Source organism: Bos javanicus, chromosome 22 (genome assembly GCF_032452875.1).
Source record: "Bos javanicus breed banteng chromosome 22, ARS-OSU_banteng_1.0, whole genome shotgun sequence".
Lineage (NCBI taxonomy): Eukaryota > Metazoa > Chordata > Mammalia > Artiodactyla > Bovidae > Bos > Bos javanicus.
Window position 1 is genome coordinate 32,501,830 of NC_083889.1, and position 142,651 is coordinate 32,644,480.

At 38.8% G+C, this 142,651-nt stretch overlaps 3 protein-coding genes across 9 annotated transcripts; all 3 read left to right on the plus strand.

The window, feature by feature from the left end:
• The first annotated feature begins 5,614 nt into the window (after positions 1-5,614).
• UBA3 (ubiquitin like modifier activating enzyme 3) lies at positions 5,615-30,784 on the plus strand. 4 transcript variants are annotated; one of them, XM_061396433.1, is made up of 18 exons: positions 5,634-5,721; positions 5,907-5,948; positions 7,773-7,893; positions 9,300-9,380; positions 13,932-14,014; positions 17,207-17,287; positions 21,217-21,260; positions 21,600-21,664; positions 21,970-22,125; positions 23,153-23,255; positions 23,399-23,509; positions 28,128-28,181; positions 28,700-28,736; positions 28,823-28,904; positions 29,250-29,350; positions 29,467-29,530; positions 29,615-29,669; positions 30,003-30,784. In XM_061396433.1, the coding sequence occupies exons 1-18, from the start codon at positions 5,702-5,704 to the stop codon at positions 30,089-30,091; spliced, it is 1,389 nt and encodes a 462-aa protein (XP_061252417.1). In that variant the 5' UTR covers positions 5,634-5,701; the 3' UTR covers positions 30,092-30,784. The 4 variants fall into 4 exon arrangements, with proteins under 4 accessions (XP_061252418.1, XP_061252419.1, XP_061252417.1 ...); XM_061396432.1 differs by having other exon boundaries at positions 5,635-5,721; positions 23,396-23,509; XM_061396434.1 differs by lacking the exon at positions 5,907-5,948 and having other exon boundaries at positions 5,615-5,721; positions 23,396-23,509.
• A 92-nt stretch (positions 30,785-30,876) lies between these two features.
• TMF1 (TATA element modulatory factor 1) lies at positions 30,877-65,236 on the plus strand. The gene is made up of 17 exons (XM_061396427.1): positions 30,877-32,937; positions 35,843-37,044; positions 39,250-39,353; positions 39,989-40,115; positions 42,398-42,503; positions 48,873-49,015; positions 49,259-49,425; positions 49,710-49,866; positions 53,577-53,669; positions 54,364-54,520; positions 57,937-58,129; positions 58,965-59,034; positions 59,262-59,354; positions 60,211-60,312; positions 60,588-60,740; positions 62,085-62,210; positions 62,755-65,236. Exons 1-17 carry the CDS (start codon positions 32,796-32,798, stop codon positions 62,896-62,898), a joined length of 3,279 nt encoding a protein of 1,092 aa, XP_061252411.1. The 5' UTR covers positions 30,877-32,795; the 3' UTR covers positions 62,899-65,236.
• Positions 65,237-72,050: 6,814 nt separating this feature from the next.
• Positions 72,051-113,709, plus strand: EOGT (EGF domain specific O-linked N-acetylglucosamine transferase). 4 transcript variants are annotated; one of them, XM_061396428.1, is made up of 17 exons: positions 72,051-72,147; positions 73,726-73,781; positions 75,641-75,864; positions 77,273-77,373; positions 77,978-78,086; positions 82,180-82,274; positions 82,619-82,723; positions 87,588-87,694; positions 91,531-91,634; positions 97,430-97,522; positions 97,869-97,940; positions 99,351-99,437; positions 99,944-100,012; positions 103,232-103,293; positions 108,495-108,614; positions 110,788-110,890; positions 111,472-113,709. In XM_061396428.1, exons 3-17 carry the CDS (start codon positions 75,655-75,657, stop codon positions 111,616-111,618), a joined length of 1,584 nt encoding a protein of 527 aa, XP_061252412.1. In that variant the 5' UTR covers positions 72,051-72,147; positions 73,726-73,781; positions 75,641-75,654; the 3' UTR covers positions 111,619-113,709. The 4 variants fall into 4 exon arrangements, with proteins under 4 accessions (XP_061252412.1, XP_061252415.1, XP_061252414.1 ...); XM_061396431.1 differs by lacking the exon at positions 73,726-73,781 and adding an exon at positions 73,660-73,702 and having other exon boundaries at positions 72,052-72,147; XM_061396430.1 differs by lacking the exon at positions 72,051-72,147 and adding an exon at positions 72,278-72,368.
• The last annotated feature ends 28,942 nt before the right edge of the window (positions 113,710-142,651 follow it).

The following is a 142,651-nucleotide window of genomic DNA, read 5'->3' on the forward strand; positions in this document are numbered from 1 at the left end:
GATATAACATTCAGTTTAGTTCAGTTCAGTCACTCAGTCATCTCCAAGTCTTTGTGACCCTGACCCCATGGACTGCAGCACGCCAGGCCTCCCTGTCCATCACCAACTCCCAGAGTTTACCCAAACTCATGTCCATGTAGTCGGTGATGCCATCCAACCATCTCATCCTCTGTCATCCCCTTCTCCTCCCACCTTCGATCTTTCCCAGCATCAGGGTCTTTTCAAATGAGTCAGCTCTTCATATCAGATGGCCAAAGTACTGGAGTTTCAGTTTCAGCATCAGTCCTTCCAATGAATATTCAGGACTAATTTCCTTTAGGATGGACTGGTTTGATCTCCTTGCAGTACAAGAGACTCTCAAGAATCTTCTCCAACACCATAGTTCAAAAGCATCAAATCTTCTGCACTCAGCTTTCTTTATAGTCCAACTCTCACATCCATACATGACTAGTGGAAAAACCATAGCCTTGATGCTTTCTGAATAGTGTTTACAATGTGAACGTGTTCCTGAGCTTTCACATTTTATTGGCTCTGGAAAAATGGGAAGGTTTAAAGTTGGAGCAAAATTAGAGTCCTAGCTCCTTTGTTGCTGGTGGGTGATTTTGGAGAAATTACTTAATTTCCTCCAACCTCAGTTTCTTCATGTGTAAAGTGGGTGCAATAGGAACATCTGCCATGTAGGTGAAGATAAATAAAATAGTGGATGGGAAGTGTTTGAAGTATAGTGCTTGCTCACAGTTAGATGTTACTGTTTACTTTTTTTATTTTAAGATGCCTGATATTTTGGCAATTTAAAACATATGTTTTATTTGGCTGGGTCAGGTGTTGGTTTTGGCAGGTAGTATCTTCGATCTTCATTGCAGCACGAGTTTATGGCATGTGGAGTCGGTAGTTATGCCATATGAAAGCTCTTTGGTTGTGGCATGTGAACTCTTTGGTTGCAGCATGTGGGATATAGTTCCCCGATCAGGATTGGAACCCAGGTCCCCTCCATTGGGAGTGTGGAGTCTTAGTCACTGGACCACCAAGGAGGTCCCTACTGTTACTGATATTAATCATAATATAGGACATGATTCATTTGTACGGTATTGACAGGGCTTTAATCTGAGTTGTTTTGTATGCTGCAATAGTGAATGTTCACTGACCCTTCTCTATCTTGTTGAAGTTTTATTTCTATGATTGTATTCCAGTAGCCTGGAGAATCCCAGGGATGGTGGGATTCCCAGAGCCTGGTGGGCTGCCGTCTATGGGGTCACACAGAGTCGGACACGACTGAAGTGACTTAGCAGCAGCAGCAGCAGACTTGATGGCAAAAAAAAGAAAAGGTTGAAAATTTCACTGTGACGCCAACAGGTAAAATTTGAGTCTTTTCCAAGTGAAACAGGTGAAAAGAATGCAGTCTTGCTATGCCTTCAAGGATCTTGCTATGCAGTAGAGACTTAAATACTGGACTGTGAGTATTAGATAGAGGTGTGCCAGTGCTTGGTGCTCAGTTACAGGAAGTCAGAGGGTGTGGAAGAATTCCTTGGGGCTCGAGAATTTCAAGAAGCAGCGCTGTGGCCAAGCTGAGTAAATGATCTCCGTTAAGACCAATGTAGGAGCCCCAGTAGGACCCCATTAGGAGCTGTGACCAAGAACTTTTACCGTCCAGTTGCTTAGGACTGCATGACCATAAGCTGTCAAGTGTGTTAATAATATCATTACTCTTTGGTCATAGGCAATTGACATCCAGTAAATATTTGTTCAGCGTTTTTTAATTTATTTGTTTAAACTTTCAAAGAAGTTTAAAAATAAAGAAATGAAAAAAGTTGGATAGAGCTCTGTATATAGCATGATCCTTTTCTTTGTCTCTCCTAAAATAGTAACCATGCTTCTCTCTCTGGTTCAACTGTGAGAGACTTTTTTCCCCACTACACATTTCTACCTTTATCATAAAATCATTTAAAATAAAAATGAACACATATGGAATCCTTACTTTATTTCTGGCTGTTTGAAATGCTCTACTTTAGTAACAGCTCTTTGTCACTATATATTTAGGGGGATGGGATTCAACATAGAGGCCTTTCTGGGGCTTTTATGTCCAAATCTTTGCTTCTAGATAGGGCCACCCAGAGTATTGTCTGTATATAAATCATAGTGGATAATCTAAATGTTTGTTATATATCCCATTTGAAATAAGGTAAATCTGATGTAGGTTTTTCTTGCATGTCTCTGTTACTTTCATAATTGGCAAGGACAAGTGGCTATTTCTTATCAGTCACGCTGAGCCAGTGGGAGTGCCTGGTGTCATCTATCAGAATACCACCACAGTGAGTCAGGGTGTGAGTCCCAAGGCAGGAGCAGGGCCAGATGACCTCTTCCTGGGCCAACTGGCTCAGATGGTGAAGAATCTGCCTGCAATGCAGGAGACCTGGGTTTGATGCCTTGGTTGGGAAAATCCCCGGGAGAAGAGAAAGGCAACCCACTCCAGTATTCTTGCCTGGAGAATCCCATGGGTAGAAGAACCTGGCGGGCTACAGTCCATGGGGTCACAGAGAGTTGGACTCGACAGAGCAACTAACACTTTTTTCATTTTCCTGTGCCAGCAGCTTCCTATTCCTGGGCCTCAGCTTTGTCCTCATGAAATGGTAGGTTTGAACTATGTGGTCTCCAAGGTGCCCCTTGGTTTTTATCATTTGAGAGGGTTGTGATGCTCACTGCCATTAATGGAAAGGTCTCCTAAAAGCATTGCTGGAGACCCAGCACACATGAGCCTGTTTTGAAAAAGGGGTTTAACCTTAGTAGTTTCCGTCTGTAAAGGAGTTTGGGAAAAAAAAAAAAAGTTTTCGGTTGATGTTGAGACATGTGACATGGAGAGATGCTGCGGGACTGCGGGCTGTGAACTCTGTCCCTCCATTGACTGTCTGGCACTGACTTTCAGCTCAATGAATGTTATTGAATTAAACTCGATTGGGGGATAATAAAGAACAAAGAGGAAATTAAATATTATTTATTAGCAGCTACATTAACTGAGTGCTAACCAGGCTTTATGCTTTCCATTTCAGCGATTCTCAAGCTTTATTTTGCACAGAATCATCCTAGGTTTAGTGAAGGTTGCAGGTAGGGCCTCAAAATTTGCATTTGTAGCAAGTTCCCTAATGATGCTGATGTGGCTGATCAGGGACTATATTTTGAAAACATGATAGATTTCATTTAATTTCAGTCTTACAAGGTGAACATTATCATCCTCAGTTTACAAATGAAGACACAGTAGTGCCCAAAGTCTAACAGTTAATAGGTGGAGAGTTAAGGATTTAAATAAACTGTCCTTTCTGACTCAAAATCTCATTCGTGTCCTGCCCCAAGAAAGGATATATGCATGATGTATGTATGTATGTGTGTGTGTGTGTGTGTGTGTATATATATATATATATGTTTTGCTTGTCTGTTTTGAACATGGTTGTTTCTCTCTATCCAGCCATTCAGACACATAGGAACTCAGGTGCGTGTGTGTGCAGACACACACAGACACACACACACCCCTATGTATCTACCTATATGTCTGCAGATCTATCTCTGACTCTGGAAAATAGTGCAAAATTCTGTCACTGTTTATCTTTAGGTGATGAGATGCTTTGCATAGCTGTGAAAAGAAGAGAGGCGAAAAGCAAAGAAGAAAAGGAAAGATATAAACATCTGAATGCAGAGTTCCAACGCATAGCAAGAAGAGATAAGAAAGCCTTCTTCAGCGATCAGTGCAAAGAAATAGAGGAAAACAACAGAATAGGAAAGACTAGAGATCTCTTCAAGAAAATCAGAGATACCAAAGGAACATTTCATGCAAAGATGGGCTCGATAAAGTACAGAAATGGTATGGACCTAACAGAAGCAGAAGATATTAAGAAGAGATGGCAAGAATACACAGAAGAACTGTACAAAAAAGATCTTCATGACCCAGATAATCACAATGGTGTGATCACTCACCTAGAGCCAGACATCCTGGAATGTGAAGTCAAGTGGGCCTTAGAAAGCATCACTATGAACAAAGCTAGTGGAGGTGATGGAATTCCAGTTGAGCTATTTCAAATCCTGAAAGATGATACTGTGAAAGTGCTGCACTCAATATGCCAGCAAATTTGGAAAACTCAGCAGTGGCCACAGGACTGGAAAAGGTTGGTTTTCATTCCAATCCCAAAGAAAGGCAATGCCAAAGAATGCTCAAACTACCTCACAATTGCACTCATCTCACACGCTAGTAAAGTAATGCTCAAAATTCTCCAAGCCAGGCTTCAGCAATATGTGAACCGTGAACTTCCTGATGTTCAAGCTGGTTTTAGAAAAGGCAGAGGAACCAGAGATCAAATTGCCAACATCCCGCTGGATCATGGAAAAAGCAAGAGAGTTCCAGAAAAACATCTATTTCTGCTTTATTGACTATGCCAAAGCCTTTGACTGTGTGGATCACAATAAACTGTGGAAAATTCTGAAAGGGATGGGAATACCAGACCACCTGATCTGCCTCTTGAGAAATTTGTATGCAGCTCAGGAAGTAACAGTTAGAACTGGACATGGAACAACAGACTGGTTCCAGATAGGAAGAGGAGTACGTCAAGGCTGTATATTGTCACCCTGTTTATTTAACTTATATGCAGAGTACATCATGAGAAACGCTGGACTGGAAGAAACACAAGCTGGAATCAAGATTGCTGGGAGAAATATCAATAATCTCAGATATGCAGATGACACCACCCTTATGGCAGAAAGTGAAGAGGAACTAAAAAGCCTGTTGATGAAAGTGAAAGTGGAGAGTGAAAAAGTTGGCTTAAAGCTCAACATTCAGAAAACGAAGATCATGGCATCCGGTCCCATCACGTCATGGGAAATAGATGGAGAAACAGTGGAAACAGTGTTAGACTTTATTTTTTGGGGCTCCAAAATCACTGCAGATGGTGACTGCTGCCATGAAATTAAAAGACGCTTACTCCTTGGAAGGAAAGTTATGACCAACCTAGATAGCATATTCAAAAGCAGAGACATTACTTTGCCAACAAAGGTCCGTCTAGTCAAGGCTATGGTTTTTCATGTGGTCATGTATGGATGTGATAGTTGGACTGTGAAGAAGGCTGAGCGCCGAAGAATTGATGCTTTTGAACTGTGGTGTTGGAGAAGACTCTTGAGAGTCCCTTGGACTGCAAGGAGATCCAACCAGTCCATTCTGAAGGAGATCAGCCCTGGGGTTTCTTTGGAAGGAATGATGCTAAAGCTGAGACTCCAGTACTTTGGCCACCTCATTGGAAGAGTTGACTCATTGGAAAAGACTCTGATGCTGGGAGGGATTGGGGGCAAGAGGAGAAGGGGACGACAGAGGACGAGATGGCTGGATGGCATCACTGACTCGATGGACGTGAGTCTGAGTGAACTCCGGGAGTTGGTGATGGACAGGGAGGCCTGGCGTGCTGCGATTCATGGGGTCGCAAAGAGTCGGACACGGTTGAGCGACTGAACGGAACTGAACTGAAGACTTCTCTAAGTGTATTTAATCATGATTTTAATTACAAAGAAGCCTTTAAACCCACGGGAGCCTCGCACAGCCAGCCCCAGCAGCCCCGCTTCCTCCCGCAGTCCCCGCCCCTCTTCACCGGCCCCTCTTGGCCGGTCCCGCCCCGCCCCGCCCCCTCGCTCCTCCCACCGTGGGGGTGCCTGGGAAGAGGCGGAGAACAATATGGCGGATGGCGAGGAGCCGTAAGTACCCGGGCTCTGCAGGCGCCCCGGGCCGGGCTGGGTTGTGGGAGAGCGCGGCGGTGGGCGGTCGCCGCCTCCACCCGGGGTCCTCCCACCCTCCGCCCCGTCCCCTCGCCCCCCATCCCCTCGCGGCGCCCAATGTGTAGCGTGATGCTGACCCTTCTTTTATTCTCTCTTTCTTTTAGGGAGAAGAAAAGAAGGAGAATAGAGGAGCTGCTGGCTGAGAAGTTAGTGCTGCCGGGAGGCCGGGGCCCTCTCCGGGGGCCCCCGCCTCCCTTCACCCCAGGCCTAGGGGACCAGCCGCAGCGGGCCCGGGGGGCTGGGAGGGGGGGCACCCGGAGCGCAGGCCGCGCGGCCTCATCCCCCGACCCCCGCCCGCAGCCCCAGGGGCCCGGCGGGCCCTCCCGGTCTCTGTCTCGGGCGGGCGCTGGGCCCGGGTACCGCGCTCAGGGTCCGCGCCGGCCCGCCGGGGTGCCTGACCGAAAGGTCTTGCGGAAGGACCCTTGCGCCCCTCTCTTCCTCCATCCCAGATTGTCAGAGCCGAGACTTTGTGAGAAGGGAGTCTTATCAAAACAGATGAAACGGACGATGGGCCGTTTTTTGGCCTTTCGAAAACACTGAGACAATAGTATTTTTGCAAACTTTCGATGAGAACTTAAAGTCTGGTATCGTACTAAGCACTTCAGTCATTTTTGCAAAATCATTGGTTCTGAAAGGAGAGTGTTGCCTCCGGAGAGCTTATATTGTCCATGTATTACACACCTTATTTCATATCAGATGCCTAGTTTTGTGGTAGTGAGACAGGTTTAAACGAAGTGTGTTACACCCCGGGCAGCATCACCTATTTTTTCTTCCTCCTTACTTGGGACAGGAAGAAAGTGCTCTAACAGTGGGCGTGGTGAGTTAGTCATTTCTGTGGCAGTCCCCAGTAGCAGGGCCTTAGGTATCTCAGAAAGTTGAATTTCAATCGCAAGAGGACTTGGAACAAGTTTAGTTTCACATTTCTTCCCACCTTTCATTTCATTCCACTTTTGCTTAAAATGACAGCTACAATTTGAATGTTTACTATATACCACGTATTGTACTAAGGCCTCTATGTGGATTATCTCTATCATTTTGACGTTAAGAAGTAGCTACAGACAAGCTATAGATGAGGTTTATGGCTGTCCAGTAATCTGCTGAAGGTCACAATACTATTAATTGTGGAACCAAATCCAGCTGTGACGTCAAACCCTGTGGTCTTTATTGCTAGGCAATACTTGGTCCGTTTTGTAAAAATTGGATATTACTAAATATGTTTGAAGGTAGAAATTGTGGGGTTGTAGGAAATTTGAAAATTAAAAATAGTTATAAGGAAACCTGAGTCTTGCAATGAATAGAAAACATATTTTGTTAGAAGAGTCCCTCCTTAATAGATTGTATGTTCTAAAAGGTTTATAGATGGTATTGCCTACCTGTGACATAATTATAATCTGAAACATTGCCTGTGTTTAGTGGCAATAGAAGCCACCTTATAGTCCTAAGAGATTCTTTTTTGAAAATTAGGACCTCAGAGAAAAATGTGATGTTTCTCTCATCAGAAATAAGTTATACCTTTCAAACTTGGAAAGGACACATGAGTTATGTTAGATGTCAAGCATTAGGATTCTGGAAGTGGAGGGATTTTTTTGGTTTTTGTATTTTCTTGTAGCTTGTATTTTCTGTTCCAAGGCTCTTTATAGAATAGTTTGGGCAGTTTGCAGTGTTTAGTAAGTTCCAAATGTTTAGAAAGCCCATTTCTCGCTGATAGATCAGTATCCCAAGTTTGATTTTAGGTTATTGTAGGAACCCAGAAACATATTGATTATTTCCTCAATCTGTTCTTACCTTTACATAAACTATATAATAGCAAGAAAACACAATAAAAGCATAAGCGTAACTACATTGAATATTACCCTTTGTATTTGAGAAGGTCTGGTGTGGTTACCTTTTCATTTGGGGAAACCATATTAGTTGTAGGTGTGGCTTTTTCATACTGATCTTTGCAGCTCAATTTACTGTGTTCTGTGCAGAATGGCTGTTGATGGTGGGTGTGGGGACACTGGAGACTGGGAAGGTCGCTGGAACCATGTAAAGAAGTTCCTCGAGCGATCTGGACCCTTCACACACCCTGATTTCGAACCGAGCACTGAAGTGAGAAATGTTTATTTTTAAATAACTCCTCTAATAGTTTTATGTTGCAAATATAATAAGATGCTTCCTTTTTAATTTACTCTTATAATAAAAATACTAATAGAATTGTGTAAGTTATCTTGAAATAGTAAATAGAATATTTGCAACTGATTTTATCTGAATAATATTTGAGTTATTTTCACATTTTTCAAATGTAATATGTTAATTTTTAAGAGTAAAATAACTTCATAACCTCACTTAAAATTATACTTCATTTAAAATTCCAGTTTAAAATTACTTTTGAGACACACCTTTTTAATCCCTGCTATGAAAAATTTAACTTTCATAGAGATACAGATGTGCTTGCTTAAATTTTGAAGTTTATTTGAAATGAGTATCTTTACTTAGAATTGAATATAATTAGTTTTGGAATTGAATATAATTAATTTATATATAATTACTTAGAATTCAATATAATTAATTGCCTATTAAAAAGTATAAAAAATACGTGACTGCTGTATCATAGAGGAGTAGAATTTGGAACTGGTAGTTTTTGACTTAAAGCAAATGTTCAATTAGAGACAACTTGTTTTTTTTATTATGGGATGGGAAATATTCCTTTGCAGTACATTTTTTATCTCCTTTTATGTTGATGAAGAGATACTGTTTTGAAATAGAAGTATTGTGCTGCTCCTGAAGATAAGGTGCAGACTCTTAGGTTTGACTCGTCTTATCTGAATAACCTGAGTAATCTTGGACAAAATTGACAGTCTTCTGTATTTCTTTGGATAATCCAGCATATTTTCTCATGCTTCTGATTTTCTTTTTTTGCGGGGTTGAGGCAGGGAGCTAATAATTTAAGATTCTTGTGTTAAGTGGTTGTTTCAAATCATATTTCTGCTGATAGGCAAAAAATAAGAGTTTTATCTGTTTTTTCTTCCTGCCATCTCCTGTTTTGTAAGTGTAACGAACTGTATGGAAAAGCAGCTGTTATTGTTCTTACCCCTTTTTTTTAAAGACCTCTAGACAGCTTGTGCAGTGCTTGATCTTCAGTTCTTACAATTTTTACACTTTTCTGTTTTTAAGAAGTCAATTAAATAATTGAGTATGATGCTCTCCTTTCAAAGTTAAAAAAAGAGACAACTCTAGGCATGTTTTTTCTTGTTAGAAATAGTAGCTTTTTAAATTTCAACCAATAAAACTCAATTTAGCAACATTAAAGTTGGAACTCTCAGAAATCATTAGGGTTATACAATTTCTGGTTCTACCTTGTTCATAAATTTAAATAATTTACTAATTTCAAAGGCTGCTCTTTATCTTCAGTTGCATTTTTCATGGAAACAGAAACTTTTATAGTTTGTTGCTTTATTGATGGTACTTATGGTTTTTATGAACTAGATTTTAATATGCCTTTTCGTTCTTTACAGTCTCTCCAGTTTTTGTTAGATACATGTAAAGTTCTAGTCATTGGAGCTGGCGGCTTAGGATGTGAGCTCCTGAAAAACCTGGTAATATACATATAAAATATGTACTTTCCTTCTCTATGATAATTAAACCTTTTTCCTTTTCTGTCATTTCTTTATTATGATTGTTAACTGTTTCTCCTGAGCCTTTGTCGGATAAGTTTAGCAGGTCAAATTCCAGATAGTAATTAAAATGATGATGTAACTTAACTTTTTAAACCCTAAAGTCCTTGGCTATAAAGTAATGATTGATAGACATTTTTATTTCTCCTTTCTTCTCTTCTTTTTATCCAGCAAATTTTTGTGTTTCCTCTTGCAAAGTGCTCATTAATTCAGAGAAGTAAATAGCAAAACTGTTAATTCATATTTCACATGTGATTTCAAAGTATTTATTATTTTGTATGTCCCTTGGAATAATCCACTTAGGTGAATAGGACTCATTTTATAGAGAGTAAGACACAGGTTCAGGGATGTTAAATGACAGGTTTTTTCTGGATTATGGTGTTGTGCCTGGAATCTAATCCAGGCCATCAATTTTCAGTCAAGTATTTCACTGAACCATTGTGTCATTACATGATCTAATCATACAGTAATTTTTTTAATAACCATATGGTAGTAGACCCATAAAATATGGGAGAGCTAAACCTTTTTTTTCTAGTTTTGGTCAGTCTGTTTTAAAAGAACATCATTTCAAGAGAGGGTACTATTTAGTGAAGCTATTCCTAGGTATTGGATGGAATCCATAATCTGTGACTTAATTAGTTTCCTTGACTTCTGATAACTACAAAGTAGATCTTTATAAGATTTTATCAGTTTATTTAACAAAAATGGATAGGGGAAGATTGATTTGGAGCTGTTGTATGCTTGCCTTCTGATTAGTATGTGGAAAAGTGGAAATGGTAGAGCATACTCCTTAGAAAATGAAGCAGGTAACAGCCAGATGAAGGATCTAAATAGTCAGCCTTGGGACCTAAATTTAAATATAAATAAGCACATTACTTTTGCTAGGAAACACTAATGTCACTCCTAGTGAGACTGCAAAAACTTAATACACTTCCTGGTACTTAGTGCTATGCTTGGTTCTGTGGGCATTGCAGATCATCATGATGTATGTCCTTAGTGAATTTGAAGTATTCACACAAAATAAATAGCCGTATGTATCATATAGGGCTTACCAGATGGTACAGTGGTAAAGACTCTGCTGGTCAATGTAGGAAATGCAGGAGATGCAGGTTTGATCCCTGGGTTGGGAAGATCCCCTGGAGAAGGAAATGGCAACCCACTCCAGTATTTTGCCTGGAAAATTCCATGGACAGAGGAATCTGGTGGGCTACACTACATTCCATGGGATCACACAGAGTTGGACACGACTGAGTGCACGTGGACACACACACACACACACACACACACACACACACAATGTGCCCTGTGAGAGAGAGAGACACATACACACATGATGTGCCCTATGAGAGAGAGAGAGACACACACACACACACATGATGTGCCCTGTGAGAGAGCGAGACATACACACACACACACACCATGTGCCCTGTAAGAGAGAGAGACACACACACACACAGTGTGCCCTGTGAGAGAGAGACACACACACACACACATGATGTGCCCTGTGAGAGAGAGAGACACACACACACACACACACATGATGTGCCCTGTGAGAGATACACACACACACACACGATGTGCCCTGTGAGAGAGAAAGCAAGACATACACACACACACACACACCTATCATGTGCCCTGTGAGAAAGAGACACACACACACACACACACACGATGTGCCCTGTGAGAGAGAGAGACACACACACACACACACACACACACACACACACACACACAAGATGTGCCCTGTGAGAGAGAGAGAGACACACACACACACACACACACACACACACACACACACGATGTGCCCTGTGAGAGAGACACACACACACACACATGATGTGCCCTGTGAGAGAGAGAGCGAGACATACACACACACACACACACACACCATGTGCCCTGTGAGAAAGAGACACACACACACACATGATGTGCCCTGTGAGTGAGACACACACACACACCATGTGCCCTGTGAGAGAGAGAGAGAGACACACACACACACACACACACACACACGATGTGCCCTGTGATAGGATGCCCAAACAGTACTTTATTAGATACAAATACCCTTGCAGCATAAGAACCAAAGGATTTAGGAAAGATACTGTGGTTTTCATAGGTATTGTATACACAAATCTCCTAAATAGTTAGCTTTTTCCATTTCAGAGCTGTTACTTGGAAATGTGATAGATACCAGTTTAAAATGTAAAGTAATTAGAAGTTAGATCTGAGGAGTAGTCATCAAGCAACTTCAGAAGTGGCTTGTTATTCAATGCATTGTAATAATCTCTTACATAGAAGAAAACTGGGTTTTCAATTTTACCACTTGTTACTTTGCTTGTTTCACACATAGATAACAAGAGATATGCATGCATATTTTTTGAATTAATCGTAAGCCACCAAAGGCTCATTCTAAAATAAAGGACATGACATTAGTATTATTGATAGAGCAAATATTTATTGAACCTCTTTCTCTATATACCAGGTACAGTTTTATATGCTAAAGATATAGCCTTGAACAAAACAGGCGTTTGTATGCTGAGGGCTTTTGTTTTAGTGGAAGGAACAGACAAGTGAACTATGTTGTATGTCAGATGGTAATAAATGCTTAAATGCTATGGAGAAAGGAAGGATGTAATATAGCCTGGCGGGAGGGGAAAGGGTTCACAAAAAAGTGCTATTTGGGCAAAAAGGTCAGCAAGAACATTCTAAGCAGAGGAAGTATCAGGTGCAAAAGCTGTGAAGTGGGAACATAACTGTTATGTTCCAGGAGGACACAGAGGTCATTGTAGCTAAAGCAGAAGTGAGGAAAAGGGGAATTTTCTAGGAGGATGAGATAACAAAATGAGCTTGGAGTGAGTCATGAAAGGCTTGACGTGCTGCTGTAAGAACTTTGCCTTTTACTCCCAGTCAGAAAGTCATTGGAGGAGGTTTAAGTCTGTGAGTTGACTCCATACAACTTTAACGTGGGTCGCTGTGGCTGATGTATTAAGAAAAGTCAAGAGGAAGAACAGAGCAGAAAGCTGAGAGGCTGGTTTGAACGTTGTTGAAGTCGCCTAGGTGAGAGGTGATAGGTAGTCCCTTAGAAGAGGGCAGTCTTACTGGAGGTGGTGAGAGGAGGTTGGATTATGGATGTTTTGAAGATTAAATCAATAGGATTTGCTGGTGGATTGGTGTGGGACATAAGAGGAGTCAAGGCTGACATGATAAGGTTTTTGCTGTGAGCAGCTGGAAAGATGGAGTTGGCTTTCACTGAAGTGAGGGGGGCTGGGTAAAGAACTGATTTGCTGGTTTGGGTCAGCAAGGGTGATTGGCTTTGGTTTTGGAAGCTGTTAAATTTCAGATATTAATATCTGTTAGACGATGGTTTACCTTACAAGATGGTCTGAAATCGCCATAAGTAACCAGAAGTAGTAAGTGCAAGGACGCCCCAAATTCTGGCCAGTAAATGAGGAGGGAAACTCTTGAGTGAGTAGTGAATGGGAAACCATTTTTTAAAAAGTGTTCAAATTCTTGTGAGTGAGGTGACCAGGTGAAAAAAGTGTTTCAAGGAGGTGAAAGGATCCATATACCCTGCCAAATACTTGAGATGGGTCATGTCAGAGAGTAAGAGTTGGTGATGGGAGGTCACTGGTGACTGACAAGTGTGGTTTTCAGTGCAGTGAGAGCTTGTTGACAGCAAGTGCAAGAGAGGAATTTGAGAATGAAAGTATGGACAGCTCTTACTATAAAGAGGGCAGAAAAATGGTGAAATTATTACCAGGTGATTCAATTTGATTACGTAAGTAAACTGACCATGACCAGAGACGCATAATTGAGTCTTGAGACCTGTTTTTTTTTTTTTTTAATCTGCTAGTAAGTTTGAACACCTTGTACTGTTAAACTATGTGGCATTATCATTGAAACACAAGAGTTTTGCTGCTTTTCTCTAGCTCTTTGATTGCTTGCTCTTGATTCTCCTTTTAAGGTATTTCTTCTACATGTCCAGGGTGTATATATATATGTGTGTGTGTGTGTGTGTGTGTGTGTGTGTGTATGTTTATAATCTTACAGTTATTTCTGATTGGCAGCATGCTTACAGTAATATAAATCTTGTAGGAATTACTTTCAACAGTATTCTAGAAAAGAATAGCAACTATAGTTAAGTAGTAAGAATAGTAAAATTAAAATATCTAGCAGCAGCAGCAGCAAAACAAACTTTAACAGATGTGTTTATGGGATTATGAAACAACCATAGAAATTTTGAGTTATTCTCTTTGGGTTATGGATTATTTAAAACTGAGTTCCTACACTTTTTTGACCTTTATAAGAACTCTGAGTTTTATATACCTTGTATGACTCTAACCATTGAATACAATTGTGCAGAACTTATTACTGAGAACTTGTAGATTTAAGACCATTGAAAAGAAATTTAAAAATTACAAATGTGATGAACCTTTTGCTTAATTAGATTTTTTTTTTCTTTTATTTTCACAGGCCTTGTCTGGTTTTAGACAGATTCACGTTATAGACATGGACACTATAGATGTTTCCAATCTGAATAGACAATTTTTATTTAGGTGAGTTTTAATATCCTATTTTAAAATTGTGGTAATCATTCAAATTTGAGTACATTTTCAGTTTAATAAAAAACTGCTGAGAGGATAATGCTAATTTTGTTAAGAACTGTCACTCCTGTCTTAGGTAAATTTTGTAGGAAAATTTTGGGCATTATGGCAAAAATAGTTCTGTAAACAAATATATGTTTTTGTTGATTTTAAAGAAATGTCCAAAAGGTGAATGTGATCTTTGGGATGATTGTGCCTTGAAGACACCGAGTTCCACTCTTTGCCTCCTATTGATTTCATAAAAGAACAGTAAATATATATTAGGCCCTAGTGAGATATATTGGTAGAGACTTACGAGCCAAGACTTGAGGGGTGACTCTGGGGCAGTGAAGTTATGACACAGTTTGAACTTTTTATAGAAGGTGAAATAAGATGGTGAGTTAAGGAGAAAAAACCCAGGAGCAAGTGAAATGGAACAGAGAGGGATAATTACCTTAGGTATAAGTGAAACGCAGTAAACATCTAAGAGCAACTTATGTGGAGTGACTTTAAATTCTAGAAGTAGTCCTTACATGCAGATCTGAGGAAAAGTTCGTTAATGAATAATACTATGTAGTGTTTAGGGACTTGAATGGCTTAGATAAAAGTGTGTATTTGTTACTCAAAGAATTATACGGATGGGCTTCTCTGGTGGCTCAGATGGTAAAGAATCTGCCTGCAATGTGGGAGACCTGGGTTCGATCTCTGGGTTGGAAAGATCCCCTGGAGGAAAGCGTGGCAACCCACTCCAGTATTCTTGCCGGGAGAATCTCCATGGATTGAGAAGCCTGGTGGGCTACAGTCCATGGAATCACAAAGAGTCAGACACGACTGAGGGACTAAGAATGGCACAGAGATAAGGACTTTTTTCTCTCTCTGTAGTGATCATAGAGTACTGACAAAAGGTGCTCAAGTAGTCTGAGCAGGATGCAGGATGAGGTTAGGTAGCAGAAAAGATAAAATTAACTTTGGGAAAGATCTTAAACAGGTTGAAGGGTGGGTTAAACTAAGTCAAGTTAATGAAGTTATTGTAATTGTAGGGTGAACCCTACATTTAACTTTTAAGGTTTTCTTTGTATATTTTTTAAGCCCTTGATATTTCTCTTCTCTTGATAGAAAAAGTATGTGGGCCCTTTCCAGTCGGACAAATATTTAGTGTAGGACTGCTCTTGAAATGACACCACCAAATTGATTGGTTATTGATAATAAGCTATGCCCTTTAATATAGGGCTGAAATAATGATTACAGATCATAGTGACAATGAAGATTTGTGAAGTGCTTAGGATATATTAAGTACTTTCTGAGCTCTTTATCTATACTACTTAATTTAATTTCAGAGCAAACCCCACAATAGGTTCTTGTTTTCCAGGTTAGGCCAAGATACCTTGCAAGGATGATGTGTTGTTGTTGTATAACAGTGCCATTCTTGCAAGGATGATGTGTATGAAAGGCCATTTTACTCAAAATACAGTTTTTTGGAGGAGCAATTGAATCCCCTAATTCTGGGATGGTAAAGTAGCAGTTCCCACAGAAACCATCTTAGAGTTCTTTTTTGGGGATCAATTATGAAAGCACATATAATACACAGTCTGAAAGATTCTTGGAACTATTTTATCTACTCCGTATACCTAAAGAGCTCTGTCTAGGGTAGTTGGATGTAATACTGAAATCAAGTTGCTTGACTTGTGCTAGAGTTTCTTGTAATAACAAGTTTGCACAAAGAATAAAACTCTTACAAGAAGTTTTGAGTCAAAAAAGCATTCTGCCTTATTGGAGAGAAGAAATTTGACCTGTTAAAGCATTTTTTAAAATTCCTATTTTGTTTATTTTTAGCATTTTATTTAGCACCAAAAACATTTTGTGTTGGGATATAGCTGATTAACAGCGTTGTCGTAGTTTCAGGTGAATAGCCAAGGGACTCAGCCATATATAGACATGCTGCTGCTGCTGCTGCTGCTAGGGCGCTTCAGTCATGTCTGACTCTGTGCGACCCCATAGACGGCAGCCCACCAGGCTCCCCCATCCCTGGGATTCTCCAGGCAAGAACACTGGAGTGGGTTGCCATTTCCTTCTCCAATGCATGAAAGTGGAAAGTGAAAGTGAAGTTGCTCAGTCGTGTCCGACTCTTAGCGACCCCATGGACTGCAGCCTTCCAGGCTCCTCCATCCATGAGATTTTCTAGGCAAGAGTACTGGAGTGGGGTGCCATTGCCTTCTCCGATACATGTTAAAAATTCCAATTTTAAATAAAAAACGATTTCTAATGTGCACAGTGACTGTTTAATTTTCATTTATTTTTCAAGTGTTTACTCTGTGCTTAGCTAGGAAGGAGTACAAAGAGATAAGAGTATGGTAACTTTCTTCGTTGTTCATAGTCTGGTAGTTATGATGGACCTATGTATATAACCAAAAATCATGTTGTGAAAAAGTAGTAATGAAGTGCTTATTATGTATACCTGAGGGAGTGATTTATTCCCATGGAAGAATGAGAAAATATTAGGAAAGAAAAATATCATTCATACTGAGATTAGAAGAGAAAACTCATGTCCTGTCTTGTCTGTAACTGTGGTTATTATCTAGGAGTAACCTTTTGAGGTCTTTTATTTTTACCTTCTTGAAGATAGTGGTAACATTTGTAGTTCTAGATACTGCCTTTGGAATTATTCCTTCAAAAAACATAGTTATGGCTGCTTATGGGATTCAGCATTTACTAGTTAATTAGCATACATGGGAAGAAGGGGAAGAATGTATATGAACATTCTTGCATCTTTAGGATCCCTTGATTATTTTTCTGCCAAGACCTGCATAGTAACACCTTGAAGTTCTGGGATTCAGGGCAAAGACATGGAAATCTATGGATCTGGGATACTTTTTTCCGTCTGGGAAACATGCTGTTGTTACACTTTAACTTAAAAAAATTCATGTTTTCACTGAAATACTTAATTAGACTTGTTAGTACTTAAAAATACTTAATTTGGAATATCAACAAGGGTTTACATTTAGTGTTGAATGACTCATTATTCACCAGAAATACTTAGGTAAAAATATTCCTTCTAAATAGCCTCTAGATAAATTCACTGTGGATATTTTTATGTGTGAAAGTAGATTATGTAGATAACCTAGATTTATATCATGAATAATAATTTAAATATAATTTTTTCTGTAGGCCTAAAGATGTTGGAAGACCTAAGGCTGAAGTTGCTGCAGAATTTCTAAATGACAGAATTCCTAATTGCAATGTAGTTCCGTATCCTTTTGACAAATAAGTTACTCAATACTTAACTATTTGAAGCTTATTATTTTTATTATTATACAAGAGATGTTTAACACAGAGAATACAGATAGGCAGAAAAAAGCAGCAGCAGCAGTAAGCTTATTACTGACATATCTTTTGGTAACACTTTGTTTTAATGTCCTTTCAATCTTTTCTTTTCAGGTTATATAAAATGTTTTTTGCCCTAAATTAAACTTAGGTAGCAAGTACCTTCATTTATTTGCCTATTGTCTTTAATTTAAATTTCAATTGCATATGTCCTCGACTAGACTCTTAAGTTTGTAGGCTGGATACTGGTAATCTTTGTATCGCCTTACCATAGCAGGCAAAGTAAAGAGTCAGTATATTATTAATCAAATGGAAAGTGTGTCAGAATAAATATATTTTTATAAGAAACATGTTTTAAAAAAGGATTATTCACACTTTGTTGATTCCCATACCTTTAGATCCAGGGAACTTTTAGTATTTTATAGAAACTTAGGAAATGGGATTTGTTATGTTGGAAATACCACAAGATACAAAAGTTGACATACACAAATACTAGCAGTGAACACATGGAAACTGAAATTTAAACTACAGTGCCATTTATAACCACTCAAAGGAGAAATCTAACAAAATAAGTACGGGTCTTGTATGCTGAATATTGCAAAATGCAAATGAAAGAAATCAAAAGTGATCTAAATAATGGAATGATAGTGTTCAAGAACTGGATGATTCAACATAGTAAAGTTGTCACTTAGCCCCAGATTTGTGTACAATTTGTATACAAGTTTCTATCAAAATTCCTGCAAACTTTTCTGTTGCTCCAAACAGGATTATTCTAAAATGGATAGAGCTAAGGATTATCTAAGACAATACTGTGAAAGAATAAAGTTGGAGGAATCACTGGCCAATTTCAAGAGTTGTTATCCAAGTACAATAATCAAGACTGTGGTGTTGCCAAGGAGAGAGTATAGACACAGATCAGCAGGACAGAATAGAGAAACCAGAAATAGCCACATGCAAGTATGCCCAATTTATACTTGACAGAGGTGTAAAAACAATTCTCTCTGGGAAGGACCATCTCTTCAGTAAATTGTGGTAGCAAAAAAAAAAAAAAAGCATCTCAAAACTCAAATTACAAAAATAAACTCAAGATAGATCATAGGTTAAGTATAAAATGTAAACCTGTAAACTTTGGAAGATAAGAAATAGCTTTGGGATGTAGGGTTTGATAAAAATCCATAGACCACATCAAAAGAATAATCCATAAAAGGAAAAAAAATGGTAAATTGAGTGTCATCAAAATTAAAAACTTGTGCTCTCTGAAGGATCCTGTTAGGATGACAAGATAAGCTACACACTAGGAGATACTTATGAAGTAGGTATCTGACAAAGGATTCATCAAGAATATATAAGGAACTCTCATAACAGTAAAAAGCAGTTAGAAAATGGACCAAAAATATGAAGGGATATTTCACTAAAGAAAATAGTAAAAAGCTCATGATAAGATATTCAGTATCACTAGCTTTAAGGGAGATCCAGCTTATGATCACAGTGAGATTACTACACACCTTTTAGGATAGCTGACATAAAAATAGTAGTGAATGTTTGCAAAGATACAGGAAAACTGGAAGTGTAAAATGATAGTCATCTGGAAAATAGTTTGGCTATTTTTAAAAAATTTGAATATATACTTTCCATACAACTCAGCAGTTTCATTCCTGGGCATTTACCTACCACCTGTATAAAAACTTATTCTCCAATGTTCGTAGCTTTATTTGCAAGTAGCCAAAAACTGGCAACAACTCAAACATCCATCAGTAGCTGAATTGTTAACCTGTATTACAGTTATACTGTGTATACAATATACAATTATTGTACTCAGTACAATAATACTGAGCAATAAAAAACTAACTAATGAGGTGCAGCTTGGATGGATATCAAGAGTATTATGCTAAATGAAAAGTGCTGGTCTCAAAAGATCATATACTGTATGATTGCATATAACTTTCAGATACCAAAATTACAGAGATGGAGAGCACATTAGTGATTGCCAGGGATTTGGCATGTTGGAGGGGACAGATGTGACTGTAAAGGGGCAGCTGCTGCTGCTGAGTCACTTCAGTCGTGTCCGACTCTGTGTGACCCCATAGACGGCAGCCCACCAGGCTCCCCCGTCCCTGGGATTCTCTAGGCAAGAACACTGGAGTGGGTTGCCATTTCCTTCTCCAATGCATGAAAGTGAAAAGTGAAAGGGAAGTCGCTCAGTCGTGTCTGACTCTTCGAGACCCCATGGACTGCAGCCCACCAGGCTCGTCCGTCCATGGGATTTTCCAGGCATGAGTACTGGAGTGGGGTGCCATCGCCTTCTCCGAAAGGGGCAGCAGGAGGGAGATATTTGTGGTGCTGTAAGAGTTGCGCATCTTAATTGTAGTTACACAGATCTACATGTATTTAAATGACAGAACTTAACACACACATTGTACCAGTGTCACATTTGTAATTTTGCTGTGGTACTGGAGTTTATATGATGTAACCCCTAGGGGAAACGGCATGAAAGAAATACGGGACACTGTGTACTGTCTTTGCAAAAATAAAAAGTTTAAACATGCAAATGCATGTCCTTATAGGGAGAAAGAGAAAAAAAGAGTGTGTACACTCTTTTGTCTGTCTCCCTTGTTTAGATCTGGGGAACTTTGGGTATTTTGTAGAAATCCAGGAGATGGCATTTCTTGGTCTGGCTCCTGGGTCTCCTATTTTTGTTCCGCTAATGTTTGCTCAGGTTCTCTTTTGACTTCGTTTTCTAGCATACCTCTCGTTTGCCTGGTATTCAAAAGGAATAAGGGTGTTGGTGGGTGAGGGCTAGAATTGAACATATTTCTTTATTTGTAGGCCAGAATAATAATAATAAAAAAATCTAGAGCACACATACTATGTATTGTCCCTCTTTTCCATTTTGGTTTTAAAGCCTGCAATGGATGATTTGTTTTAGGGGAGTGTAATTTATGTGTTACTAAATGAAATTGCTCCATTAGAAACAATTAAAAAAAATGTTTTTTTGCATACTGTTTTTTTTGTGTACTGTTCAGATGTTAAGTACTATGATTCACACTCCTAGCTGGTTTTGAGTGGTGTTCTCTTGGCACCCTCCAGGCTGGGGAAAGCCTGCTTATATGGTCAGGTTGGGTAGAAAGAGAGAGACTTGAAGAACTGAGTTTAGTGAGAAAGGAAGAAAATTCACCCTTCCCCCCAACAAGGGGGAAAAATCAATAACAAATCATTAGCACCTGAAAAAGCTATTGGAAACATCTGTGTTTTCTAAAAATTAGTTTTGCAGTAACTTTTTTTTAAATTGCCTATGTCTGACATATAAAACTAAAAATTTAAGGTGTACAGTGTATTAATCTGTGCAGTAGGTTAACTCCTAGAATTCGAATCCCCTTTGTAAGTGGGAACTATAGCATACCCGTTCCCTTCACTAAACAAATTTTTATTGCCTCTGCTTGATGCTGATGGGTGAAGACACACATTCTATTTTCCCAGAGTTTATGGTTTTACATAAGAATTGCAGCAGAGTAGAAAGTATATGGGGGGTCGCACAGAGTCAGATACGACTGAAGCGACTTAGCAGTAGCAGTACCAGCAGAAAGTATAACAGAGATACAGTTATACTGATATGGAAGCTTGGGGATGAGAGAAACTATTCTATGTCATTAGGGGAGAGGAGTGTTTAGAAAACAGTTTTTTTAGGAGGTAGGATTGTTTTCATTTTATCGGATTCCTTGAATTCCATTGCTTTGAACACTAATGACTTATGTCTTGTTTTAAATATACATTTATAATTTGATCCTGTGGCATTGTTGAATTCATCTTACAAATTAAAAATTTTTAGCAGCTTAAGTTCCTTTACTTATACTCAGACATTTCAACAAGATTCAGGATTTTAACGACACTTTCTATCGACGTAAGTTTTCCACTCGAAATTCAATTCTCACTAAATTTTTGTATTTTTTAGTTGCTCTTTACAGATGGCTAGCTATTTGATTGCTATTTCTTTATTTGCTTTCATTTCTTGGTGTTGGCTTTTCAGGAATATTGTTGACTGAAAGGATGGCAAACTTTTAAAATTCTTAGTTGGCACCATTAGCTGCGTTTTTATATGCTGTTCTGAGTAAGGAATACTCAAGGATTGGAAGCTGTATGTTTATTTTATAATGAAAAATGTTTTTTGTTTCTTAGAAATTGTGAATCATTTTGTGTGGCTGCATTTTTAAAAACTCAACTTGCATTTTTTTTCTTGTAGAATTTCATATAATTGTATGTGGACTGGACTCCATCATAGCCAGAAGATGGATAAATGGCATGCTGGTAAAAACTTAGTGTTTTTACAGTTCTCTGAAGTTCTTCCTGCTGCTCTTAACATACTAAAAATGAGACTTTGTGTCATATTTTTGAAAAATCAGGGTTTATTCAATTTTCAGTAATAGATGTAGTTCATTGTTTATTGCCAGTCATTAATTTGCAGGTTTGGATGTAAACTGCTACTAATGTAATCCCTTGTTTGGTGTATTAGTATTTAGTAATGTGATTGACTTTTAGAATTGTTGAAAGCATTCTCCCTTTTTGAATTCTTATCCCCCTCTCCTTTTAAACCCTTGAAACAATTTTCCTAGATATCTCTTCTAAATTATGAAGATGGTGTATTAGATCCAAGCTCCATTGTCCCTTTGATAGATGGGGGGACAGAAGGTTTTAAAGGAAATGCCCGGGTGATTCTGCCTGGAATGACTGCTTGTATTGAATGCACGCTGGAACTATATCCACCACAGGTAATCACAAAAGCACCCCGCATCTGTTTGATAGTATCTTGGGGTGAAATAAGGGTTGCATTATTAAGATTAGTCAATATTGAGGATTTTTACTTAGGAATAACCATATTTTAAAAGGCATGCTAAGAAGAATGGTGATGAAATACGAAATTTTGCTCTATTTAAGGAAAGATACAGACATAATGTATCTTCCCTGATGGCTCAGTGGTAAAGAATCTGCATGCAGTGCAGGAGACTTGGGTTTCATCCCTTGGTCCGGGAAGATCCGCTGGAGAAAGAAATGGCAACCTACTCCAGTATTGCCAGAAAAACTCCATGGACAGAGGAACCTGGTGGGCTCTAGTCCATGGGGTTGCAAGAATTGAAAACGGTTGAGTGACTGAGCACACATATACATAGACTCAATATCATCATTTTGATACTGTTCTGTTCTCATAATTCATTTCTATTAGTTTTTTATTTAGAGAGTAAGGATCAAGGGATCAGTTAGAAAGTTATATGTTGGGATAGAGCTGTAATTTGTTTTGTTTAGTTTTTGCCTGTGTTTCAGGTATATAAAGACACCAGAGATGAGAATGATATTTCCAAAGATGAAGCTCTTTAATCTGCATTTCCACTTGAAAGGGCATTTAGAAGTCTGATTTATGAATAATTTTATTAGTTTTTATTTGAAATTTATTTGTTTTGGTTAATTTTATATCTTCAAGTTTAAATCTTAAACATAATAGGGTACTCATATTTGAGAATTTATTCACTCCTATTCTTCCCATGTTCTAACAAAGCTTAACTTTATATGTTTTTTTAAGTGTAGGGCAAACCTATTTTTTTAGGGAGATCAACCTAAGTGAAGTGACTTAGATCAGCTGTGTTAATTTCAGAAGCATTCTTAATAGTATTAAATATTTTGTTTCTGTAAATGGAAGGCTAATATGAATTATAAGAAACTTTACAAACTAGATCATAACTAGAAGTTACATTTTAAAATATTTATTTAAAATCCACTAAAAAAGGCAAACTGTGTTTTTAGGTTAATTTTCCCATGTGCACCATTGCGTCTATGCCCAGGCTACCAGAACACTGTATTGAGTATGTCAGGATATTGCAGTGGCCTAAGGAGCAGCCTTTTGGAGGTAATAAACCTAATTTCCTAATTCAGAATTACATAAGGTACTTGTCTATATTATTTATTTGGACATTTACCTTAAAAATAAGTTGATTTATGTGTACATGTTTCTGTCTTCCATTCCTTTTTTCCCCTCTTTCCTGACAGAAGGGGTTCCATTAGATGGTGATGACCCTGATCATATTCAGTGGATTTTCCAAAAAGCCCTGGAAAGAGCATCACAATATAATATTAGAGGTGTTACATATAGACTCACTCAAGGTAAGTTAGTGAATTTTCATTAATAACGATCTTAAGATGGTCCCTTTTTCAGAGGATGTGATGCTTTGGGCGAAATAATTGATAAGTGATTTCAGATAATACTATCCCTTTGTGATTCAGTAAAGGTGCTCTGGAAATAACCATTTCCAGCTGCCCCAAATTTGTTAGAAGGAAACTGAGTTTACTAGAATTATAGCACTTTTTAACTTGGAGAAATTTAATCATTGAATCTTACTTACTTAGGCTTGGAGGAGTCCCTGAGTCATCCAGGGCAAGCCATTCTTTCACTTTATATCTTTTGCTGAAAGAGCAGCTTATCCATTTCTGGGGCAGTCATTTCACATTTGGACAGTATTGTGAAGACAGTTCTTCTATGTATTGAAGAAAAATCTCCATCTTTTTCGTGTGGGCTGGATATTGTCCCAGTATGCCATATGCTTATGCCATATGTAAATTTAATTCTCTTTGAAGTAATAGACCTTAACATATTGAACCCTCCAAATTGTTATCACTCCCATCAACCTTGCTAGTTCCTTTAACCCATCAACATGTTTCCATGACTCAAATTCCCATCATGCTATTTTCTTCTAACCATATTTCAGTTATCCATACTTTTCTGAACTATCCAGGTGAGAATGCAATGCTCTAGGATGAGTCTTAGGATACACTTCTGAGCATTGATGCAGTTTTAGAGGAGGCCAGGGTTTTGTATTGTTTGTTTGTGGTTTACATTGATGCTATACTTTTGATTCCTTCAGGTTACTGTCTGCTAAAATCTGGAAGTTTTTTTCACATATGCAATTGCTAAGCCATATCCCACTGCTACAGATTTGGCAGTTTTGGGGGATGGCATTTTTTTTTTCCTTTATATTCAAGTATAGGTCCTTTTAAGTTTATTCTTAAACTCATCCTGCTGTTTGTATATATATGTATTAGGTTGGTGCAAATGTAATTACAGTTTTGAACTGTGAATTTTAAATCATTATAACTAGGCTCGAACACATCTTTATTAATCAAAATAGGAACCATTATTAATCAACACATTTTTGCCAATGAAAAATAAGTTTGTTTATTCCTATAGTATAAAAATCCATGCTTGGGGATTTGACGAACTCTTGGAAAGTGTTTTCTGCTGCCTGCTGGTTGTGGAAGCATTTTCCCTGCAGAAAGTTGTCAAGATGCTTGAAGAAGTGGTAGTCAGTTGGCGAGAGATCAGGTGAATATGGCAGATGTGGTGAAACTTCGTACCCCAGTTCGTTCAACTTTTGAAGTGTTGGTTGTGTGATATGTAGTCGAATGTCATGGAGAAAAATTGGGCCCTTTCTGTTGACCAATGCTGGCTATAGACGCAGTTTTCAGTGCATCTCATTGATTTGCTGAGTATATGTCTCAGTAATGGTTTCACTGGGATTCTGTAGTGGATCAGATGGGCAGCAGACCCCCAATAGTGACCATGACCTTTTTTTTGGTGTGAGTTTGGCTTTGGAAAGTGCTTTGGAGCTTCGTCTCAGGGCAGCCACTGAGTTGGTTGTCACTGGTTGTTGTATAAAATCCACTTTTTGTTGTACATCACAATCCCATTGAGAAATGGTTCATTGTTGTGTAGAATAAGAGAAGATAATGCTTCAAAATGATGGTATTTTTGATTTCCAGTTAGTTCTTGAGGCACCCACTTATTGAGCCTTTTTACCTTTCCAGTTTGCTTCAAATGCCAAATGACCATAGAATGGTTGACATTGAGTTCTTTGGCAGTTTCTCATGTGGTTGTAAGAGGCTTAGCTTCGTTGATGGCTCTCAATTGTCATTGTCAACTTCCAATGGTTGGCAATGATGCGCCTCATCTTCAAGGCTCTTGTCGCCTTTGCAGAACTTCTTGAACCACCACTGCGCTGTATCTTCGTTAGCAGTTCCTGGGTCAAATGTATTGATGTTGTGAGTTGTCTCCGCTGCTTTATGGTTCATTTTGAACTCAAATAAGAAAACTGCTCTTATTTGCTTTTGGTCTAACATCATTTCCATAGTCTAAAATGAATAGAAAATAAACAGCAAGTAATAAGTCATTTAGTAAAAAAACGTAAAGTGAGAAATGCACATTAAAATGATGTATAACATACTCACATTTATTGAGAGTGTATTCCAACATCAAATGGCAGATTTCAACACTGCAAAACCAGTTACTTTTGCACCAACCTAATATGTTCTTTATGCCTGTCAACTTAATGTATTCTTTTTAGCTTCATATCACTTGTTTTGATAGTATCTTTTATCTCTTTTCCAAATACTTAAAAATTTTAACTAGACTAAAGTGGCTGAGAACAGATAAAACTGAATCATGCTTCTGGTCAGGACCTTTTTAGATTTATTCCCTTCTGTTGATCATATGTTCTTGAGTACTTCATGTTTCTGTATCTTGTTCACAAGGATGTCATGAAAGACCTTTCCAGATGATCTATTGAGGCTTATCTTCCACATTCCCTTGGCTCCAAAGCTAGTAGTCATGGTAACTAAATGAGGTAGTCTTGTGACTTGTCTCAGTAACAATCCGAACACTGAGTTTTAGTGACTAATGTTTCTTAATGTATCTACTCATAGTTCACCTTTCCAAGAATTTTGTCCAAGATGATTAAGCTCACCAGAAAGAGCTTTGTCTTTTTGAAAATCTGCCATTTCTCTCCTGTAATTATTTCCTTATGTTTACTGATGTTTTAGTACTGTCATTTGAAAATTCTGTTCTTACACACTACTTGTTGCATTTGTACACTCATTGTTCTAACCTGCTTTGTGTTCCTGGAGGACACCAAGCATGATCCCACCTTAGAACTTTAATAACTCTTGATCCTTACGCCTGGAATACTCTTCCTTAGATTCCCCTCAGGGTTGGTTGCCTGTCCCTCAGGTATCAACTTAACGATTTCCTGATCATACCAACTGATAATGACTTATAAACCATTCACTATTTTACCTTTTTATAATTGCTCAGAATTCACATAGCCTTGTTTTCCTATATGAAGAATATTTCATCCTTACACTCTGATTCATCCCTGTTCTGGGACCTTTGCCCCTGCCATGTACACAATTGCACTTTCCCCAGGTCATTGCATGAATGGGTCTTTTTCATGGTTTAGATTTCTATTCAAATGATCACCTCCCCAAGGAGACGGTCTAATGGACTCCTCCATCACTGTAAGATATTTTTTTTTACTGCTCCTCTATACAGCACCTAGAATGGTATCTGGCATATAATCCACATTTATTTGCTGATTGTTTGAATTAACAAATGAATTCCGTTTGTCCTGATCAGGAAGTGCAAACTCATTTCTGTGTGTAGTCTTATTTATCCTTCCATACTTTTAGCAAGGCTTGGTGTATAGTTCTTAGCTTGATGTTTGAGGGCCTTGACTAAGAGTAGAGAAGCCAAATTGGAAGTGGAATCCAGATTTTTTGAGGGCTAAGAGATGTCCAGTCTTTTATTGGGCAGTGTGTCTTCAGCTTCTCACTGTTTGTGACAACCTGTTTCTCCTTCCACTACATCCTGCTCTTTGTGGTTCACTGGAGAGCTTCCAGGAATCGCCAGGAGGTTAGCTCCTCCCTATTTCCTCTTTTCTGAAATTGCACATAATGGTCAGATGGTCAGAATTAATTTTTTAAAACAGCTTTCCAGCTCCTTAACTATCTTCCTTTCACATCTTCTTAGATATTTGCCTTTTTTCTTAAGTTTGTAAAACCTGACCTGCCAACACCTAGTATCTTGGAAACACATCTTTCAGGGCTCTCTCACAGTCTGAGATAATATAGCTACTTTTATCAGAATTTTTGTTTTCTAAAATGAACAGTACAAATATAGTTACAGAATATTTATTTTGTACCTAAAAAATGATTTTAGGTGGGGCTTTGGTCATTCCTAATCTGTGGATACTAATATGAAAAAAGTGGGGTAGAAATAGAGAACTGTGTTTAATATTTTGTATAGTCCATGTTGTAGAGTGAAACAAAGTGTTTAGGGGCAGTTTTTCTGTTTGTCTTAAATTTTTGTGAATAGAATGGCTAAAACTAATAGATGAAGAAAAACTAGTTAGCTCTTACTCCTCATACTTTACTCAAACCTTACTGAGGATAGTATAGTATACTGTATCAGTTAAGACTATGTACATTAGGGCAGATCTGGGTTCATATATCACCCCTATCTCTTACAACATGTATAGCTGTGGATCTTGTTCATTTCTCGCAACCTTATTTTCCTTATCTTCAAACTCAGAGTAATAAGACTAACATGATGTTATGCAAATTCATTGAAATTTTATTTAATCTTCATACTCTTGGAGCAAAATAAACACCCGAATATTTAGGAGTTATTAATATATGATTGTCACATCTTTATATGAAACAGTGTGAAGAATTATCTTTCCTACTATAACTTAGGATTCTGAACATGCTGTTAATACAAAATAATGTGAGTGCGAAAGAAGATTGTTTCATGGTTAAACTTAAGTCTATTTTCTGACCTAAAAGCCTGAAAAATCAAGTAATGGACATGATATTTAATAATAATCGTTGTCTAATTTAAGATACCTACTTTTTAAAAAAAGGAATAACCATATTTTAATTAATATATTTTTAGGAGTAGTAAAACGAATCATTCCTGCAGTAGCGTCCACAAATGCAGTCATTGCAGGTGAGGAAAAATGGCCACTACTTAATTTTATTTCCTTCCCTTCAGATTTTCAGTACCTAAGTTGGTATTTCTGCAGCTACATGATCTCAGAAAACTAGTGTTTTGGGGATTTGATTATCTTCTTGGGTGGATGGTTGTATAATTAAGCTGCCCCCAAAACCACAAGTTACTGGACCTTGTATATATCTCATCTTACATTATTTCATACATAAAATGCTCTATAATAAGACATTTTAGTGCCATTTCTTTTTAATCAGTATAACAGGCTACTCAATCTGAAGAAGAGGGAAGAAAACTTGTAATGTTACTTTAAAATGTTACTTTATCATTTGGATTATACAAAACAAATATAAAATGTTATATTTTCAGTTTTTAAAAATAATAGTGTTTTTGTATGTATTTTTCTATTTGTAATCAATAGCTTTGTAAATTTATCTGTTCTGATTTATAACTAACTTCTGTTTTTAAATGTCTAATTTTCATTGAGTTAAAGCATCTTTATTTTCTTTCCTCTTTAGCTGTGTGTGCCACTGAGGTTTTTAAAATAGCCACAAGGTAATGAGTTTCATTTTTAGTATGTATGTAAGTCTGTGTTTTGATCTGGCTCAGTTATATAAAAATGAACACTTTTTTCATTACAGCGCATATATTCCCCTTAATAATTACTTGGTTTTCAACGATGTAGATGGACTGTACACGTACACATTTGAAGCAGAGAGAAAGGTTAGTAGTAGTATACTAATGAAAGCTTTTTTGATTATGCATACTTTGATTTTTAAATATTAATTACTAGTTGGAAATGCGAATGAAATTTCCCACACCCTTTGTGAGTATTTTCTGACTTCCAGAACCCTATTTACTATATGTCTTTTGTAATACAGCCTAAAATAAATACTGTGTAGTGAAATAATTTAGGAAAAATGGCCCGTTGGGAAAAGCAGGTTTAAAATATAAAAATTTGTTCATAGGAAATGAAAAACTGATGATAAAACAACTTGATTTTTATTTCATCATTATAATTACACTGTTATTGATACATGTGTCACCGTGATTTGTGTTTATGTCTAGGAAAACTGCCCAGCTTGCAGTCAGCTTCCTCAAAACATTCAGTTTTCTCCATCAGCTAAACTGCAGGAGGTTTTGGATTATCTAACCAATAGTGCTTCTCTGTAAGTGTTCAGGACTTTTGTTATGTTGTAGAAAAAAATGTGTGATTTTAAAACTTTAAAAACTAGAATTGTTTTTTTTGAAAAATGATTCTGATTTTTTTTTTCTTACAATTTAGGCAGATGAAATCTCCAGCTATCACAGCCACATTAGAGGGCAAAAATAGAACACTTTACTTACAGGTGATCAGTGTTCAGTCACCTCCCCCCCCAAATTAAATTAAAAGTTTAATTTCACTTAATGTACTTTACATTATTGTTTTCTAGTCAGTAACCTCTATTGAAGAACGAACAAGGCCAAATCTCTCCAAGACATTGAAAGGTATTTTAAATGAGTGTATTTACTAATGCTAATCAATTTCTTCTGTTTTTTTTTTCAGTAAAAGTAATAAAGGCCTATTTTAGATTTCCTCTTAATGCTTTTGAATGGTAATACCATTCTAATTAATTATATCTTAAGAAACATTAATAGAATTAATTGATCTTTGAGTAGAGTTAAAAAATCTGTGTGAAATCAAATATAATATTACCTTGATTAAAGACAACTGGATTTTGATGTTTGTTCAGACCATACTTTGCTATAGTTTGTGAATGTGTTATCTCTTTTCTTGAGATGTTTTTTTTGCTTGGGTTAATTTAGCTTTTTTTCTTTTAGAATTAGGACTCGTTGATGGGCAAGAACTGGCAGTTGCTGATGTCACCACACCACAGACTGTACTATTCAAACTTCATTTTACTTCTTAAGGAAAATAAATCTGCACTTAATAGAAAACTCATGAAAATATTATACTTTGTGGATGCTAAGAAATATAACTGATGTCATTTTTAGCATTAATGTTGCTGGAATTTGACTTTTTAAAATATGAGCCACTTTTTTAACTTTATACCTTTCCCTTGAAGACAAAATTTTGGGGTTGGTGCTTGTGAGCATTTTCATTAGTAATACGGAAAATGGTGCCTGGGGAGGGAGATTAATGAGCAAATATATTGCTTCTTTTAGAGGAGGAGACAAATACCCTCTTGTATGAGAATTTGGATATGGTCAAAGAATGCATTCTTCAGTTTTCATTTGAGCACCCACTATACAAAAAGATGTCCCTTAAAAAAAATAAGAAAATTAAGTTTTAAATAACATTAAATACTGACATCTAGAGCATATGTTCAACATAGCCTACTTCTTGCTTGATTTAATATTAATTGTGGCTGTCCAAATGAATATTATTGCAAAATTACCTTGTCCATAATAATTTGTAAATGGTATATAGCTGAACACCTGTGCATGGAAATAGGAAATATTTTCATGTGTTTACCTTCAGTGCCATAGAGGCCAATATGCACATTAAAGCCAAGACATGGATGTTTAAAAGAATTTAATGTTTAAACCATTACCACTGATGCTTTCACATTATTTATTAATAAAAATCATATATTGTCTAATTTTCTCACTGAAATTTTAAAAATATATTTAGTAAGTAGTTCTGTACTGATGTAGAAATAATTTTAAAACATGTAGCGGAGTTGCTAATACAAAAATTTTATAGTACTTGAATTAGTACTTTAGCAACAATAAATACCTACTGATTTAATTTGCTCTGGCATAATAATGTAATGAAGTGGAATGACTTAATTTTTATATTAGGGCCTCTTGAAATGCTTTTTCCCCCTTCCAAAAGTCTAAGGCTTAAAACAGAATTAAACACAAGTACTGAAAATGAGTTTTAGTATCTTAGTGTGGGAACATATAGTACATGTTCTTTGTTTTTGATTTTTCTGGCAGTTTTCTGTTAAATGCTTTGTGACTATGTGTCACTGGGTTAGATTTTCATTTATTTTTATTCTTTCCAGTTCTATATTGACAAGTAATTTGTTTCATTATAAAAACATGGTATAAATTCATACGATTTCCTTAAGAAGTTACACATTGAGTTTACAGGTGCTGTATACAGATTGAGCTTACAGGTGCTATATACAGGTACAATGGTAATTCTTGTGTAGGTAGCCTTGTGAGAATGTGATATTATCTTCATCTGAGAGCTGAATAGATACAGAAATTTAGGTCATTTACCTCAAACTACACAGTTAGAAGTCTTGGAAGGGTTTCCAAGTCTAACATGACACTTCCTCAGGCTAGTTAGCTAAAGTTGTTTGAAGTTACATTGAGTTATTTAGTACTACTTTGTACATTACTGAATTGTAAAGGTTTCATTATGCACATTTTTACAGAAGTTAGATAAAATTATGAGAAGATCATAACTTCTCACAGGCAGAGTTTAAATCTGGCTAAAAAATAAAAATAATTCATTTATGACATGGTTCCTTGCAGTGGGGTAAAATACTCATTAAGCAAAAACAAGTGAGAGTGGGAGTGTAATTAGAATAGTGGGGACTGTGACATCCTGGAGTGAAAATTGTCAAAAGGGGCAACTGCTCCAGCTGACTGTTGCATGTTGGTGTACATATTTTTCAAAATCAGCTGGAAGTCTGGGTTTTTGTATGAAATCTTTTACATGTTGATAGAATTTTAACATGGTGGCCTAACCAAACAGCTGCTGACTAGATTAGGGAGGCCACCAATTTGATTTGTTTGATGAGCACATGCAAAAAAGGTGTGTTTTAAATAATATGCACGGTATAGAGTACTAGTCTTAATGCTAGTTTGTTTCAACTGTAGCTGAGAGTCGACCTGTATTGTGAGGAGGAGATTGTGTCTTGTTCTAATTCCTCCTTGGGGAAGATGGCTTTTTATTTTCTCGGATCAGGTGGGCCGAGTAAGGTCTTTCATACGATGAGCAGTATTTTTAGACAAACCCAAACCCAAAGTTACTCTTTGAGGCCGAGTTAACACAACTGATTAAATATTTGAGAGAAGGCTTTATGAAAGAAATGCCATAGCCAACTTCCCTATTTTTAATGGCAATGCGCTAGCTCTTAGTACGAGAGCTGTTTTACAGGAAGGAACCCACTTGAAAAAACCTGCCTATTCCTCCCTAAGGCATCAGTCTCTGCTGGTTTAGCCACAGAGTTTATCCCGGGGCGAAGAATTTTCGCTGTACGCCTGGAACCAGTTTCAATACGAAGCGTTCCGCGTTCCTCGGTAACTATAGGCGAGCCTGCATTCCCGGAAGTGACGTCAACATTCTTCAGTTCTTCCGTCTATGGGCGGAACTCCGGGCTCCCGGAGTTGCCGGTTGTGTACGTGGAAGCAGCTAGCGCCTGCGCAGTTGGACCTGTCGTCTCAGCTGTGTGGGAAGCGGCGAGGGTAACATCTCGGGCTCGGGGGAGATCTTCGGGGTCATGGTTTCCCACTGACAGGGCCCGCCGAGTGGAGAAGCAGGCGAGGCTCTCCGTGCACCCTCCCCTGGGCCCCCGACCGTCGGCCTTTCCCTTGGCCTTCCCGCTCGGTGCTGCCGCCGCCGCCGCCGCCAACGCCGGCGGTTGAGGAGGGGAGATGAGCTGGTTCAACGCCTCCCAGCTTTCCAGCTTCGCCAAGCAGGCCCTGTCTCAGGCCCAGAAGTCCATCGACAGGGTCCTGGACATCCAGGAAGAGGAGCCGAGCGCTTGGGCCGAGACCATTCCGTACGGAGAGCCAGGTAAGGGCGCGAGCGGCGGCGTCCCTCTATCCCGCGGGCGTCTCTCAAGAGGCCAACAGGTGAAGCGGGGGGCGGGGGGCGGGGGGCCGGGCTCCTGCCTGTCGCTGAGCGACGGACTCCTGCGCGTCCTAGCCCCCAGCACGGCCCCGAACGCTGCTTTGGCCTCTCAGTTGAGCTTTGCTGTGGTCCCGAGGGAAAACCCAGCCCCGGGGTCCCTCCTTTCTTGTGGCCCCGGGTTGGGGGCTGACGGGGACCCGATTCCGTGCGAGTGGCCCCGCGCCCTCGCTCCACAGACCACGGAGCACAGTCCCCTCTCCCCCTCCCCCGAGCCCCGGTGCGCTGCGTGCTCCGAACCCCGGAGGAGAACCCAGTATCGAAATCGGTCCATAGCGACGGGAAGAACAGTCGCAAACACTTGGCGAGCAGTGCGAGTTCGCAGGCGCTTCCTGTTCTCTGTTATGACCGTCTCTCCTGGGACGGCTCCTCGGGTTCAGGTGCTGCCCTGAGTGTGGTACCGAGACGCGCGGTCACTTCCTCTCGGCCACTCCACCAGGGGGAGGGTCCGTGGGGGCGCGCCTGGCGGTTGCGGCTTGCTGCGCAGTCTAGTCCATCAGAGTCCGGTCTCTTTCTCTGAGACCTTGGGCTTTATCTTTCAGGGATCTTCAGTTGTTTTTGGCGTTAAGTCTAAGGAACAGTTTATCCTTTTGGTGTGTGGCGTGAAGATTGGCCCCTCTTTCGGAGTGTGAATCTCTAAGAGAAAGAATAAATTATTCCTGACTACTTCTTTCTGGTTTGTTTCTAATTTTACGTAATTGAGAAGTCAGGACCTAAATTTGAGGTACCTCATTTTAAGATGGTTTGGCTCAAGTGTTTATGTCATCATCCTGTTAACTTCAGTCCTGAATATTCATTGGAAGGACTGATGCTGAAGCTGAAACTTCAATATTTTGGCCACCTGATGCGAAGAACTGACTCACTGGAAAAGACCCTGATGCTGGGAAAGACTGAAGGCGAGAGGAGAAGGGGACGACAGAGGATGAGATGGTTGGATAGCATCACCGACTCAATGGACATGAGTTTGAGTAAACTCTGGGAGTTGGTGATGGACAGGGAGGCCTGGCGTGCTGCAGTCCATGGGGTCGCTAAGAATTGGACACGACTGAGCAACTGAACTGCGTAGGACCTTGGTGGGAGTAGCTCAACTTCCTTTTTGTCGGGCTACCCCACATATTGAATGACTAAACTTTGAAAGAGACAGAATATTAATTGTAAGGATACTTCTTTCTGTGTATCAGAAAGAAGTTCTGTTCAAGTTTACCCGGGACTTGAATCCTGTTCTGTGATTCATTTTTTTAAAAAAATAGGTTTTCCAGAATAGGTTTAGGTTTTAGTGAAATGCTATAAATGTTCACTGATCACCTGTGTTTTACGTTGCCATCACTAAAAGATGACCAATGATTATCGCATAATCATAATCACAAGTGAATATCGCATAACTCCACGATTTGTGTAAAACTTTATCCAGCTGGTAAATTTGAGTTCTATCATTCATTGACATAACTTAATACAGCATTTTATCTTGCTCATTCCTTTGTATCTTTAATTTTGTTTTTCACTTTTTTCCCACTGTTCTGCTGTACTGAATAAATGGATATAATACTATACCCCCAAGCTAAAGTTTCCTACATACCTCCAAAGTCATATTAAATTAGGATAGACTTTAGTTTCAGGCTTGACAGCTTTTAGGAGCTTTTAGGTACTTGTGCTCTGCCCAACAACTTCTAATTGTTCACAGTATGTGATAAATTCTGCTCAGCCACTTTTGAATTTAGAAATGGGTGACTTTTTTTCTTAAGAAATGCTTAATTTTAGCAAATATGACATTTTTTGTTTATCATTGTATAAATTATGTTAAAAATAATTTAACACTATTTGTATGACTGACACAATTACTTTTTTTTAAGAAATGCTTAAAAGTATTTTAGCAAATATGCCATTTTTTATCATTGTATAAATTATGTTAAAAATAATTTAACATATTATTTGTATGACTGACACAATTACCTTTTTTGCCCAGAAGATGGTTATTTTCTTCCAGGTTTTTTTTTTTTTTTTTTAAATCCTAGTGTAAACTGCTATCTTTATCAAAAAGCAATAATTCTAAAAATGCAATTCTGAAATTCATATGACCTTCTACTAATTATTAACATAATTTAGAGTTCAGCAAGAGAACAAAAGTTTCTCAGGGAGTTGGTTTGGAGAGTGGGACTTGGAAAGTGAGTTTGTCATTAAGTGGATGGAAATGAGTTTGTCCTTTAGAAGTTACTGTTCCCATTAGTTTACTTTGATCTTTGATAAAGAATGTTTGTCACCAGTATTTTGGGTTCAGTGTTGAATGTTACTCTCTGTGTAGCTGATAATGATGCTTTATCATTGATATTCTAAGAATAGAATTAATATGAAACTAACTATATAGAAGGTAGATTCTATTTTTCATGACTCCACATGACCTGTAAGTGAAGATACTGCCTATTATTGTGAGATGCATAGTATGTATTTTGGACTTGGCATGGATTATTAACATCTACCATTAGTTTATTAGTTTGTTGTAGGAGAGAATAACATACTTGTTTCTGGCATATGCCAGGTCCAGTCTTTCATGTTTGTTCCTAGTTCCTCTTGGGCAAATGCATACCAGTTTTCATCTTTATGGCCCAAAGTTAACCGATGAACTAATTAATTATGTTGTAAGTGAGGAGTGTAACAGATACAAATTATAGGTTGTACTTTGTAGAATTTTAAAAAGACGTATTTATATTGACTTACAATAATTATTGCAATTTGCATACTTTATATGTGTGTCTAAAATTTTCTTTTTTAATTTTTTTTTTTTTTTTTGTCAAAGGAATAAGTCCCCCTGTCAGTGGAGGATGGGATACTTCAACCTGGGGGTTAAAATCCAACACTGAACCTCAGAGTCAGCCAGTAGTCTCTCCTAAAGCAATTACAAAGCCAGTTCGGAGAACTGTGGTAGATGAATCTGAAAATTTCTTCAGTGCCTTTCTTTCTCCAGCTGATGTCCAGACCATTCAGAAGAGTCCAGTGGTATCAAAACCACCAGCTAAATCACAGCGACCAGAAGAAGAAGTGAAAAGCACCTTACAGGAGTCCTTGCACACTGGACAGTCAAGAACAACTGAAGCCACTGAGTCAAAAGTAAAGGACTCTCCTCCATGTGTATCCAAGGAAACTCTGGCAGTCAGTACTCTGTCACCTAAAACTGAGGATAAGCACGAAGAAACTGTTACTAAAGAATCTGATACGAAGGTGCCAACAGTGCATTTGAAAGTATCTGAAAGTGTTATGAGTGTGAAAACAACTAGGGAAAATGTATCTAATATGTCTACACAGCCTCTCACAGCAGAAACCAAGGACATGGCTTTGGAACCTAAGGAACAAAAACATGAAGACCGACAGAGCAATACACCTTCTCCTCCTGTTAGTACCTTCTCGTCAGGTACTTCTACCACTAGTGATATTGAAGTTTTAGATCATGAAAGTGTAATAAGTGAGAGCTCAGCAAGTTCTAGACAAGAGCATACAGATTCAAAATCAAGCTTGCACTTGATGCAGACATCCTTTCAGCTTCTCTCAGCATCTGCTTGTCCTGAATATAATCGTTTAGATGATTTCCAAAAACTCACTGAGAGTTGCTGCTCATCTGATGCTTTTGAAAGAATAGACTCATTTAGTGTACAGTCATTAGATAGCCGTAGTGTCAGCGAAATCAATTCAGATGATGAACTGTCAGGCAAGGGATATGCTCTAGTACCTATTATACTTAATTCTTCAACTCCAAAGACCAAAACAATTGAATCTGTTGAAGGAAAACCTGAAGAAGCAAATGAAACATTAATTATGCCCAATGAGGAAACAGAAATGGAAGAAAGTGGACGAAGTGCAACTCCTGTTAACTGCGAACAGCCTGATATCTTGGTTTCTTCCACATCAGTAAATGAAGGACATGCTGTCTTGGCTGAGGAGGCTGAGCAGCCTGAAGCTTCAAACCAGCCAGAGGCACCTTCTGAGAAGGAAGATGTCTGCAAGGTAACTCTAAGAAATGGAAGAGGGTTTTTTGATATGTTCTTCAGAGATTAAATCATTGGTTTATTTTTAATGTTCAGTGATGCCTAATGATTTGTCTTGATTAAAAAAGACAGGCCTTTTGCCATTTAAGTGTGGTGTTAAGGATCTTAAAGATGAATTATTGACGTTATTTGAAATTTCTTCAAGGCAGCTATGGTAACATAAGTTGATATTTCAGTATAACTGAGCATAAAAAATTCCCATCATAGGCCTTTACTGTTGAGTTCTTATCACCTTAATATTGTCTTTTGCTATATATTCTTTGTCAGTTTGTAAAGGACTGTCTTTTTATGTAAACAGATACCTTCAACTCCTTTGCAGATAGAAGAGCACAAGCAAATCTAAATGTTACATGATTTTTCTTACACCAAACATTTTTTGCACGTTCACATTATTTGTAGGGAGATCTTAAATGAAAAAATTTGGTTTCAGATCATTGATGTTTTTCTGTTATTAATTGCCTCATTTTGTTTTCTTGTTTATGTTGTTTTTGATATTTCCTATTGATAGCTGAATGAATAAATGAAAAAGAGAAATGTCCAAGGATCAAAGGTGTTGCTTAGGAATGACAAATTGCTTTTATCTAGTAGATGAAAAAACTTCCCAGGTGGTGTTAGTGGTAAAGAACCCTTTTGCCAATGCCGGAGACCTAGAGATGTGGGTTCAGTCCCTGGGTCAGGAAGATCCCCTAGAAAAGGGCATGGCAATCCACTCCAGTATTCTTGCCTGAAGAATCCCATGGACAGAGGAGCTTGGCAGGCAAAAGGAAAGTGGTGTAAGTTTTTTGATATTAAGTCACAGTTTTGTTTTTTCTATGATTTTTAGGTATAGAAATTGACTCTAATCTGGCATCTTTAGTAGACTCCTCTGAGATATAGGATATCTTGAAGAAATGTTCTCTAAGTGTCATGTATTTAAATTATTTAATGTACAAAAAGTACCAGATTCTGTTAACTAGGTTTAATATTTTTCACAAACAAAATGTCTCTAGCTATAATAGCAGTTTCAATTCCTAGAAACACTATTTATTATTAAGATATTTTTGAACCATTCTTAGGAGGTCAGTAATTTCTAAGTTAACCTAGACCTAAATCAGGTTAGGACTTTATTTTTTAGTACAAAAGGCACTGTTCCTCATGCACAGGTGTATTACTGCTTCAGTAAGCCCTAAGGAATTAGATAGTCTGATCATTTCTTTTTGCTTGGCTTTATACTGATATATTGGAGAAGGAAATGGCAGCCCACTCAAGTGTTCTTGCCTGGAGAATCCCAGAGATGGGGAAGCCTGGTGGGCTGCCGTCTCTGGGGTCTCACAGAGTTGAACATGACTGAAGTGACTTAGCAGGAGCAGCACCATACTGATATATTCTGGAGATTTTAAAGTTACGTGCCTATGGATTTTCTAAAATTACTTTTACTTTTTTTTTTTTTAATATTTATTTTATTTGACTATGCCAGGTTTTAGTTGTGCCATGCAGACTCTTCAGTTGCAGCATGTGGGATCTAGTTCCCTGACCAGGGATCGAACCCCGGCCCTTTGCATTGGGAACATGGAGTCTTAGCCACTGGACCACCAGGGATGTCCCTAAAGTTACCTTTATTTTTTAAATGCAGTGTATCATGCTAAAAAGTTTACACATTAGGGTTAAAAAATAATGTGGAGAAGCAAACACTTGTATGTCCACTACCCAGAGAACATAGAGAACATCAGTAGAGGCTTTGATCTTTTTTGATTGCATCTATTTTCCTCTCTTCTTTTACTGGACATGTCCACTCTTCCCTACATTTTTGTTATTACAAATTGCTACAAATGTTCTTGTACAATTATGCAAGAGTTTTCTCCTCTGAGGTACACCTAAAAATAGAATTTTCTACATGAAAGGTTATATAGATTTTCACCTAGATATTGCTTGTTTTCCAAAACATTTTACCAAACCACCAGCTATCCAGCTTTCTGGTTGTACTACTGATTTATACCATCCTACCCACTGTGTATGAGTTCTTGCTGTTCTATGTCCACTGTGTTTTTTTTTTTTTTTTTTAATTCTTTTTATGAAACAATGCTGATTTATTATAGTGATTAGGTGACCTTTACAGTTTTTACCTGCATGTAAAAATGATGTTTTAAAGTTAAATGTTGGACTTTTGTGTATTCTTCTTATCTAGACAGTTGAATTTCTGAATGAGAAACTGGATAAAAGGGAAGCTCAGTTATTATCTCTTAGTAAAGAAAAAGCACTTCTAGAAGAAGCTTATGATAATCTGAAAGAGTAAGTACAAATATGACTAATTTTATTCATTTTGTATTGGCCCATGCACTTGGTTGTTACTTAAATATGTTTTTTAAATTGAAATATTTTATATTTTAACTTATTTATAATTACTGAAAATTGAATAGCATTTCAGTTCTACCCTTAGAGATTACTTTTCTCCTCAAATTATCTTACTTTTTTACCAGTGGCACTGAAGAGGGGTGTTTCATAAAACAATAACAGAAAAACTTCTTCCTTTTTAGTTATTAATAATCTTTTAGTATTAGAGATTTAAAAGGTATATTTAGAGAAAACTTAGATTACAGTTTAAAAAAAAATTGAGCATTGGTTTGCTTTAAGGAGGTGAATAGCAAAATGTTTCACAATAAGATTCAGAAATAACAAGTTTTATTTATCTTTTTCTAATTTTTGCACATCAAATATTGGTGACATTTTCAATTTCTAATGAGTTTTCTTTGAAATGTTTTAAAATAAGCAGGTAATTTTTCTCTTAAAAGTTAACACTCCTCAAATTAATCTATTTTAGTAAGGTGCATGTTGAAGAGAATGTTGTTATTTTTGGGGGGCAAACTGAGCTCAGTTTTGGAATATATAAACACATATTTTCAGTCTTAGTATTATTTTAAATTTAGTGAAATGATCAGAGTGAAAGAAGAGAGCAGCAGTATTTCTTCCTTGAAAGATGAGTTTACTCAAAGAATTGCAGAAGCGGAAAAGAAAGTTCAGCTAGCCTGCAAAGAGAGAGATGCTGCTAAAAAGGTAATGGAAGTTTAAAATAGTATTAATCTAACTCTATAGAGACATATATTTTTGAGGAGTGCATTAATAATATTTTGGTATTGGGGAAAAAAAGTAAGATTAAAAGAATACCATGGAGTATATTAACACTTAAATTTTAGATTTTTCAGTACCTTTAGAATTTCAGATTTTTGATACTTTAAAAAAATTAAGCAAATATTTGTTTGTACACTTTGTGTGTAAAGTCCTTGAAAGGTGTGTAGCAAGGATCTTTAGAATAATTTTTATGAATTATAATTCCATCAAAATAAATAACACTTAAATCTAAATGGTACTGTATAAATTTTTAAAGTTATCATTATTCTCGTTTGTTATTTTCACTTCCACCTCAAACATACACACACACACACACACACACACACACTCAATCTTTCAAGTTAAAGTTATTTTAAAGTAAAAATTCCTAATGATTAGTGACATTGAATGTTAGAATAAAATATTGATTTATTCTAATGTAGGATTCTCCACCTCAGCATTGTTGCTATTTTGGGCTGGATGATTTTATATTGTAGTGCACTGTCCTGTACATTGTAGGGGATTTACCAGCATCCCAGGCCCATATCTACAAGATACAGTATTGTCTTGCCTTACCCACCTGCCATCCCAGTCCCCCCTCAATTATGAAAATTGAAAATACTACCAAATGTCCCCCAGGAGCAAAAATACTCCTGGTTGGAAACCATTGTTCTAGTTCTTATCATTTGGAGCAGTTTAGAAATATTTTCTTGTAATTAGAATAAATATTTCTTATAATTTGGCTATTTCAGAAATTAGTAACCAATAGGTTACTAATTATTGCTTGTATCTCAACTGTTAATAGTAGCATTTCTTATTAGGTGCCTTTCTAAGCTTGTTTTCCCCTTTCTTGACCAATGTTAATTTATAATTTTTCTGTGCATATTTTTACAGAAAAGAAATACATGATATACTTCTGTCTGCTTGGCTGATTTAATTAGTGACTTCCAATTAGTATCATTTAAGACAGTAACAGTAACCTGAGACTATCTTAACTAACTTAATTCTTCTTGTTCTTGCTCCATTCCATCTGAATACAGTACAAAAAGTAGATTTTAAGGAATGTTTGTCTTCTGTAGTGCGCTTTGCATTGTAGATCTAAAATAGATCCAAACCAGTTATATTAATAGGTGGAAAAACCTTGGGTCCTAAGTTTTTTAATACATTTTATGTGTACTGCCATGTATGAACTCCCTGCTTAGGATCCATTGGAAATTTAAAGGTGAATTGAATTACCTTAAGTGAAGAGTTTGCCTTCCTAGTTTGAAAGACAAATAATATCAACAAACATATAGTAGTAGGTGGATGAATAAGGATTTTGAAATGGCATCGTGGAGGACGGATTTTAATCAGAGGAACTGAGTGTTTTGATGGAAGGTATGATTCTTCCTGGACCTTGATGGATGGAATTTTGGCAGTTGAAAATGGACAGCAGTGCTGTTGATAGTTCAGAGCATAAGCTTTAGGGATTCACAGACCTGGGTTCAAGTTATAACTCTACCTCTTTATAGCTTTCTGACCTTCAAAGTTTGCTCAAGCTTTCTTAATCTTAATTTTCTTACTTGTGTAGTTGAATAGTACAAATTCCTCCCTGCCAGGACTGTTGTAAGGATTAAATGATATTGGATACAAAGTATACTTTAAATACTTAGTAAATGTTAGTTGATTTGAGCTGTTGTTTAGTTTCAAAGCATTGTGAAAAATTTTAAATCATAGGACACTTTATATCACCATTGTTTCAAAAGATAAAATATCGTAACATGTTTCTATTAAATCTCTGCTTAATTAGATTGAACCTTATGAAGTTATGTTTTTTTCCTCTCACTTTGCAACATATTTTAAAGTATGAGGATGAGGAATACTCACTTTAAGTATCAGATGAGGAAAAGAAATACAGTGAAAAATGGAGATATACTAGTTGAATGTTCCAAAAATAATGTCTCAACTGTAGAAAATATGTGTAGAGATACTCAAAAAGGGTGTTGAAAGTTAATTTACTCTCATTTACATTTCCATATTAAAATCTGCTTATGTCTGAATTTAAGTTTTCTATGTCATTTTCAAAGCTCTTTACTTGCTCTTGATTAAACAAGGTAATATAAACTCAGGTTAACAAAACTTATGGATTGTTACTGAAAATGCAATTAATTGAATATGGAAAAAATGAAAAATATGCCCAGAATGAAATTAATTCTTTATGGTATTTGTGTTTTTTTTTTTTTAATTAGGAAATCAAAAGTATAAAAGAAGAACTTGCTACTAGATTAAATAGTAGTGAAACGGCAGACCTTTTGAAAGAGAAAGATGAGCAGATCCGAGGGTTAATGGAAGAAGGTACGTAAAATATTCATTCAGTTGTGAAAAATATTGTGACAATAAAATACTTAACATGTGACTAAGTGCTGCTTTTTCCTAATGTAAAAACATGGGAAGCAAGAAAGGTTTGGACTTAAGCTTCAGAAGTGATAGATAACAGTTGATGGAAGAATGTGGAGCAACATGTAGAGAAGTAGAACTATAATGTATGTAGCTTTGTTTCTAGGGAGTTAAAAAAAACCCAACTCTGTGAGAAATAGAATTTTGTGCTTCCCTAAGGAAGCTTGTAACAGGTTTTAGAGCCTTGATTTAAACCAAGATATTTGAAAGTTCTAATTATAGAGTTTATATAGTATCTGAATCTCTAGCTTGGGTACTATATGGTATCATTCTGTTGTTCTGGAATTTGATAGTGAATTTTTTCTTAAATTCCTATTTTAATTTTTCAATTATTAAACACTTTGTATATGAAAAGATTTATAATTAATAGGGTTATGAAAATTAAAGATTCTTCAGGAGATTAAGCATTGCAGTTGGACATTGGAATGTCATAGGAAAGAAGGTAGTTTTGGAAAAGATGGTTAAATAAATTTTTCTTTTTCTTAAAGTTTTTTTAGTTATAAAATAATGCTTGCTGCTTCCAGAAAATTTTTAAGTTATAGGAAGTATATGAAGAAAGAGAAAAAAGATCATAATCCAGTTTTATAAGGAATTATTAATTTGTTTCCTTTTATTGCATTTTTAATATGTTTTTAAACATAATATCATATATCTAATTTGCAGTGTTCTTTCTTTTAAATTTCCTTAAGCCATAAAATGCACTTTGATACCATTATTAATGACTGTATTAAAGTGCATTATATAGACATATTTGTTTTTCTTTTCCTAATGTTATGTGTATATTTCTAAAATGTTAATATTACAAATCATAGTGGGATGAACATTTCTATACTTAAATCACTGCATTTAAGTGAATTTCCAGACTGAGAGTAATTGGAACTAATCACTTCATTTGAAATAGTTTTGTCCAATTCTTCTTTTTCATTTATTCAGCTTATATTTAACAGCTAGTTGGTCAGATTCTATTTCATATAGACAAATGACAAATGTGTAATAAATGACACATTCCCTGTCCTTTAGGCACTATAATTTAATGAGAGGGAAGTATAGGTACAGAGATAATTAAAAACAATCTAAGCACTAAAATAAAAGAAGGAAGAGTTGATTAAACATATCCCAAGACATCTTGCAGTCTGTTACTATTTTCTGTTACAGCATTAGAGACTGAGGAGAAGGCTAAGTACATGGTTTCATAATTTTAAAAAATTATTTAAAATATCAATATCAAATTTCACTGTGTTGGAATTTATTAATTTAATTGGGGAGTGAGCTGATGTTTTCTTTTGCTTAATGAACTTCAGAATGATTTCATATAGGTGTATTCACATACTGCTCCTGTATACCCTAGAGGTATTTTTAAAGTCATAGCTGAAGAGAGGCAAGTCTCAAAGCTGAGTACACTACAATGAGTATCTGATTACTTCATTAACTAGAGTCATTGACTGTTAAGATCTAGCTATACCGCCTCCATATCTTTCTGCACATGCATATACTACCTTTTTGCCTAACCTCTTGAACGTAGTTGACAGATATCGTATCATTCCACTCCTAAATTCTTTTTTTAATCCAACTTTGCTGTGCTGTACTTAGCTGCTCAGTCATGTCCGACTCTTTGTGACCCTGTGAACTGCAGCCCGCCGGGTTCCTCTGATCATGGGGATTCACCAGGCAAGAATTCTGGAGTGGGTTGCCATGCTGTCCTCCAGGGGATCTTCCAAAACCAGAGGTCGAAGCCAGGTCTCCCTCATTTACTGACTGAGCCACCAGGGAAGCCCTTGAAAGTTGCTCAGTTGTGTTGACTCTTTGTGGCATTCTCCAGGCAAGAATACTGGAGCGGGTAGCTATTTCCTTCTCCAGGGGATCGTTCCAACCCAGAGATCGAACCCAGGTCTCGTGCATTGCAGGGGGAATCTTTACCGTCTGAGCCACCAGGGAAGCCCAAGAATACTGGAGTCGGTAGCCTATCCCTTCTCCAGTGATCTTCCTGACCCAGTGATCAAACCGGGGTCTTGTGCATAGCATGAGATTCTTTACTGAGCTGAGCTACCAGGGAATAATCCAACTTTGTTGAGGTATAAAAGTTGTGTATTTGTAAGGTGTACAGTGTGACTTTTTTATATGTATATATTGTGAGATTACTACCACAGTGAAACTAAGTAATATATCAGTCACTTCACATAGTTACCATTTTGTATGTGTGTGATGAGAGGCTTTAACATCTACTTTTTTTTAGCAAGTTACAGGTTTATAGTGCAGTATTCAGTTCAGTTCAGTTCAGTCACTCAGTTGTGTCCAACTCTTTGCGACCCTGTAGACTGCAGCACGCCAGGCCTCCCTGTCCATCACCAACTCCTGGAGTTCACTCAAACTCACGTCCATCGAGTTGGTGATGCCATCCAGCCATCTCATCCTCTGTTGTCCCCTTCTCCTCCTGCCCCCAATCCCTGCCAGCGTCAGAGTCTTTTCCAATGAGTCAGCTCTTTGCATGAGGTGGCCAAAGTACTGGAGTTTCAGCTTTAGCATCATTCCTTCCCAAGAACACCCAGGGCTGATCTCCTTCAAAATGGACTGGTTGGATCTCCTTGCAGTCCAAGGGACTCTCAAGAGTCTTCTCCAACACCACAGTTCAAAAGCATCAATTCTTTGGTGCTCAGCTTTCTTCACAGTCCAACTCTCACATCCATACATGACCACAGGAAAAACCATAGCCTTGACTAGACGGACCTTTGTTGGCAAAGTAATGTCTCTGCTTTTGAATATGCTATCTAGGTTGGTCATAACTTTCCTTCCAAGGAGTAAGCGTCTTTTAATTTCATGGCAGCAGTCACCATCTGCAGTGATTTTGGAGCCCCCCAAAATAAAATCTGATACTGTTCCCACTGTTTCCCCACCTATTTGCCATGAAGTGATGGGGCCAGATGCCATGATCTTCGTTTTCTGAATGTTGAGCTTTAAGCCAACTTTTTCACTCTCCTCTTTCACTTTCATCAAGAGGCTTTTGAGTTCCTCTTCACTTTCTGCCATAAGGGTGGTGTCATCTGCATATCTGAGGTTATTGATATTTCTCCCGGCAGTCTTGATTCCAGCTTGTGCTTCATCCAGCCCAGCGTTTCTCATGATGTACTCTGCATAGAAGTTAAATAAGCCAGGTGACAATATACAGCCTTGACGTACTCCTTTTCCTATCTGGAACCAGTATGCTGTTCCATGTCCAGTTCTAACTGTTGCTTCCTGACCTGCATACAGGTTTCTCAAGAGGTAGGTCAGGTGGTCTGGTATTCCCATCTCTTTCGGAATTTTCCACAGTTTATTGTGATCCACACAGTCGAAGGCTTTGGCATAGTCAGTAAAGCAGAAATAGATGTTTTTCTGGAACTCTCTTGCTTTTTCCATGATCCAGTGGGATGTTGGCAATTTGATTTCTGGTTCCTCTGCCTTTTCTAAAACCAGCTTGGGCATCTGGAAGTTGATGGTTCATGTATTGCTGAAGCCTGGCTTGGAGAATTTTGAGCATTACTTTACTAGCGTGTGTCAAGAGTGCAATTGTGCGGTAGTTTGAGCATTCTTTGGCATTGCCTTTCTTTGGGACTGGAATGAAAACTGACCTTTTCCAGTCCTGTGGCCACTGCTGAGTTTTCCAAATTTGCTGGCTTATTGAGTGCAGCACTTTCACAGCATCATCTTCCAGGATTTGAAATAGCTCAACTGGAATTCCATCACCTCCTCTAGCTTTGTTCGTAGTGATGCTTTCTAAGGCCCACTTGACTTCACATTCCAGGATATCTGGCTCTAGGTGAGTGATCACACCATCGTGATTATCTGGGTTGTGAAGATCTTTTTTGTACAGTTCTTCTGTGTATTCTTGCCACCTCTTCTTAATATCTTCTGCTTCTGTTAGGTCCATACCATTTCTGTCCTTTATCGAGCCCATCTTTGCATGAAATGTTCCCTTGGTATCTCTAATTTTCTTGAAGAGATCTCTAGTCTTTCCCATTCTGTGGTTTTCCTCTGTTTCTTTGCATTGATCGCTGATAATTTATAGTCACTATACTGTAAATTACATCTCTAGAACTTATTCATTTTGCATAACTGAAACTTTGTACCCCTTGGCCAACATCTCCCCATTTCTTCTACCTACTAGCCCTTGTTGACCACCATTTTGTTCTCTGTGTCTACAAATTCAACTTTTTTGTATTTCACATTTAAGTGAGATCATCTGTATCTATGTCTGGTTTATTTCATCCTCTAGATTCATTCATGTTTTCACAAATGGCAAGTTGTTTTTTCAAAGCTAAATAATGTTTATATCTCTATAGATTTATCAATCTGTGTCACATTCTCTTTATCAATTTATGCATTGACTAAACATGGATTATTTCCGTATCTGGGCTATTGTAAATAAAACTGCAGTGAACATGGGGATGCAGATCTCTCTTTGAGATCCTGATTTCATTTCTTTTGGATGTATACTCATAAGTGAGACTGCTGGATCATATGGTCGTTCTATTTTAAAATTTTTGAGGAATCTTCATACTGTTTTCTATACTGGCTATACCAATTTGCATTGTCACCACTGTTACTCAAGGGTTCTCTTTTCTTCATATCCTCTCCAGTATTTATCTTTTATCTTTTTGATAATGGCTGTCCTGACAGGTATGAGATGACGTCTTACTGTAGTTTTGATTTTCATTTCCCTGCTGCTGGGTGATGTTGAGCACCTTTTTCTATACCTTTTGGCCATTCGTATACATTGTTTGAGAAATGTCTTTTCATGTCTTTAGCCCATTTTCAAAATTGGCTTTTTTTTATTTTGCTATCAAGTTCTAGGAATTCTTACATATTTTGGATATTAATTCCTCATCAGTGTATGGTTTGCACATATTTTTTTCCATTCTGCGGATTATCTCTTTACTCTGTTGTTTCTTTTAATGTGCAGTAGTTTTTTACTGTGATACAGTCTCACATATCTTTTTTTTTTGCTTTTGTAGCCTATGCTTTTGGGATCCTAGTCAAAAAGCAGTTCCCAAGACTTATGTCAGAAAACTTTTCCCTTTTTTCCACTATGTTTTCTTCTGGTAGTTTTACAGTTTCTGGTTTTATATTTAAGTCTTTAATCTATTTTGAGTTGATTTTTATTTTTGATGTATGATGCTATAGTGTTTAGTTTTTCTGCATATGCATATCCCAGTACCATTTATGGATGAGACAGCCCTTTCCTCATGGTTGTACTCTTGACATCCTTGTTGAAGATCACTTTTTAAGCTCTCCATTTTGTTCCATTGGTCTATATGTCTGTTTTTATGCCAGTACCATACTATTCTGATTTCTATAGTTTAGTATTATGCTTTGAAATTAGGAAATTAGGAAGTGTGGTATCTCCAGCTTTGTTCTTGCTCTTGGTTGTTTGAGGTCTTTTGTGGTTGCATATGACTTTTAGGGTTTTTTTTTTTTCCTGCTGTTTTTGTGAAAAATGCCATTTGGATTTTGATAGAAATTGCATTGACTCTGTAGTCCACTCCTCAGTTCTTCCATCTGCATCTCCCAAGGGCAATTTTTCTTGACAGGCGCAACATTGTCATCTCATCTAAGAAAATCAGCATTAATTCAGAAGTGTATTCTAGTGTGTATTTTGTCCTTTATCTCAGTTGTCTCAAAAAATGACTCTCATGTCTGGTTATTTGTTCTGCCCTAAGATCCAAAGTTCATTGCATTTGGAAATTATATTCTTTTAGTCTTCCTCCAATCTAGGATATTTTTTTCATGACATCAAAGATTTTGTGGAGTCCAGTCGTCCTGTTGACTACCCCCCCTGTTTAGGAGTTTGTCACTTTCTTCATGGTTAAATTCAGATCAGATTTCTAGTAAATATAAAAGGTGATATTGTGCACCTTCTACTCCATCACATCAGTGGACACATAAGGTCAGGCTGTAGCACAGTTTAGTGATGTCAGAATTGAATGTTTGGTTAAGATTATGACCAGATTTCTCTGTTGTAAAAGCATATTTTTTTCCCTTTGTAATTTATAATATGTGGGAATGATTCTTTAAGACTGTAAATATTTTGTTCCACACCATCCTTCTACTTAGTAATTTTAGCATTCATGTCCAAGTCACTGATTCCTGTCCAAATCACTTTAACATTAACTGTTACAGCATTGGGATTTTAAAGATATTCTGTCATTTTCTGTCACTGGTTAGAGAAAACATTCTACGCACAGTCTTAGTGAATCATCATTATTTGAACTTATACTTTTTTGCCATTGCCAGGAGAGAAACTTTCAAAACAGCAGCTGCATAATTCTAACATCATTAAGAAATTAAGAACTAAAGACAAAGAAAATGAAAATATTATTGCAAAGCTGAACAAAAAAGTTCAAGAGCTTGAAGAAGAGTTACAACATTTAAAACAGGTGAATATTAACCATTCTCTACGTATATGTTGCTGTTACTTCCAATATGAATAGTTGGCCATGACATACCTCAATGAATTATTGAGGTATGTCATTTGGGAGGAATTTTCAAGCAAGTAAATAGTGAATGTTAAGGTTTTTCTTTGTTATTATTGATACAATGCTTGAGATTCCTAGAACATGGTTATTGACTGTGGTCTATTTATTTATTGAAATATACCTTTTTCTCTTCTTATAATATAGGTCCTTGATGGCAAAGAAGAGGTTGAGAAACAACATAGAGAAAATATTAAGAAACTAAATTCTGTGGTAGAACGCCAAGAGAAGGACCTTGGTCGACTTCACATAGACATTAATGAACTTGAAGAAAAGAACCGAAGTATTCAGGCTGCTCTTGATAGTGCATACAAGTAAGAAAATGAACAAATATTCAACTCACTGAAAATCAATTACCAGAGCAAGAAATGGAAGAAACACCTTTTTTTATTATCTGATCATTAATAACATATAAACTTTCTGGTATATGGAGTTACGACTGGTTAAAGCGAGCTTCACAGAGTCCTTGTAATCAGTGTTTATTACGCGGTAAACTTCCTCATTCTGTAGAGCTCATGGAAATCTACATGGAACTTAACTTGGTCATGTAATTAACTGTATATTATTTTAAATTAAAAACTATCTATCTATTTTTAAGAGAGCTTACTGATCTCCACAAAGCCAATGCTGCAAAGGATAGTGAGGCCCAGGAAGCTGCTCTGAGTCGTGAAATGAGAGCTAAAGAAGAACTTTCTGCAGCACTGGAGAAGGCCCAAGAAGAAGCCCGTCAGCAGCAGGAAACATTAGCAATTCAAGTAAGCGTTGGATGATAAATTAGTCTTTAAAAATCTTTGTGCTTCTGCAAAATAAAGAATCCATTAGTAAATTTGAATAAAACCTTATATAGTGGCATATGTGTTGCATTTCCTTTATAATCTTATTGGGCACTTCTCTAAGAATACTAGATTGTGCCAAATTTAATTAATTGTGTGTTTTTTAAACTGTTGTTAAAGTAATGCTTACATTAAACCAGTATTGCTTGTTATTTTCATGAATTTCAAACTTATTTGAGAGTGCTATGAAAACTAGGGACATTCTTAACCAAAAGAATGCATGTATGCAGATAAATACTACACATTGCATATAATTTCCGGAGAATCTGTTTACTCCTGAGCTCATTCATAGCATCTATGGGAATCCATGGACGTCAAATGAAGGAGTAAAACCAACATTTGTCAGACTTTGTCTTATAAAATCATCAATTAATTGATATTTGGGTTATTTATACTTTCAAATTTTATTTATTTTCTTGAGGTATAGTTATTTTATAATATTATATAAATTTCAGGTGTATGTCATAGTGATTCACATTTTTTTAAAGGTTGTAGTCCATTTTTAGTTATTATCAAATACTGGCTGTGTTCCCCTTGCTGTACAATATCATTAGCTTATTTATTTTATATGTAATAGTACCTTTTAGTCTTGTACTTCTGATTTTCCCCTCCCTTGTTTTCTATTCCCTCTGGTAATCACTAGCTTGTTCTTTAAATTCATGGGTCTGTTTCATTTTTGTTAAATTCACTAGTTTTGTTTTTTTAGATTTCACATATAAGTGATATTGTACAGTATTTGTTTTCTGTCTGACTTATTTCACTAATCATAGTACACACCATCCCTGTTGCTGCACATGACAAAATTCCGGTCTTTTTTATGGCTGAATAGTATTTCAGCTATATATATATCACACCTTTTTATCCGTTCATCTATTGATGGATAGTTAGTTTGCTTCCATATCTTGGATATTATAAACAATGCTGCTGTAAACATTGGAGGGTGTATATCTTTCCAAATTAGTGTTTTCACTTCCTCTAGATATACACCCAGGAGTTTTTACACTTTTAGGTTATTATGAATAATGCTGCTCTAAACATTAATTTACTTATTTCTATGTGACCATATGTTTTAAATTCTCTTAGATATATACCCTTGGGTTATATGTTAGTCTTAAAACGTTTAACTTTTACAGGAACAACCAGACTTATCCACAGTGGCTGAACCATTTTACATTCCCACCAGCCATATATATGGGAGTTTCAATTTCTCCACATTCTTGCCAGTATTTGTCATTGTCTTTTTTTTTTTTCATTGTAACCCTTTTAGGGGTGTTATATGGTATCTATTATGGTATTGATTTATTTTCCCTTAATTATTAATAATGTTGAGCATCTTTTTATGTGATTATTGGATTTCTGTCTCTCCTTTGGAGAAATTTATTCAAGTATTTAAATCCTTTGCCCTTTTTTATATTATCATTTTTATTGTTCATTTGTGAGAGTTCCTTATATATTCTGCATACTAGACCTTTATCAAATGTGGGATTTGTAAATATTTTTCTCCCACTTTCTATGTTGTCTTTGACTTTCTTCAGAGTGTCTTTTGATACACAAAAGTTTTTTAATTTTGATGAAGTCCAGCTTACTTATTTTTTGTTTTGTTCCTTGTGCTTTTGATATCATATTTAAGAACCTCTTGCCTAATTCAAGATCACACAGATTTTCACCTATTTCCTTCTATGATTTTTATAGTCTTAGTTCTCACATTTAGGTCTTTTGCATGTGAATATCAAATTGTTCCAGCACTACTTGTTGAATAGACTATTCTTTCCTCACTGATCTCAATGCATTTTTTATTTAATTATACATGAATATGTAAAACATTTACATGATTCCAAAGTGAAAGCTACATAGCAAAATATACTAGGGTAACATTTGCTGCCAACTTAGTCCCTCCTCATTCCCTTTCTTTGCCTATAAATAGCCATTTTACTACAGTAGGTTTTTTTTTCAGTGTTTCTATTTGTAAATGCAATAAATTCCATATCTACATTTATTTATATTCCTCCTCAATGTGTGTATATATACACACATACACTTATACACATGTTTATTTGTACCTCTTTCATCTTTTCTACATAAAATATAGTTTACTGTTTACTGGAGAAGGAAATGGCAACCCACTCCAGTGTTCTTGCCTGGAAAATTCCATGGACAGAGGACCCTGGTGGGTACAGTCCATGGGGTTGCAAAGAGTCTAACACAACTGAGTGATTGAGCACACATCCTTTCTCCATAAAATATAGCTTTCTATTTGGTAATATGCCATTTTATAGATTGCTTTATGTACTTAATAAAACATCCTGGTGATCATTCCATGGTAGAGCATAGAATTTTTTTTAAAAAATTTCTTTTTACAGTTTTGTAGTTTATCATTCTGTGACTATACCATTCAGTCAGTTCCTATTAATGTATATTGGGATTGTTTCCAATATTTTGCTGTTGTAGATCACACCATGGTCCATATACTCCTGTGTTTCTGCTGCTCCCTCACTGGGATAGATAAAATTTTAATATTTTAAATTAAAAATACATTGGGACAATAATAATTGAGAGAATTGAGATAAAGAGTGCATGGGGTTACCATTCAAACATCACCTTTTATAAGTACTGTCAGTTTGTGTATTAATTTCTTGTCTTTATCTGTATATACTTTTTTTTTATAATTTGATATCATTTATATGGGCTTCCGTGGTGGCTCAGACGGTAAAGAATCTACATGCAATGCAGGAGATGCGGGTTTGATCCCTGGGTTGGGAAGATCCTCTGGAGAAGAGAATGGCCCCACTCCAGTATTCTTGCCTGGAGAATTCCATGGACGAAGGAGCCTGGCGAGCTATAGTCCATGGGGTTGCAAATAGTTGGACATGACTGAGTGACTAACACTTTCACACTTTTTTCATATTATTTTATAGTTTTTTTCATTTAAGATTAAATTGTACACTTATGCATGCTTTTTGTGGTCATATTTTTATTGGGCATATTCCTGTTGTATCAACATTGGCAAAAATAAATTACTGCTAATGGGTATTTGCAGCATTTCTTGTTTTGTTTTTGTTAGTCTAGCTGACAGTGTAGAGAATATTTTTGTATGTTTATAGATCTGTTTCTATAGAGTGAATTCTCAGGACTAGGATGATCAGATTAAAGAATGTAAAAAGTTTGATGATTCTTTCAATATCTTGCCATAATGCTTTCTGCAAAGGCTATAGCAAGTTTACAACCTGTGCAGCTGTGTGTGAATATAGCAGCCAGTTTTTTAAGCTCATATAGTTCCTATCACATTCTGCCTTACACTGAAAACATTCATGGATGCACTGTGTTTCCTCCTATATTGTATGTCAGTGTCTGGACCTTGTACATATGTATATGTTCATGTGTGTATGTGTGTGTGTATGTGTGTACACCTATTGTGCTTTCATAGGTACATATTGAGTACATGTGGTTCAGGGATTGCCTGAAGAATGAGGTATGTGATATTGCATGTAAATGCTCATGGATAGCATAGAATATTATATATGAATCATAAGTCATATGTAATCGTAAGTCAACACAACACAAAAGATAATAGCAGGAAGTTAGAGATAATATTTGACGTTGGTTGTGATAGTGTGTTGGTTCTCTTCGTGCAGGTGGGGGACCTTAGGCTGGCACTGCAACGTGCAGAGCAAACAGCTGCCAGAAAAGAGGATTATTTACGCCATGAGATCAGTGAACTCCAGCAGGTACTTGTCAGAGTTTCCCTAAAATACAAATCTTGAGATGTGTTTTTCTAAAAATAATAAATGAGTTAATTGGGTAATGTTCTTCGAGTTGAGAAGATTACTGCCATACTCTTCATTTTCTGTATTTTTATGTGGTTTATGTGAATAAAATCAGAGTGGGCACTTCAAAAATGTATAAGAAAAAAACTAATTTTCTAGAAAGTAATTTTATCATGATAGATATGTAGTATTTTGAGTGTTATTTTTTTTCATTTGTAATGGCTGATTGATTAATTATTATCAGTCTTTGATTACTGTGGGGCAGAAAGCAATGCCTAATTTTTATGCTACTACTCTGTTGATGTCAGTCAGTGAAGTTGTGCAGGAGAAGGGGGAGAAAATTCCACTCATATTGATCTTCCTGTTTTATAAATACTTAGAAATATTTAGAGAGGAGGCAACTACTAAGAAGTTTGGATGATACTCTTTATTACCTGAAGGTAATCAAAGGCTGTCATTACATAGAAATGCTTTGAAAGAAGCACATACTTAGTTACTCCATTATGCAACTTAACTATAACTTAAGGATTGAATAGTTAGAAAGTAATAGAAAACAAGTAATTTTTTCCCGAAATCTCTCATAAAGTTTGTTTGCTAGCATTTTTAGTGTTTTTACTGCTGTCAGTAATAATGACTTAAGAATGTCATAATTCAGAGACTCCAGGAAGCAGAGAATCGAAACCAAGAACTGAGTCAAAGTGTTTCATCAACAACAAGACCATTGCTTCGACAGATAGAAAATTTGCAAGCAACTCTAGGGTCCCAGACGTCATCATGGGAGAAGTTAGAGAAGAATCTTTCTGATAGACTTGGTAACTGCTTTAGTTCTTAAGCTCAATGCAGTTCTTAAGCCCTTCCATCCTGTTTTAGAATTAGGGTAATGGCATGAAATTGAAATTCACTGAATCTGATGGTTTTATTTTGTGTCTCACTTGTAGATTTTGACCTCTTCTCTCTTACATTTATTTTCTAATATCTTAACTGACTCTTTTCAAATCATACCTTACATAATGTGTCAGGTACTGTCTAAAATACTTTCTTGTCATTCTTTTGCTCATTTTTACAAACTTTTGCACTCTATTGTTTCCTCGTCCATTGCTAAATCTGACGTTGTTTTAGCTTGCCGGCGGTAGTGTAGGAGGTAGAGATCGAATATGATTCTAGTCAGTGGTGGAATTCCAAGAGCAGAGATAGGTCAAGTTAAATCAAGTTCAGATTCTGGTAGACAGATGCTATGAAGTCTTATGATTCCAAATTTTGCTTCTTTACAAAAATACCCTGTGCTGTTAATAAAAAGAATTTTTTTTTTCCCAAGATACTTACTCAAGCACAAACAGGTAGAATATGTATATATTAGATATCCCAGAAGCTAGCAAATGGTGAAAAATTCCTGTTTCTTTTCTATGCCTAAAATTAACTGTAATTTGAGAGACATCATGGTGTAGTGATAAAAGCCAATGTGAATGGGTGTCAAAACATTTGGACTCATGGCTTTTATGGTTTGTTTTCAATCATCCAGCCAAACACTCTGGAGCAAGTCATGTACCTTCTCTGGACTACTCCCTGTAAAATCATGAGGGGTGAGCTAGATTAGTGGGTTTGAAACACTGTTCACTAGATCTCTCGTATGTCTTAGTGCTGGCTGTCATGGTGAGAGGGAAGCTCGATAAGTAACGTGCTGGAGTTCCTCCAGGCTGCTTTAATGAAAGTAGTGCCTCCTTTGACTACCCTTTTTTTTTTTTCCTTGTAGCTTCATATAAGATTTTGTCTGAAATAGATTCATCTGCTTAAAAAGAAAAATCCCTAAACAGATGAACCTTCATCTACTGTTTAATTTCTAGATACAAATTTTAGGTTGAAAATTGAAGCTAGAAGCAGGTATTTCTGTGGCTTTTAAACTGGAGCCTACACACTCTCGGGGATGTATGGTGTTGTGCTACAGTGTAGGCAAAGCCACGGGACAAACATTCTTTATAATGCTATAAAAGCATAGATACAGTATTGAAAAGAATATATAATGTAAAACAGAGATATGACTGGGTCTATTTTAGTGGGGAAAATTATGAAAATTCTAGCCTTGGTTAAATCTCAAAATTTTATCCACTATTTTTTTTTAGTTGAAAATTTCAATTGAGATAACTAGATTCGTATACAGTTATAACATATGCAGAAGTGATATGGAATGGCCCCTTGCACACTTTCCCCAATACTCAAATGTTAATGTTTTGCAAGATTGTAGTAGAATATCACAACCAAGATATTGACATTGAAACAACCTTCTGATTTTATTCTAATTTGCCCAGTTTTACTGGTACTCACTTGTCTATATATGTGTGTTTATGTCTGTGTGTGTATTAAGTTTTATACAAGTTGACCACGTGTAGGTTCATGTATCTGTCACTACAGTCAAGATATTGAATAGTTCTAACACCACAAAGACCCCTCATTTTGCCCTTTAAAACTGTACTACCACCCTCTTGGCCTTCCTTTCCAGTCCCAAATCTATGGCAATCACTAATCCTCTATTTCTAAACTTTTGGAATTTCAAAATGTTATATAAATAGAATTGTATAATATGTGACATTTTTGGGAATGGGCTTTTTTTGCTTAGTATAATTCCCTGAAGATTCATGCAAATTCTTATATATATTAGAGATTTAGTCTTTACTGGTGAGTATTTTTTCTGTGTTTATATGTAGCATATCTTATTTGACCATCTACCTAACAAAGGATGTCTGGGCTGTATCTAGATTTTGTCTGTGCAGATCAAGCTGTAATGAACATTTGTGTACAGCTTTTAGTGTGAACTTAAGATTTCATTTCTCTGGATATATGCCCATGTGTCTAATTGCTGGGTTGTACGTCTAGTTGTGTGCCTAGTTCTTTAAGCAAATGCCAACTATTTTCCAAAGTGGCTTTGTCTATGAGAGTAATCTAGTTTCTTTACATCCTTGCCAGCATTTTCTTTTGGTGTTTGCCCCTATTTTTTCTTTTAGTCATTCAGACAGGGGTGTAGTGATGTCTTATTATGATTTTAATTTGCATTTTCCTTGTGAAAAATGTTGAATGACATTTTATGTCATTTTATATGCTCATTTTCCATTAGTACATCCTCTTCAGTAAACTGTGTCTGTTGCCCATTTTCTAATTGGACCATTTATACTTTAATTAGTGAGTTTTGAGACTTCTTTATGTAATCTAGATACTAGTCTTAGATAATATGGTTTGTATTTATTTCCTCCAAGTATGTAGCTTGTCTTTTCATTTTTTTCACATTAAGCAAAAGTTTAAAATTTTGAGGAAGTCTGATTTATCAGTTTTTCTCTTTATGGCTCATAGTTTTGTGTTAAACCAAAGTACTCTTTGCCTATCCTTGGATCCTGAAGATTTCTTTGATTTTTTTCCTAAAAATTTTATGATTTTTAAAAAAGTTGAAGTATGGTTGACTTACAGTATTCTATTAGTTTCAGGTGTACAGTAGTAATTTGACATTTTTATTTTAAAAAAATTTTATTTATCTATTATTATTATTTACTTTACAATATTGTATTGGTTTTGCCATACATCAACATGCATCCGCCACGGGTGTACACGTGTTCCCCATCCTGAACCCCCCTCCCACGTCCCTCCCCATACCATCCCTCTGGGTCATCCCAGTGCACCAGCCCCAAGCTTCCTGTATCCTACATCAAACCTGGACTGGCGATTCATTTCTTATATGACATTTTTATAGATGATACTTCATATTAAGTTTGATGAAATATTGGCTATATTCCCTGTGCTGTACATTACATCCTTGCAGCTTACCTATTTTATACTTGGTAGTTGGTACCTCTTAATCCCCTTCACCTGTTTTGCCCCTCCCCTCATTATATTTTCTTTTGCTTTTAAGTATGTAATCCATTTGAGTTAATTTTCATATATGTTGTGAAGATTAGTTTGAGGTTTTTTTGATCCAGCACTGGTTGATTCACTACTCTGCTGATACATGACTCCACTTTCAAATTAAAATATATTGGTGAAAAAAATGGTAAAGCACCTATAAATTAAGATTTTTAAAATTTGTCTCTGTAGGCAGGTCTGCCTTACTCAGTGAGTACTTAAATAGTTTTAAGTGTGGCTATCTGCATCATTAGAAGTTTGAAGTCAGAATCTGTTTGGTATTATTATCTTGGCCTCTTGAATATATGTATATATGATTGAAATTTCTTACTTATCCTACCATCAGGTGAATCCCAGACCTTGTTGGCAGCAGCAGTTGAGAGAGAACGTGCGGCCACAGAAGAACTTCTTGCTAACAAAATTCAAATGTCTTCCATGGAGTCACAGAATTCTCTCTTAAGACAAGAAAATAGTAGATTTCAGGCTCAGCTAGAATCAGAGAAAAATAGGCTAAGAAAACTAGAGGATGAAAATAATAGGTGAGCATGTTTCTTGAGTGTTATTCTTGATAGTTTCTTGACATTTTAAAGCACTTAAAAAATATGCTGTTGGTGTTTAACTTCATCGCACTGAGAACTGGAAATACATACTTGTAGTGTTTAAAGTCAGAGTCATTAGTAATAGGATGTGGAACCAAGTTAGGTGTAGGATTCACTGAACCTTGTATAGTCTCTTGAACATGTGTGGCATGTTCTGAATGTATTTGCATTTTCTAGGGAAAGGATTCATTGCTTTAATCAGATTTTTTTGAAGGAGTCTGTAACCACAAAGTAGTTGAAGACCACACACTGGAGTTATTTGTGTATGACAAGGGTTTAAGCATTGTTCCTCTTTCTAAACAAACGTCTGGGCTCTTTGGAAATCACAAGCTGTAATGTCTATCTGTGTGAAGTTAATTAAGGCTGTGAGGATGGGTTTTATCCTGTGAGTTCTTTGGAAGTTTTACTTTTTAAAAAAAAGTAGTCAGGGAAAAATGATTTATAAAGTAAAGAATATGAACTTCTGCAGACATTTTTGTAGAACTCTGTAATGCTTTTGTAGAATCTGAACATACTAATGTTATGAAATGGTGGTATTCAAAATTCTATTTAGGAAGTCTCTTTTTAAATGAAATCTTAGCCCAAAGAACCAAAAAATACGCAGACATGGTAGTTTAGCTTCTGAATAAAACCCAGGTAATCTGGAAAATACAGTTGGAAAATCAAGCTGATAATAAAAATGACTACTAAGTATGTAACTGGAGGTAATATAGTAGTATGTTTTTAATAGTCTGTACTATCATCTTTTTTTGTTTAATTCCCTTTGGCTTAATAGGTACCAGGTTGAATTAGAAAACCTAAAGGATGAATATGTAAGAACACTTGAAGAGACAAGGAAAGAAAAGGTATTTCTATTAGTGTTCACTTACCTCTTAGAGCTTCCATTAGAGAATGGTTGGGAATGGTAGCAAGTTAATGAAATGACAACATGAAATGGGTGATGTTTCTGCTTTTGGTACTTGGGTCTTTAGTAGTAGAACAAATAAGACTGTATACATTATATTCCTAATTTGGAGATTGACTTATGATAACTTGGTTTCACAGAAATAACCTGACTGTCTCTCTCCATTAGACACTGTTGAATAGTCAGTTAGAAATGGAGAAAATGAAAGTTGAACAAGAAAGGAAGAAAGCAATTTTCACTCAAGAAGCAGTAAAAGAAAAGGTATTAAATTTTGTTGTTTTCTTTTTTGATGTAACCAGTTAGTAGCTGTTGGGATTAGTCATTGTTTTGTAATTCAAGCTAAACTTTATAAATACCATTTCTTAACATCTAAAGTCAGTAGAGTGATGAATTCTAGTAGTATAATCAGTGTTCTCCTCAGAGTAGATCCAGAGTGACTTGAGTTTATACAAAGAGATCTGTGATTTCTAGGAGATGAATTATGGAACGTCTTGTCCCTTTTTATTTTGTGGTCTCTCACTGATACTGATGCACCTCATTTGGCCCATAGGCACCTGGGAATGAAACTGGTTTGTTCACTTTGTTTCTGGTTAATGAAGGCAATTTTTCTAAAGTGAGTTTCCTGTATTTAAAGGATGGGAGTATACTCAGTAATTAGCATAATATGTAAAAACCACCTATATGTACATTGAGACTACCTTCTGAATTTATTTGGTCTAAAATACAGTAAAAATAAAATGGATAAGCCAGAAACATTACAGTTTGTAAATCTTGGTAATCTTATTCTAGAGAAATATGTTTAATTGGTGGTATGTTATATAATATGAAACAGTTCATGTAATTTCTCTGTTAAAAACATTCACATTTCATAAAACATAAACCAAATTATACTGTAGAATATAAATGAGTCTTGTAATGATTTGATCAAGTTTTTCTATACTTTTAAATTACTAAATAATTGTGCTTTTGATAAGACTTCAGAAATCATATCTGTAACCATTTTATGAGGAAATTAGAATGAATCTTTGTTGTCATTGATCCTAGGAAAGTTTCTTGCTTTTTTATTTGCCATTTTACCCTTTAATCTGAATTTAATTTTTTTTCTTTACACCCTAAGGAGCGGAAACCGTTTTCTGTTTCTAGCACTCCTACAATATCACGTTCAAGTTCAATAAGTGGAGTTGATATGGCAGGCCTACAGACATCTTTTCTGTCTCAGGTGATGTTTTATTTTTTGTATGCATTCTTAAGTTGAATAATGAGAGTGTGCAGGATAGTAGTTTGGCTCTCACCATGACCTTGGCATTCTATGCACAATTTATCTGCATTTTTGTAAGGGAGTGCTAATTGCACTGAGGAAATAAGAGAAAATTTTCTGCCTTTAAGAAAATCGTAGACGATTTAAAGCAAGAACTGTCCTAACTATTTTGTTTGTACCTTGTGCATAGTCTATAGTAGTTGAATAAGTGTATGTACTTTCTTTAATTAACATAGGATGAGCCTCATGATCACTCATTTGGACCAATGTCTGTGTCAGCAAATGGAAGCAATCTTTATGATGCTGTAAGGATGGGAGCGGGATCAAGCATTATTGAAAATCTACAGTCTCAGCTGAAGCTAAGGGAAGGAGAAATTTCTCATTTACAGGTATTATAAAAATGAAATGTGCTATACAAGGAAATGAAATTTTGAGGCCCAGTAAGTTGCATCCTTCATTTCTACCTGCTTTTTGAGCAAATTGAGAAATAAAGTGATAGTGGCCTATGAAGCCCCAAATAAATCATGTATATTAACAATAAAGGCTGGTTGGAGAACTTAGCCAAGGATGAAAGTCAGATGGGTCTGCTGAGTGCCAGAATTTGGGAGACTGTCACAGAAAATGATAGGCTAGAGTAGGCCTCCCCACATGTGATAGGTAGCCTGCCTCAGTAAGACTTAGAGGCATCTAGAAGCAGAGAGCTCCTTGCAGGCAGCTTTTTCCAGACATGACAAAAGCTAAGTTGCTGCGCTGAGCATAGCCATTTAATTCTTCCCAGATTCACCTCGTATATAAGTTACTCCAGCTCCCCCTCTGAGGAAAGAACAAAGGTGGTGAGAGAGATTAGAACTGTAACCTGCTATACAAAAAAGTAAAGAATTTGAGTGGGACATCCTCCTGTCTCATCTTGCTTTTCATAAACTTAATGTGGTGAGAAATGTTAAAATATTTCACTTACCTGTTTTCATTGTTAAACTTGATACACTCAAAAGTAGAACTTTCTTATTCTTATTTTATGATTTTAGTTAGGTGAAAATATAACTCTTATTAAAGAGGATGTCCTTGAATTGGAAGAAAATAGATCAGCATGATCTTAATACCTTTTATGTTTATGTTGCCTTATGTAACGCTTGAGAGTGCAAACAAACTTCTTTGGTAATTGGTAAGTTCTTACCAATATGACCTACACAGTTGGCACTACATTAAAGTTAGTTTTTGCTTCCCTGGTAGCTCAGTTGGTAAAGAATGTGCCTGCACTACAGGAGACCCAGGTTTGATCTCTGGGTCGGGAAGATCCCCTGGAGAAGGAAATGGCAACCCACTCCAGTAGTCTTGCCTGGAGAATCTTATGGACAGAGAAGCCTGGCAGGCTGTGGTCCATGGGGTCGCAAGAGTTGGACACATTCTACGGACTAAACCACAGAATAACAAATATATTGCTATTTCCTTAGATTAGAGAAAAATATAGAGTTGCATGTTACAAACAGATTATTAAATTTTCTTTAGTTCTTTCTCTCTCATAGTAAATCTAAATCCTGTGAATGATATACCTTTGAGGAAAGTTGAAACCCTTTTTGTGCCACTGTTTCCTTTTATTTAAGAAAGAGCTTGTTCTTGGTTATATATTCACATATCTATTTCTTAAAAATCAGCACATTATATATGTTTATATTAGTGGGATTATTAAACAAGATATATTTTGATTTAAATCACTCTCTGGTAATGTGCCTCAGCTAGAAATTGGCAATCTAGAAAAAACACGCTCCATAATGGCTGAAGAGCTAGTTAAATTAACAAATCAAAATGATGAACTTGAAGAGAAAGTGAAGGAGATACCCAAACTTCGAATGCAGCTAAGGGTAAGTATTCTTCACTCTTATTTTTAGTTACATGCACAGTGGTTTTTCACAATCATGTTTAGTCCAAGCATAGGAAAATAACTAGATTTCATTTGGCCAAGGCTTTAATAATCCTGAACTTTTGCATGATCTGAGTAATATTTTATTGATTACTGTTAAATGTATCCTCACAGTTAGCATATTTGGATTGCCAATTGCTGTTAACCTATATATGAGAATATCTTTTGGGGTAAATGCCAGATAATACTTAAACTACAGGGAACCAGACACTTAAATTGCATCAAATGTGCTGAAATTAATGGGAGAAAAGACAGATTAAGCTACATATGGGGAGAATTGTAGATTTAGTGAAGAGATAGGTTAAGATTAATAGCCATCTAGTCTAGTATTTTTTTTTTTTTTAGTCTTTTATTCTAACAGACTAAAGTGCAAGTTTAATTTTTACGAGAGATGACTATATACTTTTATTTAGATTGTAGTGTCTTTACTGGTGGCTTATGTATGATAATATAAATAAATATTAAAGATTTTCTGTATTTTATAGGATTTGGATCAAAGATACAACACTATTCTGCAGATGTATGGAGAAAAAGCAGAAGAGGCAGAAGAACTTAGATTAGATCTTGAAGATGTAAAAAATATGTATAAGACTCAAATAGATGAACTTCTAAGACAAAGGCTCAGTTAACTTCTGCAAATTACATTCCCATCAAACTGAATGTAAACATTTAATATCTACGTGCAGATATCCAATAAATTCTTTTATAGAATTAGAAGGTGGAATTTACTGTAGTGTTAAAAAATTGAAAAAATTCTTTTATAGTGTATAGTAATATTTCCAGTTAAATTATTTTGTGCAATATTTGAACTTTATTTTTAAAACTATTCTTTAAAAGATTTATTTTTTAAAAGGTCTTTTTTTTTTTTGCCTTGAATAGCACAGAGATTTATTACTTTATCCTCATATCAGTATGGTTAGAGAAGGAGAATGGTTCATATGTTGTATTGTAGATATATAACTAATTGTATCTATAATTTGTATGTTTTTGTATATATTGAGAACATTTAAAGAGTTATAGTAACGTTGACACTTTGAAATCTTTCGCACTTAAATCTTCAATATATCTTAATTGTGATTCATGAAAATGGACATTGTTTTCAAGTAAAAAAATTACTAAATCTGCAGTTATTAAAGTTTTGAAATAATTTTTTTTCTTTAAAAAAAGTCTCTGAAGTTTAAAAGGTAAATAATTAAAACTTACAAATTTTTGTGATCTCAAGTTTTATTTCAGTCAGATTTCACAATTAAGTCTGTACAAACTTTGGTACCTATTTGGAGAAAGTTGTAGCTATTCAAAGTTATCTAGGCATAATTGAATAGTGGAAAAATCTACTTTAAAAGATTTTGTGATAACTTCATTAACATTTTAGTGGTTTTTGAAGAGGTATTGTTTTACTACCCTATAAAACGAATCAAAAGAAATAAAATTACTAATGTAATTTTCTTTTTAATTCACATTTTGTAAAGTCTTATTTTTGGCACATTAAAAGTAAATGTTGACATTCATAATAATATTCATAACAAAATAGAGAAATTATAGGAGTTAAATTTGACATTTTGCAGTTTTCTGCAGTTTATCATTTAATTTTTTTCTTGGACCTTTAAAATAAAAAACTAATAGCTGAAAAAATAGCTATTCCTTCTCAGCTGTGTTTTAGACTTGTGAAATATTTTGATAGATTTTATTACTTAAAGTCATTTAGATGCCTTTACTTGAAAATAAGAACTCTGACTTAGTTTTTAGTTACATTTTAAACACTAGAACTTTAGAGTATAGCTAGAAGTAAGCCATGCTGAAGATTGTGGAATGCTTTTCAGGGCAATTCAAGTGACCTCATTTTTGTTCTTTTTGGATTCAAGACAGTATTTCTGTCATTGGATCTCTGATTTGTAGCATTAATAAATATTCTGTCAGTGTGAGCCAAATTCATGACATTAATTTTCTATATTTTAGCAGTAAAAAGCAGTAAAATAGCTTTTCTTTTTTTTAAATTATTATTAATATTAAGGGGTTGACAGAATAACAAAATTGATAGCAATAGGAAATTTACAAAATTAGAAAATACGGGAAATACAACTTGCAAAATTCTATCAAGTTTTTGAAATCAGAAGTTTAGGGATTATGAAATTGTTCTTTTATGGTATCCATTAATGAAGAGGGGAAAAAAACCTTCAGTGGAGAAAAGATTGAGATAAAATTGCTTTACTTTTTAATTTTATAATATTAAACATTCTCTTTTCTTAATCCTTATTAATAAAATCAATTCAACTTAAAATTTTATGGTGTTTTTAGTTTAATTTAAAAATGGCAGCAGCTATTTAAGTCTCTGACTGTATATTACCATATATTGTTCTTTATCCACAAATTAATAGCTGATATTTATACTGAGTTTGTTTCATTATATGTTTAGATTTTTCAATACATCTATAAATTGAGAAAGTGTACCAATTGCTTTCTTGAAAAACTCCACTAAGTGGCAGAATACCTATTGGATATTGGTTGCTGTATTTTGCTGTTTGTCATTAAAAATTATCTATCCATATTCTAGAAAATATTTGTATTTTAATAGATAAGAAAATAGTTTGCAGTCAGATGTTTCCATTCTTGAAAGAAAATAGATAATACAAATCATAACAATGTTAAGAATATTAAAAAAAAGAGTAAAAGGTATGAACATTGTCGTTTCCATATAGACAAGTAAGCACAGATTGTGGGCATCCTTCTAACTCTTGGGAAGCTAAATTGAGAGTGCCATTTCTTTCTTTTTCTTTGCCTCTTTTTAGAGAACTTCCAATTGTATAGTGTGTAGCATGTGGGGATGCATCAAATCTTTGATTTTTAAGATATTCTAAATATGGGTAATTTCTGACCTAGGGAAACATGTAGTTTAAGTAAGTAAAAAGAAAAGTTCAGGAAAATTTTTCTCTTATAATCCTTCATTTGGCACTTATTAATTGAAAATTTTATTTAAATAATTTAAAAGTATGTGATTTATAATATATAGAAAATAGACACTAGAAAAATAGAAAATGACTATAGATACTTTATCTTGTTTTACTATTCTTTGTTTAGTATGTGTACATGTATGTTCTAATGTATCATAATTTTTCATTTTCATTTGAGTCTAATTTCCCTAATTTTGTTCAGTTTTAAAATATAACAACTTTAACTTCATATTTTGTAAAGGGCTAAAAGTATGATTTAAAACTACTTGATATTATATTTTAATTGATACTATATTTTAATTCTAAATGAAAGATAATGTAAATAAGCATGATTCTGATTTGAATAAAGATTTTAAAGTAGTAATAATGTATTTCATTTTTAACATGATTTAGAGTGGTCAGTATCAATGAGTGAAGACAGTTCTGTTTTATGAAGATAGATGACTATATAACTTTGAAATTTTTATTTTAAGAAAATGAGGGTAAGTCCAGATTTTTTATGAGTTATTTTACTCAGAGTTTTATAAGAATTCAGCATAGTTTTCCTAATGAAGATATGTTTTTGGAAAATATAATTGTAAGAATTTACCTTCTTGTATAATTACTGTAAGGATGATTTGTGTCTTTTTAAGGTCTTAAACTGTATCAAGATATTTTTCTAAAAGTCTTTAAAATATTTTTGTATTCAAATAACAGATATAACCAGTATCAGTTTAGTCAGTCGTGTCCGACTCTTTGCAACCCCCTGAACGCCAGGCCTCCCTGTCCACCACCAACTCCCGGAGTTTACCCAAACTCATGTCCATTGAGTTGGTGATGCCATCCAACCGTCTCATCCTCTGTTGTCCCTTTCTCCTCCTCCTCTCAATCTTTCCCAGCCATTAGGGTCTTTTCAAATGAGTCAGCTCTTCACATCAGGTGGCCAAAGTATTGGAGTTGCAGCTTCAACATCGGTCTTTCCAATGAATATTCAGGACTGATCTCCTTTAGGATGGACTGGTTTAATCTCCTTGCAGTCCAAGGGACTCTCAAGAGTTTTCTCCAACACCACAGTTCAAAAGCATCAATTCCTCGGCACTCAGCTTTCTTTATAGTCCAAATCTCACATCCATACATGACTACTGGAATAACCATAGCCTTGTCTTAGACGGATCTTTGTTGGCAAAATAATGTCTCTGCTTTTGAATATGCTATCTAGGTTGGTCATAACTTTCCTTCCAAGGAGTGTGTCTTTTAATTTCATGGCTGCAATCACTATCTGCAGTGATTTTGGAGCCCAGAAAAATAAAGTCAGCCACTGTTTCCACTGTTTCCATCTATTTGCCATGAAGTGATGGGACCAGATGCCGTCCATGTTCTTAGCTTTCTGAATGTTGAGCTTTAAGCCAACTTTTTCACTCTCCACTTTCACTTTCATCAAGAGGCTCTTTAATTCTTCACTTTCTTCCATAAGGGTGGTGTCATCTGCATATCTGAGGTTATTGATATTTCTCCTGGCAATCTTGATTCCAGCTTGTGCTTCTTCCAGCCCAGCGTTTCTCATGATGTACTCTGCATAGAAGTTAAATAAGCCAGGTGACAATATACAGCCTTGACGTACTCCTTTTCCTATCTGGAACCAGTCTGTTGTTCCATGTCCAGTTCTAACTGTTGCTTCCTGACCTGCATACAAATTTCTCAAGAGGCAGGTCAGGTGGTCTGGTATTTCCATCTCTTTCAGAATTTTCCACAGTTTATTGTGATCCACACAGTTAAAGGCTTTGGCATAGTCAATAAAGCAGAAATAGATGTTTTCTGGAACTCTCTTGCTTTTTCCATGATCCAGCGGATGTTGGCAATTTGGTCTCTGGTTCCTCTGCCTTTTCTAAAACCAGCTTGAACATCTGGAAGATCACGGTTCATGTATTGCTGAAGCCTGGCTTGGAGAATTTTGAGCATTACTGTATTAGTGTGTGAGATGAATGCAATTGTGCGGTAGTTTGAGCTTTCTTTGGCATTGCCTTTCTTTGGGATTGGAATGAAAACTGACCTTTTCCAGTCCTGTGGCCACAGCTGAGTTTTCCACATTTGCTAGCATATTGAGTGTAGCACTTTCACAGCATCATATTTTAGGATTTGAAATAGCTCAACTGGAATTCCATCACCTCCACTAGCTTGGTTCGTGGTGATGCTTTCTAAGGCTCACTTGACTTCACATTCCAGGATGTCTGGCTTTAGGTGAGTGATCACACCATTGTGATTATCTGGGTCATGAAGATCGTTTTTGTAGTTCTTCTGTGTAAGTATCCTCCATTCACAAGTTATTGTGACTTCATATTGCTGGTACTATTGAACTCTGCAACTTTGATCCTTTAAAGTACTTTTAAGCTATTGTCATTCCCTTCTCCAGGGGATCTTCCTGACCCAGGGATTAAACCTGGGTCTCCTGCATTGCAGGCAGATTCTTTACTGTCTGAGCCACCAGGGAAGCCCTATTGCCTTTACATATACTCAGCTAACTTGTAGCAAATCAAGATCCTTTAACAAGATAGAATGGAAATTAAATATATATTAATACTTTAAAAAATAAATTTTCACAAATAAAACCTTACAATGCTGCAGTAATCCACAATTGTGATATACAGAATTTACTCATAGTGTCCTGAATTTATTCCCCACACTGACCTACTCCCAAGTAAGCTAAATTTCATTTCAGTCCTCAAATAATACTAAGCAAGGGCTAATGGGAGGTTTTTCTGTTAAACTCTCTTCTTTTACAGGTAGTGATTGTCAGAGTATGGTAGGTAGAGGTGTTCCATGCCTATATGTCTTTTTTAAAATGACAATCTTAATTTTTACCAATACACATTATCAAACAAAAATCTGTGGTCATGGGTGATAATAGGGAACACAGTGCTTGCTTTGCTTTTGTTTAAGGAATTCACTTATATGGGATCATAATCACTTATCCACTGTCGCGAAATCTAGAAAGCTCTGAAAACCAATTGCTTTTTAAAAATAAGCTTGTCAAGTCTTTTTTGGTAGTAAAGCTTGACCTTCACTAACACAAGGCTTTAACAGGCTTTATCTCACTTAGTGTGAGCATTCATGCATTTTGCAGATCATGGTGTTATAGTGTTTGGATGGTGTGCATACCCTATTTTATTTAAAAAAATTCAGGAACATATGTGGTACCAAAGATTTTGGAAAAGAGATTGTATACCTGCACTATATCCTCAGATCCTTTTAAAGCTGATACCATTACCATCTTCATTTTTAAAATGAAAAAAGGTTAAGCAATTGCTCAAGGTCATATGGCAAATAATTTATGCCATTGGGCTGCAGAGTCCAAGCTCTGAACCATTAACTATCCACTGCTGCTTCTCTTCCTGCTCTTCTGTAAAACTGTAAGTATACAGATGAGCTGTAGCATAAGATCAAATTTAGTCAAAATTTGCTTGCTTAAAATTTCAATAGCTTTGATTTATGGTTTAAGTAATTGGATATATCAGAGAACCAATAAGCTGTATTCTGCGGATAGTTCATACTAACACTCTGTGAGCTATCCAAAATATCAGTATGAGTGGCAAACTTAGAACACATTTAGCAAACTTGTGATGTAATGATTATCCAAATTTCAAAGTTACATAAAATAAATAGCAGATAAATGAGTCCAATAAACTTATTAACATTTGCTTTTTAATAGCATTCAATTTATGATCCATTCTGTTTTTTGTATTTCGCTTGTGCTTCCTATCAATTCATACTGACTATTTTGAAGCAAGTTTCAGAAGTATGACTTACTTAAATCTGAAATGTTTCTGTAAAAAGTAACTTTACCTCATCAACTATTTGGATACTTGCATCATAATTCATATAGGAAAGAAAGGATAAATATGCTCCATTCTTTTCCTTTACCAGATTTCACAATTAAAATTGGTTCCTTTCTGTCATCAAAGATGAAAAATGAGGTTTTTGGCTTGTGTATTTAATCGATTAGTTGGATTTTTTTTTTTTTAAATTTATTTATTTATTTAGGCTGCACTGGATCTTCATTGATGTGTGGGCTTTCTCTAGTTGCATCAAGCCAGGGCTATTTGTTGCTGCTTGTGGGGTCTGGGCTTCAGTAGTTGTGGCACATGTGCTTTAGTTGCTCCTAGGCATGTGGAATCTTCCTGAGCCAGGGATTGAACCCATGTACCCTGCATTGGCGGGGTGGATTCTTAACATCTGGACCACCAGGAAAATCTCTAGTTGGATCTTTCTGAATTTAATATTTGAGTACATTTGTGCTTCAATCCATTATAGTTACCCAGTGGATGCTTTTAAATTATTCTAATTTTGACTGGAGGGAGTCTTCTCAAATTGGTTCCTGAGTTCTTATGATGTGACCCTCATAGCCTTTGATTGCTTCCTTGCATCCTCCTGTAAGATCTTTCAGATTTTTCTAGTACATTTCCTGCCCCACATCTAAGATGATTTTTCTTTGGGTATACCAATTTATCCATTTTTCTTTGGATACCATGTTCCTTAAATGGGAAAGTGTTTGCCAAGATCGCAGTCTGGGCACAAGGAGTGTTTCTTGCTATAATACCATGTTGGTTGTTTCTAGGCCTTTTCAACAGATGATGGAGAGATTTGTTTTTAAGGATAAAATATATTGTTAGTTCACACTTACTCCATTTCAAATTTGGAACTACAGCTTCCATCAGGCTTATAGCTATACTGCATGTCAAAAATTTTAGCTTCAAAGATACCATCTTAATTACTCCTATATAGTTTATCCCAACCAACCAACCAACATTGCCACCAGTAATTTGGCTTCTGCAAGCAGTTTGTGATTTATTGTCGTTCTCTTAGTCCTGAAGGTACATTTCACCAAAATGTACAGATTCTATTTCAGCGTCACTTGGTTTAGTACCCTTGTTGTGGTAAATGCAACAACTGGATGGCAGTTGGATTTGTTTCATTTTACTGTCAGTTTTCAAGGATTACTTCTTAAAATTTACTTTTGTTTTATAATGTAAAATGTTTACTGATTCTAAATCACATCTATACAATGTACATTCGGAGAACTTACCTTCTTTGTTCCCTATACCTATATTCCTTCTTCCTATAGGTAATCATTTTAATGTTATTCTATTTGTAAATAACAATTTATATACATAAATACATATATGTTGCCTTTCCTCAGTGATAGCATATTGCACATTGTTTTTCTACTGTGCTTTTCCCACTTAATATATCCTGCAGTGTACAGTGGTATTTTTCAGTCCTTTTTTACACCTGCCTAGCTCTGCATTGTATGGGTGTATTATAGTTTATTCATCAGTCTACTATTAATAGACATTTGAGTTTATCATTTAAAACTAAACTTTAACATTGATATTTTGGGAGGGAAATTTCTATGTTAAGAATGGTTGTTACTGTATGATAGAACTCAACCTCTTGTTCTTAAAGCCCCCTTACATTTTGTCTTCTCTGAGTCTGAATGACCACAACTTAATTTTTAGCCATTTAAAATAGCACTATGTGCACCTGGCAACAGTTGGATTGGCCGGTCTGCTCTTGTAATAAGACTATTTTTAGAAGCCTTTCTCATATATTGTTCTCATGTGTTCTTATATATCTATATATCTCTCTATATATCTTTATTGCATATCACTTAGAGGCAAACTAGCTTGTATGTTCTTTTTGAATCAACTAACAGAAAAGTTGTATTTCCTGTATGTGACAAAACAGGTTGGTGGCAAGTAACCTGAGAAAGCACTTTTTATGTCTACTGTCCTTATTAGTAAGGGGTGGGCAAAGTATGAAATTATAATAGAACAGTAGTTCCTTTAGAGGCAAAATCTTACATGAAGAGTAAATGAGTTAGTACTGTAAATTGCTTTAGAATAACACCATGTTTCTGCATTGCGATTACTTGAAAAAAAGAAATCCAGATAATGTGGCTCATTTGGCAGGTTATAATGGAACTTGTAACAGTTCTCCGAGCAGTATCTAAAACGATTATTTGAAAAGTATGTAAAGATTTAGAAACAATCCGTTGTGTTTTCTGATGATCATAGTACTTAAAACCGGTGACTTTGTGTCTGAGCATAAATATATTCTGATGACATCAGCTTTGATCAGTTCAAGATGAAGCAGTAATCAATGCTCAACTTGACTGTGCTCTACACTACACAGTATACTATATGGACCGAGAGTGCCAAGAGTAAAAATGTGGGGAGATGGGCGTTCAAATAAGTATGGTAAGATAAACCATTGCAATTTAAATAACTACAATAAAAGGATAAAAGTCAAACTCCACAAAGTGACATTTGAGCTGATGAGTTTTCTGATAGTCACTAAGAAAGATAAGAGGACTACTATTTAATGTACAAGGCTTCGAAGAATTCTTACCACCAGAAAGTGCGGCCAACTACGAGGCTCGGAGAATGAACGTGAGGGCGACAACGTGTACCCTAAATAAGGATACAGTAACCCTCCACCTCAGTGCAACGGGAAGGAAGAAGGGAAGGAGTCCGGTTTTCTATGCAACCGGTCGCAGTGTCCCTTAAGCGCCTTTTCGCTACCTCTCAAGGAGGACAGTCCAGTATCTTAAAGTCCTGCCCCTCCCCTGGCGCTATGGCCGGGGTCGCAGCACAGAGGTTCTCGTCCTGGTGGGAAACGCAGGAAACCGCGGACCACGCCCCTTGACTCCTCGTGAGGTCGTGCGCGCGTGGTCCCGGCTCCGGCCCCAAGGACCCCATGCGGGGCGGGGACCGGCTCCCGGCGCAGGCCGGCCTAGGTGTCCCGGCAGCTCCCGGGCGCCCCCTGGCCCGGCTCCGGCGCCGGAGGTTTCCGGTGAGCTACAGTCGCCGGTTATGACGACTCCCTCAGTCCGAGCCGCCGCCGCCGCCGCCGCCGCCGCCGCCGCCTCCGCAGCCCCCGCTTCCCAGGCTCCAGGTGGGACTCGCCCCGCGGTCCGCGGAATCTTCACCCGCCCCCCGCCCTCTGCCTCGCCCGGGCGCGCGGTGGGCGCTTCTGCCTGCTCCCCGCGCGGGTTCCCGGCGGGCTGGCGCTTCTCCACGGGTCCGCCTGCGCCTTCCATCGCCCGAGGGCCGAGAAGGAGGACGTGGGGAAGCCGACCTGATCCTCCCTTTACCGAGGGCTCGGCCCCCTTCACGGTGCCTGCCGCGGCGCGCGGGGCCCCGAGACCGCCGGGCGCGGGGAAGCATGCCGGGTTTCCCAGGCCGGGACGGAGCCTCCTTCCAGGCCCCTCCCGGGCGTGTTGAGGTCTGGGGTGGGAGGGTGCAGTGTGCGGCGTTGGGGGGCGGGCGGTCCCCGGGAATCTCTGCGCCCCGAACCCCAGCGCGGCATCATGGCTGCGGAAGGGCGCTCGCCACCGACCCCGCCGCCTTGGCTCAGACGTTGTAGCGGACCGCTGATGGACCTCACCTGGCCATCTCAGGCCCTTTCCAACCTCCTGCCTCGTAAAACTAGTGCTAGTTGGAGCGAGCCGTTTTAGGAGTCCTTGTGGGTCTCACATGCGTTTAACTTTTCACCTGTCCACTGGCTTCTGTAAACTTTCCAACCTCTGTCAGAATGTTGACCCATCTCACCCACTGTGTTCCTTGTCACTGTCGGAGTTTCACTTCTCATTCTCTTTCAAGCTTTCTCCCTTTCCCTTCCCCTTTCTTAGGCCAGTGGAAATCCAGTCATGGTATCCCCATAGAGAGGTGGGGGGAACCAGCAGCTTTGCGCAGAAGGAAAAAGTAGCTCAGCTGCTAAAGCGTCCATCTCCTGAAGTGTGCCCTCCTGTCCCTCAGGGGCTCTTCCTGCAAGAGGACTCAACCCCGGAAAGGCTGTGTCAGGCCCTGGGGTTGTGCTTTCATGCACAACAGCCACTCCTGCTAGTTTATGCAAGTGGTTACGTGCCCTCAGCAAAAGCCAGGTTTCTGATGTGAACCTTTAGATTTTTCCTTTGGCGGAAAAATCGTTTACGGATCCCTGAGTTTAGTTATGGCTAGAGCTCAGTAGGGGACAATGGACTTGGCTAACCAAAGGTCGACTTGGTCATAAGAATGACCTATTTCTGGGAGAGACTGGCCATTCTGCCTGTTGAATCTGAAGGCAGGGAGCAATTTCATTCGGTGAGTCGGATTACTGTGGTGAGAACCAGTTGGATTGCTTGCTCTTGGGAATGTTTTATCTGTTGAGTGTCCTGTTGGCCTGTACCAGTTGGTGCCGGTATGAAGTGGGTCATGTCCTTCCTGCTCACTCTTAGAATCTCTTCTGTTAAGTTACTGTGTTGAGGATTGTACCTGCTACCTCACTTTTAGTAGCTTTTATTTGTTAAGGGAGAGAAAGGTTTTATAAGCCAGGCCTTCTGGTTATGGCTTATCTCACTAAATGCCAGACCGTCTGCTTACGGGTTATCTTATTATCTTCTCTCTTAATATTTCTTTTAATTCACAGTATCACCGGGGATGCAGAAGTCTTCTTTGATATGTTTTTTAAGGTAATGTGTTTCATTTCTGACAGATTTTAGATACCTGAAACATCACAGCAACTTCTGGGTGGTTCTGAGGATTAAAGAGGTAAATGTTTCATTATAATTAGAGTCACTGTTACTATTAATGTGTATTTTAAATTTTGTGAAATTGTTACGAACTCACAGTTGGGTAAAAGTCTCAATTAAAAATATTGATTCAGGTGACCTTTATTACAAATAATAAGATACTCTTTAGGGATACCTAAAGCAATTCATACCCACTCCAGTGTTCTTGCCTGGAGAATCCCAGGGACAGGGGAGCCTGGTGGGCTGCCGTCTATGGGGTCGCACAGAGTCGGACATGACTGAAGCAACTTAGCAGCAGCAGCAGCACGAGTGAGTGACTGAACTGAACTGAACTGAAAAGAACAATTATATTTACTGCAGAGGGGAAAAGGATTTCTTCTTGGCATTCCAACTGTTCATTTATGATTGCTTACTCTTGGAACTTGAGACGTGATTGAACATAGCGGTCTGTTTCTAAAGGCCCCATCTCCGTCAGCCATATTCATTGAAAGCTGATTTTGAACTTTGGATTTTTCCAGTATGCTTCAGTGACAGCAGACCCTGCTGGGAAGCAACTAATATGTACTAGGGCTTTATCATCTGGTGGGGAGACCACTTTGAAAAACTAGAGCAAATAAATCACTAAAATGAACCCCAAATGGCATGTTTATTATCTGGAAATACACACACAAAAAATCTGATTTAAGAGATTTAATCTTTCTGGGATGAGTTAGAAATGCAGGAAGGTTCATGACCATTATCTCTTTTCTCAATGCTAAAGCCGGATGGAGAGAATTTAAGGGTACAGCTCTGAGGCAGACTGTCTGGATTTCACTCCTAGAGTTTTCTTAGTCTTAGTTCTTAATATCATTGTTCTTACACCCAGTGAAAGAAAAGCTTCACAAGGGCTTAGGAGTTTACTGTTCAGCTGCCCATTCCCTGCTGCCTCCTTGTACTTAGCAGAGAACCTGGCACGCAGCGTATTCTCACATACTTCAGTGATTGTTAGTTTTAACCCAGCAGGTACACACTTGCTCAGACCCATTGTACTTCCTCTCTTCTTTCTTCCTGATATGTTTTCCTGGATCTGCATCATGTAGATCTCAGCTTAAATGTTACTTAGCAACTCCGCCCCATCCCGTGTAGTTTTAAACTTTTATTTAAGAAACACTTAACATAGCATTTAACATGCCAGGTATATCTAGACATGTTGCCAATATTTACCTCTCGGGAGTCCTATGAGAAAGGGTTATTCTGATTTCCATTTAACAGATGGAAAAACCTAGGCACAGCAAGGTTAAATAACTTGCTGAAGGTCATTCTTCTTAGAAAGCTGCAGCCACATTCAAACCTAGGTGGCCTAGCTTCAAAGTCTGCATGCTTAACTAGCGAACTGTGTTGTCTATCATATTACCTGACTTACTCAGGCATCAGCAAACAGGGTCCTGTCAAGGTCCTCCTCCCATCTTTGTAAATAAAATTTTATTAGAACACAGCCCGCCTTTCCTAGCATAACTATGGCTGCTTTCCTGATGGGTGCAGACACTATCTGACCTATAAAGCCAAAAATATTTGCTGCCTGGCTTTTTCCAGAAAAAATGGCTGGCCCTTGGTTTATTTGATTCACAGCCCTTGTCATTATCTGAAGTTGTTTATTTGGTTGTTTATTTTATATCTACTGCACTAGCTTCCAAGTTCCATGAAAGCAGGGGTCTTTCCTGTTTTATTGACCACCCTATCCCTAGCTCCTGACCCAGTGCCTGGCCTACAACAATCAGTATTGAGTAAAAGAACATTATTCAGTAAAGTAGTGAAGTTAGTTATAATTGTACTTAACCCTTAACCCCTTTGACTTTGAAGGCTCTGTCTTAATGAGGATGTTATCAATTTGATCTTTAGGTTTGGAGGTTGCTATGTTCATGCTGCTTGTCTTTGGAGCATTGCTTCCTGAGGTCCCCCTGAGTGTCCAAGACAAGGCTCCTCCCCAGGCCGATGGCATTTCAGCCACCCCTCTGTTCAACTATGCCAGCCTCCGCCTGCCGGAAGAGCATATTCCCTTCTTTTTGCACAATAACAGGCATATTGCCACAGTCTGCAGGAAAGACTCACTTTGTCCTTATAAGGTAAATCTTATTTCTCCTCTTGCATATTTTTAAAAGGTTGCAATTGAGGCTGGTTTACTAGTTCCCCCATCATAACTTGAATCTGCAGGTAGACTCCTGGTTGTAACTGTGGGTCAGTCGATGTTTGTATTTCATCTCATGCTTCTTAATGACTCAACTTTGCTTAGAAGTATGTCCTATTCACAAGGGTGAGATTACAAATCTAAATCACTAGTAAAAGAAATAGGCAGTCTGTATGGTTTGTCTAGTCTGTAAATGAAATAAATTAGATTTGATACAGAAAAGAATATGTAGTTAAAAGTAACTGAATAATCTCACATTTCTTTCTTAAATTGCACTTAAGAGGATCCCTCAGCACTTCATTTTGGTAATAACACCTACATCTCTGTCTCTCCATAATTAAGACTGTTACTGTGGCCTTCCTTCTGTTTTAGAGTTGTTGGAAAGGTTTCAAATTGGAGCCATTCAGACATCTCCCGAGGCCTCAGAGATCAAAGCGGGGCATTGTGAGCCGTTTCCTTTCCCATGGTGCTGGCACAGGAAGCACGTGGACAGGCCGGGCTGGGAAGCCAGCTGGCACTGCCCCCAGGGGCCTCACAGAACAACCTTCTGAGCTTCCTGGCCCACAGCAGTTGTGTGTCCCCCAAGGGCTACAGAGCTATTCCTAGATATTCCCAGAGTATTCCCAGATCTCTGCTGGTCTTGATCAATCAATAAAGCTGCTGATCCATTCAGTTTAGTTGTGATCCTTTTGGTGATAGAAATTCCATTTTTTATGACTCTCTTGGGACTGATTTTAGAATCAGTTTACTCACTTGACTTCATTAAGCTACTTCAGGAAGTTTCAGTTCAGCCAAGGGGGTCGGGGAGGGATGAAGTGGGAGCTTGGGGTTAGCAGATATAAACTTTTCTATACAGAATGGATACACAACGAGGTCCTACTGTATAGCACAGGGAACTGTATTTGGTATCCTATGATAAACCATAATGCAAAAGAAGATTTAAGAAAAGAATGTGTATGTGTATATATATATATATATATAACTGAATCAGTTTGCTACAGAACAGTAATTAACACATTGTAAATTTCAACTATACTTCAATAAAAAATGTTAATTAAAAAAAAAATCCCAATTCAAATGATCTGTGGTAGTCTAGCTAAAACCCAGACTTTTGGTTGGAAAACAGACCTGGTAGGGGAGGGATTGGGGACTAAAGAGAATTGCTGTTAAGAATCTCAAGACTGTTTTTCTTAGAATTTACTTATTTCTCTTTCATGAGTATGTATTATAAAATGTAAAAGTGAAAGTTCTAGAAAGATTTTTTTTTTTATGGAAAAAAAAATCTACGCATCCTCTCTGAATGTCAGAAGGTAGACCAGTCTCAACACACACCTCTTATGTTCCAGAAATACTTAGAAAATTTGAAATACTGCTGGGGTTATGAGAAATCCTGCAGACCAGAGTTCAGATTTGGTTACCCTGTTTGCACCTATGTGGATATGGGATGGTAAGTTACTGGATGGACTCCCTCCTGCCCTATACTTACCTCCTTTCTCTGCAGTGTGTGCTGAAACATCAATTCCCAGCTAGACTCTTTTGGTATTAGATCATAATTCCTTTAGATATTAATTTGCTTACACATTCATGAGTAATTTCACTTATCTTGACTGTCTCCCCCTGGGACAGGAATATCTCTCATTTCCTCTGCCAGAGGGATAAAACAGTATGGTTCACAGAAAATACTTTTCCTCACTATATGCAAAGAAAAGAGATGGATGGCTGACTTTGGTTTTGGAGAAGAGAGTTAAGTATAATCAGTATTTCCAATACAGGCAGGGTTAATGGGGCAAAGAAAATGCAGTAATTAACAGTTCATTGTCTTCAGTTCCAAATGATCCTGAATACATCCATTTCCATTGTGTATGTTTATTATCAGGGAGTAAGTCTATAAATAACTTATTTTGGTAACCTCATGTAGTGAGGGGTAGATTTTTAAAATTATTATAGTTAAGAAAATAATGACTGACTTCTAGCAATGTAACATTTAGAAAATTTAAGGTCCAAAAAAAGTAAAAAGTTGAATATCACAGAATTATTTTGTTTGCAAACAGGACGGACACTCTTGAATCAGCCCAGGAAATATTCTGGAAGCAAGCCGACTTTGGATACGCCGCAGAGCGTCTGGAGGAGCTCCATGTGCTCTGCCAACCGAAGGAAAAGGTGGATGTTCAACCCCTTCATAAGTGAAGATGTTTATTTAAAAATACCTGTGGTATCTATTTATTCATTTATTTATTGAGGTATAGTTGATGTATAATATTGTGTAAGTTACAGATATACAATACAGTGATTCAGATTCACACTTTTAAAGGTTATACTCCATTTATGGTTATTGCCAAATATTGGTTATATTCTTTGTGTTATACAGTATATCCTTTTAGCTTGTTTTATACATAATACTTTGTACCTTTTAATTTCCTGCACTCGTAGTGGTTAGATTGTAATATAAATACCAGATAGAGGGCATTATGAGAGGAAACCCTCACTCTCACTATTATTGGCTTAAAGTTTTATTTGACTTCCAATACCTAGTTGGAAGCCATGTCCTTGTTTTCACACACATATTATCAGATGGTCATATTTTGAGGTAGGTCAAATATTTAAATAGTTTTAGAATTAATTATTCCCCCCAACATACACTAAAGAAGGTAAGTTGATGAATTACATCTTTATAAATTTCCTTGCTCGTAGTTTGGGACAGGTGATACACTCCCACCATGCTGTTCTATATTTTTTGGCACTTTACATTTTGCAAAAAACTTTTCAGTATGTTATATGGTTTGATTCTCACAAACAGTATAACAGATAGGCAGGGCAGGTATTATTGGTACTGTTGGACTAGAGAGGAAAGCTGAGTCCTCAGAAATGTTAAGCAACCTGTCGAAGACCACACAGCTACTAAGTGTGGTCTTTTACAATTCTGCTGCTGTTGTTGTTCAGTCGTTAAGTTGCATGCAACTCTTTGTGACCCCAAGGACTGCACCAGGCCACATGAGGCTTCCCTATCTTTCACTGTCTCCTAGAGTTCATGTCATCAGTTCATCTCCATTGAGTCAGTGATGCTATTTAATCGTTTTCTGCTGCTCCCTTCGCCTTTTGCCTTCAGTCTTTCTAGAATTAAAATGCAGATGTTTTTCTTGTGCTTTCACTCATACCCCATTGCACTCAGTGATAAACACATTGTCAGGAGGCAGTTTGGGGTAATAAGGAGAAGAATGGACTATGGGGTTCAAATCTTGATCTGTGCAAAGGGCACCCAAACTTTTCCGTGTTCAGCTTCTTCTGCTTTAAAGCCATGCCTGTGTTACAGCTTGTAGTAAAGCTGAAATGAGATTCCGCATTGAAAAATGCTCCATGCAGGGCCAGGCTCACAGCAAAGGGCTCAGTGATAGTTTTTTAAAGCCCCAGAGAATCATAAGCACTTAGGATTAAGGTCCACCCCTCACCTAGAGCCAGACATCCTGGGATGTGAAGTCAAGTGGGCCTTAGAAAGCATCACTACGAACAAAGCTAGTGGAGGTGATGGAATTCCAATTGAGCTATTTCAAATCCTGAAAGATGATGCTGTGATAGTGCTACACTCAATATGCCAGCAAATGTGGAAAACTCAGCAGTGGCCACAGGACTGGAAAAGGTCAGTTTTCATTCCAGTCCCAAAGAAAGACAATGCCAAAGAATGCTTAAACTACCACACAATTGCACTCATCTCATACGCTAGTAAAGTAATGCTCAAAATTCTCCAAGCCAGGCTTCAGCAATACGTGAACTGCGAACCTCCAGATGTTCAAGCTGGTTTTAGGAAAGGCAGAGGAACCAGAGATCAAATTGCCAACATCCGCTGGATCATGGAAAAAGCAAGAGAGTTCCAGAAAAACATCTGGAACTGCTTTATTTCTGCTTTATTGACTATGCCAAAGCCTTTGACTGTGTAGATCACAATAAACTGGAAAATTCTTCACGAGATGGGAATACCAGACCACCTGACCTGCCTCTTGAGAAACCTATATACAGGTCAGGAAGCAACAGTTAGAACTGGACATGGAACAGCAGATTGGTTCCAAATAGGAAGAGAAGTACATCAAGGCTGTATATTGTCACCCTGCTTATTTAACTTCTATGCAGAGTACATCATGAGAAACGCTGGGCTGGAAGAAGCACAAGCTGGAATTAAGATTACTGGGAGAAATATCAATAACCTCAGATATGCAAATGACACCACCCTTATGGCAGAAAGTGAAGAGGAACTCAAAAGCCTCCTGATGAAAGTGAAAGAGGAGAGTGAAAAAGTTGGCTTAAAGCTCAACATTCAGAAAACGAAGATCATGGCATCTGGTCCTATCGCTTCATGGCAAATAGATGGGGAAACAGTGGAAACAGTGTCAGACTTCATTTTTTTGGGCTCCAAAATCACTGCAGATGGTGATTGCAGCCATGTAATTAAAAGATGCACTCTTTGGAAGAAAAGTTATGACCAACCTAGATAGCAATTCAAAAGCAGAGACATTACTTTGCCAACAAAGGTCCATCTAGTCAAGGCTATGGTTTTTCCTGTGGTCATGTATGGATGTGAGAGTTGGACTGTGAAGAAGGCGGAGTGCCGAAGAATTGATGCTTTTGAACTGTGATGCTGGAGAAGACTTGTGAGTCCCTTGGACTGCAAGGAGATCCAACCAGTCCATCCTAAAGGAGACCAGTCCTGGGTGTTCTTTGGAAGGACTGATGCTGAGGCTGAAACTCCAATACTCTGGCCACCTCATGCGAAGAGTTGTCTCATTGGAAAAGACCCTGATTGGGATTGGAGGCAGGAGGAGAGGGGACGACAGAGGATGAGATGGCTGGATGGCATCACCGACTTGAGGCACATGAGTTTGGGTGAACTCCGGGAGTTGATGATGGACAGGGAGGCCTGGCTTGGTGCGATTCATGGGGTCGCAAAGAGTCGGACATGACTGAGCAACTGAACTGAACTGAATGTTCCTGAACTCTGCCCAAGCCTCTGACATCTTAGGAGTCTCTGTTATCTCCAGGCAATCTAAGAAACCAAAAAATATTTAAATCACTTGCATTCCAAAAGTGAATATATGCTCTGTAGTGCTTTGGAATGGTGTCACATGATAGAACTTCAAGTGATTCTAGCAAGGTGCCTGAACCAGAAGATTCAGGCAAGGTATTAACCTGCACTGCTACAAGGTGTCTTTAACAGTCAGTACTTTATAGTTTTGCTCGGGTCTAGCTGTTCATGCGCAAAAGGGCAGGAAATAGCCTCAACCCCATGTTGCACACATTTTCCAAGGTGATTTGCAAAATGCTTTCCTCACGAAGATCTGCTTTGATAGGTTTTTTGCTATCAGGGTGTGACCCCTTACCAACTCTAGATTCTAAAACACCATGCCGGTCAAGGTTAATTGCCATTAAGGGTCAATTGGGAGTTATGGGAAAAGCAACAAAGTGGTGTTTAAATCTCGCACTACAACCCAGAGCAGATAAAAATTTTTGAAGCTATCCCTCTGTCAACACAGTTGGTAGAAGTAGAAACAGGCTCTATGGTTGACTTTTAAACTCCTTTGCCTGCATGCATACTCAGTCACTTCATTTGTGTCTGACTCTTTGCAACCCCATGGACTGTAGCCTGCCAGGCTCCTCTGTCCATGGGATTTTCCTGGGAAGAATACTGGAGTGGGTTGCCATGCCCTCCTCCAAAGGACCTTCCTGACCCAGGGATTGAACTTACATCTCCTGCATCTCTTACACTGCAGGCAGATTCTTTACTGCTAAACTACTGGGGAAAGGCTTGCTGAAAGTAAGTCATATTTGACAAACTACCCTTCCTGCCTAGCATTTTAAGGTCTGTGGCATGTGCCTTCTTCCTTGTTTCCTTTGGCTCGTCTTTGAAAATGCTTTTTCCCACAGCTGTGAGGGTTGTGAGTGCCCTTTTTTTTTTTTTTCTCATGAAGATAAATTGAACCATAAATACAACTCTGGGCTCTTTAAAATTTGAAGATTATAGAAATAGAACATTTGGGAGTTCTTTGTAGTAACCTAAAAGTGTGCAAGTTGGCAAAAGTATGCTTGGGCAATGCCTCCCAGGGAGGAAAATTCTTAAACAGAAGCGTCATTGGGAAGTACTCATCACAGTGTGTGGTTGGAACCTGAAGGCTACATGCTGTTAGATTGATGTCTAGCAAGTTTGGGTGTGTCTTTGAAGTGTTAATGCTCACAGTTATCTTTTTCTTGTTTCTCCACCTTATTTCAGAATGACTCAAGTCTGGTGTGTTCCCGTTACCTTCAGTACTGCAGAGCCACCAATATCTACCTTGATTTAAGAAACATTAAGAGAAACCATGACAGGTACTTCAGTGGTGGATGTTAAAATCTAAGGAAAATCTTGAAATATTTGCAGGTCCAGGAATATGCCTTGGATTTGCTTCCTAATAATATGGTGATGAGGTTCAAGAATGAGAGAGGGAAATGAATGACCCACACCTGTCATAATGAGTTGATCATTATGAAGCTATGTGATGGCTACATTAGATACGATTTTGCTACTTTTTGTAGAAATTTGAAATGTTCTATTACAAGAGTTAACTTCTAATGAAAAATTGATTTTAGAAATTGGTAGACCACTTTAGTTATAACCTGTGTGCCTGAGTCATGAAAAAGAATTCCAAATTCAATTTTTTGTTATCCACTAGATTCAAGGAAGATTTTGTTCAGAGTGGGGAAATTGGAGGATACTGTAAACTTGACATTCGTTCGTTGATGTCTCAAGGTCAGCGCAAAAGCCCTCTGCAGTCTTGGTAAGATTTTTGGGGGGGGGCGGGGGCAGGGAATATGTTTCTGAAGTATTTGTCTTTATTTTTGATGCTTACGAATTTTGGTAGGGACTCTAAATGGAAAATGTTACTCCATTTGTGGATAATTTGGTCTGAGCTGCTGGGGAGTGGTGGCTCCAGAGTGAATCATCAGTTGTATTTGACTTAAGTATGTGTTCATAAAATATTAGGAAGTGATACAGTATTTACTGTTAGCTACCAAAAAAGTTCAAAAATGAATTTTTTTAGCTCCTCATAATTGCTGCATGTGTTTAGAGGAATACATTTTTAAAAATACACACTTATTAAAGCGGATACCAAGCATATAGAAAAATGTAGAGTTTGGATTTTGAAAAAGTAAGCCCACTTGAGTAACTCTTACCTGGGTCAGAATTAGACCATCATCTACCCAGGCTCTCTCCCAAAAGCAAACCTCATCCTCCTTTCCAAAGATAAACACTACCCTGATTTTAAGCACCTTTCATAAGCTTTTTGAACTTTAGATAGATTGAAGAACACATTTTGATTTCAAATTTTTTGAATATTAAACTAGGTCTATCAAGACACTTACTGTCTCTGGAAATTAGAGAGGTGGGGCACTTTAAAAACTTTTTAGTTTAAGATAACTTTAGAGTCATAGACATTTAAGGATAATTCAAAAGTAGCATAAGAAGTTTAAAAATAGTACAAGGAATTTCCATTGTACCCTTACCTCAGCTTCCTCTAATGATAACATCTTAAATAAGCATAGCACAGTAATCCAAAGCAGGAAATTGACATTGGTACAATGTTATTTTTTTATTTTTCTAAATTGTAAAATTTATTTTAATTGGAGGCTAATTAATTTACAATACTGTAGTGGTTTTGCCATACATTGACATGAATCCACCATGGGTGTACATGTGTCCCCCATCCTGAACCCCCCCTCCCACCTCCCTCCCCATCCCATCCCTCAGGGTCATCCCAGTGCACCAGCCCCGAGCACCCTGTCTCATGCATTGAACCTGGACTGGCGATCTGTTTCACATATGATAATATACATGTTTCAGTGCTATTCTCTCAAATCATCCCACCCTTGCCTTCTCTCACAGAGTCCAAAAGTCTGTTCTTTATCTCTGCGTTTCTTTTGCTGTCTCACATATAGGGTCATCGTTACAATCTTTCTAAATTTCATATATATGCGTTAATATACTGTATTAGTGTTTTTCTTTCTGACTTACTTCACTGTGTATAATAGGCTCCAGTTTCATCCACCTCATTAAACTGATTCAAATGCATTTTTTTAAATAGTTAAGTAATATTGCATTGTGTATATGTGGTACAATGTTATTAAATAAACACATTTGAATATTATTAGTACTTCCATGCATTCTTTATTTTTTTGGATGTAGAGCTCAGTAAAATTTATATCATATGTTTAGATAAATGTAACCACTGTCACAGTCACTAAAGAAACTGTTCATCCTAGAAACTGTCATGCTTCCCTTTATAGTCATACAGGACACTCATAATGTTCATTTTCTTTCTTTTTGGTGAGATATAGTTGATATACAATATTATATAAGTTTCTGATATATAACATAGGGATTCACGTTTTTTAAAGGTTATACTCAATACTTAGTTATTATAAAATATTGGCTGTATTCCCTGGGTTGTACAATAATACTTCCTTATAACTTTTTTGTATCTGTTTGTACCTCTTCATCCCCTACTTCTGTCTTGTGCCTCCCCACTTCCCTCTCCCACTTGTAACCATTAATTTGTTTTTTGTATCTGTGAGTCTTTTTTATTATATTCACTACTTTGTTTTATTTTTTAGATCCTACGTATAAGTGATATCATACAGTATTTGTCTTTCTCTGAGTTATTTTACTAATCATAGTACCCTCCAAGTCTATCCATGTTGTTAAATGTTTTTTTTATGGCTGAGTAGTATTCCATTATTTGCTGTTAACTGTTGTTCAGTTGCTAAGTCATGTCTGACTCTTTGCAACCCTGTGGACTGTGGCATGCCCAGCTCCCCTGTTCTCTGTTATCTCCCAGAGTTTGCTCAGATTCATGTCCATTGAGTCAGTGATGCTGTCTAACCATCTTATCCTCTGCCACTCCCTTTTCCTTTTGTCTCTTGTCTTTCTCAGCATCAGGGTCTTTTCCAATGAGTCAGCTCTTCGCGTCAGGTGGCCAGAATATTGGAGTTTCAGCTTCAGCAGCAATCCTTCCAATGAGTAGTCAGTGTTGATTTCCTTTAGGATTGACTGGTTGGATCTCCTTGCTGTCCAAGGGAGTCTCAAGAGTCTTCTCCAGCACCACAATTTGAAAGCATCTATTCTTCAGTGCTTCCCTGATAGCTCAGTTGGTATACAATTTTCCTGCAATGCAGGAGACCCCAGTTCATTTCCTAGACTGGGAAGATCCTCTGGAGAAGGGATAGGTTATCCACTCCAGTATTCTTGGGCTTCCCTGGTGGCTCAGCTGGTAAAGAATCCGCCTGCAATGCGGGAGACCTGGATTCAATCCCTGGGTTGGGAAGATCCCCTGGAGAAGGGAAAGGCTACCCACTCCAGTATTCTGGCCTGGAGAATCCCATGGACTGTATAGTCTATGGGGTTACAAAGAGTTGGATGTGACTGTGACTGAGCGACTCTCACTTTCACTTTTCAGTGCTCAGCCTTCTTTATGGATCAACTGTCACATCTAGTATTCCATTCCATATGTATATGATCTTCATTATCCATTCATCCTTTGATGGACACATAGGTTGCTTCCATATCCTGGCAATTGTGAATAACATTGCTGTGAACATTGGGGTGCAGGTATCTTTTCAAATTAGTGTTTTCATTTTTTTCAGATATATACCCAGGAGTGGAATTCATGGGTCATATGGTAGCTCTATTTTTATTTTTTTGAGAAAGCTCCATATTGTTTTACACAGTGGCTGCGCCAATTTACATTCCCACCAACAGTGAATGAAGTTTCCCTTTTCTCCACATCCTTACCAGTATTTGCTATTTGTGTTCTTTTTGGTGATAACCGTTCTGACAGATGCGATTTTGATTTGCGTTTCCTGGATGATTAGTGATGTTGATCATGTTTTCATTAGTGATGTTGATCATCTTTTCATGTTGGCTATTGGTATGTTGTCTTTAGAAGAAATTTCTATTCAGGTCTTCTGCCCATTTTTTAATTGAGTTGTTTGGTTTTTTGATGTTGAGTTGTATGAACTGTTGATATATTTTAGATATTAACCTCTTATCAGTCATATCATTTGTAAATATGTTCTCCCGTTCTTTAGGTTGTCTTACCATGTCATTGAGGGTTTCCTTTGCTGTGCAATAGCATTTGAGTTTACTTAGGTCCTATATATTTATTTTTGCTTTTATTTCCTTTGCTTTAAAAAGAGATCCAAAAAAAATATTGTTAAGATTTATCTCAAAGAGTGTTCTTTTTTTTTTTTTTGAGTGTTCATTTTTTATGTCAAATGTTCATGCAAAGCAAAATGTTCAGGAAAACTGTTTTTCACAGATTTATGTGGCATATTAGAGTTTGCAGTGCAAGATCTTACTTCATGTAAGAGACTTTTGGAGTAGGCTTTTCTATTTTCTAGTGGGCGTTTCTATTCCTAGTATACTTTGATATCTAAGATCCAAAATCAAATATTTGATATTTGTTTCCTAGTATCTTTTGATATCATGATAGTTCCCTAGGGTATATTTATGTTAATTATTTATTGCTGTATCATAACTTACTCAAACATTTAGCAGCTTAAAACACTGAACATTTTTTATCACACACAGTTTCTGACAGCCAGGATTTGGGGGTAGCTTAGCTGTGTGGTTCAGGCATAGCTGGGCCTGTAGAATCTGTTTCCTAAACTCACTCATGTAACTGTTATCTTTAGGTTTTCTTCTCTGCTTGTTGGCTACAGGTGTCATTTCTTTACCATCTGGGCCTCTCCCTGAGGCTGCCAACAGCCTGGCAGCCGACTTCCCCCAGATCATGTTGTCTGAGAGATAGCACGTGTAAGCATGGCCCAAAACGGAGACTTCAGTCTTTATATTTATACCCTAATGGTTACACCGAAAGTGACCACCATCACTTATGCCATATTCTGTTCATTACAAGTGAATTACTAAGTCAGCTCACCCTCCAAGGCAGGGGATTCATCTCCACCTCTGGAAGGGAGGAGTATTAAAGAATTTGTGGACATGTTTTTGAAACCACTGGAATAAATATTTTAGCGTTATGTGTGTTTTAAAAGGATCTCTTTGATACTTACGTCACATATAGTCTCAAAGATAAAAAGTTTACAAATGATCTGTAGGTTAACTTGTGATTGTCTTCTTTTGTATGGAAGAAAATTGTACCAAGTGGCTTCAGAAGTGGTTTTCCGAGAAATAGAGTTTTCTTTATTCTGGTAAATGTAGTTGTCTGCAGTTTTTCCCAAGGTACTTGGTAAGTCTTGGAACGCTGTCTTTCTCAGAATCCAAAAATGTTCTCTGGGTCAGTGTTCCTTCTGAGCCTTGCCAGACTGCAAGCAGCCTTTCTGAATCTTTCCACTTTACTGGTAGATTTTTTTTGCCAACTCTCTGTGGAAACTTCTTCTTTCTCAGAAATGTTCCTAGTTGCTCTTGCACATTAGACTGAAATTTAAAATCATTTTTGTTTCTTGTCTCAACATTAAAATTGATATCAAGCTGCATAAGTATTAGTAAGTTTGAGAAGTTTCACATGTGTTTATGAGTATTTTCTGGAAATAAAACTCACCTAATGAACAGATCCTGAATTACAGTATTGCAACAAGAGATCCAGGAGGAGCCCTTTGAAAGCATCTCCTGATTCTTAATTCCAGGTTTGCGGAGCTACAGAGCTACACTGAGCTCAACTTCAGACCTGTAGAAGATGCTCAGTGTGACATTGTTATTGAAAAACCAACCTACTTCATGAAACTAGATGCAGGTGAGAAGTTAATTTGTCTATTTTATTTATTGGTTAATGTGACTTTGTTCCTTTTTATTGATATATGTGTTCCTATAACTTTGGGAAGCACTTCATGGCAAATACATGGGAAAAGTGGAAACAGTTGTAGATTTTATTTTCTTGGGCTCCAAAATCACTGCAGATGGTGACTGCAGCCACGAAATTAAAAAAAACACTTGCTTCTTGGAAGACGAGCTATGACAAACCTAGACAGCGTTTTAAAAAGCAGAGACATCACTTTGCTGACAAAAGTCCATAGAGTGAAAGCTGTGGTTTTTCCAGTAGTCATCTACGGATGTGAGAGTTGGGCCATAAAGAAGGCTGAGTGCTGAAGAATTGATGCTTTTGAATTGCAGTAGCTGGAGAAGACTCTTGAGAGTCCCTTGGACAGTAAAGAAATCAAATCAGTCAATCCTAAGGGTAATCAACCTTGAACATTCATTGAAGGACTGATGCTGAAGTTGAAGCTCCAATACTTTGTGAAGAACTGACTCATTGGAAAAGACCCTGAGGCTGGGAAAGATTGAGGGCAAGAGAAGAAGGGGATGACAGAGGATGAGGTGGTTGGATGGCATCACCAACTCAATGGACATGAGTTTGAGCAAACTCCAGGAGATAGTGAAGAACGAGGAAGCCTGGCATGCTGCAGTCCGTGGGGTTGCCAAGTGTCACACATGACTTAGCGACTGAACAACAGTAGCAATGTGACATTGAACGGTAGATTTACTTTTTGCTTTCTTCTCTTGAAAAAGTGAACTAATTTGAACTTCCGACTGTTTTATGTTCTGGTGTGCTAGAAGAAACTTTCACATCATTGTCAAATAACTCTGAAAATTGAAAGATGAGTGGAGAAAGCCTGGGTACCCCTTTTGCAACTAAATTTACCCCATGTGGCTTCTCTAACCCCTTGATTTAGCTGGTGGTTCAATAGAACTTTTTAAAAATTAAGAGCCCTGTATGCAGTGTAGGTGGGAAAGGAAGGCCCGTGGCCTCTTCAGGTGGACTTTCTGATACTGTCTCCATGACTGAAGCTAACCTGAAATTCTTTTGGAAGTTAGCCCTGGCATATATTCTTGAAAAAAAAAAAAAAAGTTAAAATTATTGTCCTGTTTACAGTTAAAACTTCTAATTCTCTACATGCAAGCACAGCTTTTGCTTTGTGAACTTGCTGCCCTGGAGAGAAGAAACACAAATTGTATCTGATTATCCTTCTTATTACAAGAAATGGAGATTTCTGTGCCACACCACATTCAAATTCATGAGAGGCTGGGCTTAGGATGAAATATAGAGAGCCCCCTGTCACGAATATTTCAGAATTCCTCTAATTTATTGATCATATTTTTAATGTGCTCCACCTCCTGAAGTCGTAATTCTTATATGACAAAGCCTGAGGTTCAGAAATCAGACAGATTTTAGAAATGCGAGCAGGTAAAAATGTTGTGTTCAAGGTCCCAACACATTTTTAAAATACGCAGATTAAAATGGAGCAAAGAAAACACTGATCTGTCTGAGGAAGGGTTGAACATGTGCAAATGGTTGAATTTATGTAGCTACTTATGCAATAAAGGATATAAAGTTGGAATAATAGGCTAGGGTAGATCTGCATCCTTTCTTTCCTGTGTTTATAAGTCTGCCTTTTTCTTCCAACTTAATGCCATCAGCCCACATTCCTTCTCATATAAACTCTTTTTTTTTTTAAAAAAAACAGGTGAGCAAATCTCATAAACATACATCAGTTTTTGCTCTTTTTTAAAAAAATAATGTATATTATTTTATTTATTTATTTTTGACTGTGCTGGCTCTTTGTCGCTGCATGGGCTTTTCTCTAGTTGTGGCAAGTGGGGACTACTGTGTAGTGGCCGTGCCCAGGCTTCTCATTGGTGGTGATTTCTTTTGTTGTGGAGCACAGACTCTAGGGTAGTGCAGTGGGGAGAGGGGGAACGAGGAGGAGGGGTGAAATGCTTTAGGACTTGTGGCTTATGGTCTCTAGAGCCCAGGCTTAGTTGCTCCGCGGCGTGTGGGATCTTCCCAGATCAGGGATCGAACCCATGACTCCTGGATTGGCAGGTAGATTCTTTTTACCACTGAGCCACCAGGGATGCCCCCATATTAACCCTTACCTTGAGAAAATGAGCATTCCACAGAATAATACTCAAGTGGGGCCTGTTTCTTGAGGACAGAGCCTATGTTTTCTCCCTCTTTTATAAATCCTCCTGGCACCAATTGCTGTTTTGTGCATTCGGCCTCCCTCAGTAAGTGCTATGAAGTTGCTGAACAATTCATGAGAAGCTAATGCAGGCTGTGTGCTAATCTGGGAAAAGGAGACGGCTTGTCATAAAACATCATTTTTCTTGTTTATTCGTCAGTGTGCTCTTTGGCAGGCTTTTTCTGGGTGAAAATAAAAAAGTCCTTCCAAACATTCGTCTAAGATACTGGTCTAAAAAGAAGGGAGTAATTTTTTTTTCTTTTCCTTTTCCTTTGTTGAGATATAATTGACATCCAGCACTGTTTATGTTGAAGGTGTACAGTGTAATGACCTGACTTTTATAAATGGAGTCCTTTTTCCTCTTAGTTTCTGGCACACAGTGTTATTATTTGCTAGGAAGGAAGTCAGAATACTTTATGATTTCTGCTTTTGAAAGTCTCTGTTTATGTTTTAACTGACATTTCCTTTAAGGTGTCAGTTCTTGGGATTTCACCCCATTTAGATTTATACATTTGTTTCTTATGAATGGCAGAATTAGGAACTTACAAAGAGCAGCACCACCCTCCCCTTTCCTCTTTGACCCAGCACGCTCCAGCTGGTCGAAGTTTTCCCTCGTGCCAGGCACTGGGCTATCTCTTTTAAGTATGTTACCTAAAAGCTGGCATCTAAGTATATTGACTTCCTATTTCCAGTAGAGAAGCTGAAGCTTTGGAATTTACAGACTTACCTGAGAATGTTGCTCATAATTCAACTTCTTCTTCTGAGTCCAGAGTTCTTACACTTTTAATTAGGACATGAGATTTCAGCTCTTTAAATGATAACTGGTTACTGTTTTCCCAAGAAGCAATATTATAAGTAGTGATTAAAAGGAGAAAAAGAGACAGGAATGAAAAATACCAAAATGTTAATAGTTGCCATCATTGCCAGTACCATCATGAGCAGGTGTCGATTGATCTAAAAAATTTTTTAAAAATAAAAGACCATAAAAATAGTGATTAGTCTTAATGGCTCTATAGTTCTCATGTTGATTTAAATAAGCTTCTGTTACTTTTTCTGGGAACTTAATCATCATATATTTCTTAGTGTGTAAGGAAAAGGCTGGAGAAGGCAATGGCACCCCACTCCAGTACTCTTGCCTGGAAAATCCCATGGACAGAGGGGCCTGGTGGGCTGCAGTCCATGGGGTCGCTAGGAGTCGGACACGACTGAGTGACTTCACTTTATTTTTTCACTTTCATGCATTGGAGAAGGAAATGGCAACCCACTCCAGTGTTCTTGCCTGGAGAATCCCAGGGACGGGGAGCCTGGTGGGCTGCCGTCTATGGGGTCACACTGAGTCGGACACGACTGAAGTGACTTAGCAGCAGCAGCAAGGAAAAGGCATTCCTAATTTCACATGATTGATTTGAAAATGAATGTTTGAGCATAATCAGTCAACTGAGGACAACTTGTGTATGATCATTTTATGTTTAGAAAATTGTTAATTTTCCACTGATTCATTTCAGCTAAAAGTCTACCATACTGTAAGTAGATTGGGTAGAATAAAAATTGTGTAATCATTTTTTTGGGGGTTAATGGACATGAATTTCTTTTTTTCTTTCAATCCTAGGTGTTAACATGTATCACCACTTCTGTGATTTCATCAATCTTTACATCACCCAGCACGTTAACAATTCCTTTAGCACAGACGTGTATGTTGTGATGTGGGACACGGTAAGTAAGCACTGGCTTTCTGCTTCAGTGCTGTCTTTACCTTGCTCAGTACCAGTTTGACTCTGATCTTATGTAATAGAATTTTCTAAGATGCACACACTTACATTTACACATGTACACACACATATTCATGCATGTGCAGATGGTGTGAATGCGTCTGTGTGGATGAATTTACGTTGTAGGTATACATATGGCTGGGCGTCCCTGGTGGGTCAGTGATAAAGAATCTGCCTTCTAGTGCAGATGTGGGTTTGATCCCTGGGTCAGGAAGATCCCCTGGAGGAGGGAATGACAGCCCACTCCAGTATTCTTGCCTGGAGAATCCCATAGACAGAGGATCCTGGCGGGCTACAGTCCTTAAGGTCACAAAAGAGTCAGACATGACTGAGTGAGTGAACCACAATCTCAATACATATGGGAAGATGCACATGTTTTTGAAGTTTAGAATGAGGTTGTAGAAGCTTGCTTGCCATGCTTTGAGGAGGTCGAGCTCAGAGTGCCTCTGAGACGAGCATAAAAGATCATCGTTCATTACATTGTGGTCCCTGGGTGGGGAGAGCCTGCCTCTGTTCACAGGCTGGCCTCTGGTGATCGGCATCTGTTTTGCTTCACTGCACCTTCCCTGTTGCTTCCTGCTGCACGCCAGGTTGCGCCGCATGTATCTGAGTGTTAGGCCTGCATGTAGCTACACGTGTTGAATCACAGCTGCTCTGGGCTTGTTTTTAGTGCATCTTTTCTTCCCTCTTTTCTTTCTTTGCCTGCCTATCACTTGTTTTTTTTCCTATAGCTGGCCCTTCCATTGGGCAAGGTCATCCCAAAGTTGCCTGGTACTCTCACCTGTAAAGTGGGAGAATTACAGTATCTACCTCAGTGTCGTTTTGAGGATAAAGCATATCATGTGCAAACAGTCCCAGCGCCTGATCCACAGCACATGTGCTCTGAATGGTAACCGTGACAGTGGGCTGGAGAACACATGGTATATAGTGTGCATGCGAGAGGCTGCCTAACCTGGGAAGTGGGAACACCCACCGAGAAGTCACCTCAGGTTCACCCAGACGCTCCAATGCTCAGGACGCTCACAGGCCCCCCTCTTACCCCAAGTCTGTTGAGAAGGATGGTTCAGGGGAAATACAGCTTGCTGGCAGGGCAGCATTAGGCACTGCTTCTCAGGACTCCTTGCAGCCTGTACAGCACAGGTCAGGTGCAGGGAGACGTGATTCCCCCTGGCACAGGTACAGGTCCCCCAGGGCCAGGATCTTCTGAAACAACTGCATTGGCCACGCCACCAGGATCCTGAGAGGCAAGCCAGTTACAGGAGTCCTTGAGCTCTGTCCCCTCCACACTCAGTGTACCCGTCAGGTGTCTTAGAATCACAAGCCATGGCCCCTAGCACACGGTGGAGGCATGCTGTCCAGTTCCAGAGGGCAGAGCTGCACTGTGAACTGAGGTCAGGTTGTCTTGCAGAAGGGGAACTGTTTTGCTAACACTTTCTTTGCTGATAGGGGGCTGGTAGCAGAGCTGTGATGAGAGGTTTCATCATCACGGCTCCCTAGCCCTATAGTTTGATTTCAAGCCTGATGAGAACTGTTTCTAACATTTTCAGCAACTTAATGGTCACTTTTTGCTTTCCTTTTTTGTATGTGTTTTCACTTCCCTCTTGTGTTTCAGTTTTGCTGCCACACAGTTCTATTTCTTAGAAATGTTTTTCTGAGCAAAGGGATCTGCTGTCCCTTTGTTTCCTCTTTTTGTATATGATTGTGGTTTCTAGGTCCCATGCACAGACTCCCTGTAGCTCTGAATGATTAACTCAGGGTTGTTGTGGTTTTTTTATTTTTCATTTGCATCTGATGTTCTCATAATGCTCACAACTCTCGTGGGCCAGGGTTTTTATTTGTTTATTTTAGAGATGAGGAAGCTGAGGTGGTAGTATTTCTAAGACAACACAGTTGGTAAGGGGTGGAGTCAGGGTTCCTATCTAAGCAGTCGTCCCCAGACCTGTGCCTTGCAACCACAGTGCTTCCTCGTCTCCCTGTACTTCCCTGAAGATCTTGTTAAGTTGACGGAAAGTTTTCCAGAAGCTTCCTTGTATCTCGTTGCATGCTTTTCTGTGTCTTCCTCTAGTGGAGTAAACTAAACTGAGCCAGCGTCTACAGCCTCTCCCCTTCTCTACGCCTGCTGGGGTGGAGTGAATAAAGTGCGTGGCCACCTTGGGGCTCCCCAGTTACTCAGTTAATGGGACACATGATGTTCGTGCAGCCTGACCTCGACTGCCCTGTACTCACAGAGTGCATTTAGTCGAGCAAGTTGGCCACCCTGATGTGACCTCCTTCCTCTGCTCCTCTCTGTGATCCATTTAGAACCTGTTTTCTTGGTCAGAGAGGGCTTTGCTCGTGGCTCAGTCAGGGTCTCAGGACAGGCAAGTACCAGGTTGTGTCAGAATCGAGACCCCCAGAAGCCTGTAGGGAGGATGTGGGTGGGATGAGGTGTCCTGTGGCTGCCACCTGGTTCTCTTTTGCTGGAGGCCCCCAGAGACCTGTAGGGAGGTTGGGAGTGGTGGTGAGGTGTCCTGTGGCTGCCACCTGGTTCTCTCTTGCTGGGAAGGCCTTGAGGGAAGCAGCTCTGCCACCCTAGGCTGACATGAGTTGAACCCCGCTTCGGTGGATGGTGGTGTTCTGGAATCAGTCTTTGTGGCCCTGGATGAGCTATGTGCCCTGAGGAGGAGTTGGGAGCTGGTGGTGATCTGCACTTCAGATCAGTTTACAGACTCTCCCCACAAGGAAGCGTCTGAGGCCGCCCGTCTCACCTGCACAGAGCTTGGCAGTGTAACTGCTGACCTGGAGCCACGCACCCGGGTCACTCCTGCAGACGCATTTCTGGCAGGATTGCTCTTACACAAGGAGCACCAGGGGGCTTACTGCAGGCTTTCCGCCTTTCCTTGTGCTGAGAAGTGTACTAGAGCCTTATTATTACTATTTTTAATTATACAACTAAGACCAAGTTATAATGAGTTCAGTGAACCCAGAAATATATAAAGTTTTTTTTTTTTTTTTAAGTTTCCTTTATCTCCTCGAATTCCATTTCCTTTGAAGGTTAATTGTGGTTAGCATATGTGAGAATCCATTGCAAGACTTTATTTTAATAAATGTAAACACATCTTTATACAACACTTATACAAGGACTTACATTAGGATGTATATATATATATAATGGAGAAGGCAATGGCACCCCACTCCAGTCCTCTTGCCTGGAAAATCCCATGGACGGAGGAGCCTGGTAGGCTGCAGTCCATGGGGTCGCTAAGAGTCGGACACGACTGAGCGACTTCACTTCCACTTTTCACTTTCATGCATTGGAGAAGGAAATGGCAACCCATTCCAGTGTTCTTGCCTGGAGAATCCCAGGGACAGGGGAGCCTCGTAAGAGGCTGTCTGTGGGGTCACACAGAGTCGGACATGACTGAAGTGACTTAGCAGCAGCAGCAGCAGCAGCATATATATATAATGTGAAATCACTCAATCGAGTCTTGACTCTTCGACCCCATGGATTGTAGCCCACCAGGCTCCTCTGTCCATGGGATTCTCCAGGCAAGAATACTGAAGTGGGTTGCCATGCCCTCCTCCAGGGGAGATCTTCCAAACCCAGGGATCGAACCTGGATCTCCTGCATTGTGGGTGGATTCTTTACTGCCTGAGCCACCAGAAATGCCTTAGTGCATGTATTTCCCTCTGCCCCTACTCTGAACACATTTAATTTGTTTCCAGTTCTTTGCTCTTTACAGAAATTCTGTCCTGAACATCTTTTTCATATACATGTATCTTTACACAGTCATCCTAGAATTTCTGAAGGGCAGATTCTTAAAAGGGGAATTTCTAAGTCATAGATTGTCTTACATTTGAGATATACACAGGAGGAAATTTTATGTCATCTTAAGACTGTACAAATATTCTTCAACATAAGACTGGAAAAGTCCCTCCTTCCTCTGTGGCAAATCATTTGAATTTGAGGGATGTGGAAAAAGAAGCTTCTCGAGGTGGTTACTACTGAATAACACATGCCATCTCTGAAAAGGGACCAGTCAGGATCACTGTATTTTATTATTAAATTTTACTTATTTCATCTTATTTCATCACAAGTATTTTATCTCAGGAAACTGCCTAGAATCACTTCTTTAATTACCCTTTATTTATTATTGAACCAAAACAGGAACATGTAATTTTTGATGGTGTTGAGAAGGGCCTTTATTAGAACAGCACTGGAGACCCACTGAAGCAAAGAATTTTTATTTTTTTATCTTCACATCTAACAGTTCTCAATACCTTTGAAATGACTCTAATATGTGCAATATAAAATTTTCAAAATCTGAAAAAAAAAGAATGCTGTAAAGATAAAAAGACATGGACATAATGAATATCATGTGTAACCAGCTGGAGACCTTGAATGTAACCCTACAGTGTGTATTTCCTATTTCTTTTGGCTGAGTTTTTCCATCTAAATTCTACCATTTTTATATAAATTGATCTACTTCCTTCAGCTGATGGAGTAGTAATTAATTTCTACTTTTCAAAAATGAAATGCATTTGGTAAGTGTCCAGAAAGAATTAGTTCTGCCATATACAGGTTACACGTATGGAGTCTGGAACCAAATAGACTGGATTTAATCCCAGCTCTGTAAACCCAGCAGCTCTACAGTTCAGGTAGATTACTTTAACTTTGTCTCAGTTTCCTCATCTGTAAAATAGGGATAATGGTATTCCCTCACTCATGAAGTTAGTGCAGTGGTTTAATGTGTTAATAATGTCAAGTTCTTAAAACAGTGCCTGGGATGTAGGAAGTATGCAAGATACTATTGCCATTACTCTGATTAATGTCAAAGGGAATTATCAAATATTACTCATTAATCAATAGGGAGATCATTTCCTAGAGTTACTAACATTATATATTTTTTTTAACATTATATTTTTAATGTTAAAACTTTCAAAGCATTTTCTTACTCTCAGATTTTTTTTTCCTTGGAGGATAATTGCTTTACAATGTTGTGATGGTCTCTGCCATACATTAACATGAATCAGTAATAACTGTGTGTGTGTGTGTGTGTGTGTGTGTGTGTCCTCTTCCTCTTGAGCCTCCGTCTCCCTGACATCCCACCCATCTCGGTCATCACAGAGTGCCAGGCTAGGCTCCCTGTGTTATATAGCGGCTTCCCACTAGGTAATGTTTTACATATGATAGTGCATAATATATGTCAGTACTCCTTCTTCAATTTGTCCTACCCTTTCCTTCCCCCTCTGTGCCTACCAGTCCTGCCTGTACATCTGCATCTCCTTTTCTTCTCTGTAAATAGGATCATCAGTACCATGTTTCTAGATTCCATAAGCGCTCAGATTTCTTTCCAAAAGTGCATTCTGTCTGCTCTGATGAGTTTTGCTCCCTGTGCATGTTCTGGTGTGGACAAAAGGTAATGTGTCTATGTGTTGTGTGGTTTGGATAGAAAATTCACAGAAAAAAAACCGCACAATGATTCCAGTTTTAAGGACATGAGAATAAAAAGGGCTAGGGTAGGAAAACAAAACATTTTTAGCAGACTGAGATTATAATTGTGATGATTATTTCTGATGCTATTCCATCAAATTAGGGACTTGCTCAGGCCCAAGATGAAAATTCATTTTTCTTCTATGGATTTTATGAACTGTGTTTCAGGTTGTTGGTTCACTAACAAGCTAATTCAAGTGTTTTCTGATGTTTTTGAAAAGCCAGGTTTAGCCACATTCCCTAACTTACTTTGTTTCCACTTTCAGAGCTCCTATGGATATGGTGACCTGTTCTCCGACACGTGGAAAGCATTTACTGATTATGATGTTATACATTTGAAAACTTATGACGCCAAAAGGGTACTGGAAGCTTTACTGAAATGCCTGTAAATAACTGTCATTATCAATGACTCACTCATCAAATGAATATTTAATCTGGGTTTCTATGAGCTACTATCATTGATTTCTAACTCCTTAGTTTTTTTGTAATAACTAGAATTGTCATGATTTTTTTAACCACGTAGCTTTTAAAAACTTTTCCCCATAACTTTTCTGAAAATACGAATGCCATTTGATTGAAATAATTAGCTAATCAAAATATTTTAATGCAAAATAGAGATTAATTTTTTCTATAAAAAAATTGCTGTTTTGGTGTGAAGGATGCAGATTGTAATTCTCTTACCTTTTAAAATATCTCCATTCTTAGGTATGTTTTAAAGAAGCTATTTTTTCCTTACTTCCCCGGATGAGATACGGGCTGTTCTATAACACCCCTCTGGTAAGCATGTCATCTGTGGTTGACAGTCATATCCAGAGAATTGATTCTTGGTGGATTTTAAGATAACATTTAAAAGAAAAAATTAAATTTTTTTTAATTGGTGGAAATTTGCTTTACAATGTTGTATTGGTTTTTGCCACACAACAATGTGAATCAGTCATAATTATATATATATATATATGCACATACACACATAGTTTTATATATATATACACACACACACACACACACACACATACACATCCCCTCCCTTTTGAGCCTCCCTGCCCTCCCCTTAACCCACCCTTCTAGGTCATCACAGAGTGCCAGACTGGGCTCCCTGTGTTATGTAGCAACTTCCCACTGTCTGTCTGTTTTACACGTGATAGTGAATGTATGTTATTGCTGCTTTCCCAATTCATACCACTCTCACCTTCCCCTGGTATGTCTGCAAGTCCATTCTCTGCTAGGTTCATCAGTACCATTTTCCTAGATTCCATATATCCGTTAATACATGATACTTGTTTTTCTGACTGACTTCATTGTGTATAAGAGGCTCTAGATTCATCTACCTTACTACAGCTGACTCAAATGCATTCCTTTTCATTCCATTGTATGTAGGTACCACATCTTTATCCATTCATTTGTTGATGGACATCTAGATTGCATATGTGTCTTTTAGAATTGTGGTTTTCTCAGGGTATATGCCCAGTAGTGGGATTGCTAGGTCATATGGTAGATGACCTAGACCCAGACTGGTGATGGAAGTAAATTCTGAAGCTGTAAAGAGCAATATTGCATAGGAACCTGGAATGTTAGGTCCATGAATCGATGGTAAATTAGAAGTGGTCAAAAAGGAGATGGCAAGAGTGAACATTAACATTTTAGAAATCAGTGAACTAAAATGGACTGGAATGGGCGAATATTCTTTGAAAGAATTGATGCTGAAGCTCCAATACTTTGGCTACTTGATGCAAAGAACTGATTTATTTGAAAAGACCTGATGCTGGGAAAGATTGAAGGCAGTAGGAGAAGGGGATGATGGAGGATTAGATGGTTGGATGGCATTACTGACTTGATGGACATGAGTTTGAGCAAGCTCTGGGAGTTGCTGATGGACAGGGAAGCCTGGCATGCTGCAGTCCATGGGGTGGCAAAGAGTTGGACTGAGCAACTGAACTGAACTGATGATAGATTTATTGCTAGTTTTTCAAGGACTCTTCATACCGTTTTCCGTAATGACTGTATCAGTTTACATTCTCACCAACAGTGTAGGAGGGCCTCGTTTTCTCCATATCCTCTCCAGCATTTATTGTTTGTAGATTTTTTGATGATGGCCATTAAGATAGTACTTATGTATAACTTGAGAACATCTTAAATAGCAATGCAGAAATTACTCATTGTAATAGGAAATATTGTTTTTTATTATAGATCTCTGGGTGTCAAAATACCGGGTTATTCAGGGCATTTTCCCAGCATGTACTGCACAGACTGAACATCACACAAGAGGGTCCCAAGGTAATGGCTGCGTTATGGTTTCTGAGGTAGGCTCGACTTTTCACCCCCTGATAAAAGTCAATATCATCTTTACAGAAAAAGGAGATCATCAGCAGACAGTGTTTTCTGGATTAACCAGAAATTCTGACCTGGAGTAATTTGAAATCAGATGTCAACAACCTAGGAAATTTTGATAAACTAAGAGATAGTGGAAGAATGTACTTTTTTTTTCCTTTTCCTTTCCCTATCTCTTCCCTTCCTCTCCCAAGCTCTCACCCAGCCCACATATCCTCTGCCCCCAAATATACCCAAACAGAAGTAGTGTAATGAATGCATTTTGCCTTCTGTGGCTAAAGTGAGTACATTTTTATTCCCTGGGAGAACTGTGAAGAAATCAGGCTAAAAGGAAAACAAAAAGTCCCATAAAGATGTCCTTATTGAGTTTTATCTCTTGGTGAAAATCCCATTTTAAGTTTTATTTATTTGTCTGTCCAGGCATACACAGCAATATTTTGCCTTTTTCACAGGGTGGAAAAATTCGAGTGACCGTTCTTGCACGGAGCACAGAGTATCGGAAAATACTGAACCAAAATGAGGTCAGTTTTTTGTATGCATTTTTAATAGCGACATATTGAATTTAACTTCCTATGAGTAATGTGCTTTTTTTTTTTCATATCCTACTAAATGCTTTGGTTTGGAATTATTAGCTTTTAGAATATTTTGATGGCTGCACCCAGTTCATTTATTAGATTTCTACTGGAAATCATCAAACCAGACATTACTAAATGAGCCCTGCCTTACTATAGACGTTCCTCTGCACTAACTGAGAGTGGAAACAGAGACAAAACTGCCCGAGTCCTGCCTTTGCTGCCATGGATTGCCAGGCCTTTTGTCTCTGGACAAACTAGCAGCTGAGCGAATATCTTTGGGCAGATGGTAGATGGAGTGTAGCAAGACTGTGGCCTCCAGCAGCAGATGAAGTTGGAAAAGTCCTTATCCTTTTCATGGGTATCTTAGAAATTGTTCCCCTTTTATGCTTCCCGACTCATTTCAACAATGTCAATTCATAACTTATACTTAATTTCAACAAGATTGCAATGGAAGGCTCCCTGCAACAGCAGCACAGGGCAATGTGCTTGCAATAGTAAGGTTTCTAGATGTCTGGAAAAGACAAGGATTGTCCCCTAGAGATTCCACAAAGAGTGCAGCACTGTGTACACCCTGATTTCATCCCGCTGAGACTTCTGTCTCTGTGTGTCAAATTTCTGTGCTACAGAACTGTAAGAGGATAAATTGTGTTGTTTTAAGATGATAAGTGTGTAGTAATTTGTCATAGTAGCAAATAGAGAGGCATGAAACTGACTTCTTTATTTATTTGTAAATCACTCTGGCTGCAAGAATAGAATCAGGGAGATTGATTAAGAGCTGTTGCTCCGATAAGAGCTTAGATGAAGGGGAGGACAGGAGGGAATGACAAGATAAATGGTTTCGGGATATATCTTGGAGATAGGGCCTATGACACTGCGTGTGGGAGTGTAAAGTTATAGCCTCGGTGAGGCCAGGAGAGGTAGTGAGGATCAGGCATGAACTCCTGGACTGTTAGCCTAAGCACTTCAGTGGACTTGAGATGGGAGGGAATTTGGGGGCAGCTTTTGATGGGTAAAATGTTTGGCACAAGTTAATTTGGATGCCTAAGAGGCTGATCCAAATTGTGTAATTAGCATTTCTTTTTGAGACACATATGGATTATGGAGGACATGAACATATGGTGTGATGAGGCATCGATTGTAAGCTCTGTGGATGGAAGAAATGAACAGCGTGTGTATGTATGTTTTAAAGACCTGGAAATAAAAATGTATCAAGTAATGCACTGAGGGGTGGACAGATGAGATGCGTCATTAGTAGGCAGATGAGTAGTACTTATTGGAAAGGTAGCACGTTTTGGATGCAAGTATGTGCCAAGCATGTGTTCCCTCTGCCTGTCCTTCAACTCTCCCAGCAGACCAATAATATCAGTATTTTATTATTGTTCTCCATTCTAAACGAGAACACTGAACCTTGGAGGTTAAAAAAACATGCCCAAGTTCACCCAGCTGGTGAGCAGAGTAACGGGGTGGGGTGGGGGAGGGAAGGGAGCCTACTTCATAGGCAGAGAACACTCCATAGCTGTAACCCAGCTTCACGGGGGCGGAGGCTAACCACTTTCCTTCCCTGTCCGTCGGTCAACTGCTGGAGCAAAGTCCAGTGGAAAGGTGCCACCAGTGGGTGCTGCTCTGCAGCCGTCCACGTTCTCACATCCAGCCCCGCAGGTCGCCTGGATGCTCTTGCCCTAAGGCAGGATTTGGTCATTTAGCTCCAATCCCAAGCCATCGTGTGCCCAACTGGTTGCTTTGCTCCCAGAATTGGTGTCCCTGAACTCCCAGGCAGAGAAGAAAGCACTTTTCCCTTTTCCTTGACTCGTGAATAGATAACAAAACCTAGATACCCTCTTTAAATGATGGTTCATGCAGTCTTGCTCAGACTCAAGGTTAGAGCAATCATTCCGGAAGGGATATGGCCATGTCTCTGGTCTGACTAGAAATCATGGAAAAGAGCACACTTCCTTCGGGATCCTTGGAGACATGTGACTCCTTTTAAGTAGACCCATCTCATTATAAGACAGGGGCTCATGCCCTCTGATTAATTCTCCCCTGGAAAGTGGAATTCTAATCTCTCCTCACTCCTTCAATTACTTGCTATAAACAGTGTATCTGTGGGCGTCCAGGGACTGGCCACTGAGAGAAACTTCTACTTTATAACTCTGTGAGTGTGTGATGGGGGATGGGATTGGATTTGGGCCACTGCTGGTTGCTTTTTATAAGCGATAGACTGGAAGTGCACTAGCGAAGAACGCAGGTTCTGGGGTCAGATGACCTAGATTTAGTTTTGGCCCTGCCACTTGCTATACGGGAGATCCTGGGAAAGTTGTTTACCTTCTCTAAGACTTCAGTACATCATTTATGAAATGGGTATAATATAATACTTCCTTGGTATGGTATTTGTGAGCAGGAAGTGACATATACCTAAAGCACTTGGAAATGCCAGCATGATTTCAGTGCAGAGTCAGTGATGCTTCTGTACCTGTTGTTGTTGCAATCAGAGTGTACACATGAGAAGGCAGGATACAAATACAAATGCTTCTGAAAAGCAGTGATCCGAGGTATTGGGTTAAGATGGCTTATTTGTGAGGGACCTAGAGAACCATGGCGATGCTTTTGATGTGATGATGAATTAATCGAGCTTAGTTGTTTTCTCTTTGCTAAAAGTATAGTTGTTTTTCTATGTAGAGATGTTGAAATTTTTTTCTGCCAGGAGTTTAGTATTTTTGGTGGATGAGGTTCCAAAGCACTAGGTGTTTGTCTGAAATGATATATTGGGTAGGAAGAAAATTCTGAAACAAAGTCGGTGCCCAGTGAATACAGATTGAAAGTTGAGGGACTAACTATTAGAATAACAGTAGCTAAAAGGTAACATTTCACGTGTGTCTATGACAAGCCCTTTGCTTTTATGAATTTTCTCCTTTCATCCTCATAGCAGCCCAGTGCAGAGCAATTTTAGGAAGGTGGTGTGTTCCTCCCTAAAATGCAGAGGTGGAGCCTGCACTTGAACTCAGTTAAGGTTTAAAACTGAAACATATTTGTATGAAAATATAAAGGGGATTTAATACTTGAAACATAACTTTACATGAAAAATAAGAAATTTGAGGACTTCAAGGTAAATAAAACTGAAGAGAAGGAAGGAAAAGAAATTCTAAATATATTTCTTTTCTCCCCCAGCTTGTAAATGCACTGAAAACAGTATCTACATTTGAGGTCCAGATTGTTGATTATAAGTATAAGTAAGTAATAATCCAGTCTTGGGCAGATCCTGTCCTCTTTGGCTTGGATGAAGGAGGAGCCTCCTCATCCTTTGGCGGGGAGAGGAGGGAGGGCTTTGTGAATGGGAGGTGTTGGCACTGTGGATCTGGAAGGGACAAGCAGATACCAACAGTGAATGAAGTGGGCAGGTGAGGACGCCAAGTCTAGTGGGCGGAAGTTCTTCCGCTATGACAGGCCTAATGTTGCCACACTATCCCTTTTTAAAGAGAAGTGATGAATCCTATTTTCATTTGAAATTTCTGAATTTCTAAAGTCAGCAACTGGGGAACTTCCCTGGCGGTCCAGTGGTTAAGACTTCACCTTTTAATGTAGGGGCTGCTGGTTCAATCCCTGGTTGGGGAGCTAAATCCTACATGCCTTGTGGCCCGCAAAAATCAAAACATAAAGCAGAAGCAATATTGCAACAAATTCAATAAAGACTTTAAAAATGGTCCACATTAAAAAAAAAAATCTTAAAACTAGCAAGTACTTCCAAATTTTAAAAAATGGCATAAATCTGAATTGCCCTGTTAGCAGCTGGGTTTCATCTTCTGGCCTAAGATTAGTCATATGGAAATAATTTGAGGTTCATTGAACAGTATAAGGTTTAAAAAAAATCTTATAAAATATTTACATTTTGGGGACTTCCCCAGTGGTTCTGCCTTCTAATGCTGGAGGTATGGGTTAGATCCCTGGCTGGGGACCCAAGGTCTCACATGCTGTGGGGTGAGGCTAAAAATTAAAAAGAAATTTTTTTTTTACATTTTCTTTAAAATTCTAACACAAGTAAAAAGTTAGAAAGATAGAATTTACCATTTATGTAGCCCCTGTTGATACACATACTATATCATATGTTATATGTTATGTAACCCCTGTCTACGTAACCCCTGTTGATGTAGAAACTATAGGGCTATAAAAGTAATACATGTTCTTGATTGAAAAAGTCAAGCAGTATAGAAAAGTTCCAAAGGAAAATGAAAACTTTTCTCTCTCCTGTTCACCCACCCACAGTCATAGTGTTGTTTTCCACATTTAACAGCTTTTTTCTGTGTTAAAAAGTACACATTTACCAACATACAGTGCCTGACATGGTTCGGTTTAAACTTATTAGTAAGCCTGGGCATTTAGCACCTCATTCGTTACACGTTTGTTCATTTACACAAGTCTTTGTCAGGTACCTGCCATGAACGGATCACTAGGCTTAAAAGTAGGAAGACAGTTATGGAGGAAGCATGGCCATGTCCCAACAGCAGACACTAAGTACAAATAAATAGCAGTTGCAAGAACAGCAACTGTTTGTTGAGACTTAGTCTTTTTTCCCCCCAACGTTTAAACTTTTTATTTTGTATTGGGGTAGAACCGATGAACAATATTGTGGTAGTTTCAGGTGGACAGCAAAGGGACTCAGCCATACATATACATATATCCTTCTCCCCCAAACTCCCCTCCTATCCATGGTGCCACATAACACTGAGCAGAGTTCCACGTGCTGTATGGTAGGTCCTTGTTGCTTATCCATTTTAGTATAACCGTCCATACATGATCTTCCCAACTGTCCCTTCTCACCAACAGCCATAAGTTCGTTAATCTAAGTCTGCGAGCACTGACACGTATTCTTAATGCTTTCCTTGCTCTGGCTCATCTTCCTCTTTCAAGAGTCTTGTGAAGTTTCTGAAGCTATTTCTGTCTGACAGGTGACACTAACCCGATGATGGCAATCCTCACTGCCACCTGAGGAAGTGCAGAGGCAAGAAGAGAGCCCAGGGTTAGTGACAGTAAATTCAGACCTTGCCAACCTGAGGGACGCGATAGAAACATAATAGTTGAGCTTTGTGAGTTTTGATCTATAGGCATTTCCCAGAAATGACCAGTCACAGATGTGTTCCCTGGACAAGTGCCCCTTGTTCCCTCAGTGTCAGTGGGCGTCCCGGGGAAACTGAGGCACACGTACCTCGTGTGAGACGCACGTGGTGCCTTTGTCTTCCTTCCCTCGTGCAGGTGCGGGATTTCTGTTCTGTCCTGAGAGGAAGCTCTTCAAAGAGGAGAAGCTGATGAAGAGGAAAGTTGCTTCCCCTTCTTCGATGCAAACAGATCTTGTTCATTTATTTTTCTTCACTTTGGGTGGGTGGGACTCAGAGATTGGATTCTATTTTATTTATCAGAGTATTAGACTCTGTCCAGCATTTCTTCCCAGCCTCACTTCAGTGAACTTTTTTGGCTGTTGTTCTTGTTGTTCAGTCACTCAGTGGTGTCAGACTCTTTGCGACCCCATGGACTGCAGCACGCCGGACCTCCCTGTCCTTTACCGTCTCCTGGAGCCTGCTCAGACTCATGTCCATTGAGTCAGTGATGCATTCCAACCATCTCATCCTCTGTGTCCCTTTTCCTCCTGCCTTCTGTCTTTCCCAGCAGCGGGGTTTTTTCCAGTGAGGCAACTCTTTGCATCAGGTGGCCAAATCAAGAGGCTATTTAGTTCCTCTTTGCTTTCTGCCATAAGGGTTGTGTTGTCTACATATCTGAGATTATTGATATTTCTCCCAGAGATCTTGATTCCAGCTTGTGCTTCATCCAACCTGACATTTCACATGAGGTACTCTGCATATAAGTTAAATAAGCAAGGTGACAATATATGGCCTTGACCTACTCCTTTCCCAGTTTTGAGCCAGTCTGTTGTTCCATGTCCAGTTCTAACCGTTCGTTGCCTTTTGACCTGCATACAGATTTTGCAGGAGGAAAAAGGTGGTTTGGTATTCCCATCTCTTTAAGAATTTCTCACAGTTTGTTGTGATCCACACAGTCAAAGACTTCAGTGTAACCAATAAAGCAGAGGTAGATGTTTTTCTGGAATTCTCTTGCTTTTTTTATGATCCAACAGATGTTGGCAATTTGTTCTCTGGTTCTTCTGCCTTTCTAAATCCAGCTTGAACATCTGGGAGTTCTTGGTTCATGTACTGTTGAAGAGAATTTCGAGCATTACTTTGCTAGTGTGTGAGATGAGTGCAATTGTGCGGTAGTTTGAGCATTCTTTGGCATTGCCCTTCTTTGCGATTGGAATGAAAACTGACCTTTTCCAGTCCTGTGGCCACTGCTTAGTTTTCCAAATTCGCTGGCATATTGAGTACATCACTTTCACAGCATCATCTTTTAGGATTTGAAATAGCTCAGCTGGAATTCCATCACCTCCACTAGCTTTGTAGTGATGCTTCCTAAAGCCCACTTGACTGCACATTCCGGATGTCTGGCTCTAGGTAAGTGGTCACACCATCATGGTTATCTGGGTCATGAAGATCTTTTTTGTACAGTTCTTCTGTGTATTCTTGCCACCTCTTCTCAATATCTTCTGCTTCTGTTAGATCCATACCATTTCTGTCCTTAATTGTGCCCATCTTTGCATGAAATGTTCCCTTGGTATCTCTCATTGTTTTGAAGAGGTCTCTAGTCTCTCCTATTCTGTTGTTTTCCTCTATTTCTTTGGACTGTTCACTTAGGAAGGCTTTCTTATCTCTCCCTGCTGTTCTTTAGAACTCTGCATTCAGATGGGTGTTTCTTTCCTTTTCTCCTTAGCCTTTTGTCTCTCTTCTTTTCTCAGCTATTTGTAAGGCCTCCTCAGGCAACCATTTTGCCTTTTTGCATTTCTTTTTCTTGGGGATGGTTTTCATCACTGCCTCCTGTACAATGTCACGAACCTCTGTCCATAGTTCTTCAGGGACTCTGTCTATCAGATCTAATCCCTTGAATCTATTTGTCACTTCCAGTATATAATCATAAGGGATTTGATTTAGATCATACCTGAACGGTCTAGTGGTTTTCCCTACTTTCTTCAATTTAAGTCTGAATTTTGCAATAAGAAGTTCATGATCTGAGCCATAGTCAGCTCCCAGTCTTGTTTTTGCTGACTCTATAGAGCTTCTCCATCTTCAGTTGCAAGGAATATAATCAATCTGATTTCAATATTGCCCATCTGGTGATGTCCATGTGTGGAGTCGTCTCTTGTGTTATTAGAAGAGAGCGTTCGCTATGACCACTGCTTTCTCTTGGCAAAAGTCTGTTAGCCTTTGCCCTGCTTCATTTTGTTACTCCATGTATCTCTTTACTTCCTACTTTTGTATTCCAGTCCCTTCTGATAAAAAGGACATCTGTTTAGGGTGTTAGTTCTAGAAGGTCTTGTAGGTCTAGATAGAACCATTCAATTTCAACTTCTTCGGCATTAGTGGTTGGGGCATAAACTTGGATTACTGTGATACTGAATGGTTTGCCTTGGAAATGAACTGAGATCACTTTGTCGTTTTTGAGATTATACCCAAGTACTGCATTTCGGACCCTTTTGTTGACTCTGAGGGCTTCTCCATTTCTTCTAAGGGATTCTTGCCCACAGTAGTAGATATAATAGTCATCTGAATTAAATTCTCCCACTCCCGTCCATTTTAGTTCACTGATTCCTAAACTGTCAATGTTTACTCTTACCATCTCCTGTTTAACCACTTGCAATTTACCTTGATTCGTGGACCTTTTGCCTCTTACTTTCGTTTCAAAGTTTGCACATCTTTCAGTGTCTTGAATTCAAAGACCAGCACGCATAAAATTGTGGATTCATCTGTTGCACAGGCAGGAAAATGCCCTCATGGTATCTGAGATAATTTTAGCGGTGCACAGATGTCAATTGAATAACTCAAATCATGCAAGCAAGAATTTGTTTTATTTTTGAAAAGTTCTTGTATGATCTTAAGGAAATAGTTTTCAGTTGGTTGCTAAATATATCATAACATCACTGTAATGCTTGCTAATTCCACTTTTTAAAAAAAGAGTGAGCCTTGGGATCAGAGCTTTGCCTTGTAGTGTTACCTACCTACCTTGGAATAATGTTTTTTAGCTTGATTATACCCATTTTTACAGTTTTATGTCATGTGTTATTAGTCTTCCATTTAAGACAGGTATAAAAGTTTCCTTCTAAAATAAGAACATGCAAGTTTTAAAGAAGGCAAGCTTAACTTAGAAAAAATGTTTCTTTATTAAGTAAGCTGTTAGTTATGGAAGTAGGCTTGAAATTGGCAAATATCATGAAGAAATGTACTTTTAACTGGGAAAGACACTTGTATAAATGTTGTTACCATGAATCGTGAGCTTACTCAACTCAGTACTTTCCCTCTCCTCCCCTTTCTTTTGTTGTTCATTATGTTCACAGGGAACTTGGGTTTTTAGATCAGCTGAGAATCACACATAACACAGACATATTTATTGGAATGCATGGAGCTGGTCTTACCCATTTGCTTTTCCTTCCAGACTGGGCTGCGGTGTTTGAACTGTAAGTATTTGGGGACACTTTAATATTGAGGTAGCTGATAATGCTTTTTCTGCTTGCTGAGACTTTCATTCAGAGCCTCAAAAGGCTTAATTATTACAAAGAAGTCACATCATATATACATCTAGAAAGAAAAGAAAAAAAGACCTAAAAGTTTGAAGACTGCGATTAGCATCCTTAGCGAGCAAATAACCCTTTCCTCCCCCATCTCAGCAGGATTCAGGAGATGTGAATCTGTGGTTTCCTTCCTCTGAGTGCATTCCTGTGTGCTTGTCAACTGAAAGCCTCTCCCTGCCATCAGTGTAGTGACTGTGTGAAAAGAGAACCTGTGTGTTGCATACCCATGTTCATGGCAGTGTTATCTTATTAGGCAAGTGGTGGAAGAAACTCAGTTGTCCATTGACTATGGAACGGGTAAATGAAATGTGATGCAGACACAAACGTACCCAGTGGAATACTATTCAGCCTTACAAAAGAAAGAAATCCTGTCTTGTGCAGTGACAGGGATGAACCTTGAGGACATTATGTTAAGTGAAATGTTACTCTGAAAAGCACGAATACTGTATGATTTCACTTTCATGAGGTACGTAGAGAAGTCAGATTCATAGAGACAAAAAGTAGAAGGGCGGGTGTCACGAACTGGTGGGAGAGGTGAAGGGGGACTTAGTGTTTAATGAGGACAGAGTTTCACTTTTGCATGATGAAAGTGTTCTGGTGATTGGTTATAACAGTGAGCTGTATGTACTACTGAACTCTACACTTAAAAATGGTTAAGATGGCAAATTTTATGTCGTGTGTTTTCTCTTAAAATGAAAGAGAGAGGGTTTGAGTATCTGTACTTCTAGTGAAGAACACAGCTCCAAAACATAAGCCACCCTCTTTGCCTGGTGCTCACAGGCACCATACAATTCCATGGGCCTGTTTGATTCCATATACACACACAGGAGACTGAGGCCTCAGGTGAAAGTAATTTTCCCACAGCGTTGCTCTAACTCGGTGGGTGGTTGTGGAGACATGGACCTCTCTCCTTTAATAATTCTACTCTGGATACCAACCGTGATTACTGTTAACGGATTCTTCCCCTTGCATCTAAATACCTTGATTTTGTGGTTGTATTTCAAAAATAACTTGGCATTTAAATGAGAGACTATTTAGAAAAAAAGTTGTCATGAACTTTCAACACCCTGAAAAACCTTTAAAAATAAATATATATGTTAGAGAAATAGCTAGATCATTGTGGGTTCTGTTTTAGTTCTTCCTTTCTCCCTGAGAGAGAGGGGCGGAAAGAGGAAAAGGAAGGAAGAAAAGAAATGTCACTGAGACATTTCAGTCCTTGGAGGTCAACAGTCCTGGGATCAGTTTCTTTTGGAGAATGTGTTACCCACCCACCCCAAGGCCATGTTCATATGCACAAGCTGGGGTTATTAGGAGTTAATATTAAGTTCACAGGCCTGTTGATAAAAATCCCCTCCATTCTTTAATCCTGTTCTGGTTTTTGAAAGTTAAGATGATTTAGTTATGAAAATATTTAAAAAATAATGTTTCACTCTTGTGTGTGTGTGTTTCTATAAACCAGTTTTATTTATCTACCATACTACAGTTCACTCATATAAATCATATAATTCAGTGCTTTTAATATATTGACAGAGTTGTGCAACCACCACCACAATTTTACAATATTTTCATTGCTCCTCAGGGAAAATCAGTCCTCTTCAGCAGTTACTCGCATTCCATCTTTCTCCCAGCCCCTGGAAACCACTAATCTCCTTTCTGCCTCTGTAGATTTACCATTATGGACATTGCACAGAAGTGGAATCATGCAGTACGTGGGCTTTTTCTTACTGGCTGCTTTCACTTAGTGTCATGTTTTCAAGGTTCATCCATTTTGGGGCATGGATCAGTGCTCATTCCTTTTTATTAGCATAATTCCTTGTATGGTTATGTACCATGTTTTATTTATCCATTTGTCAGTTGATAGACATTCAGATTCTTTTCACCTTTTGGCTATTGTGAATGCTGCTGCTATGAACATGAATCTCTCTCTCTTTCTTGTTTACTGTTTATACAATATTTTGCAAGAACATATTTGGGAGGTGAATTTTTTTCCCCAAAGAACTGTGGATTGGTCAAAAATCCCAGGCCAAAGCCCCATGTACAGATGTCCTTGTGTCCTTAGGTACAACTGTGGAGATGAACGTTGTTACCTGGACCTGGCTAGGCTGAGAGGTGTCCACTACATCACTTGGCGAAGACAGAACAAAGTCTTTCCTCAAGATAAGGTAAAGTTCAATGACAGAACTCATCTTGTTTTATTTTTTAATTGGCTTAAAGTGTCTAATTAAATTGCAAATTGTCTTTAAACTTCAATCCAAAGATAAAACTGTTCTCTGGAATCATAAGTTGTTATTTTTTATATTTGCAAACTTGTGGGAGAGGGGAAATTAATTATTCTCTGTCTTTATGTGGAAAAGTGACCTTCATGAAATTTGGGACTAGAGAGATCTGTTAAATTATTTAGAGACGGGATCTGCAAACTGTAGACCAGTGGGCTATATCTGGCCCTCCACTCGTTTTTATAAATAAAGCTTTATTGGGACACAGTCCTTCTCTTTTGTTCACATGTTTTCTATGGCTCCTTGAGTACTCCAGTGGCAGTGTTGAATAATTGTGGTGGAGACTATGTGGTCCACAGAGCTGAAGAAAGTACATGCTATCTGGCCTATTACTGAAAAAAATTGCCAGCCTCTGATGTAGAGCATAAATTAAAATAGTTGCTTTGACCAAAGTGAAATAATTTTCTTCTTGTTCAGAAAATCACATCCTTAACAGCTTACAAATTTGTCTTTTGCTATTTTTGCAGGGCCACCACCCAACTCTGGGGGAGCATCCAAAGTTTACCAACTATTCTTTTGACGTAGAAGAATTTATGTACCTTGTCCTTCAGGCTGCAGATTATGTATTGCAACACCCAAAGTGGCCATTTAAGAAAAAACATGATGAGTTGTAAATCTGTTCAGTCTTTTTGCCAAAAGGGAGTTTTTGAGCAGTCCTGCACCCAGACTCACCTCACAGTTAAATAGGTAAAACAGCCTGTTATCTCCTAGCCCCAAATCATCTTTTTGTTTTTAAAAAAAAAAAATACCAATACAATGCCTTCAGGATATTACTTATGTCTTTTATAGCTTTTAAGTGTTTTGTTTGATTTTTGTGTCATTGCTATTTATCAAGATACTATTTTGCACTGAAAACTTTACTTTTTATAGTTCAAAAATTGGGCCTGGGCTCACTGGTATCATTGAGCTTTTTTCTTAGGGATGCCAAAGTTTGCAACTTTCTTAGTTTTAGAATTTGTAAGTGTTTTTGTAGAATACCATGAGATCATCATTTTAGAGGCTTCCAACTTGATAATGATATGTTTGAGTAAAATCACAACTCATTTATTTGCCATAGTTTGTTCATAGCACTGTTCATAGTTGGACAGGAAAACATGCAATGCACACACACACACTACTGTTCATAGTTGGAAAGGAAAACATGCAACACACCCATGCACACATGTGTGCGCACGCACACACACACACACACACACAGAGTTGTGGTTTTCAGTACCAAGCTATAGGACTGTGTTATAGATCAAACAGTATTATAAATAGATCTATTTTATTCTTATCAGAGTCCAAACGAGTTCTCTGTTATATCCTTATAGTCAACGGCAGGTTATATTCATCCAGAACCTGAATAAATCATGCTGTTTCCTTAATTCATATTCATATATTTCATATGCAAATCATGTTTTCCCCACGTGTAACAACCACGTATGATAAAAGCAAATGAGAACATTCTTTAGAACGGTTTTATGTATCTTCTAGCTGGTTCCCACCGGCTCTTTCTTAGCTGTGGAGAGCATTTATGTATGAAACAGTGGTTTCATTGTGCACATATTTGTAAGTGCATATACCTGTGTGTATCCGTCTACCTCTTTTAGCATGAAACTATTCCAGTGTTTGATTTTGCAAACTTCAAGTTAGCCACAAGTAGAGATTTTTTTCCCCCTATAAAAAAAGTAAAGGCAAAAAAGGGTAAAGACACACGTGAATTAGCCAGTTCAAAATGAGTAAGAAGCCATAAGAGAGTGTCATAGATTAAAAAGTATCTGACAGCCACCCCTACTCCCTCAGTGAGATTCACTTCTTACTATTTATGAACCTTCAATTTAGTGGTTGGAAACCACGGTTTTATTTTATTGCAAAATGTGAAGTTTACATTTTATTAACACTGAGTAATCTCATTTAGAGACTAGCAACTTCTATTTTTTTAAGTAAGGGATTAACAAAGTACAGCAGAGCTAAAATTTTTTTTATGTTTTAGAGTAGTTAAAAGAAAAAAGAACATACAGCAGACAAGTGACCTGAGAATCCTAAAATGTTTATTATCTGGACCTTTACAGAACACATTTGCTGACTTCTGCTTTAAAGGATTATCAACAATCTTCTAGAGTTTAGGAATATTTATTAAAATATCTGTAAATGAATTAATGAATCACTGTAGCAGTAGCTTTGATTTGAGACCTTTACAATATTTAAAAAGACTTACAACATGACTTTTGAAATGATTGGTGTTGCTGCTGTTCTTTGTCCAAAATACTGAGTAACCGCTGAGAAGATCATTCACGTGAAAGGAATTGTCAGGGCTATGTTGCATGTTTAGTCAGGGAGGCAGAAACATCTAAAAAAAAATGGCCTGAAAAAAAAAGGTTTCAGCATTTATCTTCTTACCTCATTTTAAGAAGTGTTTGGCAATGTGATTCTGTAGATGAGCAAGAATTTTAGACATTGAAAACAATTTCATAATAAAATGTTACATTTGCATATTTCACAAAGAAACAGTACGTTTTATAGAAATGAGAAAATACGCTAGGTACTTTATGTAATTCACTTTTATCAGACTTTTTGATAGAAGCAAAAGAAGGTCTTCAAATTGTTATAAAATTTTAAATGTAAAGACTGCTCTTTTTATTAAGTCTTTGAAAGAGATGCATGTCATTGTTTGTACATTTGGGATATGGCTTTGGAATAAATCTTTTTATATTTTATTTGAATACCAGACTATTTTCAGGATTTTCTGTGTCTGAATGTCAGATGTTTACCTTTTTTTGTGTGTGTGCAATCTGGTCACTCCAGATTATATGAATTGAGTAGGTCACTGACAATTCAATTTAAGGAAAAGTTGTACCTTATAATTATTTAGCAGTTTATTATGTGATGCTTTCATGGTATATTGCATAATCTGTATAAACTCAACTTAGTTGTTCCCATTTTTTAATGTGACAAAAGTCAGATGCTGTTTAGGGGACCTCCCTAAAGATCACATGGCTTCTGATTCCACATCTATAGTCCTACATTTATATACCAGATTATGTGGTAAATATTGATGGTGCAACTACTGTGTACATTTCTACTCTAGGTTCTGGGGATACAGAAGTGAGATGAACAGAAAAAAGCCCTTGCCTTCATGGCCCTTGTGTTCTGATGGAGGAGACAGATATTAACATAAATAAGGAAAATATACTGTGTGTTGGATGTTGATACAAGCATGGTATGGACAAAACTAAAACAGGAATGAGGGCTCTGGAGCTCTGGGGGGAGGTAGAGTCCAGCACGCTTAGGTAGAGGGTCAGGGAAGTCCTTGTTGAGGTCACCTTTGAGTCAGGACTTAGAGTACTTAAAGGAGGAAGCAATGTAGATAGCTGGCAAAGAGTATTCCAGGATGATTGGAATAGTATGTGCAAAGGTCCTGAGGCAGGAGGGTACCCAGTATGTTTGAGGAACAGCCAGGAAGCCAGTGTGGGGGCAGAGGAGTAGGAGATAAGGTCAAAGAGGTAATGGGCCTGGTGTGCAAATGGCAAGGCTCTTGTCTTTTGAAAGTGATGAGATGGAAGTCATTGAAGGGATCTCAACAGGAGGAATGGCCTGACTTTGAAGAGGAGAACTGTAGCTATTATGCTGGAAAGAGACTCTGGAGAAATGTTTCAGGTCGTGTACCCTGGGGAACAGACTATGGGGTGTAAATTTGTATGCAGGTGGTTTGTTGGGGAAGATGCTCCTTGATGGACACCTGGAAGGAAGTAAAGGGACCAGACTGGGGTGGAGGGAGCCGTCTAGCTGCAACACAATTGCAAGTGAGGCCACAGGAGGGCACTGTAGAGCTGATTGTAAGCATTGGGGATCCTCATAGCAATGAATCCCTGAATACCGGCATTTCTCCAGAGGGTTGTATTCTGCAGCAGGGCAGCTCTCTTCAGCTGAAGGCAGTTCCTGGAGAGGAGCTTGGTGTGATCCATCAGTGGTCAGTATTCCCATTGCAGTGGTGGTGGGTGGATCTCCCAGGCCCTTTACAGCGTCCATAGAGCGATGTTCCCATTCAGCGTGTTCCATGCTCTCTTCTACTGCCTGCCAATAGAAAGTTATAGCTAAGGCTTCATTTGATTCAGATTTTATTTGTTTTAAAGACTCCTTGAAGACAGTTCTGTGTACTTCCTATGGTAGAAGGTGAGAGTGGCTTTGTGGGCCATATGAGTTCTCTGTCCCATTTTATATTTTGTTGGTCCCCACCTCTAATCTTTTAACAAACGTAAAAGACATTCTTTGGGATATTTAAACAGGTTAAGAAACTTTCCCAAAGCCACGCAGCTAATAAGTAATAGGTGGATTGGATATAGGGCCTTCTTTGTGAAGGAATTTAAACAGAGGTAATGTAGGAAGTAAAGGATGAAAGGAAGGAAAGGAAAGAGGGAAGGAGAGAGGGAAAGAAGGAAAGAGAAGAGAGAAGTTGGGTGGAAAAGAAAATAGAGAAAGTAGTCCTGGTGTTAGGCTATTCCTTGTAGTTACAATATAGTTTTCTCTGATACACACTCAATGGAGAGAGAATTTGAAAAACACTTGCTTTTTGAAACTAAGAGCAATAATCAGATCAGGTATGGTTGCCTTGGAGAAACCAGTCTTTCAGAATACTATATTCACAACCAAGGGCTATTGCCAGACACTTTAATATCGTCTTCCTCTGTTAGCTTATTGGGGCATGGCATAAGATGTCATAAGCACGCTTGTCATGGAAGAAGTGGCTTAGAGCTTGGCTGCGATTATGTGGGCCCTCTTTTTGGACGGTAATGCACATTTTAACCATGAGGTGGCAGTCAAGCCCTTCCAAATGGCCTCTCTGCACTCTGAAACCCTGGGTATAATAATCTCATTGTAGATTCCAGACACCTGAGTGCCAGGAGTAAGGCCTTGCTTCTGTGTGTGATGTATTTTTTCCATCCCTGATTTGAGGTAAAGTGGGAAAAATTATCCTGGACAGTTTTCAGATTTAAGTGTGGAATTTCTTAGCTGCAGCCAATTCCTGAACCCTTTGTACCATCTCCTGATCGTCCCGTGGAAAGAGCATTTGGTCTTGGGAAGATGATTTCTAGTGACAGAAGCTGTTCAGTGGAATGCAGTCTCATTGAAGCGAAGGAATTTTCTTGGGTAGAGAGCTCTATTGTAGGATCTCTAGATAGCCCATTAGTTCCTCAGTCCTTTTTAGGACCTAAATTCTTTGTTATGTTGGGCTTGATAGGTTACTGTATATGTAAGTGCTGTTATCATTGAGCAGAACCAGACTGTAAGTGGAAGAGTTCTTGTGCTTGTGTTTCGTTGCCCAGTCATGTCTGACTGTTTGCGACCCTTTGGGCTGTAACCCACCAGGCTCCTCTCTCCATGGGATTTTTCAGGCAAGAATACTGGAGTGGGTGGCCATTTCCTTCTCCAGGGGATATTCCCACCCCAGCGTCTCTTATGTCTCCTGCATTGGCAGGCAGCTGCTTTACCCACTGAGCCAACGGGGAAGCCCAGTGTAAACGAAGGAGTTCATTGAGGTCTAAATGTCAAGAGTGGTACCGTGTTAATTAAAGAGGAATTTTTAGCACAAACAAAGGGGTATTAATATCGAGTCTTGATGTGAATCTGACCCATGCAGTTCTCCAGGTGTTTGCTATTATTTGTTTTTATAACCGTGCATTGCAGTATTTGGGGATGTCTTTGCTGAAAAGGACCTTGAGATCCTTTGTGGCTTTTGTTCATTTCACTGTGGTTTGTTGACTGCCCACCAGTAACAGAACTTTCAGACCAAGAGAGAAAGTTCCTGGGAGAAGCATGTTTTGTAGACCCAGGAATTCAGCTCTAGGAATCAGAGGGCTCTGACTCCTCAGCCTTGCACATCCCTTGCACCTGTGTGACCAGGGGTTTGTTGCTTAGCCTTATGAAGCTTCAATTTTCTCATAAATTGATGGCAATATCTGTTAGGCAGGGTAGATTCAAGGGTAAAAAAAATAAAGTCACACTCATTTAGGGCTTGGTGTATACTATCTGTTCAATAAATGCTATTATACTATGGAACACATAGAATTGTTATTATTTAAAGCTCTAGTACCTGGAAAGCGGTTAAATTTTCAATCTCCAGACTTCTCCCCACACGAAATTATTTAGATTCTCAGGGGTACCATCAGCTGACTCTCTTTGGTCAAATGTCCCCAGGTGTCCCATTGCACAGGGATTGGGAGCTGCTGGTCTAGGACAGAGTGGCAGCTCTTGGCAGTAGATAGGTCAGGAGGTCTAAACCAGTATTTGTCGAAGTCTCTTCCACTGGGTATCCTTAAGATGTTGCATAATAAACAGTTTACCAGGGAAATACTGCCTCAAGTCGAGTTGTTTCTTGTAGGGTTTATCCCCACCTTTGACACACCAGTGCCCACTGTGAGTTTCTAAATAGGAAGAGGTCATATGCGCTGTTTCCAGATTGATTGGACCATTGGGTCTCTTTCTCAGGGAGCTTGACGATTGCTGTTACAAGAATCCCCCTCCAGGCAGGCTTCTCTCAGTACTGGCCGCGGCTCTCTCCCCTCCTGGGGAATGGGTAACAGGCAGTGCTTTCAGCATGAAGCCGGTCCCGGTTTGTGATTTCTGTCAGTAGTGCTACCCAATCACAACTGACTGGACCAGGCGTCAGTAGCTGAGCCGATTCTATCCAGTCGGGAGGCTGTAGGATAAAGGGTAAAGAAATGACCCGGGTCCCTTCAGCAGGGCCATTTGGATGGAAGACGTGAGGAGGATGCCAAGGTTTCTGGAACCAAGACACCAGATCTGAGCTATTGGTGCTTTTTTTGTATCAAGTACAATTATGAGCTGCTCTTCAGTTCTTCGTGAGGCCACTTGTACATTCAGGTCATGCATTGGGTGCCCTCTTCCAGCCTGAAAGAACCTAACCCACACAGCCATGCCTGACTCCAGGAGTGACTGTCCCACCCAACACCACGGTGATGGGAGGACATGGACCCAGACATTCTTATTCCAAGTTTAATGCCACACTGCAACCCCATCACACCATCGCCTCTCTAGCTGAGACTGATCAGCAGGACAAGCAGAGGTAAAAAATAATGGTAGTTTCCAGAAAAATCTGAGAAGTAAATGTGAAGGACGCACATGTAGAAGTCCTTAATGGTCTTAGGTAGAAATTGGAGCTGGGCAGAGGGTTAAATAATGGTGCCTGAGAAATCAGGCCAGTTTGCCATGAGGCAGCTGGATGAGGACTCAGCAAAGCGGAGATGAAGTTAAAGGTGAAGTTCCTAAGTCTCAGAAGAAAACCTTAAAGTGGATAGGCAGTAAATAAAGCCGAGGACAAGAGTGAAAGGAGGGAATTACTAGACACACGTTGTACAGGTCAAAGAAAAGGCAGGAAGAGGCCAAGATAACATTGAAAAGCTTGCGGAAGAGGGAGACTGAGGAGGACAATGCAAACACTGAGGAAGCCGGTATGTCTCTTACTGCAGCAACCCCTCCAGGCCCTGAGGGCGGCAGCAAATGGGGAGAAAAGCACGAAAGCGCCAATTCACAGTGAAAGCCATTCTGCACTGATAGAAAAATGTAAATCCTCCAGAGAAATATCTTTATCTACGCATCGTTTTTCAAAACGCAGGGAATATTCAGCAACATTCTCAGGGAGAGAATTTACACAAGATGCTTTTAGAAGTGTTTATGGTTCACTTGGTGGAAACGGGCCCGGGAGTTTTTCCTCCTGCAGTTCACAAGGATGTCAATGCATCCTCTTGCCTGTGAAATTAAAAGTAAGATGTGATGGTGGCACGTCCTTACTGCCATCACCACACTGAGACATGGAGCCCAGATGGGATTTCCATTCTGCCTGGCAGGTGTCTATGCAAATAAGCTGCTTTTCAGAAATTGCTGGGTAATACTATCATATGGACTTTGTACTAGATTATATGCTCTTGGATAGTCATACTTTTGCAATTCAAATAGCAGTCTGTTGAAAAGAGTTTTATGATGGCTGCTACTTGGCGCAGGCAATAAATCTGGGGAACCAGGAATAAAAGTAATAGGCAGAGAAAGGCGCCCATTCTTTTACAGCTATGCTTGAGACTGGTGAGAAGGGCCAATAGCTGGGAAGCATCTTACAGTCTCCTTTTATCATTTTCCTGCTGCTTTTTTAGTTCTTTTTTTTTCTTCCTCATCTTTTTCCCCCTCTACCCCCCCACCCCAAATATTAGCATTTGTAAGTCTGCTTTTGGGGGTCTTCCCTGGTGGTCCAGTGGTTAAGAATCCGCCTTGCAATGCAGGGGACGCAGGTTCGCTCCCTGCTCCGGGAGCTGAGATCCCACCTGTCATAGAGCAACTACGTCTGCGTGCCCCACAACTGTTGAGCCTGCGCAGTACAGCCCTAGCGCTGCAACTACTGAGCTTGAGCCCTGGAGCGAGGACCCACAACTGCTGAGCCTGCGCTCTGGAGCCGCAAACCACAACTACGGAGACTGCATGTGCAACTGCTTAAGAACACATGCCCTGGAGCCCGTGCTCCACCAACAGGGGAAGCCACGCCAGAAGGCCGAGCACCACAACTAAGGACTAGCCCCGCTCGCCATAACTAGAGCAAAAGCCCACACACAGCAATGAAGAGCCTGTAGCTGTAAGGACCCAGTGCAGCCCCTGCTCCCCCACGAACGTCTGCGCTCTTGGTGAAAGTAAAGACCGCCGGTCCGGAACTCTACAGGAAGGTTTGGACTTGTTGGTTCCTAGTGACTGGCATGGTGATATGCATGGTCACCCTTGGTGGTAAGACATTGTAGCAGACTCAGTGCTGACTCTTCTGGGCTGTCCATTGGAAGTGGCCGCATAGGACCCGGGGATAACATCTACTTCCCCTACTCAGTTCAGACTTCCTGAGATTGCCACCCCCACCCCCCAACCCCCATCCTCTGCAGGGAAATGATGTCAGGCAAGTGCAAACACATGAAGTCTTAGGACATAAAGTAGCTTTGCAGAGCCATGATGAGGAGCAGGGTGGCAGAGCAGTGGAAGGGACGGACTCTGGCCTACCATTGACTACCCCAGAGACCTAGGGCAAGCCACTGACACTCAGGGAGCCTCAGTTTTCTCATCTGTGAATGGACACTACTCAGGGGACCAACCTGAAGGTGGTTGTGAGGCTGTATTTGGTCCTTGTGTCTGCATGGCACCTCGTGGCACAAACAACTGTGAGGATAGAGGAGCCTGATCTCAATCAGGTAATCACACAGGTGAGGGTGTGTAAGGATAAACAGTGGGGCTGCCTGGAAGGGGAGGAACTTGTAACCAAGAGATGCCGTGGCCCTGGGGTGAGAGGGAAGGTTCCTCGCAGGCAAAAATAAGGTAGCACACCTGGGGTCTGGCACCCAGGGAGGATTCCTAAGCTGGGAGAGGAGCTGGGAGGTGGAAGGAGGAGGATAGGAGGCAGATGACGAGGAGGAAGAAGATGCAGACCCACAGGAAGCCTGGGTCCTCGGCCCGTGAGCACTGGAGAAACCTCCAGGAGTTGACAACTTGAGCCTAAAAGACCCTGAGGACAGTGGCCGCTGGGGTCTGCTTGATTCAGTGATGGACTGACAGTCCTGTGAGGTGGAAAAACTCCTGGAGACCAAGCAGCCCCCAGATAGAAGTTGCAGAGGCTCCAGGGCTATCAGACTTAAACTTTGCTTCCCACTGAGTGGTTTCGTCAGCATCACCTGAGAACCTCACCAACGGCAAAGGCCTGCCAGCCAGCCTGCCTTCTCCTGGCCTCAGAATTCTCAGCTACCTACATCCGAACTTCGCTTCTGCCCCTGCAGTCTGAGATTAAAGGGCAAAAGGTATGTGATCTATGCAAATACATGCACATATTAATATGTAAGCCCAAGGATCAATTATGTAAGGTGGCCAAGGGGTCGCTCTGCCAGGAGAGAGGTTCTTCTGGGGAGGTGGAGAGGGGAAATCAAATGTTGTGGTCTGTGGGTGGGTTGGAAAAGAATTTCCAGACATGAGGCGGAATGAGAGGAGACTAGAGTTTGTTAGAGTGGGAGATGGTGTTAGAGCAGTGGGCCAGCTCGTGGGAGAGCCGACCCCTTTTGTGGGCCAGTAGCCAATTTTTATAGCCTCAAGACAGAAGAAATTCCTACTGGAAGGGTGGCATTAGGTGATTGGTTAGGATGCTAGAGGGTGGTAATAGCATGGATATTTTACCTAATGTGGGTTCAGTGAAGTGACTGGTTTAAATCCAGGGCTCATGGCAACAGTTGCTACGGGGCTCGCTCAGTTCTGAAGACTTTTGTCCTTTGACCTTGGTACAGGGCCCACACCAAAGCTGTGTTTATTTTATTTTTTTTAAAGAATTAAAGTGAATTGCTGTCTGTTGGAGGGAGAGGGGAACTTGAGGCAGGTGTTATCTATGATGTTATCGCTCAGGGGCACATGGTTGAGAAGGGCTCTGCCTGGACTAGGGTTTGTCTCAGTGATGCCCCAAGCCTGCTCCTCCCCTCACTGCTTTTTAAATTGAAGTACAGTTGCTGTATAATAATGTTTTCAGGTGTACAGCATAGGGATTCACAGTTTAAAAGTTATATTCCAAAAAAGGAGTTATATTCCGTTTACAGTTGTTACAAAATATTGACTATATTCCCCATGTTGTACAGAATATCCTGGCAGCTTGTTTATTTTATACATAGTAGTTTGTGCCTCTGAAATCCCTCCCCCTAGCTTACCCCTCCCCACCTCCTTCCCCCCACTGGTAATGGCTCTTTTGGTGCCTCATATCTGTGCGTCTATTTTGTTTTTGTTACATACATTAGCTTGTTCTTTTCTCTAGATTTCACATATAAGGGATATGATACAGTGTTTGTCTTTCTGTGTCTGACTTATTTCAGTAACTGTAATACCCTCCAGGTCCATCCATGTTGCTGCACATGGAAAACTTTCTTTTTTATGGTTGAGTGGTATTCTGCCTCTGCTTTAAACCTTCATCTGTCATTGGACAGTTAGGTGGCTTCCATGTCTTGGCTCTTCTAACTAATGCTGCTGTGAACATTGCAGTGTGTAGATCTTTTTGAATTAATGCTTTTATTTACTTTGGAGATATATTCAGGAGTGGAATTGCTGGGTCATATGGTAGTTCGAGTTTTAGTTTTATGGAAAAATCTCCATACTGTTTTGCACTGTGGCTGTATCAGTTGGCATTTGCACCAGTAATTGATGAGGGTTCCCTTTTCACCATGTTCTTGCCAACATTTGTTATTTTTGTTATTTTTAGTGACAGTCTTCGTGAGATGATAGCTCATTGTGGTTTTGATTTGCATTTCCCTGATGATGAGTGATGTGGAACATTTTCTCACGTGCTTGTTGGCCATCTGTATGTCATCTTTGGGAAAATGACTGTTCAGATCTCCTGCCCATCTTTTAATTGAGTTGTTTGTTTTTTTTGATGTCGAGTTGTATGAGCTCTTGATAAATTTTGGACGCATGTGTGTGTGCTAAGTCGCTTCAGTTGTGTCTGACTCTTGACGACCCCATAGGCTGTAGCCCGCCAGGCTCCTCTGTCCATGGGATTCTCCCAGAAAGAATACTGGAGTGGGTTACCATGCCCTGCTCCAGGGAATCTTCCTGACCCATGGATTGAACCCATATCTCTTACATCTCCTGCATGGGCAGGCAGGTTCTTTACCACTAACTCATATCATTTGCAAATGATAGAGAAACTAGAGATTTGTCTCAGTGAAGATCCAAGCCTATCTTTTATACATAGAAAAAAGTTCTTGACGTGAATGAGAAGTACCTAGTGCATTACTGCCTATGTGGCTGGTGACTTTTGTCAATATTCAGCATTTTGTCCACCTGCCCCTTAACATCACCAGGAGCTCCCGTCAAGTCTGCTCACTGGGTCTGCAGGCCTTCAGAAGGTGCTTCTTTGGCCAGGAAGTGGCAGTCTGAACATGGGTTGGAAAAGGTTCGATGCACTATACTGGGTGCTTGGGGCTGGTGCACTGGGACGACCCAGAGGGATGGTATGGGGAGGGAGTAGGGTTCAGGATGGGGAACACATGTATACCTGTGGCAGATTCATTTTGATATATGGCAAAACCAATACAATATTGTAAAGTTAAATAAAATAAAAAAAAGAGAATTTCCAAACACAGAATTGCAAAAAAGAAAGAGATTATTAAGAACAAAGGGCAGAGATAATGTGGAAGCTGCAAGTACACCGGGCCGACCCCCTGACAGCCTTGGGAGAGCCAACAGTTTTCCTGGGTTAGTAGCCAATTTTTATAGCCTCGAGACAAAGAAGGTTCTTGCTGGAAGGGTAGGTGATTGATTGGGGCGCTGTAGGTTGAGTAACGGGGTGCGCATTTTTGCCTAATTTGGGATTAGGAAGCTGACTGGTATGAATCAGGGGGGCTTTTGGCAATGGTTACAATGGGGCCCCATCAGTTCTGGAGCTGACCTTGGTTGTGGGCTCTGCTTCTGTGCCCTTGGGGCAGGACTTCACAGCAGGGTTTAGATTTGGCCCACCCCAGTGATACAGGGGTGTGTGATGATACTGCAGGAGCAGAGAGTAGCTTGGGAACATGCACTGAGCCTGTGCTGAGGACAGCACCCACATGCTTTTGATCTGGTTGCCTTCTGGTGGCCTTGCTTGTCTCTGAGTTAGAGAAATTGAGTTTCTGAGTTGCATGCAGTAGCAGAAAATAGTGATGAGGTCAGAAAAAAGAGAAAAAGAGAAAAAACAAAACCCTTTCCAAGCAAGAAAGCAAAATACTATTCAGAAGGGGCTGTTTTGCTGCAATCATGTAAAATGTGGACTCATGTATGTTTTTAATTGAGAAATGTAAAACATGCCCCACCATCCTGACTGACAGGCTGACATTTCCCATGTCCTTGGTCCTCATCCCACCCTTCCCTCCACCCCTAAACCCTCATCCCCCTCTTCAGCCAGTCCCCACACCTGACCTCGCCTTCCTAGTTTGAACCACCACGGAAAGAGTGGCAGTGTTATTCATCACCTTGAAAAATGCTACATGGAGCCCAAGGGTTGTGTGTGATGGTCATGTCAGTGGGAACAATTCATTATTCCATCAACCACTTGGCATGTCAGTCAATGAAAAAATATGTGCTTTAGAACTGACAGCTCAAAATAGTCTTTTCAGCAATTGGCATGCCAAGATCTTGATAGTATAATGAATTGTTCTTTAAACCTATCATTTCATGCCATCAATTTGGCCATGTAGACTTTACCTTTTTTGGCGGGGGAGGGGGGAGGCCAGGACTGAATTATAGAAGTTATCTAAAATAACAAGCTAAATAACTTTGTAACCTGGGAAGGAAAGATTGGAGTTTTGAGAAGTAGAATTAGAAAGAATGTTCCTTGGGGAAGATAGGTAAACACAATTACTACTAATAAACGTGTAAGAAAAGTTCCCTGAGGTTCTATGAGTCTTGGGCATGAAAAAATAGTTCATTCTCATTGACCGCTGAAATTTTATCCTCGTTTTCCATAGTAAGGAACCGAGAAACTGAGATTATTTATTCTGTGTGCAGCTTGATATATGTTTGCTGAGCAGTGTATTTAGTTCCTGCTTATTTAGGCTATGTGACTGTCTTGGATTGAATTTTGAGTTCCGTTGGAAGGTCAGTTTTTCCCAGTTAATCTCCATACATAGATTTCTTTTCCCACACTTGATGTATGGTTTTTCTTATACTCCTGGGGCTAATTAATTCCATTCCCATTCGCAAGTCTGAGCTCTTCAAAGATCCACACCCATCTCTCCTCCTCTGAGTATTTTGAAACCAGGACTGAGAACTTGCACAGCTTGCTGGCTTTTTGGAGAATGTTTAGGACCTTGGCATGTATTTTGGGTGACTTCTGAACGTGGCACACAGCATGTCGAGGTTTCAGCTGGTCAAATTGCTTTCATCCTAAAATGTCAGCTTTATTTCTAGGAGCAGCAGCTGCCACAGACCTTTTTTTTTCCCCCCTCAGATATCTCCACTGAATTGCTTGGTGTGTCAATGGTTATTTTCCGTCGTGTTAAATAATGCCAGTTGCTCCAGTGATGGTCATTTTAATACTGTCACAAAATAACAAGCAGTGTCAATTTGTTTTCAAGATTGGGTCTTAATTGTTCACCATTGTTTGAAAACAGAGAACAGCCTCATTAATCCACTGCTGAATATTAAGCATTTCATTAAAATATTGCCTGGAAAGGAGAGTTACTTCAAATCCCCTTCACGTGTCCTTCACGGCCAGCAAAATGATCTATTCTGCATTTTTAACTCTCAACCCAGAGAAAAATTGGGGCATCTGTGACCTTTTAATTTGTGCTTCAAAGAAAACATTTCTTAACGTTATGTAATAAATCAATCATTACTTGCTTAATAATCTTAATGCATGTCTTTGAAGTCAGCAACCCACAAGAGAGGCTGGGATTTTTAAAAATTGACAACTCTCTGGTCATTTGATGTAAACCATGTTTTATTGATCAGCTGTTATCAACTTCATGTAAAAAGCATGTGATCATGAGGGACAATGAAAAATGAAGACTATTTTATGTGTATGTGTATATGTATACGCATATTTATAGTCTCTGAAGTACATAGGAAATATAATTTGAAATTATACTAACTCCCTTTAAACCTTTCTTATCTTATCTTTGTACAAGTGCATCCTAACATAAACATGATCTGTATGTCTCTTGGTTTCTATAATATTGAAATGAAAGTTTTTGCAACCATATTTTCTATGTATTCTAGAAAGCAGTTGTTTAAAATGCAAATTTACCCATGTTCCTTCAATCCTCTTTAGTCTATTTGCCTTGATTTCCCTTGTTATCTAAAGAATTTTTCAGTTCAGGCATTCCTATACTTTGAAATCATGTCCTTGTTACTTGTTATTAATGCTCTGTTTATCATACCAAAAAAGGAATCCCAACCTTGGATTTTTGTTTCATTTTGTAGATGAGCTTCAGATAACGCAGTTGTAGATCTGCTGCTGCTTTAATGACTAACTGCTGAATTATAGGTTTTCTGATTTGAAGTGTATTTAGAAAAAGCAACAAAATGCAATTAATCTGATAGTAATAGGAACAGAAGTTAATATTGGCCTGAAGCTAGACTGCTCATTGTAAACATCTAGCCTGCATAATTGACAGTCACAGAGGCTCACTTCTGGCTCCTAAAAATGGTCCTCTCATTACTGCCTGCACAGCCCAGCTTGACCCCATTCTTCTGCAGAGTTCTGCCCAGACATTTCCAAGCTCCTGCGTTGGTCACTGACACAACAGCAGCTGTGCCTCTCTCTGAGCTTTCATGGCTCTCTCATTGCTCTGGCCTGGTGAGCCCCTGAAGGAGAGTGGCAGAGGGCACACCTAGGTTCATGACCTTAACTCAAGGCTCCCAGCTTTGGACTTGGGTAAGACTTTGACCCCAGGGACCACCCTTGAGGCATGCTTACCTTGAGAGGTGGCTGTAAGGATGAGCAGATATTGTCTACTTATTATAGGAGCTCCAAAGAGCTCTGACACCCCCCACGGGGAGGGAAGATGCCCTGCAGTGTTCACTGTTTTTTTTGGATGGGGCGGCACTTCCCACCCACAGCTCCCAGCCTTGAGTTGGGATGTTGTTACCAGTCACAGGGTACCTCTTCCCTGTTCTCTCTGCTCCTTTCCACATTACCTTTTCCATCATTTCTATTCAATAATTAATACTGCAAGGCTTTTCTTTATTGAAACAGTGCTCCCAAAGGTTTTTTAATCTTCTTTTATCTGAACTCTTGAAAGATGTTTAGACAGAATGTTTTTTTTTTTTAATGTATTAACTGCTATTTTTGTTTCTTTTTTGTTTCTTATAAGGTTACTAAGATTGATTGCAGAAATCTGTGATATACAGATAGGGAAAAGTCACTAAAAGGAAACCATAGTATTTATCAATCCAGACCTAGGCTGTGCACATACCACCAAGGGGCACACACAATTCAGACACAGACACAAATTGTACACACACAGGTTTGCAGATAAAACTTTATTTGTGCTAAGCTACAAATATATACATATTCATGGTATGTATATTTTTGGATAACTTATTATTTGCTAACAATAGGAGTTAAAGGCCACCTCCTCAGTACCATAAAAATATTTACATCACCATTTTTAATGTCTGAAGGTAATTTCATTAAGCCAATCTCATGTCATTGAGCATGAGGTTTCTTTCTAGTAGCTTTCTAGCTACTGAATATTATCAAAGAAAAAAATTGCTGTGCCTTGAATATCCTTACACATACATCTTTATACATATATCCAATTGTTTTCGTAGGATAATTTCCAAGATATAGCACTGCTTAATGTCAGGACATGCACATTTTTAGAGATTTCATTTAGGTTGCCATTTCCTCCTCCCGGGGATCTTGCTGACCCAGGAACTGAACCAGAGTTTCCTGTGCCTCCTGCATTGACAGGCAGGTTCTTGTACCACTGAGCCACCTGGGAAGCCCCCAGAGATTTGATTACATTCTGATAAATTTTCATCCAGAAATGTGGCATTTTTCATAGACCCCTCAGCAGATATTTGAGTATGCCACTAGCCTACATATTCCCAACACTGGATATTATAAGTTGGCAGAAGGGTCTGTAGGTGGAGTTGCAGAAGAGCTTTTACAGGAAAATACTGAAAGAAGAAAACATATTGCATCAATCTGTGTTTAATATATTGAGACAATTCTGGGCACTGTGGTTAGGAAGATGAGTTGCAGTCCTGAGGCTGTGAGAAGGATCATGGCTGCATAGACAGTTTCTCCAGCTCTGGAGAGCTGGACCACACACCAGGAACTATTCTTTTGATTGAATAGGCCCAACAAGGAGCAGTGATGAACATTATTTAGACAGCCCAAGAGGCTGTCACTTCTCAAACTAGGTTAACTTAAAAAAAACAGGCTACACAGGTTAATTAAAAGATAACACTGTGCAGTTGGACATAGCACCTGGGTAATTGTTTCTTCCACTGAGACAAGTATGTAATGAATATTACAGAGGTCTAGGGGAAAAAAACTAAACTTGTGTGACAAAGATGAGACTCTCTACCTAAAGCTCGAGTGCTTTCCCTGTATCCCCATATTAGGTATTTATAAGCCTGGATGCATAATGGAGCAGTTTTAAATGACCTACAAATGCTGAATAGCTATCCTGGTCAGTAGGTTTGGGTTGTGTTTAATTGTATGAAATAGATGACAATTACAAAACCCTTTTTATTTGATAAGTTGCAAATACACACAGAAGTAGAGTTGAGCGATGAACGCCCACATACTCGTGACCCACTTACAGTGATCATCAATTCATGGGCACTCTTGTATCATGTACACCCTACCTCCTTTGGCACTGAATTATTTTGAAGTAAATTGTGACATCATATCATTTTAGTCGTAAATATTTCAGCGTATAAAAAGGTGATCTGGGTGATGGGTCCTAATCAATTAAGTTTTCCGAGTTAGCATTATGAGAATATCTTTTTAAAATACTGATTGATTGTACAGCCTCCACAAAATGACTTCTCTGAACCTCAGATTCCTGTTCTGTTAAAGGGATACCAATAATACTCAGATATGGTGGTGGTATTGTGGGGATCATGGAAGATACTCAAGATAACATAACATCAAAGTGATGGAAAATTGTTAACTCATCATGATTGCCATTGTCATCACTGGAATTCAGATTTTATAGGCGGGTGACATATGGGAGCTTTGAAAAGTTGAGTGATGTAAGAGGCTGCTAGGAAAGGAGATGGTGGAAAATGTGGCAAGTATATCAGAAAAAAGTAAGGAAACCAGGAGATATATGAAGGAGATAAGCAGGAGGAGCCAGTAGCCCAGGCATGTGGGACAGTGAGGGTATGGGTCTTCTGACCTCTGTGGCCACAGGTTCCGTTTCTTGGAACCAGGATACAAACTTGGAAAAGTGAAATGTCAGTGGAAGTTGAGGAGGAGACAGAGAACTTGGGGTTTTAAAATGTTAAATTCTATTAAAGGTCATACCATATTATTAATAATAAATACTATTACAGTGTAGAAGTTGAGCTATACATATGGAAATAATTTTTTTAAGCCTTGCATAATGGGTCCCTACTTTCCAGAAATGATTGATATTGCAAATTTCTAAGTGAACAATGCATGCAAATCATCTCATGGAATTTATGTTGGGGGGATTTGATTGACTCTCTAGCAATGGAAGATACCCTGGAGGAGGGCATGGCAACCCACTCCAGTATTCTTGCCTGGAGAATTCCAGGCACAGAGGAGCCTGATTGGCTACAGTCCATAGGGTCGCAAAGAGTAGGACGCGACTAAGCAACTAACACACATTTTCGCTAGCGATGGCTGTCTTATCAAATGAAGATGGTGGAATGATTCCCCAGATAATTTTGAAATTTTGGATCAAAGGTGACTGTCTCCATTCTTTTATTCCTTGAACATTTATTTTTTTGACTAATACTGATCACAATCTAATTTCTTCATCTGAAAAATAGCATACAGGATAATTTCACAATATGGTATCTCCAGATGATAGAATTTTTAAATGTATATTTGTAAGTTATTTTAATTGTTATGCTTTAGAAATGAATCCAAGCAAACTTTGACAACCCTTGCTTTTTTTTCAGAACTTACCTATCCTGTCTCTCATTCTCAAAGAACTGAATAGCCACAGAGATACATTGATGAATGAACCCCAATAAAGGAGTTAATGGCCGATATGGTGTTAACTGGGGCTACTCCTCTTAGAGACTATGTGCAACTGACAGTCTCCAGATGCCTTGACTGGAAGGAAGGGATAATGGAACCCTTTGTGGTTGCAGTGCCAGTGAGAGAAATATTTGGGGGCAGGATGACATTTGGTGTCTTCACATTGAATCACACAAGAGTAAAATTTGTAAATCACGTTAAAGAGTTTGGATTTTATCCTTAACCAGATGCCTCCCAATGAAAATGGAAAATGACATAATAGTAGTTGGATTTTAGAAAGGTCAGTCTGGGTTGTTCAGAAGCAAGCAGTGGGGGGCAGGGGAGGGGGGAAGTGGGGAGAGGGCAGGGAAAGTAGGAGAGAAGTATAGCTAGGATACTGCTTATACTGGCAGTGAGGGTGGAGGAAAGCGAGCATGAACTGGGAGAGTGGCAGTGAGGGTGGAGGCTACTGGGCTCTTAGTAAGTGTGAGAATCCGTAGACCTTGATTGTCAACTGAACGAAGAAAATGTGGGTGAAGAGGTCAAGGATGATACTCAGATTTGGAAAACAGGGTAGATGAGTGTATCCCTTGCTGCATCAGCTCTGGCAGGGAGAGAGGCAGGTTTTGGAGTAAAGGTGTGAGTTTCATTTTGGATGTGTGGAGTTTGAGGTGCCTGTGAGCTGGAGGTACCCTGTGGGTATTAGGATTTTGGTTTCTGGCAGGACAGATGCCTCTGGGGCAGACATAGTGGTTGAAGCCTTGGGAATGGATAGGATCAAACGGACAGCAGTCAGTCACAGAGAATACAGATACACAGATGCTGAGCCTGGCTTGTGTCAGCCCCCTCCGGGTGGTGAGTAAAGCAGCTGTGGATCCTCCATCCCCAGCCAATAGCTGAATTATTACAGAGTGAGCCCTGGGGGCCCATTGAGTGCCACGTGGAGTGGAATCACTTAGCCACGCTCCCCCCACCTCAGTCCTGTCCCACTAAATTTAAGGTGCTATGTGATGTTTGGGAGAAGGCAATGGCACCCCACTCCAGTACTCTTGCCTGGAGAATCCCATGGATGGAGGAGCCCGGTAGGCTGCAGTCCATGGGGTCGCTAAGAGTCAGACTGAGCGACTTCACTTTCACTTTTCACTTACATGCATTGGAGAAGGAAATGGCAACCCACTCCAGTGTTCTTGCCTGGAGAACCCCAGGGACGGGGAGCCTGGTGGGCTGCCGTCTATGGGGTTGCACACAGTCGGACACGACTGAAGCGAATTAGCAACAGCATTAAGCCACCGTGTGTTGGGGTTGTTTATTTGGCATTAGAAAACTAGAAGAGTTGTCTGTGCCACACTCCCTTGTAATCCAACTTTGAAACATGATATGCTCAACTGAGTGTTCTCTTAAGCCAAAGGGACCTACACACTGGATGAAAACCTGTGTTTTCATCTGTGTATGAAGGATGATAATACCTGCCATCCCTTCTTTTCAGAATTATTTTATGGCCCAAGTAAGATAATATATTTGAATACACTTCATACATTATAAAGCCCTCTACAAATATAGATGAATTTAAATAGAATTGGAAAGCACTCTATCAATATAGCTGATTTTTATTATGGAAAGAAAGTTTTAAACTGATATCACAAATGTTAAAAACAGTATTAAATATTCAATGCTACTGACTGTACTTATAATTTGAAGTTACATAAGGATCATCAGAATGACTTTGACTTTTCCATAAATTGATCTAGAAGCTTTTTATCTAGTTCTCTTTGTCTGTTTAGTATTTTGGTTCTTTGTCAAAGGATGGGAGTTGATTTTCAGCTCTTCTTTCATCTAGTGTTGGTCTAAAAGGCCTTATTTACTTAAGGAAATTGAGCAGATCCATCTTGGTGGAGAACAGGGAATAGGATTGGATCCAAATTGATACCCAGGAGTAAGAGGCTTCCTTGGATGGCTTGCTACTAGCTACTGCCAACTTGCTTTTAAACTTTGTCACGTTACCTCTTCAGTAAATTGAATTACCGAATTATCATCAGTTGCTCAGCAATCTGGTGATCTGGTACCAGTTTTCTTCAGGGTAATTGAAACTATTTGTGTAATTTAAATTAACACCCATCTTGAAAATTTTCCATCACAATGACTTTGAGAAAGAGGGTGGACAGAGGGTTCTAATTGAATTGTGATCCTTAATAGATACAGAGGGAAGAATGCTTTCCCAGGTTTATTTTTAGTTCTTTGACACATGCCTGTAATAGCCAATTCAAAGTAAAAGCAAAAAAAAGTCAGATGTGAGGTGGGATCATCTGGGTCATTCCTGTAGACTACAGTGTCTTAATATTGGCACTACTGACCATCTGGGGCTGGATAATTATTTCCAGGATCGGGGGGTGGGAAGCTATGCTGTTTCTTGTAGGATGTTCAACAGCATCCCTGGCCGCTGCCCATTTTAATGCTTTAGTCATTTCAACCCTCAACTCAGTCGTGAAAACCAAGAATGTATACAGATATTGCCAAAGTCTCCTAGGGGCCCAGTTACACCCCTTTATTTGAGAGCCATTGCTGTAGAGGATAGAGTGTGTTTCTGCTAGTAGGAAGCAAAAATATTTTGCCCCAAACTCTTCTCTACCACTCATCCCATCTCCCTAGCCCCAGCCCACAGCTTTGTGCATCACATACATTTCTTGTTGAATCAGCTCATCTCCAGGGGTGCTTTCCCTGGGCAGTGATCTCATGTTCATCTCCTTGATGTTTGACAGTGGACTGCTCTTCATCAGACCCACTTGGAGACTGACATCCACATTTGAAGGTGCTTTTTTTTTTTTAAAGAAGTCCTTTAAAAGGTCATAAAACACTTGGCATTAGTTTCTTAGAGTGTGTGATGAATATTTCAATAGTTAAAAATGTAGTCAGGCAGCAAGGAGATGATTTAATGTTGTAAATAAATCTCTTTGTGGGATTTAATGTGCAAAAATGGACAGCAATGGCTTTAAAAAATCATTCCCCAAATGATGGGATCTATACAGTGGTGCTCTCTGTATGTTGAATCCATATCTGGAGACAGTGTTCATTGTATCTTTCTTAGATATTGGAGGAAGACACTAAGATTACTTTCTCTCTTGGGACCTCTATATCTTTTTCTCAAAAGGAGAAGCCCATAAGGTCAACTTTCTGGGAAACAGTACTGATATCAGATCCTTGCAGAATGTACTGTCCATTGCACTAATTGAATTCCAATAGGTAATAGTCACAAATGATAACATAGAAGTAGTGATAATGATCAAAGAGTTGTGTATGTGTTAATATTCTAATAACCCTGTGAGTTGATTGTGGAGTTGATCAACTATGGTCCTCTTGGCCACATTTGTAATGAGAACTAAGAACATTATTTCTATTTTTTTAAGTGACTGAAACAAACAAAATCAAAGGATGAAGAATATTTCTTGACTCCTTAAAATTATGAAATTCATATTTCAGGGTCCATGAATAAAGTTTTATTGAGATGTAGGCATGCCCACTCATTTACATATTGTCTGGGGCTGCTTTGACAGAGCTGAGCAATTGCGACAGAGACCACACTGCCCACAAAGCCTGAAGGACTTAGTATCCAGCCCTGGATGGATAAAGCTGGCTGACCCTTGATGTAATTATGGCTTACTGCCCTCATTTTATAGAGGTGGAGGTAAAAGTACAGAAAATAAGTCATTTGTTTAAAGTCATGTGTCAATAATGTGACAGAGCCAGAAATCTGAAGTTAAATACTCTGGTACCATGTGTGGTGACAGTAAAATTTGCCAGGACAGAACTCCTCTTTTTTTTTTTTTTCCTTTCTTTTTTAAATATTTATTTTATATTGGACTATAGTTGATTTACAATGTTGTATAGTTTTAGGTATACAGCGAAGTGATTCAGGTATACATATATCTATTCTTTTTCAAATTCTTTTCCCATTTAGGATATTACAGAATACTGAGCAGAGTTCCTGTGCTATACAGTCGGTCCTTATCGATTACCTATTTTAAATATAACAGAGTGTATATGAGCTTCTCTGGTGGCTCAGACAGTAAAGAATCTGCCTGCAGTACAGGAAACCTGGGTTCGATCCCTGGGTTGGGAAGACCCCCTGGAGGAGGGCATGGCAACCCACTCCAGCATTCTTGCCTGGAGAATCCCCATGGACAGAAGAGCCTGGTGGGCTGTAGTCCATGGGGTCACAAAGAGTTGGACCTGACTGAAGCGACTTGGCACACACAAAGTGCATACGTCAATCCCCAATTCCCAATCCCTCCCCCCACCAACCTTTCCCCTTTGGTAACCCAGAACTCATCATTTTAAACAAACTAGAAGAAACAACTTCCCATAATTCAGCTCTTTCTTATTATACTTTGCAGTCCATTCATACTTGATTTTTGTATGTAGGTCCCCAAGCAGCAATTCCTGAATGAAGTGAAGAACGTTTTGTACTCCTTAGGCTGTACTTGTACAATATTCTCTTCAGCCTTTCTAAGAACGGGTGTTTGTACATTTCCTTTCATGCAGCAGGATTCCTGCCATACAAGGAAGCACCCCTGAGGGGCAGAGTCCTGAGGTCTGGAAATCTAGGTGGGTAACTGATTTTCTGTTACACAGAAACTCTTGTGGAGGGAGGAAATGTCAAGGGCAGAAGGACGGTTTCTAGGTCTACGGTAATTGAAGTTTAAATATCTATGTAGAATAGTTAGGAACTTAAAAAAAAAAAAAAAAAGAATCTCATCTGTCTGGCCCAGAATTGGCCTTGCTTCATTCAATTTCTCCATTTCAAAAGATGAAAGGCTGCATCGTCTGCCAGGATTTAGCTTCCAGTCCCAGGGCATCATTGTGTTTCTAATCTGATGTTTGGGCCATGACGCCATCCCCTCTGCTTGCCGGTCAAGATCCGTTCCTTTTTTTTTTTTTTTTGTTAGATTGTTAAAAGGCCCTAGACATGGATCAATTTCAGACAGCTTTTGGCTCTATAGGGAACCAGCTCACGGGTCTTTGGTTTTATTTTATTCCTTTCAGATTTTAGAGCAGAGTTCATTCGTAGTAGCAGAGGGCTATAATCATTCTCATTTTAAAAATACAGCCACACACTCACAAATTAAGAGTGGGGGATGTTCTAGATCTTGACTGAAGTGATGGTTCTGTGACTGAATATACTTATTAAAGTTCATCCAAATGTATACTAAAGATCTGAGCATCTTAACTTCAACTAAAAGGGCATTAGGGGTTCCCTAATGGCTCAGATGGTAAAAGAACCTGCCTACAATGCAGGAGACCCCAGTTTGATCCCAGGGTGGGAAAGATTATCTGGAGTAGTAAATGGCAACCCACTCCAGTATTCTTGCCTGGAGAATTCCATGGGCAGAGGAGCCTAGAGGGCTACACAGTCCTTGGGGTTGCAAAGAGTAGGGTACAACTGAGCGACTAACACTTTGAAAAGGGCATTAGAGGGAAAATATAATAAGGAAATCAGTTTTTTTTTTTTTTTTAAAGTGAGAATAGTTAATTAGAGCACCTGTGTGAGGCTGGGTAAACCCAGAATTACTCTTTAGTAATCACTTCTAATTCTTCAGATTTCTTGAATCCCAGATCAAGGTATGTCCTTGTGGGAGGCTTAAATTCATTCCCTCTAATTTGTGTTCTGCATTCCTTTGAAGGTAGTCATTCTAAGGCTACATAAGGATAACTAATATTTATCCCTATAAATAGTCAGTGTCAGAAAGGTAATCTTTATTTTTGAATCTCTTTATTATGCCACATTGGATTTACAATTAAATAAAGATACAAAATCTACCTGGGATGAAGGGCGGTGAGTGTATTTAGTGCTTATTTCCTCAAGCTTGTGAGAAAAGTGAAGTGTAAAGATACGAAATATGACTTTAAAATAAAAAGTCTTTGGGTGGAATCATTTATCATGCCTCCGATACAGATATCCAGCCTTAGATATAAATATTTCAGGATCAAGATGCTTTCATCTCTCTCTGCCTTGCAAGAAGGGAAGATTGGAAACAATCTTCTTTAAAGTAAGCAGCTTTAATGATTGTTTCTAAATCAACTGAACTGTGTTGGAAAAAAAAAAAAAAGAAGCTGTACGAATCCTATAATCCCTAGTTTAGTTGTAATGAAATTGTCCAGGCTAAGAAGGGAACAGATGGATTCTGATTAATTTCTACTAAAACCAGCAAGTATCAGCCTCAATATTCTTTATAAACTTATCAGGGTAAATGTTATATAGTCATAAGAGGATGGAGGAAAAAGAGATATATAAATGAACTTATAACTGGGTTATGAATAGTTAAGGGGGATATGCTTAAAAACACTATCTTTAGCAACATATCAAAGTGGAGATTCATTGAATCAGGGTTTTCAGAGACCTTTTCAGATTTAATTCCTTAAAAAATAGTTTTGTTGTTGTTGTTTGTTTTTCCCAAGAGAGGATTCATGGCTCTGAGTATCCAGCAAAGTGGCCCATTGCATATTATGGGCTTAACAGTAAGAAGAATGCAAAACAGGATTCAGAGAGCAGAGAAGTTGTGCCTCAGATTCGCCATTCATGATTCCAGGATGATAATTGAAAACAAAGATGAACTTTACCAAGACATAATTTGGAATGAACTTAGATAGTTCGGTTGCCACAGTTCATTAGTTTTATGGTTGATATTTAGGATACTGAGGGGTAGAATCTTAGCTTCCCCTGTCCTTTTTGGGACCTCCTCACTCCTCCAGTCTGTCAAAGGGGATACAGAGAGATCCAGAGGCTTAAGCTTTAAGTCTGGCATCCACTTGAAACTAGAACTGAAAATTAAAAAAAGGCAAAGTGAATCTGAGGGGGCATTGGTCCCACATTCCCATAAAGTATGAAGTATTTACCTCCAGCAGAAAAATCAATCACTTGGTCTTAGATTTAAAAATCCTTCTGCTGTCTAGCTTTGTCTCCTACCTGGCATCATTTTACATTGTCCACTTCTCTCCCTGCTGGGCTGTGAGGTGGCCATAGGCTGTGAGGCTTCTAAGGAAGTAGAATCCTAACTATAACTTTCAACATTATCAATACCTAACTAATGACTGATGATCAACAAAAGACAATACATATCATCCCCCAAACTTGGAGTTCTCATTTAAAGACAACACAAAACCAGCTCTAACTTTGCTCTGTAGTATTAGGAGCAGAATGGGATCTTTCTGAGAACATACAGAAAAAAAATCTCTCCTTCACAGCTACTGAGTGATATATTTACATACAGAAACATGAGGGTTGTTAATAAAGTCTCTGGTGGTTTTGTCATCGGCTGCTGGGATGTGGTGAGTAGTAAATGAATTTGGAATTAATTCAACACTAGATACTCCATTTCTTTCTGTTATTATCTTGTCATCATAGCTGTGACTTGGAAATAGGATCTGCTTAGGGACAAAGACACTGGTTTACTGTAATAAAAGCAGGCTGTTTGGGAAATTTGACCCTAGAATCGTGATTTTAACTTGATAGTAGCCTATCTACCTGTGAGCTTCTGTCCATCTTCTGCCTGCTAGGTCTGTAGGTAGAAGAGACTCCGCCTTCAGAGTCCTGGCAGAAAATGACAGTGACCAACTTCCCAGTGAAATACGGCAAGCTCCACGCATGGGGCCTATGAAAATGGAGCCCATGAAAATGCTTTAATTTCTTTTAAAACCAAGAGGGAAAAAGTGGCTATAATCCAGCCAGATTATATTCATCTTTATATCACTGCTGTCATAAACTAAAAAAATAACTGTAATAGTAATTGTAATAGTTTTTTTATTGGAGGAAGGATTCACAATGGTGGAAATGCCAGGGGCCCATAAATGTCATCGTGTGGACCTGGAAACTGATGACTCGCAAAGATTTTTCACTGAAGAGAACAAGATGAAGGGGGCTGCTTGCAAAGGTGTGGTTCGGATCAAGAAAAGTGGCCAGCAGGAGTGGAGCATTCAAGGACTAGTAACCTTGAGTTATTAGTAGCCATGAAAACCATCAAGGACAAGTAACCATCATCACCCTTGGGCCTGAATTGACACATTGGCAGGTGGTGACTATTGGCCAAACCCAGCTAGAAGCCAAAGGAAAAAGTAACCCAGAGGTCATTCCACATAGGTCAGCATCATTGGACACAGAGCAGGACAGGAAGAGCAGAAAATAGACCAGAGCTGGGGAGCTGGGGTTGTCAACAAAGAAGAACCAATACTAGGACTCGTATTCCAACCACTTTCTGTCTCAAGAATTTTTAAGTGGGTGTAACCTCTGCCTTTGTATAACATTGATAGGATCCATGTGTGAATTACAGAAAAAAGGAACTTATTTTCTGCTGCAGAAAGAAACAGATTTGAAAGGCTACTACCCCATCAAGTGACCCCAACCTTTCTTGCTCACTTGCTGTAACTGGAAGCACCTGTCTCTAGGGTTCTCCTCCCTTTGCAGTCAGGGCTCAATCTCCTTTTCCAGTCCAGCAAGGGGGCAGTTTGGAGAATTAGTCAAGGACAGACTTTTGAATCAGACTGTGCCTGGCCTAGTTTGGTGACTGAATAGCTATCTGACCTCCCTGTGCCTCAGTTTCTTTATCTGTAAAAATAGAACACTAGTGATACAGGCTTCATGGGGTGGTAGGGAAAACTAAATGAAGTGATAGTAGTATTATGAGCCAAACACTATTCTGAGTGCTTTATGTATGTTAATTCATTCAACCACACAAAGAAAAGCAGAGATTAAAGCACAAAGAGAGGCATTTGTGATGCTATTCTTTGGGTTTCAGGATACAGCTGTGCTTGAAACTCAGCTGCCACTGGACTTTTCATGTATGTGAATCAACAAATATTCTCTAAATTTGGGGAGGAGTTCTAAGTCGCTGAAATGAAATTTTTGTCAACTGCAACCAAAGCAGTTCCAACAAAGTAGATACTGTATACATATGTATGTGTATCCATAGGGGCTTCTCCCATGGCTCAGCAGGTAAAGGGTATGCCTGCACTGCAAGAGACATGGGAGACACGGGTTTGATCCCTCAGTTGGGAAGATCCCCTGGAGGAGGAAATGGCAACCCACTCCAGTATTCTTGCCTGGAAAATCCCATGGACAGAGGAGCCTGGCGGGTTACAGTCCAAAGTGTCACAAAGAGTCAAACATGACTGAGTGACTAAGCACACACACACACAAATCTATGTAATAGTGTGTTTATATATACATAAATATATATTTGTTAGCTGGATAAATCAAGGAAGAGAAATGATAGAGTTCATGTGCGTTGTCTCTAAACTTTGGCAGATGTTGCTCTCAATAATCTATAAGATAACTGATGAAAATGACCTCCTGCTTATTCAGTACCTATGGTGCCGGGCCATGGTGTGTACCTTATTTGAAATAGTTCTCATAGGTACTCTTTGAGGGCATTATTAAAACCACACCCATTTTATAGAGGAAAATACAAGGCACCAGAGAGCTGAAATAACTTCCTCAAAGTCAATTAGCTGATGGGTTGATTGAGCTAGGATTCAAACCTAGCCCTTGCTCTTTTCTCATAAAAGACTGCCTCCCCGATTTGCATTCAGCATGCAGGGAGGGATGGGTTTGAGCCAGGGTGGTTTTTGCCATCTTCTCTTGTTGCATCAGAGAAGGCGGGGATAACCACAGCACAGGGTAAAGGATGATGGGGTGAGAATTGCGGTGAAGAACGGAGTTCATAATGATAAATGAACACTGTGCATCCGCTCTGAAAAGGCAGCTCTCTCTCCTACAGAATAACTGAACCAGTAGAGGCTTTCCTCTACCTGTTGCCCACCCTGTGTGTGCATTAACAGCAGAGCTCTCCGTTGTTTATTTCTGCGGCAAACCATCTTGCTGTGTTATGTGTTTTGGCAACAGTAGGAGAGTCTGAAGCGATACTCACTGGCCCAGATCCAGAAGCTAATTCCTTCCTAATGATTTCTATTTGTTAGCAATCTTCTGCTCTTACTGAAACAAAAAGCCCGTCCTAATGGTGGATGGAGATGAGTGGGTGGCAGGGGGGTGGTGGTGGACGGTAGTTCCCAGGCCTGCGGCCCCTTGGTTCCCCCAGAAGGGGCCCTGGGGTAGGGATTGGGGGGCTGATGAATCTTGAAGTCCACTCTGGCAGGCTTCAGCCTCTGAAGGATTCAGTCCTTCTCATGTCCTGCTAATCAGGAATGAAGAATGGAGAAACATCCTCAGATTCCTCCAAGCCCAAGAGATGAGAATCTTGGATTACAAAGGATTGCCTGTCAGACTTGCTCTGATTTTCCTCAGCATCAAATATTTTCTCCTCCTCCTGTACTTCATCACTTTAAGAGGGCACTCATTATATTTTTCTGTATTATTTTCTCCTAATAATTATTTCCCCCTCTATTCTAGAGCACTAAAAAAAGAAAATACTCCTAATTCCATCATCTGAAGAGAATAAATTTTAACATTGGTACTCTCTTCCTTTATTAAAAAATTTGTTTATTTTCTAGTTAAAAGCTTGTGAACTAAGAGGACAGTGTCCTTTAAGAGGACTCTTAATATTTGGGGTGGCTAGTGTATAGTAGATGCTGTGAAATGTTTGCTGAATCTAGCTGGTTGAGATGAACACAGGTCCAGCATTGATTTTATCTTGTTAAAAATTTTTTTCCCAATTAATCACCTCAAAGTTGCCTGGAAAGCTCATCAGTCAACGTAGACCGATGAGGAAAGAAGTTTCTTTAGCAACTGAGGTTCCTGCATATCTCAGCCCCCTGGGTCTTTTCTTCTGACTCCTTTCTGTCTGCCTGCTTTTTTTTTGTTGTTGTTTTTAGAACTTTATTGAGATAGAATTAATATACCATAAAATTCAACTATTTAAAGTGCTTTCAGCTTATTGACAAGAGTTATGCACATCACCACTACTTATTTGTAGAACATTTTCATTCCCTAAAAGGAAACTATCCATTTAGCAGTCACTTGCGATTTCCCATTCCCTCAGCCCCTGGCTACTGACCTACTTTTTCTTTCTATGATTTACCTGTTCTGAACACTTCAGACAAACAGAATCATACAGTATGTAGACTTTTGTAACTGGCTGGTTTCATTTGATAATAAACTCAAGCAGTGTTCTAAAGATTCATCTGTGTTATAGCAGGTATCAGTATTTCATTCCTTTTTTGCTCTGCTTGCATTTTCCTGTCTACTGACTGCTCACTTTCTTTGAGAACTCTCTCCCTAATGGTATGTGTGTGTATACCATATGTGTATAGATGGTCTCTGCTACTTGATACTTGCCTTCTTTACCCAGGCAGTGTCGCATGTAATGTATCCCTTTGCTCCAGACTCTAAGGATCAAGTAACAACCATCTTAGAGTTTGCTAGACTGTAAGAAAGTCTGTTTATTCCAAGTTTATGTAACATACATTTATACACTTGCATGTCTAACTATTGCTGCTGTTGTTGAGTTGCTAAGTCTTGTCCGACTCTTTGTGACCTCATGGATTGCAGCATACCAGGCTTCCCTATCCTCCACTATCTCCCACAGTTTGCTCAAGTTCATGGCCATTGAGTCAGTGATATCAATCTAGTCAGTGCTAGCTGGTCTATTAGAAAGCAAGTATGTTTGAAGGTAGCAGTCTGAGAGAGAGAGAGAGAGACTGGCACATACAGAACAGTTCCCTAGGACTAGATAGGCAATCAGGAGATGTAAAATAAAATTTATAGATGAATCTGTTGAATTTTGTTTTAAAAAAATTATGAACTTGCAAGAGTTTAATTAGCTGGAGGAAGGATTGGCATCAACCAAATTTTAGAAAATAGAAAAGTTATATGATGTTCTAAATTGTGCTCATTTTCTAGGTATTACTAGAACCAGAGAAATTGGTTCAAGGTTTACCTGAAGCTTTAAAGTCTAGCTGTCAAATCAGTGAGTGTCAATTACCTCAACAGATGCCACCAATTGGTATCACTTAATATTAACGGTATAGAATGGAAATAGCATTCTATGCAGTCCATGGAATTCTCCAGGCCAGAATACTGGAGTGGGTAGCCTTTCCCTTCTCCAGGGAATCTTCCCAACCCAGGAGTCGAACCCACGTTTCCCACATTGCAGGCAGATTCTTTACCAGTTGAGCCACCAGGGAAGCCCAAGAATACTGGAGTGGGTAGCCTATCCCTTCCCCAGTGGATCTTCCCAACCCAGGAATCGAACTGGGGTTTCCTACATTGCAGGCGGATTCTTTACCAACTGAGCTACTAGGGAAGCCCAATATTCATGGTAGTGAAATGCATCTCTGTGATGGTGGGATAATTCTTCCTTAGGAGTTCTGTCTCTGAGTACAATTGAGTTGTTTTCGTTTCGTATTTCAGAGGTCTCAGATATTTCTGTTATCTAATCAGCTCATCGCCTTTTTTCCTCTGCATATTATTAAGGCATTCATTAGCCTTCAGTGGCACTGCAGAAGTTGGCTTTGGTTTAAAATTGTGCCCATGGTAGAAGGAATGTTTCTACAAACCACTTAAAACATTATTAAGCTGTACTCTTTTCCCCCTCAGAATTTGTTTAATCTCATTAGACCTAAAAAATGGCTAAGCAGTGGATAGCATTTTCATTTTTTTTGTGAATCAAAACATGAAAAAGAATGCAAGCATTAAGAAGTAATGAACATTGGATGCACTCTGTATTCTAACTGTTTCAAGTTATAGCAATATAAAATACTTAGATGTCATTATCTCAGATACTTATGATGGGGTTGTTTTTCCTCAATAAGAAATTAATCGGTCATAAATCTGTGTTAGAGTATAACAGAAAGTAAAAACAGACTGTACCAGCATAATTTGGCTTCAGGGATAAAAAGGAAGCAGATGTTGGAATTAGCATCTTTAAATATTATCCCTCTAAGTCGACACTGTGAGATGAGATTGGTTGTGAGATTTTGCGTGGAAAGTGGTAGATTCAGTCATCCGC

Coding starts and splice junctions, on each gene's coding strand:
- UBA3 (XM_061396432.1), top strand. CDS start 5,702: ATGGCGGATGGCGAGGAGCC. Junction 21,261..21,599: donor TAACGACACTTTCTATCGAC/GTAAGTTTTCCA, acceptor TTTTTCTTGTAG/AATTTCATATAATTGTATGT. Junction 23,256..23,395: donor TAAGGAGCAGCCTTTTGGAG/GTAATAAACCTA, acceptor CTTTCCTGACAG/AAGGGGTTCCATTAGATGGT.
- TMF1 (XM_061396427.1), top strand. CDS start 32,796: ATGAGCTGGTTCAACGCCTCCCAGCTTTCCAGCTTCGCCAAGCAGGCC. Junction 40,116..42,397: donor AGAGAGATGCTGCTAAAAAG/GTAATGGAAGTT, acceptor TTTTTTAATTAG/GAAATCAAAAGTATAAAAGA. Junction 62,211..62,754: donor AACTTCGAATGCAGCTAAGG/GTAAGTATTCTT, acceptor TGTATTTTATAG/GATTTGGATCAAAGATACAA.
- EOGT (XM_061396428.1), top strand. CDS start 75,655: ATGTTCATGCTGCTTGTCTTTGGAGCATTGCTTCCTGAGGTCCCCCTG. Junction 78,087..82,179: donor TCTGCCAACCGAAGGAAAAG/GTGGATGTTCAA, acceptor ACCTTATTTCAG/AATGACTCAAGTCTGGTGTG. Junction 91,635..97,429: donor ATGTTGTGATGTGGGACACG/GTAAGTAAGCAC, acceptor TTCCACTTTCAG/AGCTCCTATGGATATGGTGA.